The sequence below is a fragment of the Homalodisca vitripennis genome, chromosome 4, assembly GCF_021130785.1.
Source record: "Homalodisca vitripennis isolate AUS2020 chromosome 4, UT_GWSS_2.1, whole genome shotgun sequence".
NCBI classification, from domain to species: domain Eukaryota; kingdom Metazoa; phylum Arthropoda; class Insecta; order Hemiptera; family Cicadellidae; genus Homalodisca; species Homalodisca vitripennis.
In genome coordinates this window covers 174,169,810-174,313,988 of record NC_060210.1, presented here as the reverse complement: position 1 = coordinate 174,313,988, position 144,179 = coordinate 174,169,810, and the positions used below count along the sequence as shown (strand labels likewise).

General features: G+C 32.5%; 4 protein-coding genes across 8 annotated transcripts; 3 read left to right on the top strand and 1 right to left on the bottom strand.

Annotated features, from left to right (window-relative positions):
- Positions 1–7,172: 7,172 nt before the first annotated feature.
- LOC124360681 (neuronal acetylcholine receptor subunit beta-3-like) lies at positions 7,173–38,122 on the bottom strand. Of its 5 annotated transcripts, none has more exons than XM_046814505.1 (12): positions 38,023–38,122; positions 28,962–29,101; positions 25,051–25,367; positions 23,284–23,452; positions 22,106–22,254; positions 21,506–21,550; positions 21,098–21,204; positions 18,126–18,339; positions 14,865–15,063; positions 13,338–13,490; positions 8,986–9,155; positions 7,173–7,437 (listed from the first exon to the last, which is right to left on the bottom strand). In XM_046814505.1, exons 2-12 carry the CDS (start codon positions 29,080–29,082, stop codon positions 7,267–7,269), a joined length of 1,815 nt encoding a protein of 604 aa, XP_046670461.1. In that variant the 5' UTR covers positions 29,083–29,101; positions 38,023–38,122; the 3' UTR covers positions 7,173–7,266. The 5 variants fall into 5 exon arrangements, with proteins under 5 accessions (XP_046670461.1, XP_046670460.1, XP_046670459.1 ...); XM_046814504.1 differs by lacking the exon at positions 38,023–38,122 and adding an exon at positions 31,697–31,741; XM_046814503.1 differs by lacking the exon at positions 38,023–38,122 and adding an exon at positions 31,457–31,593.
- LOC124360683 (leucine-rich repeat neuronal protein 1-like) lies at positions 32,166–45,650 on the top strand. The gene is made up of 3 exons (XM_046814508.1): positions 32,166–32,345; positions 39,528–40,851; positions 45,312–45,650. Exons 2-3 carry the CDS (start codon positions 39,794–39,796, stop codon positions 45,553–45,555), a joined length of 1,302 nt encoding a protein of 433 aa, XP_046670464.1. The 5' UTR covers positions 32,166–32,345; positions 39,528–39,793; the 3' UTR covers positions 45,556–45,650.
- A 4,323-nt stretch (positions 45,651–49,973) lies between these two features.
- Positions 49,974–120,168, top strand: LOC124360680 (5-oxoprolinase). The gene is made up of 21 exons (XM_046814502.1): positions 49,974–50,446; positions 68,419–68,610; positions 71,322–71,557; positions 73,712–73,874; positions 79,363–79,448; positions 85,071–85,254; positions 86,489–86,758; positions 88,006–88,128; positions 90,291–90,492; positions 93,332–93,548; positions 97,715–97,853; positions 99,340–99,620; positions 102,130–102,277; positions 106,755–106,867; positions 111,219–111,492; positions 112,914–113,146; positions 113,619–113,730; positions 116,320–116,544; positions 116,680–116,923; positions 118,791–118,888; positions 119,836–120,168. Exons 1-21 carry the CDS (start codon positions 50,285–50,287, stop codon positions 119,977–119,979), a joined length of 3,846 nt encoding a protein of 1,281 aa, XP_046670458.1. The 5' UTR covers positions 49,974–50,284; the 3' UTR covers positions 119,980–120,168.
- Positions 120,169–121,974: 1,806 nt separating this feature from the next.
- LOC124361518 lies at positions 121,975–137,293 on the top strand. The gene is made up of 6 exons (XM_046815573.1): positions 121,975–122,382; positions 125,504–125,567; positions 126,904–126,959; positions 131,416–131,661; positions 132,762–132,892; positions 137,163–137,293. The coding sequence occupies exons 2-6, from the start codon at positions 125,543–125,545 to the stop codon at positions 137,239–137,241; spliced, it is 537 nt and encodes a 178-aa protein (XP_046671529.1). The 5' UTR covers positions 121,975–122,382; positions 125,504–125,542; the 3' UTR covers positions 137,242–137,293.
- Positions 137,294–144,179: the final 6,886 nt, after the last annotated feature.

Below are 144,179 nucleotides of genomic sequence, written 5' to 3'. Positions count from 1 at the left end.
CGGAAAAGTGTCAGACGCTCTAAATGAACAAAACTTGCTCAATTTATCTGTGTTAAAGATTAAACGGTATAAATAGTAGTTAACTAAATTACACACCAAGATTAAGACTTTAAGAGCTCCATAACGAGATCAATGCTGAACATTTTAGACTATCCGGCCAAGATTATAAGTTGTAATAGAAAGTGAATAACAACTTTTTTCATGTAATTCTAAAATTACATTCTCAATTTGAGTACATTTTTATCTATCTTGTATCCAAATTTGGCCTTTTATAATGAAACGAATCGCAAGTTTCCGAGTTATGAATGTTCAAAGTTACAGTTTGGATAAAAGCGTCAAAAACAACACCCGAATTGTTATCAATTTAAAAACTGGAAGTTATTATTACTATTAGTAAATTATTTGTTCTATATGTCGACACGCAGGAATAAACAAGCTAAACTTTATTATTATTTCTGTTATTATTACTCTATTAGTTAGTTTGTGGTCAACTTTTAAACTCGGGCATCTATACTTTTTAATCCGAGAGTAGACATAAACATTTAGCTTTGATTTTGATTTATGTCTCAAACTTAACTATTTAATTCAATGTTCTGCTCATTAATGTTATAGTTACATTTGGTTTGAGTTAAATACACTTTATATGAAATGTATTAATTGTAACAGAAGATTTTATCCCTGTATGAGCTTCCTGGAGTGGTAGAGTGGTCTTACTGCAAGCTTAATCACAATCCTGATTTTTGCCCTCCTCTTAAAATCTGAGAATTTGTATAAAATGCCGATTTTAGGACCTATACGAAAAACCACGAGAAAGTGCAGTTGAGGGAGGAGCCTATTTTGCCCGTAACCTTGGAGCGGCCAACGAGAGAGCTGAGCGACGTTGCCAAACTTGTTCCCAGCTGTAACCACAAGCCGCGCGAGTCCAGCATTCTTAAAATACTTAACCGTTACGCTCGAAAGAAATGTTAGAGCTGTCTTGAATTAATTAAACTACGTATTACAAAATGTTAATTTTTTACGGTCATTTTAAAAAAAAGTACATCTCTGTAGCTTATTTCCATGTTGAGTTAAATGGATTGAAATAAATTATTGTATTATATTACTTATATACGAAGATCGTAGGATTAAAATCTTTAGCCGAAATATAAATTAAAAAGAAAAAGAAAAATACCGCAAAAAACGTTAATTTCCCGTAATTTAACAGTTAGATAATGCCATTATCATTTATATATAATAAGGCATTACATGTGTGCATAGTATAATCATGTTATGTTAAATGGATTTTCAATTTGGTAAGAAAAGTTATCAAATACATTTGAAATATATGTTCTTTTCCATAAATATACTTATTCAGTACATAACGATGGGAATTGTTGCCGCAACGGTTTTGTTACGCACTTCGGTTCTCATAAATTTATAACCATTTGAAAGCAATTTTTTCCTACCTGACTATTAATAGTCCTTGAATCTGTGTTATGTAAAATTGTTTTTTATTACAAGTGGGTGATTTAAATATTTAAACTGGTCATAGTTGAAAAATCATACAGCACAAGTATTTTTATAATATGAATGCACTTTCTTATAAAATTCTAAAGTAACGGTTTTCTATAACATCCAATGAAATTTGAACCAGTACATAATAGATGATTCAGACGAGTGAAAATGTGGAGGAAACGGGTGAAATGCCTGTAAACAAAAGCCGCACCAGCCAGCAGTGGTGGTAATACCAGACGGAATGGAGGCATACTATTTCCAAGAAACAGCCCCTTCCTCCTTCCTGTCTCTGACCGTCAGTCAGTGCCTATTGTCGCTTCATCAGTGGCGGTTGAAAATACTGCATTCTCTTCAATTCCAGTACGCGTATATTATTTTGTGCTGAATTTTACTGTTGATGAACGTTTTCGTGTTTTTAAGTGTTGTTTTATATGGTAAGCTATTATAAGTGTACCGATTATTTTCTGTGTAGTGTCAATTGTAATATACTTGTTATTGTGATTCCTTATTTGGACAAAATGGAGTGTGATGATGTTTGTTCAAGTGCACAGCCATCCGGAAGTAAGAAAGGTAGCGGAAAAAAAAACCCTACATAGTGGAGAACGACGTATTATTTACAACGTTTACAACTTTTTCAAAAAACTGTCGTTGACAAATTTCCGAGAAACTCTAAACTTTAAGCAAAGTGGTAAACTGTGTGCTGAGGCCTGTGGTGTAAGTGAAAGAACGTTAACAAAATAAGTAAAGAAGCTAAGCTGGCCGAAGAAGATGGACCTTCATCATCAGAAATTAAGTTTTCAACGCCAGGAAAACAAAGAAGTCGAAAAATCAAAAATAACAGGCTTTGACGACTTTGAAAAAGATGTTTTGAGACGAACTGTCCTTTCGTACTACGACAGAGGGGAATTTCCCACATCAAAAAGAATCACGCAGGATCTCAAACAAAAACTTGATTACAACGGATCGGTAACTTCAACAAATAGATTATTAAGGCATGTTGGTTTCAGGTATAAGAAAACCAATGATGGTAGAAAGTTTTTATTGGAACGAAATGATATTGTAGCGGCTCGTTTAAAAATTTTTGAGAACTATGCAAGAGCTTAGAGAATCTGGTGATAGTAGGCCCATATATTACCTCGATGAAACATGGGTTTAATGAAAACCATACTCGAAAAATACATATGGCAGGATACGACTGAGTCTGGTGGGCTAAAGGTTCCTCTCGGCAAAGGCAGAAGATTAATAATTTGTCATGTCGGTTCGGCAAAAGATGGGTTTTTGCAAGAATGTAAGTGGGTTTTTTCGGTCTAAGACATCATCCAGTTCGGACTATCACGATGAAATGAACGCTGAATCGTTTAGAAAATGGTTTAAAAAATTGCTATGCATTTTGGAAGAAGGCTCGATCATCGTTATGGATAATGCTCCCATACCACTCAGTACTCGCCGAGAAAATTCCAAATTCATCGTGGAGAAAGGAAGAGATTCAAAATTGGCTGTCTCGAAAAAACATACAATACTGTATGAAAGAAACGAAACCAGAACTTATAATGAGGGTTCTCCCATATAAAACCCAACAAAAAACTTATGAACTCGACGTATTAGCCAATGAAATGGGACATACAGTTGTCAGGCTCCCTCCTTATCACTGCCAGTACAATCCCATTGAAATGGTATGGGCTCAAGTGAAGGGAGAGGTAGCACGGTAATAATAAGACATTTAAAAATAACCGACGTTGAGAAACTTGTTCCATGATGCTCTGGACAAAGTGACTAAAGAAGACTGGCAATCAAGAGTTCAGCACGCAGAAGCCTTGCAGCAAGCTGATTTTGAAAAGGAATGTATCCGCACAAGTGTTGTAGATCAAATAATTATAAAACTTAGCAGACAATTCTGACACGAGTAGCAGTGAGGCAGAAAGTGAAAATGAAGAAGACTCCGAGGTTTTGGGCTACGATGTTGCCGCCTGAGAGCGAATAAATAATATACAAGTGCAAAGGTAAGAATATTATTAAGTCAATCATGCTTTTTAACGTATTTCATTTTAAAATAGTAGGCCTAAAAATTATTTAGTGGAAAATTTGATTATTTCATAATTTAAAAATATAATTGTTCGATAATTTTAAAATTGATTATCTTGTTATAATTGTTTTAATTATTTTTAATCAAGCAACACGTCATGCAGTGTCCAATATAAGCAACATGTATATTAATTTTGTGTGTGTTTAGTAATCGTTTAAAATCACTGAAAAGTTGTATGGAAATAAGCAAGTACTTTACTCTGACTAACTGACGGGACGATTTGTTTGTTTTAATCGATTAGTTAGTTTGTAATAACATTAATAAACTATACAAGTAATTTAAATATAATATAGCAAAACTGTCAACGCATTTTAAATATTGTTTTTCAATTATACTGATAAGTTTTAAATGTTCAGTGTCAGTGTTAGTTGTGACAGCGCAGCGGTTTATCAGCCACAATGCGCCAGCCGTGCCGGGCGGCAGCGGCAGTTGTGTGGCAACGTCGCGCAGGCCAGTCCATTCTATTGGTCGCCGCCAACTGCACTCTCTGGCGGTTCCTTGTATAATATTTCAAACATTTCACCCCCCCCCCCCGCGCAGAGAAACTTCCTGGGTGCGCCATTGTGAACGGACAGTATATACAAGTTGTAAAACTGTCGTGGCCTATAGCTCTGAATTCATTGCCTGAAGGTGAGTGGACTGTGCCCCAGGACAATCTCCCCCGCCACTACCCCTCTGGCCTGCTCAATATACTCTTTCTTCTATTGAACAAACAAAGGCGGCGAAATGGCGACAAGGGGATGGCAATGACCTCTCACTAACCGTAATGTAACAGCCTGTGACAAACTATTTATACAGTAATTAATGGAATGAATACAATTTTGTTCACACTTCTATAAATTTGTTTTCTTTAATGTGAATGACTATCTTTAGTTTTTTTTTTTTTTTTTTTTTTTAATTAAATCCTCAAATATTATGAATTGTAATAGAATTTCATTGTTAGGATGATTTTGTATACATTTATGTGTAGGACAATTCCTACATAATTTCACTGAAAACTACCCCCAGAGCCCTAATTACCCTCCAGTTCATATATATTACAAGGTGTCACAAAATTATGTGGGCGATAGTACTCACCATTGGAAAAAAATATGTCATATAAACATTGGTCGATAAATGTCTCATTTAGCCAATATCCACCATTTTGTATTTTTTATTTTTATTAACAAATTATTATCTCTAAAACTAGTCAAGCTAAAGAAACGAAATTTGGCACATAGGTTTGATTTAAAAAAAATTGCATTATTTTGTCTACTTTAAAAAAAAAATGGCTTCTATTGAAAATTGTGAAAGTTAAATAAAAAAAACCAGTATAGTAAAAAAATTGTACTAGACATCAACTATTTAAACAATTTTATTACAATTATTTTAGTCACAAATATTATGTCGTTATTAGGCATCAGCTGTTTTAAATAGGTTATAAAAATATTACTTAAACAAGAAAAGTACAACAACAACTGATACCTCTCAACTGTAACATGTTTGGCGCTTCCTGCTTGTGCAAGCATACCTTTAAATTAGTTGCGCTCACTTATGTATTAAAGGTATTTCGTTCAAAAAGAACTGTTGGAATTGTAATACAGTTGGTGTCTAATAAATGTTTTTGTAACTATACTTATTTTTTTGTTATTTAACTTTAAAAATTTTAAACTGACACCATTTTGTTAATATTAATGAAAATAACAATTATTTTATTTTATTTTCCTCTTATTTTCTCAAAGCTATGTGCCAAATTTGGTTTCTTTAGCTTAACTAATTTTAGAAATAATAATTTTTATTAAACATACAAAATGGGGGCTAGTGGCTAATGAAACATTTCTGAACCTATATTTAAATAACATCTTTTTTGTTCTGATTGTGTGATTCCTAAAACGTTTACCCTATACAGAATGGTGACTGTTTAAAGGTTTAATATTGATCTTATTTCAACAGTTATAAGTTTGTATTGAATAAAGCTTATGGAGTGTGGTTTGCGGCATTATATTATAATAATAAAGTCCTTTAAAACGATATACATTTCAGATTTCCTTGACAACCCTCATGGGTCTTCCCTTCCCCCCATTGTATGCATGTGATGGTTATTTCATAAAAAAAGTAGTTAAGACAGCCATATAACACTGTCAAAATTATGTAGATTTTTACCTGCTATGTTTAAAAAATATTAAGGCGTTTCCAGACATTTTACACACTGTGTTTATTATCACACAGCTTGTGGAAATGATAACTGAGGCAAAAAAGTCTAAACGAGTTGGAACTCATCAATTTTATCTCAGCTAAGTTTGTGTTGTCTTTGCATGCCATTTACTTTCAAAATGGCTGTTAAATCTTAAAAAAAAATCATAACTCCATTATGTAAATACCTAGAGAAAAAAAATATAAAAGTGTTCTAGAAAGCCTATAACATCTACTTAATTAATTTTAATGAACAATTCTTTGTTATTAAAGTGGGTTTATGAGATAATGATTACTGAAAATGCTGTAAGAAATTATTTATTAATGTAGGCTAATACTTGTCACAAAATATACTAACTTCTTTCGACTGGGCTAGAAGGACAATTTAAAAATATATTTTTATGTACATCATACATCTCTCTTTCGTTGGTTATAGCTTTGACTATACTAGTTACACAATAAAATCAAAAGTTACAATAAATATATTGAAATGTATTTATATAATATAGGGACCCATTGATTTGTTTGAGGTAAATGCTTTTTTAACCATAAAACTAATAATCTGACTAAAAACTGCGTTTGACATTTGGTTTGGAGTGGGTATATAGATTTAGAATATTATAAAAGCTAAAATAGTGGTTGAGTTGGGTATGCTAACAACAGTGATTGCACTGTGGTAGTCTGTATAATTTATTCAATGTGCATTATTCATATATTTGAAATATTATATATATATACCGTATACCAGTTAAGTTAATTGCAAAATTTAATAATATTATGTATAGTACTACAAGAATATGATATAATACTACTATAGTAGTATATATAGTGTAGTAGTATTATACACTAGTTATACTATATAATACTCTATATAGACCATATATGGTTCTAAATAATACAAATTTATTAAAATTAAAATAAATTTAAAAACATGTAAAAATGTTGGTAAAATCAACGTAATAAGAAGTAAAGAAAGTCATTTTTAATATAAAAAAATTAACGTTATTCAAAGGTGATACCACACAGTCAATATGTGTACGTAGTACTTATTATACATAGGTACTAACTGTACTTTTTGGAAAGGATAAAATAATAACAGAAGTTTGCTATCATTATGACTAGAAACATCATTTCGAGAATTGTTACCTGGTGTCATCTTCAAATGCCAAATCCTAAAATGAATGCAAAAAATTAAGCACTCTAAACATATGACAATGCACACAAAGTCTAAATTGACATCAGAAAAGTTGTACTACTATAGTAGTATAGTATAGTATATAGTTGTATACTATTTTTCAGTGATTCATGTTTGCTGTTCTAACTTGGAGATGGATGTTAGGTATATGTTATGATTTAACAAGCATTATATTTTTTATGTCATGCAGTGTACAGATTAACTCAAGGAAAGTAAATAAACCAATACTTTAAATTAATTACATATTTATTATTAAGATTTGTACAATCAAACTTATATAATTAATACAAAATACCAAACTTAGTCATAGCTTATAAACACCTCAGAAAACAAATATAGCAGTATATGCAAAAAGAGCGAAGAAAAATGCAACTCTGTCACAAAACACAGCTAACTTGGCCCACAACAGGTTGGCTACACTGTCACACTCAGGCTCCATTGACAAGCTGTTTTCTACACCTCTCTCTCTCATCTGATTGTACTCTGGCTCTCTCTGTCAATATCAATATCAATATCAAATAGTGTCAGGCAGATACCTGTACTATAATAACATGGCTGGAGTCAGAACTAACAGCCATACTTAACCTTTATGGTAATTTACGAAAGTGGCAGTCACATATCAAGTGATGTATGTTTTTCTTGAAATCAGTAGAGAAATGTTTCCTAAGAAAGAAATTATTCGTCAGCCGTGTTAGTTTTAGTTGAAGTCAAAATCAAGTATCGAAACGGTTTAAAATGTAAAAAAATAAATCTTTTCAGATCACAATCTTTTTAGCTTGGCACATTTAAAAACAACACAAAATAAATGTTATATAAACTGACTAGTTGACTGAAAGTGGTGCTTTAACTAATATTTATGTGTGGGACCATTGGTTTTTAATGTGTAAAGCTAAAACAATATACGTCAAAAACTTATCTATATATATAAAAATGAATGTTTGTGTGTTTGTCCTTTATAGACTCAGAAACTATTTGACCGATCATTATGAAAATTTGTATGTATATGTATTTTTCCACGTAGAAGGTTTATATGCTATGCCCATTGATGTAACTCACCACCAGGAGGCGCTGCAAAATATATAAGTTATCAAAGTGCCTGCAAATTGTAAACTACAATTACGAGATAGTTGTGTTTAATAATCACACACTATGTGAAGGTGCTAAGTTTCTATGGATATTTGTCTTTCAAATGAATTTCTGTTTGGCCTTATAGCTTGAATGTTAGACCACTTTATTATTAAGTACATGTACGTGTACAATGGCTATAAACATACACTTTTGGCAGATTTTCTTGATAGTGTCAACAAGGTAAATTCTACATCGGCGTTGACAATATAATTCACTTGAACCAGAAGTGCTCATACACGAGCAAAGCTTACAAAAAGCGTGCGAAGCGGCGGGGAACAGCTAGTTGTTTGATATTTTTAACTCTTTACATACCCTCCCATTTCAAAATCCACCAAAACTAATATATCTGACGATCATTTCCTTTCTTTAGAGAAACTTTTCTATCAATTTCAAGAATAATCAGGATGTGCCTTTATACAATGCAAATTGTCTGTCCTAATATAAATATAATATATTAATACTATACACCATATTCAGTACTCAATCACAAATCAAAACAAGTCAACAAAATAAAGTCAATATTCATAATTAGAATTGTATCAAAAGTGAAAGACAGTACTATATTATATACTCGTACTACGAGTATAACGTATTAAGTGTCAATTTGGTAAAAAAGGCATTATTGGTTGGAGTATGAAAAATGTTTCCTTTTCATAGGTATATTTAAAAAATAAATTATACACACCCATGCAAAGAAACTCAAAAAACAAAATATTATTAGCATTATGTTTATTGCATTTTTGAATCATTATAATGTAATTTTTTATTTATAAAAATATTTATTAGTTATGATCATATTACAAGAAAGCAATTCCTATTTCCGTCTATCATATTTCTAGCCAAGAAGACTTTTAAGATAATTCTTTCATAATCATTACTGTGATTGCAATAATAAATTATTCTATGTACTTACTAGTTTTGGTTTTGGTAAGCAGAAGACTGAACCAATGAAAGGAGAAGAGATTGCGTCACAGAGAAACCGAGGAGGAGGTCGGACATGACAAGTGTTGGTGAGGTTGGTAACAATTACAGTGACTGTGGTAGCACATGTGACAACTGCTAGCACTAAACTGTACACTCTAACTGTAAAGAAATGTGATAAATTAAATTTTGCTAAACGTTTAATTTACTATAAATTACTGGTTGTTATATGAACAAAAACAATGCTACCAGAAAATTCAAACATCTTTGCAATTTGAAGTAAACACAATTTTTAATCATAACAAATATTGGTTCTGGATCTGTATTAATGAATCAAGTTATAAATATTACGTTTAGCTATGTTTTGATCCAATCAATGGTTGCAGTAAGTAAAAAAAAGTTTGAGAGAATGTGAATAATTGTATAATTTAATGTAACTAGCAATTTAATAGTATATTTAATGTACATACAATAACATAAACTTGTATATACATTCTATGAACATATTGGATATTAATAGAATGAAGAAGATATTAAAAGTGAAAGCAATATAATTACCTCAATCAAATTTGCACTTCAGTATTTATTCATACTAGTGTCCACAGGGTGTGTTTCATAAAATTGAATGTTTACTGTTTAAGGACCTTTTGCTCTAAAAGTTCAAGAGCTATTCAATGGCTTAAATACACAATATGAGGTTAAATTAAATTCTTATTGTTTCAGGAATAATTATTTCATGATCAAAAAAACATTTACTTGTTCAAAACATGTCTATGAAATGGTCACACCAGTAATGTTTTAGAACTAATTGTTCTTAATAGGAACTAAAAGGTTTATTTGATAAGTAAGAATCAAATCTCTGTAGCTAATTGAATGTCTTGTGAACATCGGATACATCTGCTCACTGACTTCTAGTATACCATATTTATTAAATGACGCCTTTTGTACAAATCTAGTATTATTACAAATGTTTGAAACACTTGATGGGACCCTCTGAATTCTACTAAATTTAGTTTTTTAAGGAAGTTTCATCATTGCAAATTTATTACATTGTATAAAGTGAAGTATGCAATAAATGAGTAGTAGTTAAATGCCGAAGTGGGTAGGAGTTTTCAAAATTTAAATGGAAAAATGTCTATGATGAAATATAATGAAGCTCTCGGAACTGATCTCAGATGATTTAGTCAATTCTTGTTTACTAAGAGATTTGTAAAGGCCGGCAAGTCACACGTTAATTTCAATGTAGGAATTAGAGAATTTGAGTAGAATAATTTTGTACAAAGATGACTTTGAAAATTTGAAATTTCACAAATCATTGATCTTAGTTCCCAGACTGCTTACTAATAAACACCAAATCAAAATAAAGGATTTATGTTTTTAAGTTTCCAGATCGATATCATGAAGAAATTTTATCAACTGTTGGAGAATATCATCACCAGTTAAGAGTCAAGATCAAGTAGACAACCTCAATACGTAAGGTCACAACAACTGTAACAAATCTGATTTTGGATATAAGTTGAGTTTTATTAGTCAAATTCATGCAGCAAGAGGCAACAATAAATGCAGCTGCTTACCACATCTTCCATCGCTAAATTGCATTTTGCAATATAGAATATAGCTGACCTTCTGATGTCTTGAGTTTTATAGGTGCATAACAATTCTATACTCCATTCTGTCATTCAAATCAGATTTCTGATCAGATCTTTTGGATGGGAATAGACTGACCAAAGAAAAGAAGGTGAAAAAGTAGTTGGAGTCTGATTATCCTAACAGACCTTTACAACTTCAACAAACAAAAGCTTGCAGAAATGTATCACTAATACTTAAATAAAATAACAACTATATATATATATACAACTGTAAGAAATTGTAATTACTCCAGTGAATGAAGTGTTAAAAAAAATTCTTTGATAGTTTATTTTTATAAAAATACCTGACGTTAATATCCAAATAACCTATTATTTTCACTGTCGATATAAATATTAAACTTATGAGTGCAAAGGAAATATATAATCTGAAATTCTAATTAGACTTAGTAAAATATATTCAGATATGAAAACAAAGAAAAACAGCAAGCATAAGACAAAAGACGCAGTTTGGTATGTTTTGTATATATTTTAAATAACCAAAACAAATACACAGCATATAAAACCATAAAAAAATGCTAAACATGGAAAATCTTTGACACACAGCACCAGCCTGTAGTACTGAAAATTGTCAGATGAATTATTTAATTTATTTCAACCACTCGGGCCTAGAACACAATTAGATATCGCAATTACATGATAGTATTAAAATAAATTCTTAAATTGAATTCAAAATCATTGGTATGTAATATTGATTTTTTGGTCACCTAATTAATATACAATTATTGTATACCAACTATAGATTGTGTATACCACCACATTCATTTATGGCTGAGAAAACTGTTATATTGTCACATTTAGTTCTACATGTATGAAATATTTTCACTCTAAAACCAAAAGACAACTTTAATAATCCTTGTTCCCAGTCCATCCTTCAAATGTCTAGCGTTTGACTTTCCAAGAGGTTTGCATCCACCAGTAGTTATGGTTTTAGTCCCATAACTGATTTTCAAAATAATACAATGGAAGTGAGTTTTTTTCTGAATGTGATTATATTTTTCTAGTAAGACAACAGCCAAGTACGGGAATTTAATCAAAGATGAAACAAAATAGCCACATTATGAAAACTACTTACAGCAAAAAGAAATAATAAAACAGACAGTATAATTTACCAAACATTACTAAGTTAAAAACTGTTATTGTTTATTGCTATTTTAGTTAGTATACTAAATAGCAAATAGTGGTATAAAGGTTTCAAAGATGACCATGAAGAAACTGAAGGTGACAAATGCTCCGGACGCTCCAGCATATCAACTGATGAAATCATGAAAATAGTGAAAGAACTGGTTATGAATTACGGTTATGGTTGAATTGTTGAATTTTGAACAAAAACTGTGGTGAATGATAGTTGCTCACAAGTCACTAAATGCCGTTAATGACAATACATACAATGTTATAACATGTGACAAAGCATGGGTTTACAGATATGACATCGAAACTAAGGCTCAATTATCACAGTGGAGGCATTTTGGATCACCAAGACCAATAAATGCTCAACAAGTGCAGTCAAACATGAAGGTTGTGTTAACTAAGTTACTTGATTTTAATGGCATAGTGTATCATGAATAATTCTTGCCGCAAGGTCAAACTGTCAATAAGGAGTATTACCTGCAAGTTCAACACCGTTTGTGGCAAAACAATTTCATGGCTTTTGCATCATGACAATGCCCTGCTCAAACTTCATTGTCTTTTCATGAATTTTTGGCCAAAAACAGTATTTTAATGATGCCCCAGCCTCCATACTCTCCATGCATGGTTCCATGTGACTTCTTTTGTTTCCAAAAATAAAGAGAACCTTAAAGGGCCATCAATTTATGCTTGTAAATGTAATAAATGTCATGTAATAAATGACATTAAAAGTGTATCGAAGAAAGAGCTAAAGACTATCCCAAAGATGTTGAGTGTGTGAGTGTGTTTCAAGGATTGGAAGAAGCGCTGGCATAAGTGCGTAATATGTAATGGAAACTATTTTGAAGGTGACAACATTAATGTAGACAAATAAATAAATATTGTTTTAAAAGAATTCAAATTTACATTTTTTTTTGAACAGACATCATATAAGTTAGTATATTTGTTAATATTAGTAGGAATAATTGATTAAATTATTTGATCAACAACTACTATTGATATTAATATGTCAGATTGCATGTGGAACAAGCATTAGAAAGAATTACTTCGTAACTGAATGGGAAAAACCACCTGTCTTTCTTGATCTGACCTGCGAAAATGTTTTTTTCTAATATTTTCAACTGCCAATAAAAATTTTCTTTGCGTACAGTGTGAATAAAAAAATAATGAATTAAATTGAAAATTACAGCACAAAAATATATATTTTTTTAATCAGTGCTCTATATGTCACAAATTACCTGTGCTAATTTTAATAAGATACATTTATTTTAACTATAAACTCACAAGTTGAATCATCCATTAGTAAGTAATGAGTGATGTTAAAAATATAAAATTGTTTTTTTCTTATGGCAATAGATTAGTATACATACAAATATATAAACAATCTAAAATATTTTGTTGTTTATCCCTTTTTCTTTCCAGATCTATAAATAAGAAACACTATCACCATATTAGCCTAATATCTGCTGAGCTAGACTGTTAGTATCTAGAACATAGTAATATAATTCTGAATTATACACAACACAAGATTTTACTGCTTGGTAATGACAAACTGTTGATGGTGCCTTACAAAGGAATGGAGCATGGTCGGCAGGTGCAGGCAGATTGGACTCTAGACTCAACAAGAAACCAGAGAGCAGCAGCAGCAACAGGCAGTTAGTAGCCAACTTCTCCTTGCCCAGAACATCCATCCAGAAACAGGCCAGAGACATCACGATCATCACTAAAACAAGCACAACCCAGATATGACACACACAGACAAACATATAGACTGAACAAATAAATTAAAGGGATTATATGAGATAAAAACTGTAAATATTAACCAATCAGAAATATGTGTTAGTACTACTGAGTATGTTTGCCTATTATGCTTTAAATAATGATTAAAATTATATTTTTCCTAATTTATTTTTAATACTATTGTTGCACCTCAACATTCACATTGGCTCTTCCCACCATAGCTATGTTATGTGTAGAAAACTCTATTGCTCTTGAGTTCGTGTCTATAACATCGTAGTGCACTCAATTGTGCACCTGATGAGACATTGAGAACACCTCTTCATCTGTATTATATTGGATGGCTGCTGAGAACCAGACAGATCTCTTTTGTAGTCTAGGTGTCTTTGATGTCGAAATAATGTTCACTTTTGAGAATTCATCACCGACTATTTTGTATCTCTTTAGACGTAGACTTCATAATCCAGGAGTTAAGTCTATGACAGACAATGCACTAAGTGGAAGGTGAAATGGAGCTAAAATCAACATTCACACTAAATCAACCCTTCCCACCATAGCTATGTTATGATCCTAGATGTTAAACAAAAATGCATAGATGGATTTCTATTCATTATTTAGTATTTAGTAGTTATTTTATGAATAAAACTCACTCAGGTCAAGGAACTCTAGTGCCAGGAAAAGTGGAATCAAATTTTAACAGTACATAATTTTCTAAATACATTCTTAATATAGAAGTATTGTATGAAGTTTTCATCCATTTCTAATGCAGTTAACTGAGAGGGCAGCCATGGAGTATAATATTGAGTGTGACTATAGTTTATGACTTGTAAGCTGTGATAATGCACATGTTACACCTGTAATGTACTTAATCACTGTTATATGTATGTTTTTATTTATTTTTAATCATTGGTAAATGACAAAACTGTCAAAAGCTCTATAAATTCAAATATTCTGTTCTAGAATATTGATTACACAACTTGTTTATATCAATAGAATATGATACTACTGTTATCATAAATATGATGTGATTAGATGATTATCAAAGCTTTTACCACTGAACAGTAAAGTTATGAGTTAGTATTGGGAGAGTGCTAATACTTCGATGCTGAAAGCTGTAGTAGTGAAACATGTGTATTGTAAAGTTCAGAGATACAAGATATCACAGACAACAGCTGATATCAAAGAAGACAGTTGAACTAAGTATTATGAAGTATCCTACTAAAAGAATAATATTGTGTTCAAATCTCTGGTAAGAATGTAGTGTCTGAAACCTTCACTAGATGGATCTCATTACTTCATTTATTTACATACATAGGATAAATCTTATGTTCTATTTGTATTAGTTAGTAAACTGTCTGACCCAGAATGGGAATAATCAGGACGTAGATGTATCCAAAGCTTGCTCGCTTGAGGACAAATGTGAAGGTGAGCGAAGTGGGGGTTATATCGTCAGTCCCATCATCTGAGCTGAGATCAGGCAGCCATGGTCTTCTAACAGCAATAGTCTCAGCGTCCAGCCTCTGCACCTCCCACTCGGAGCTCGTCTTCTGCAGTTCCAACTGCCACAATTAATTAAATACAACATTACATGTCTCTAACATCATTACTATGGTATGGCTATAGCTCAGTGTATATATATATATATATATATATATATATATATATATATATATGGTAGCACATTCACCCGGCAAGTGAGAGATCCGGGTTCGACTCCCGGCGGAGCAAGTACTTTTTGTGATTCAATGTTTATTGAAATTAAATAAGGCTATTGCCATTTATACAGTTTAATGTAAATAAAAAGTCGTTTGACAGGTATTTGGTCTTCCGATCATATGTTAGTTTGCTTATTTAAACACATATGTGACAGATACGGCCAAATACAAAATAATTGAATCGGAAAAAGTGAGCGCTCTGTGGTGTAATGGTAGCACATTCACCCGGCAAGTGAGAGATCCGGGTTCGACTCCCGGCGGAGCAAGTACTTTTTGTGATTCAATGTTTATTGAAATTAAATAAGGCTATTGCCATTTATACAGTTTAATGTAAATAAAAAGTCGTTTGACAGGTATTTGGTCTTCCGATCATATGTTAGTTTGCTTATTTAAACACATATGTGACAGATACGGCCAAACACAAAATAATTGAATCGGAAAAAGTGAGCGCTCTATATATATATATATATATATATATTTGTTGCTGGTCCTTAAATCAAAACAACTGTAAATTACAATGACCGACATTGAGATGTAGTGGTGAAGTACATAATCAATGTAGGCAATGTTTATGTCATAGAATATCTAACAACTCTCCATGTCTTCCTGTTCAATAGGAAATCTCCATTAATAAAATAAGAAGTTTTTAAAACTTCTGAAATATCTGACATTGTCAGCAAAAATGCATGGTAGGCCTACAATATAGGATGAAAATTGAACAGGAAAATCACAAAATCAAGCTTGTAAAAATATTTAAAGCTTTTTCAGACATTTCTAAATTTAAAAAAATTTCCTATCTCATTGATGGAGGCTTCCTATTGAACTGGAAGACGTGGAGAGATGTTAGATATTCATGTCATAAACTATGACATAAGCATTGCCTACATTGATTATGTATTTCACCACTATATCTCACTATTATATTTTATGAACAACATAGCAATCGTGTTAGGAAGGGATATCCCTCTTATATTTACACATGGTCCTCGACTCAAAGATAAGGTTATCACAGTAGTTATATTGTGCCATGATTTAAAACTTCAGGATTAAGGATATGTATAAAATCAAAGGTTGTGAAAGAACTGGAATTAAGATACATGATGTAAACTACAACTCTCTTCAAAGACACATTAAGCTAAGTGATGTGACAAAGCAGTTGTAGCTTTATGGTAGTATTTAAAGCTATTCACTGAGATATGGAGGTAAATGAAAAGTAACCTAATAAATGAAGAGCCTAGGTTGCATTCTAATATGAGGGCTGTTCAAAGAAGAATGATCATATTTTTTTATAACATACCTTTATTCATCCTCATAATTTTGATGGTCCTTATCAAAATAGACACCCTTGAATGGGCGTTTCTGCCAGTCTTCAAATACGTACATACTATAAACCATTTTTTAAGAGGTTCTCAAAGTCACCTCTGCAGCCTTCACCACTGCTTCTGACGGTGGATAATGCCTCCCACAAAGACTTCTTCAAGTTAGAGTTTCACATAGGGCTAAATTTGGGCTATACAAAGGGTGAGGGATGCACTCCAAGTTGATTTTTGCCAGATATTCAGCAATAAAATTGGAAATATGCAGCCGCAAATTATTATGGTACAGCATCCAGCCTGCTTCACGGAAATGTGGTCTTTTGCACTTGATATGGACTTGCAACATCTTCAGGACATCCCTACAGTATTGTTTAGTTACTGATGTGTGTGCAGGTATGACATGCTGTTAAACCATTCCATGAATATCAAAGATTGAGATGACTATAATTTGCCCATCAGAAGCAACATCTTTGGCTTTTTGGAGGGTTAGCGATGAAGGAGATTTCCACCACTGAGCTTAGCTGTTTGCTCTTAGGATAAAAATGTAGCCAGGTTTCATCAGCAGTGATAACATTTGAAAGAAACTCCAGACCTTCCTCTAACATCAACTTTAACTTCATGCAGACCTGACTGCGAATGTCCTTTTGTTCGAGCATCAACAGTCTTGGAACCCATCATGCACAAACACGTCTCATGTGTAATTTATATCATAAACGTGTAGGTGGCAACACAATGAATGTTTAATATTTCAGAAAGTGATCTTAGGGTAATTCGTTGATCCCCTCTCACAATGACAGCAATTTGTTGATGTTTTCCATAAGAACAGTAACTGGAGCATTGGGTCTACCTTCCTTTGAAATTGATTATCTCCTCTCTAAATATTTTAAACCACCTTCGAGCTGTGCTGTAGGGAAGAACAGACTCTCCATATGCCTCCAGTAACATTGTCTAGGCCTCAACCAGAAAGTTCCTTAAACAAAAACAGAATTCCAAAGCTGTGCATTGTTCTTTACGTGATATCTCCATTGCAGCAGTAGGCAATACTGCACATGTCTGAACTTGCCTACCTCTCGCAGGTGGGAAGCGGAAACCCCAGCAGTAAAACTGCTATTGCGTGATTGTTTCACATTAAACTAATGTAATATCAAAAGATTAAATTTTAGCAAGCAAAATTATGACCATAAGTAATGATTTTTTATTAGCAACCCTTTTAAAATTAGTGTTAAGGATCCTCCACTCACAAGTCCCACTTTGCCCACTATACAGTTCAACACTTTCACTGCGAGACCGGTCGTGTACCGATTTTAGGACAGCGGGAACAGTAATCGTGACTGTCCACTATGCTCAGTGTGTTAATCTATGATACATTTCTAGCCACAGAATTTGTTGTTACCACTTTCACTGCGAAACTGGTCATGTACCAATGCATTCAGTCACCAGTCGTCCAGTCGTCGGTAGTGACCGACTTTAGAACAGTGGGAATATTAGTAGTGACTGTCCACCACACTCAGTGTGTTAAAGGAATTTAATATATGCATGAAATACTCTGCTTGTATACAAACAAATAAAATATGAATGATAAGTACAAACCTTGGTGCCATTCTCAAACAAAATAAGTTGCAGTGTATCAGTTTGGGTCCAAAAGCCCAGTTGAATGCTGCATGTCTGAGTGTCCCAGGGCCACTGCCTCAGGTCCAGCTGACATCTAGTTTGGAGATGACTGCGGGTACTCCACCTCACCTTACCATTAGATGTAACCCTTACGGCAGCTGGTCCCAGTGGAGATACTCCCTTCCCTACAGCACTGCACATATACAAGTCGGATGGTATGAGTATTTTTCAAAACTTGTTTTTACTTATATACAGAGCAATTTTTGGAATTACCACCTCATTTCTCTAGAGTGTTAAAACAATTGAATTAAAATATCAAATATACAGGTAACAATAACAAATACTTAAAACTTGCTTTTACCTATTACAGAGCTTTTTTTAATATCTGCCTTATTTCTTCAGTACACACACACACACACACACACACACACATACACACACACACACACACACACACACACACACACACACACACACACACACACACACACGCACACACACACACACACACACACACACACACACACACACACACACACACACACACACACACACACACACACACACACACACACACACACACACACACACACACACACACACACACACATATATTTTTTATAATTCTACTGTAAATGATTTAAAAGCACCTTGACATTTGTTTATAGATGTTGTATAAATTACCATTATCCGATCATTGTTTTCCAATAACAAAAGTAACCGCTTTATGTTATTGGAGTCTACCATCCTCCTAGGCCCCTGCTTGATCATGTATTACCTATTATCTGACTGTCTTGATAATATTACCCTGAAGTATAGTGGTATTTGTATTGTAAGTGATTTCAATGTTGATATACTAGACAAGAGAAAAAAAGGAAAGACATTTGTTGGATGATATGCTCACTTCTTTTTACATAACTAGAATGGACCTCCCTCCAACTAGAATCACCAACACATCAATATCATCTATTGACATTGTCAAAAGAAACCTTAACCATAAATCCATAGCCGTGAAGATAATCCACACAGGGCTCTCTGACCACACAGGCCAAGTTACACAGCTAGACATTCCTTCAAAACCTGTAGTTGCTTCATCAACAAGGAGACACTTCAATTCTCAAAACATGACATGCTTCAAGGATATTCTTGCTCTTCAGAGCTGGAATGGAGTGTACCAGTCAGCTTATGCCGAAACAGCATATTCAAATTTTATAAAAACATTGACAACTGCCTGGAAATTGCCTGCCCTAAGACCTCGTATAGAGACAACTCTTACAAACGTAAGAAGCATGAACTGCTACATCCTGATGCTAATTTTTTGAGGAAGCAATATCTTGAAGCTCAAGACAGATTTGTTTCAACTAAGTGTAACAAGGACAGAGAAGAAGCTTAAAGATTACTGAGGTTAGCCTGGCAGGATATTGCAATTACACTATCACTGTTCGTTTTTACGCATGAATATTTTCCCACAAGTACTTGTAGTTGCTCCTTCTTTCGGCATCCCGTGCCTGGTCAAACAGTCTCCTCCTTGAAAGGTTTAGACCTGATTGAGTAATACCATGTTGTCCATTGAAAGGTCAATACGTCATGTTTCTTCCCTTCCCTTTTCTGAAGAAGTTTATCCTCGCCAATAAGCCTGACAAACTTGACAACCATGTCGACTGAACGGATTGCATTGGTGAGATTTTTGTGCGGTGGTGGAATTTTTCACCAGTTTGATAACTTATTCCTGTCTCAACTCTCATCTCAGACAAACCATGTATTTCTCTTGCATTCCATAGCGACTACTGTTCAGTATCTTCAAGCTTAGCCTTCATTGCAATTTTCTTTTCTTTTTTTTTAGACCTAAATTTTCACTCACCAATTTATAAAATCTTTCCAAATGACTCTCGAACACTGTTATTTGTTCCAACAGTGCTTGAATGTTTTTAGATAACTCTGTGCATGCTAAACTTCATTAGACGCAGAAAGATTTGCCTCTAACTTAGACTGTTCTTCACGAATTTCTGCCAATACTCTCATGACATCTTCTTTTGTAAGTACCTTGAGTCGCCTGTGTTTCCAGATGCATACTGTTCCTCGGAGCAAACATTTTCATCAGCTAGAGTTTCAATGTCAGCGTTTACTGATTTTCATACAACTGCCATTAAAATTCACCTTATGGTCTTCATACCTAAATTTAATAATATCCTTTATATCAATAGATTTTAGAAAAACACCACAAGATGCCATATTTAAAAATAAAGTTAATAATAAGCAATAATAATAATAATAGTAATAAGTTTTTTAAACTCACAACAAGAAATATAGATGCAAACAATAAACACCATGAAAAGCACTGCTCCATGATAAGACTCTGATTAGCAGAACACCTACACTCGCAAAAATAAAACTCTGTTGCTACTACCTGATGAGGACCGCCCTGATGCATACTGCTCGGATTCTGACTCATTTGTAATATGTGTTGTTTTTTTTTTATTAAAAACAAATTTTTATTTTGTCTCGGGTTCTGTTTTGGACACGAGATTTTTTAAATTCTGGTCAATGCCATTAGCCAGTAGGAATATCAGTCAGATGTAAGAGTGAGTGCTTTGGAACCACATTATAAAATAACTATAATAAATAAAATTATGGTCGAGTATATTCCTACCATTTTATATGATGCATGAAGTGTAATGCTGTAGAAGGAATAAAGATATTTTCATTTCATTTCATTTAAATAAGCACTTCTCAGTATGTGGTTTAAGCTTTAAGTTAAAAAAAGTATTCAGCTTGAAAATCTATATAATTAAGACTCATAATTCTGGTTGTATGATTATGATTTCATATTAATTATCTTTATGATAGAACATCAGAAACATTTGTTGAACCCAGGAGGGAATCAATTGTTCTCAATTTTATCTTAACATAATTATTTAACACATATACTTTCTTATATGTAAAATACTCACTTGAAATTGACTAATTCTGGTATCCAAATTTCATGGTGAACCAAATTTAAAATATTCAAACCATCAAAGTTGTCTGGACTCCAGACCATCTTCTCATCATACCACTCCTATAAAACAGTAGTATTATGTTGTGAATGTTTTTCTTGGCTACAATTGTTACTTGACATTTAGTCTTGTTAATTTCTGGGTTTTGCTCCTTTTTAGAATTATATATTACTCTCTATTTGTTTAATATCACAAACACTCTTGTGCTGTGGATAATTCAATTCTGTTCTGATAAGACGTCAAAACAATGTTAGTATAAATAATTTTTCACAAAATAACTTTATACAGAATTTTACTATTAAATATTTCCTGTAAAAATCATTGCTTGAACAAAGTGAATTCTATAAAAATCAGTTTACTCACCAAAGTAAACATACATCCCACAGTCATCACAGATTGTTTTGCATCCTAAAAAGAGAACATATAATTAGAATTATATGTAACTTATTTCTTATGTATAAAAATTATGCTGTACCTATAACAGCCTGATTTTTGTAGCTAAAGCTTTTACAGTACTGAAAACATTAACAAGTACAAAAATAGTAGATATTACGAATCCGTGTAAAACAGGCAACTAATTTGTAAATAACAATTAATTTATCATATCAGTTTAATAATTTTACAATAACATTTTTAACATCTCTAACAATAATTGTTGCAGTACTTATTTTTGGTAAAGCACTATGAAAATTTGTTTCGAACCCTGAATTTCAAACACAAACAATACCCGCCTTTGATTTACTCAACAAATCGTGTATGATTTCAGTGCTCTTGGCATATAAAAGATTCTATAAACTAACTATTTAAAAAATTAAATTTATTTTCAGTATTTGCAACATAAAGAAATATTTTTTTTTAGCCATTACATGTTTTATGAGTTTTCTTTTATATGAAAATATATATTATAAAACTAGTTAATACATAACTAAATATCTTTATGTAAAATCCACTTATTCTACTTACAAGTTGTACATGATTAGCTTGTATTTGTATGTAAATTTGAATTTGCTGTGAAGCATTAGAAACAGGTCTGGAATAAACATCATAGTTTGTCAACAATGCTTGTCTTAACTTGTCCACAGCAGTGAGAACGGGTTGTACTTCGATAGCACCTTAAACATGACATAGGTTCACTGATCATCAAAATTTAAAATTTCCATTATTAGCATGAATACTTGGACACTAATAATAATATAAATTTAAAAGCACCTTTGTTTGTTTGTTTGTTTTTTTTTTTTTTTTGCTTACACACGTAAATTATTCAACCGATTGTAATGAAATTTTTCATGGCCATTCTTAGGGTCCCTGGTATGAATATAGGCCTATTATTATTTCGAAAATCCATCCGTGCTATCCTCCACTGGTTTCTAAAGTAGGAAAATGTTCCAGCTTGGTCTAAAAAGTTATGGAATATTAATTGAAAGAGCCTGGTAATTGTAATAAACTGTTCTGTGTAAACATTGCTTTATGACAGCACAACCAAAACAAAACCACCTCACCTCAGCACCTCTTTTTTATGAGGTTTAATTAATTTAATCTATATTAAAATTATTAACATTTATATTGTGAAATAATAGAGTAAGCTTGATAGTAACAACAATTCTTATTTCAACCTTTTCTGCAACCAATGTTGAGCACAGAGTAAGAAAATATCCAAATAAGAAAATTAAAAGTTTTGGGAAAAAATATTTTTAAATGTACGTTTCAGCAAATATTAAGTACGTAGTGCTTGAACAGTGCTATAATGCAGATATAAAAGACATAGTTACTATCTAACTTTTACTAAAAATTTAACTTTTACTATAAAGTTATAAAACCCAACTTAGTTGTCTTTTGATAAATGTTGGCTTCTCATACCTGTGTATGTATACATATTCTTGATTCACAAATATCACATACTCTTCAAGAATGAAAACAAAATCTACTATGGAACAACATGTAAATATAATAAGACCAGAGTAAATTACTATGGTTATAAATGTACATTTTTTTACAAATTTTCTTGATTGTGGCAACAAGGCAACCTCAACATTGGCGTCGGAAACATAGTTCACTCAAACAAGTAGTGCTCATATATGTGCAAGAACTACGAAATTGTGTATGAAGCCAAGGGTAGCTGCTAGTATAGCCTATATCGTAACCTGAGTCATTGTCTGAAGAGCAGTCATAAATCCACTTGCCAGCCACACCACTCCACGTACAGAAGCTGAAGTACAATATAAGTAGAGGGTCAGGATCTTGCCACTCCATGAATGGCAAGTCCTCGCCCTCATGACCGACTGAGATCATGCCTTGGTGGTTCATCCTCACCTAGACAAGCAATAGAGAGTTACAGAAGTAAATAGTGATATAAACTGTGGTATTGTATGAAAGGGAATCATGCAAGTAAATTATTGTTTTACATAAGTTGTAAAGTGCGTTATACATTGAAGAAAATATGAGTATATCATGTTTCAATCAAATTGGAAATATAAATTTAAAATGGACAAGTTTGATATTCCTCTAGGAATATAAAAGAGGCCTAGAGGAGTATGTTTGTCAGATTTTATGGAGACAGCATAGTAAAGTGGTATATAAATTACACTAGGAAAAGATTACAATCATGTTTTTCTCTAGAATGGAAAGAGCATAATTTTTATAAGATCAAATTGAGGAACATTTCAGTACAATTCGTTAAAGATTGTAGGTTCTCTCATCAAAAGATACTGGTTGTGACTTTTATTGTATTTAAATCAGTATCGGTGCTTAGGTTCTCAAATAACAGAGTACATTATGGTTTGTTGTAGAATCTAAGCCTGTATAATCTAAAGATGTAGCCAAAGCTGGCACTAGTTATTTTACTGCCTCATACAAAGTAAATTTTTGTTACCAATTCAACCTTTTGTATAGTATGAAGTTAAATGACTATAGACTTTAACTACATACTTTGTGATTCAAAGTATAACAAGCGAGTGAGAAAAGTGTAATGAAACTGCAAACACAGGCTTGAACTGACATTCTGTAACTTATGGACTGATATATTCCTTCAGTTTTTATGAATAAATTGTCTCTGGTTAAAGTGTATTATGGAGGATTAATTAATGATGGAGGATTTTTAAGGATAAAAGAATAGGAAAGAAATGTATCATCATTGTATGTTATAGAGAAAGGTCACTTCAAAATCTGACATCTTCATGGTGTGAATAAGTATAAATATGTTCTTAATTAATGATGATGAGATATTTTATGATTAAGAAGAAACTTTTACATGGTTAGCTTATGGAGAACCATTTCTATGATTTGAGTGATTTTTAGTTAATACAATATAATATTTTAGACTTTGTTTTAGTTGGACAATACTGTTTATTACTTGATATGTAAGGTTTTACTTTAGTAAATATATAATAACACACCCTGTTTCTAGATAACACGTTCAATCACTGTGGTGTCATGCACATATCACACTATTATTAGTGATGGTGTCGAGCACAGGGGTATTATTTACTATTTAATATCTCGAGTTATGTCTACGACTTGGTACTCAGCTGTAATTAATATATTGTTAATGATTTGTACAAATCCATACAATAAAGTAGAGTTTTATCATTATTATTATTATACAACCATTTCAAACAAAACTTGTTTCAACAATGTCTATACTATGTCATTTTTTAAATATATATCTTTTAAACTGTGTTTTATACTTCATTAATTTTATTTTTAAGCTATTTATTTTTTTAATGTAAAAATAAATAAAGGTAATCATTTTTATCTCCTTATTAATTGAAAATTTTTTTACATTAAAAACTATGTTTTAAGTATGAAATAACGCGTTTCAATGGCATTAAATTAAATATAATATTATTTTTACAGTTAGATACTTAACGTTTTTTATTAAATATTACAAACAAAATCTACAAATTACATACCCAAAATTCTCTTTGCTCAGTGCCAGACAAGATATCTTTGGTATATGCTGAAGTCTTTGTAGCAGCTCTCCGTCTCCTCCTAATGTCGGAGAACGTGTTTTTTCCAGCACCAAGGACGATCTCATACACAGGTTCCAAATCCTCAGGTGAGGGGCTTGGGGAGAGCAGGATGTGTGCATCACTTCTCGCCTTCACTGAGAACTTCATGAATAACAGGTCTCCACTTGCAGGATGCAAGCTGCTTTGTGACATATGGAAAAACTGACGATACCCATACCCAAAAGTAAATATTGTCTTACATTTTGGCCCTTCATTTTCTGAAACAATCATAGTAAACATAAAAAAATCTAAGAAATTCAAGGGTTTTGTATATTCATTATTACTCAAAAAGGTAACAAATTGATTTTAGATAGTCAGTAACATAAACTTTCACAAATTGAGAAAATTATGCAAATAGGGGAGAAAGGATTGATACAATGACATGCATAATATGTATTGATTAATACCCAACATTAATTCACCCAACTCTAACATACAGATGAATGGACATATTTAACTGACAATGTGCAACTTATGTAGCTATGTTGCTTATGTTATTTAAAATCAACTTTATATTATGTTATGAATGTATTTGGCACAGTAGAGTACAAATTTTAAATTCTCATGGTTTGGAACCAAGAGTGAGATACTGAGATATAATAATTATTGTATTTCAAATATGTGGATAGTTTCTTATGTTTGTGATTGCAAAAAATATGTAAATGAAGAAGATTTATTTGCCATTTAGTATACATTGTATTTAAAGAGGTGTATTATTAATGACAGTAATGGAACAAACTTATGAAACACTATGATTGGTGGGTGGCGGGGAGGGGGGAGCCTCTACTCAGTCACCTGCTTGTAAACTACCTGAACTGGAGTTATCAGCCGAGAGGACACATATCCACAGGGAGAAGGCAGTTGCGAGCCAGAGATACCTGAATACCACTAACATCTCACAGCTAGTCTACTAGTCTACCACAACAGTGCTGCCTATTGTATCTCTACTGCAGGAAGTGTTATCAGTTATCTCTTGTATCCCGGCTTCAGCTTGCTTACTGAATCAAAGTGCAGTTTGATATATTAATTTGTATTTACATGTTAAACCATTATTCACAGTTTATGATAAAATTTATAGTAAAAATTTCAAAATGAATTGCTTAAGTAGCATAACTTTTGTATTTGTATTATATATATATATATATATATATTATATGTTTCTATACGACGACCCGTGAGAACGGAAACGTCTGACGATGATGATGATGATGATATGTTTCTATATTATGAGGACATTTCTTTCTTTATGTAAGCTAATACCTGGTATAAAAATTCCCTTATTACTGATCAGTTTATAAAAATTTTTATGTATTTGGTCACTATACCTGTATAGGTTATATTATGTCTTCCATTACAATAAGAGAGCAGTTTATTTCTATGTACAGAATAGAATATTAAATAAAATAAAATACATATATGGTAATATCAATTGCAAAAAGTTTTATACATAGTTACAGTTGTTTAATACGTAATAATTAATAAGTCTGTGGAGTAAGTTTAAAAAATTGTACTCAAATTTTTTACCAACGAATTATTGTTGTATTATTTGTTGTAAGTGTACCACACAATAAAGCTACTTCTATACTATTTATTTTAATTTGGTTAAAAACCTTTTCATAAACTTCGTTATTTATTAAACAACCTTTTGTTATGCAATAACTCATAGTATTTGTTATAAATATTGTAAACAAGTAAAATTCAATCTTTCAACATTTTAAATGTTATGGCTCTATTAATAGTTATAGATAGAATTACACCTATGATTTTTGTGAAATGTGTTGTACATTAATTTGTAAATATATGTTCAGACTATGCTGAATATATGTATTTATATATTTGTATTATTATATGAAAATCTAATGATGTCTGTCTGTATGTTTATTTGTGTGTGTGTGTGTGTGTGTGTGTGTGTGTGTGTGTGTGTGTGTGTGTGTGTGTGTGTGTGTGTGTGTGTGTGTGTGTGTGTGTGTTTTACCCAATCACGTAAAAAGTACTGGACCATTTATACTGAAATTTCACATGGACATTCTTAGGGTGCCTGGTTAACATATAGACCTATTCTTACTTCAAAAACCCCTCTGGGCTACATCCCACTGGTCTCAAAAATTGTGAAAAATCTCATCTTGTGGTCTAAAGTTGCGTTACAGCAAACATATCAAATATCAAGAAGATTTTGATGGGGTGTGAACTGGAAGATTGATGTTAGTTATGACACTGGCTGCATAAGCTTACGGACTCCTTTACTCCTTTATATTAAATATACCTTTAGAACTACACCAACACCAAAGTAATCAATCAGTTTATAAGTACCTATTGAATATGCAAAAATGTAAACCATATCTACTTTAAAATAAGAAATATTACTCAAAAACAGATAACCATTTTGGTAGTGAAAATGTATTGAAGGCAAAACATGAATTATTATGTAGAGAACATTTTCAGTTCTTCATCAGAGAGGCACTGCAGTTGCAGCTTGGTCAGTTTATGATCAATCACTGTTGCTGGCCGTAACTCTATCTTATCCTTCCCCAGGACCTCAGGCAGCTGTGCGTCTTGTTCACAGAGAAACTGCAGTTGTTCTTGTACACCTTTCAGCTGTATCTCTTTCCTAGAGCCATTGCACTGCTCCTCCAAGATACGTCTTTCAACAAGTGCTTCTGAAGAAAGATTAATATATGGTGTTAGCTAAAGTTTTTTAGCTATATTTTTAAGTTCCAGAGTACAGAAAATTATAATTATAACTTTGTCCTACAAATATATTTCCAGTTGTGCATTTAATTAGACCTATTAGTAATAGGCTATATTTCTGTATTTTTAAGAGATAACATTGACAACTACAAGTAGTAGACAAATGTATGGCAGTTATGTTTTATATGTGAGGGGGTTCTTTCAACACCATTAAAGTTTTAATTGATTGTACTAAGGTTTCTAGTTTAAGGAAATCCCCACTTCAAAGAATAGTTCAAATGCTTGAACAAAAATTAAATTCAATTAAAAAAATCTTCAAGTTTTAATTTTTTATTTGCTTATTTTTATAGTTAAAAACGTAATAAAAGGAGTGGACTCAGTAACCACCTGCTATTGAAAACTGTAATATTTATTTTGTTGTAGTGAAGATTGAGATATATTTTTGTTATTACTTATCTAAAACAAGCTATGAGTACGCTACTTCACAGGCCCCATCAGAAGCTTCGCTGAGGTTGCAGGCAAAGTTTCAAGTCTATAGCTCATTTCACTTTTGAGATGACTTGTAGACAGATAGATAATATTCATACAAGAAAATTTACATGCCCCCCCTCCCCCCCCTGGCAGACAAAGAGAAATTGTGCTATCCTACAGAGTGATAAGCTTTTAATGACATTCAGCTAAATTTCATGACTGGAAATGCATCATCACCAAAGTCATTCTTGTCTATGCAAAACTAAAGATTGTTGTGAACAATTTAAAGTCTACAGATCAAATCTTTCTTGAGATATCTTACTATATCACATGTTAAAATGTCATTTGAATGTACTCAGTTTGTTTACAAATTTATTTATTCTGTAATATTCTCGTTGCCATCTAGGACACCCATATGACGGATGTAGATGTAAAAGTATTGGCTAACATTCAGCCAAATCCTATGGATTGACACACACTATTATTGAACTTGATTTTATCTACATAGAATGAGACTGCAAATTTTAAAGTCTATATGTGAGTTTTTTCTCGAGATATCGTGTGGACAGACAGACATACAGAAATGAAATTTTTCCAGTTCCTCGAATGATAGATTTCGCTAATGCCCAAGCAATAAAAGACAAAGAACTCACTTGGAAATTTGGATGCTGAGTGAGGTTGAGATTGTTTAGTATTTGATCTGGAGTTTTGAAAATCGTGTAGTTTTGTTTGAGACTGCAACCTTTTACCAGACATTTTAATGTCCTCACTCATGCTGTGTGACTGCACATTTCTGAAAAAAATGGTATATTGTAGTTCAATTACAAATTCTAATAGATTTATGGTGATTCTTTGCTTCTATTTAACTATCATAAAACTTAAAATGTTTAGATAAAAATATTATTTTATTTTAATTAAAATGATTATTACAGCAACCATGTGACTCCAAGGAGTTATTTAAATTGTTAGAGTGTTTCACTACTTAGTTATTACAATGTTATGGGCACATCATTGCTGAACCAGGTGATATTGCAATTAACATCATTAACTTCAATTAAATCCATTTAAGAAGACAAGAATTTCAATAGATTAAGTTGTATGTATTGTATAGAATATTATAATAATGTCAATCTACGAAACTGAGGAATATTCCTTGTAGATAGACCGAGTGCCGTGTGAAGTGTTTCTGTTTTGTTTCTATTCACAGATGGTAACTGTTGCTGTAAAATCTTTCAAACAATGTATTTCAGGTAATATTTTTTTGTCTCAAGAGTAACATATCTAAACCTATCAGTGGCATATTCATAATTTAAGTTTGGATAGTCCAACCCCACCACATTGTTTTTTAAGGAAGGAGATGATATAGATTTCATGTTGTTTACTATTACAGGTACAGAATGTTACTAATAATAATGTGGGCTAACATTTTGAATATTATTAAGAAAATGTGATTAAACAAAAATCTTTCTTTACCATTGATATCCTCTAGATGATGCGTTACTACGTTATGTCCCTATAAAGTACACAATGTTATGATGAGATTACACAATCTAACATGCATATTCACTTTCCCTAAAGTTTACTGGCAGTGACGAAGTGGTTGGCAAGACCAAATTTAAATTAAGGTTAAATTTTATATAGGTATATATAAATAAATACCTATTTTTGTTTATTGAAAAAATTATATATATATATATATATATATATATTTATTATTTATAAACTTGAGGATAATTATTAAGGCTCTGAGGGTAATTTTCAATGACATTATGTAGAAATTGTCCTACACAATATAAATGTATACAAAATCTACCTAAAAACTAAATACCATTACAATTCACTATATATATACATACATACATACATACATACATACATATATATATATATATATATATATATATATATATATATATATATATATATATATATATATGATCATGTTATAATAGGGGGAAAGGAGGTTCTGATTGAATAATGTTATTAAACTACAAATCTGTATCCAGATGTGTAGAACAGGGTATAAAATGTACAATTAGATTCAATGTGCAAGTTATTAGTAAATATTTGGTCATAACTATGAAACTGTATCAATTGCAAATAACATCATGATTTAGTTGTGGAAGCAACAACAGCAGTTTTATTGGTAGTAAACAAAAGATAATTAATTATGTTGTGAAAGACTAGATGTATTTAAGAAAGTATAATCGATCAAATGATTAACAATATACTCCTATCATGAAACATTTGCTGCTATAGGAAAACAGTCAATTAAAACAATATGTATTGCTATGATATGGAGATATTTTCTGGGTGCAAAGAAAATGGTGGTGTGAGCACCTTCTACTAGTTTAGAGATTTTTTATCATCATATAGTTAGATAACTATGCTTATCTCAAAACAAAATTTGATGTTTATTTGTTGTAAATTAAATCGTCTGATTTGCCACAGAAGATTTTGAACTACCCCTGCTACCTGAGCATTCATTTTTTAGAGCAGGCAGTTTTACCATAAGATAGTTAATATTTCAAAGAATATATGATTTTGTAGGAAACTAATGTAATGTGGACTCTGGAAATATAAAATGTGTCGAATACAGTAGGCCTATTAAAATTTACTTCATCACGTTGAAGTATGATGTTCATGTTTCGAATGGAGTATATTTTATACATTCACATAAACTAAATAGACTTTTTTCGAAAAACCTATAACAAGAATAAAGCTTTTTAAGTCCATACATAAATATTACTTTATGGATTTCCACAGAGAGGAGGGATATAAAATTGGAATTTTAAAATAAAGTTCTCCTTAAAAATTTAAAGAGATTTTGCAGAGACCTCTCAGTCCTACACAGAAATAAATACGCTTAGACAAACTTATAAATTAAGTAGGCTTAGAATTTACCAATTATTATGTTCTTTTTAGATTAAATATTAAATACAGTATGCATATTTGTCTTTTCCAACGCATTAAACAATGGTCTGTTCCTCCCACTGGATGACTTTATTAGGCTATCTTCGTCTACGAGTATACCGCCGTGCCGTCGCGTCTGGCTGTTTTTTCTGATTGTAACTCTCCTCCGTGTATATTTACGGATTTTTATGGAATAAAGAAAATAGCCTAATTAAATATAGCAACAGATAATTACCTCGTAGATTCAACCAAATTCTGCGTAAATTAATATAACAGTTTGGGTTTTAAAATCGGTACTGTCGCGGGAAAGGATATTACCTCTTGAAGTCACTAACTGATTTTGAAAGTCATTCGGACCATTTTTTGAACTCATTCATTGTCTACATTTTGGAAGATAGTGTTAAATAAATAATACAACTATCTGCACATTTTATTACAATTACAAATTTCTGTTAATACGGGAATTTATACTTACAAAATGTTATGAAATGATAAAATCTTGCTTGTACAACCAATTATGTATTGTTACTTAATTATCAGTACCATAGAAACTGAAACTACAAAGTTATAATAGTATCTTGCAATATAATTAACTATTGGACAAAGTTTAATAAATCTCCGAAAAAATGTTTTGGATCAGTAATTTTGTCTGCAATAATTTTAAATTTGGATCCTGAATTTACTCGTGGCTAATTATATAATATATAAAGCGTATATATGTCAGACTGAAAGACTATATTATATTATTCTTATTGGCTCAGTCGTACCTACTAATCTCGACTCACTACTATCAAAGTCGTTAAGGTACGCTTTTAAATCATAAATTTATTATTATCACGGCTGATGTATTGTCAGTGTAGTAAAACTTGTGATATGGTTATATACCCCCTCCCCCCCATACTTGATATCGTCAAACTCCAACTTCAAGCCGGCCAAGGCCAGGTGAAAGTGTAGTTGACAGAGTCAGAGTCAGAGTGGAGTGGCAGTAGCTCTAGTGGCAGTGACACTAGCAGCCGAGTGGCACTGAGCCAAGACGGACCAGGTACACGGTCAGCTGTATCAGCAGCACTGACTGTCTGTGAATGTCTACAACGGGCTGGGACTTATAATTCTTCTGGTTTCTGGTAATGATCAGACAATATTTAAATTACCTATATTATTAAAAATATATAGCACAAATCCACGTAATAATCTCACATTTTCTTAGAAAATAGTCAATTGGTGGAAAAATATTACTAAATCTAAAATATTCACATTCTAGCATTAAATATTTGTTTAGACAAACCCTATTATTGTGTTCAGGATAAAAACCCAAGTAAATGGGAGTGAACGTTTAGAATTAACTCATTATTCCTTAGTCCAGTGTTATGTAATCAAACCTGTTTGTTGTATTCATAGCTCTGCGTGGGGCACTGTACTGTTTATGTTTATTCGTTGGGTGGTGGGGTGCTGGCGTATAACATCATAAATCCGCAATATTAAATTTAACGTTAGGAAAAATATTGCTGACTTGCCCAGCAGTTGAACATTATATTCTTATAACCTTCTCTCCATGTTTTTTATGATACAACATGTAATAAAAATAGTGGAGGAAAAAATCTAATTTTATTTCAAAGAAAATAGTTTTAGAACTTTGTGAGGCAAAAAAGTGTTTGTAATTGTCTAATTCTTATAAATTGGGTGTACATTTTTCTGTAATATCCTACTACATTTTTCTTGTTTTAGATCTCGTTATTAAACCCATGATTTTGTTTAAATATGGGGTCTGAATATTAATATCTTTATTCAGATTGTATTATTTGGAGTCCATTAGCGGTTTATAAAATGGAAAAACTGTGTCTTTGTAAAAATCTCATTGAAATGTCATAAGGGACTGAAATTTTAATTGTAAAAAAATTATACAGATTGGTTGATTTTAATGAAATTTACTATTTAAAAAATATTTTAAGAAGGATTTTAAATTTATTTTTTTTGTTTTTATAAACAAAATAAGCAATGGCTATTAAAAATGTGATGAATTTTTTAAACAATCAATGTTTTAAACTATTATTAAATTGTAACCATTTATTGTACATTAAGTTGTTAAAAACTGTATAAACCACTTCTGAAGAAATATCTGTTAAAAAAGATTTAATTTTGAGTTAATGTACAGATGGAATGGATGAGGATCCAGTTCAACAAAATTTCAACAGAAACCTTTAGGAACTTTAGAAATATGGAACAATATCATACAATGTGTAGCATGTAAATCAGAAAATTGTAACATATTTAAATGATGACAAGATTATATATATATATATATATATATATATATATATATATATATATATATATATATATATATATATTTGCCAACGTTATGCATTAAAACTGAAGCATTTAGGACATGGTGTTTCAGTTGTTTTAATACATAATAATAGCAAAAGACTTAATCCTGTTCAAATTAAACTTTAAATTATTCATATCAACAACAAAATCTTTAGGCAAATGATTATTTTATTCATCAGTAATCTCAAATGAACTGCAATTTGTAAAATGTAAATTTTGTCTCCTTGAATTCGTAATGTCACCTCAGATATACTAATTACAAACTTGTTGAATATTTATAGACATTCTGTGGCATGTTTTGACATGCCACAAGTCTAACTAAGAAGAATTACTTAGGAATATTAAATATAGGTACCTTAAAAAGTATGGGTTTTTGTAAGCATAATTTATGTAAAAATTAATGGTTTTGTAGTAATTATAAGAAGTGTATCTTCAAATTCATTTTTAACAATATGTACATTATGTATAATTATATAATGTTTAATAATAATTCTTAACAAATTATATAAACATACCATTTTTAAAGTGAAGTATTCTTTTTTGCTCAGTGAATACAATACAATGAAAATTGTGAAGTTATGAGAACTAGCATAATTTAATCTTTTGAAATCTTGATGAAAATAAAGATAGCTTTAATAATATTATTTATACACTTTCACAGAAATTAATAAATAATACTACTTAATTTAAGGTTTTTATTTTCAAATGTTAATTACAATGATGTGTTTAACTAAAAGCATCTACTGTAAAGAAATCACATATCACTTCATTTTACTTTTCCCATTATACTTAGTATAGAAGCAAGTATTTCAATCATACAAAATTACATTTGGTTATTCAATGGAAATATCTGTTTCAAAATGACTCAGGTCCAAGCTGTGGATTTGAAAAATATCCTTATACGTGTGGCAATATACCAATTTTGACCAAATTTAGGATGTGAGTGTGGTTGGTAAATTTGTAAATATAACATTTTCGATTTCTCAGTTTTCAGAAAAATAAGATCTCACTATTTCCAAAATATGTTCCAAAAATCAAAAAAGTTAAAAAAAAACTTTGATAAAAGTTAGTTTTGATAAAATGTTTACTGTTTATTGCTCATTATTTCCTGAGAAAATCTTTTTAAACTATCAGGATATAAACTAAACCTAAGAAGGGTTACTACAAAGTTTGTCGGCAGTCCACTCTTCAGAAGATAACAATGATTATACAAATTGATTCAATCTTTAATTATATTTACTTCCTCCTATGAGTGGCTTGTCTAATACGTCATGTAGATCTAAGATTACATGCTCAGTCAAATAATTTAACCACTATGCAGATTGTAGTGTGATTTAATGTATTTTTATCCCTCTTGCCTTTTTATTTATTTGAGTACTTTCAAAACAGTAGACTATTATCATGATAAAAATGAGCAAATAAGCGATTCTAGCAAATCTTGGTTTAATCAAATCAAAAAGAATAGACTTTACTAGAGTATATTTCTTAATGTAAAAATCAACAAATATCAATTTACTAAATCAATATTTTTATAAAAGAATATTTGCTTGCAATACCCTTTTACATTGCAGCAGTTTAGTAAATGAATAGGTTAATATTTGTCATTTATATAACTTTGGCTGGAGTATTATATAAGTATTATTATTTATTTTTAGTTTTAGAGCTATACTGATTAGTATAGTATACCTGATTATAAGTACAATATTTAGGGCAAAAGTCATTGTTTTAATGTATGACATTTTATGGATAGAATGTATTTGATTTAAATCTTGCTTTTACTGGCATTACTACTACGAGACATAATTTAATCTGCAGAAAATTTAATGTATTAAAACGTATTGTTAGTTCTAAATTTTAAAATTCTACAACAGATTTCTCATTAAAAAATCATAAGCTTTTGTATACATTAATCAAACATTTTGATTTTTTAATCTAACAACTTTTATAAACTAAAATTTAACTTCAAAAACTGTATTAAAATTCCCAAATTACTTTGTTTTTACTATTACCTCTGTTCAGTATTGAAATGATTATCTAGAACTTTGGAAATGTTATATTTACAATTTGGTTAGTATTAAAATGCTATTTGGTATATCTCACTTAAATTTTGAAAAAGTAAGATTATATTTTTGGATAAAACCTGGTATTTCTCCTCAACAAAATAAATGTGAAAGTAGTAAATAATAATGTAAAACACTAAATATGAAAATTCTATAATAATTACTCAGAAGTTGTATTTTTTCATCAAAACATTAGGTTTAAAGTTGTTCGGTTTTAAATTACTATTTTTTTATTCCATCTCAAAATTAAGATTTGATATTATAATGTTAAAGTGATATAACTTGAACCTGAATTCAAGTAAACTATACATATTTTACATAATAGTCTGATAAATAATAGGATTATTGTATTTTAAAATAGAGTGTGATGAGGGAGTTCAGAAAAGCCTTTATATGGATGTGATTATAACAAAACATATTTCTATCCACAGAGGACAGAGATATATTAAGAATTCATATATACATAAAAATATTATATTAGTCCGATAAGGTTTATTTGAATACTGAATGACACATAATAATTATCATTCATTGATAAACATTATTACCTAACAATATTCCACCTTTTGTAGTTAGGTAATGCACCTACATTATTGTGTTAAAACTAATAAAAAGTATTTTTAACTGTTATTCTATTGCTGAAGATTTGTCTTCTTTGTTTGTTTACAGCACATGGTTTATGAGAATTGAGAATTAACAGTATTTTACTGATCACGTTCTAACAAGCTGACAAGAAAGTTAATGACATAGTTACGGTAGTTGACTTTTAGTTTGACCATAAATTCTCATATTGAGAGTGACAGTACCACACTCAGGTGTACTGTGTTTATATGGATACTCTGGGCGTTACGGGTTAAAACTGAAATCCAACTGTTCACGCTGCCACAAGCATTATTAATGGGATTTAACAAAATACTTGTCTGTTACAATAAGAAACATGGTGTTACACATATAAATTCATATATACATAAAAATATTATATTAGTCCGATAAGGTTTATTTGAATATTGAATGACACATAATAATTACCATTCATTGATAAACATTATTACCTAACAATATTCCACCTTTTGTAGTTAGGTAATGCACCTACATTATTGTGTTAAAACTAATAAAAAGTATTTTTAACTGTTATTCTATTGCTGAAGATTTGTCTTCTTTGTTTGTTTACAGCACATGGTTTATGAGAATTGAGAATTAACAGTATTTTACTGATCACGTTCTAACAAGCTGACAAGAAAGTGGATGACATAGTTATGGTAGTTTAAGATTTTTAGTTTGACCATAAATTCCCATATTGAGAGTGAGAGTACCACATTCAGGTGTAAATACTGTGTTTATATGGATACTCTGGGCGTTACGGGTTAAAACTGAAATCCAACTGTTCACGCTGCCACAAGCATTATTAATGGGATTTAACAAAATACTTGTCTGTTACAATAAGAAACATGGTTTTACACATAACAAAGAACATAAACAGCAAAAAATATCCAGAACAATAGACTAGTAATGTAAACTATTGCAAACATTAAAAAAAAGTTATCCAGTTAATGCAGCGACTTGGGCAAACTTGTATCAATGTTATATTATATTTACTATTAATATTTTTCCTAAAATTTTCAAAGGTCTTCTTGCTCTAAAGCCAAAAACTAAGATATGCAAGGTATTAAAATGTTATATTGTTAGTCCCTTAAGTTAAAATCAGTTTAAAAGTGACTAAAAAAATTGCATTTCAAGGCTTCAAATTTTATAAACATACCCCAAGGAAACAACATCAATTAATGTTTATATCTTTTAAACTAGTTAATTTAGAGATTAAACATAGTTTTTTAAAGCTCCACATTCTCAAAATATCTGGAGAAATAATGTAAGAATAAATCCCCCCCTTAGCGTATTAAAATACGCCCTTACTGTCTGCTTCAGTACCACCCACCCCACGTCTTTCGACATATCCATATAGCCTTATCTTTGTATATATAGCCTACTTCCTCGTCACTTGTTTTGATCAATGCCTACAAATCAACTATGACAATTTTTTTATTTATCTTAATGTCTAGACTCACGCCTGGTTTTTATTTTCAGTTAAGGTGGTGGGGTCAGTGTAGATTTTTCATTTTCAGTCTCGATGATAGGTAGGGTAGGTTGGAACTTATTTCACTACACCAACTATCAAAATTGAAAGTTGATTTTTCCCCTACACTTTCATTTTTTTTACTTATAAATACATTAGATTTAAAGAAACAAATAGGTTTTTTTTTCCTTTTCCTTCCAGCTCCTTCCGTCTATTTCTAAACTCCGCTACGTTTGTCAGACATTGCTTTATTATTTTAATTTTTTAGAAAATCGGATCAATAATTATCTGTTAAGTAGCATAGTAGCACAGTTAAAATTCATCTTTAAAATCATCCCTTACCATGCAGCGCCCCCCTCCCCCTCACTGCAATGCGGGGGTTGTACTTTACGCCACTGGATTGTACTCAAACTCTACTGGGAGTTATACAATTCCACTCCCTGGTTGTATTTGTCTTTACATTCTGATTTACCAAATCTTGGTTATATCTATTCATTCTGATATGAAGTTAGTACTTGTTTCATGATATTAGATCGTTACTGAAAATAAAGAGAATAAAATATTGCAATTACTGTTGAAAAATCAATAGATTTAGTTATCAAGTAATGGACTTACACGATTTTTAATTACATGCAATTAATTTATCTTAATAGATTACTTGAATGAATGGTTCTCTTTTGTATGAATGGCTGCACTGACTTGCTGTGTTTTGTACAACCAATTAATTTATCAACAGACACAGTAATAGCTGTGATCAATGCTTTCAGAACTCTTCTTAATTGCCATTATGTTATGTGTGGGTCAAATAGTTGAATCTTCAGTGAACTCATTATATGTAATAAATTGTACCATCACAAATGGATTCTTTATGATCAATTAAAGATAATTTAATGATGATTCTTTCTAATAGCTTTCTTTTATTGGTGCTTCAATATTGAAGGTTCTTATGGAAAATATAAAGCAAATGCATAAATGAACAATGTACAAGCATTGATTGATTGGTTTGTTATATATTCAATTGAACTGATTTTGGTTTTATAATCTAAAACAAAATATAGTAAAATTTAATTTCCAACTTAATATATTGTGAAATTAGATCAATAACATATTTAAAATGAGAATTCCCAATATTAATGCCTATCAGCAATCTTTAGACTGTTTAATCATGTGTTATTATATTGTGTGTAACTTTCTGATTACTCTTTATGTTATAATGTTGTAAGATGTTTTAAAATGAGAATTCCAAAATTATTTTTTAGGTTGTTCTACGATAGGTTATTTATTGAAGTAGAAATATTTCACAAGTGTAAATAATTATTTTCTTGAACATTTTTAATTTTATTTTAAATATTGTCTATGAATTCAATGAAGAGATACAGGTAGTAATACAACCACTATGCCAAGTTCATCTGAAATTTCGGAAAAAATTACATTATATGGAAGTATTGAGTCCCACAAGCTTGTGATATATCACCTATTTGTTTTTGTCCATACGAAATTTACAAATTATTAAATAAATAGTTAATTTTAAGAATTAAAACTATTATTAATGCTAAAGTTAGTTTTAAATAACCAGTCATCAGACATTTTTTGACACAATAACTAGTCTTAAGAGTAATATTTAAAACTCTTCACTTTCACATTTATTTTTGATCTAGGGAATTAAGTTAGCATAATTTGTTTGATCAAGACCTTGATTACGCAATGATCCCAAACAAACAGAGCTTGATTAAGAAGGCAGGCTATGTACTGTGTAGCTGGATGTACCCCTAATCTTGATAAAGCTATAGCTCTACTTCTTGTATATAAGTACAAAAAACTAATAATTCATTCTGTTTTTTTTCCAGATTTAGACACAAAAGAAGAATGTTTTGCATTTGCTTATGAAGAGACTGAAATTCAGCCTTTTCTTAACTCGTTACACTGTCTATTGAAAACTCATAGTTCTGATTGAAGAAGAAAGTACAGTAGTATTGAAGTTATACACGAAAATGGTATTTTTTGTTTTAAATGGATCAAAGATGTCCATAAAGCAAAATTTTGATAAAATCGAAGAGATGGAATATATGTGTTCACATTTTGTAGCTTGTTGTCGAAGTTAAAAGATACCAATATGAAGTCATTCCTTGTTTTGCTAGTGAGTTTTGTTGTAAGCCTAGTGACTGGACTGAAGTGCAAACCCACTCTTGAGTTAAGTATCAAGTGGAATGTTGACTGCAGTGCTTTGAACTTGTCTTCAGCACCTCTCCCAGAGTTGTTTCACCCAGTAGTGGTCCTCAATCTGAGTCATAACTTGTTTACTCATTTGGAAAATTCTCATTTTTCCAATTGGACAGAAATTATTATTTTGGACCTCTCTTTCAATAATATTCAAAACATTGATGAACATTCATTTTCTGGGCTTACTAATTTAAATGAATTGAATCTGAAACACAATAAAATTGAAGTTCTGTCAACAAATATAACAAATCATTTGCCTAAACTTAAGATTTTGAATCTTTCTTCTAACAAATTAAAAATAATTAAAGATGGAGTTTTTCAGTCTGTTCCTCAACTACTAAATTTATTTTTAGAAAATAACATAGATTTGGGGAAAACTGAAGAAAATTATATTAATTTGAATAAATCTTTAAAACAAGGACTTTATACTTTGAATATATCAAACATTTCTTTAGCAGAGCTTCCTAAAAGTTTTTTCAACTGTACTAATTACTTGATTTCACTCAGTATAGCCCATAATCCTCTGAAGAATATTGAAGAACTGCCATCAAGTTTAAGGTATTTGAACATTTCAGGAACTTTGATTGAATCACTACCCTCAGGAATATTTTTTAAGTCTGATACATTACAAAAACTGTCACTTGAGCAGATGCCCCTGCTTAGACAAATTAAAGCAAATGCTTTTCTTGGACTGTACCGTCTTGAAGAGCTGAATATAAAAGACTGCCCTAAACTGAATTTTATTTCCGAGAATGCATTTGGAAGTTCTATTCCTAAACTTCAGAGAGTTACCCTAGCTAATACTGCTCTCACCACTCTACCAAAGACTTTTGAACCCTTGTTCAACAAAGTGAACCATCTCGACTTGCAGGGAAATCCTTGGATTTGTGATGGCCAGATCTCATGGATTAGCCATATAAACATCTCTTCAAATCTCTTAGACAACTTAAGGTAATACTAGAAAAAAATATTAATTGTAAATTTTGTATTAATCAATTAATTTTGTATAAGATAGACAATAACTTCATAGGTGGTCTATCGCCTTAACCCTCATCAGTGACATACACATATGTTATGGCTGGCATACAGTGCTATCACTTATGAGTGACATTGCTGAGAGGTAGTAGCAATTCTTGGCTACCAAATAGTTACGAGATGTATACCACAAATAATTAATCCAAATCCAACAAAGGTATGTTACAAATTAAATGAAAACTTCAGCTTATTTACTTTACAAAACACTAGAAATTATGCACCTTTATATTACAATTGTATATTAAACAAGTAAACTACTAAATTTTAGCACAAAATGATCAGAAAAACTCTAAAGTGCATGGGGCTTATGTTTTTATACTATATAAATCCCACTAGCTGTATACATCCACAATGGATATTTTGGGTCTCCATCAAACTCATCTCTAACCAAACCATTTCTGGAGAAAAAATAATGTTCACCTTGTATAGAACACAATAATATATTGATGGCAAATGTGTAAAATCATGATACACTTTTAAATTATCCATTGACAGTAATAAATTTAAAAGGATGTCTTTTAATAAAATTACTGATTACAAAGAAGAAACATAACCATTAATTTACTGTGAAGTCATTATCCAAAGATAATAATTGTCTTTATCAGCAGGTAAGTGGTATAACTAGGGTGTTCACAGCAAACTCGACTCTATCCCATATTGGAGAGTATCCATGTGAATAAGTTTACACAACTTGGATGGCAGATCTTTAATAGTTCCTCTTCAAACCCTAAGTTCCAGGATTACAGCTATGCCCAGACCTCATGAAATAAACAACTAGCTCAGAAATGCAAAGCTCCCTTTGCATGCTGGAAGTTTATTTGTCTTATTTTTTTTGTCATCCATTTGTGGAGGTGACGTGTACCTTTATTCCTTTCCCAAGGTGACTGAACCTTGTCAGATATTTGCTCTTCTGCATCGTGGAAGAACCTTTCAGCTTTCTGCTCTTTTAAGAGTTAGATGAACAAGTACTTTCTTCTCAGCGCAATCTTGATGCATGCATATGTTTTGTTACAGCTTCCCATTTTATGCAGTGAGCCAATTGTTCCCCAATCATGAAAAAATTACAAAATAGCCTTGTCTTCTTTGTACTCCACAGTATTCACATATGCAAATATCATCCTCTGCTTCAGAGACCAACTGCAATCATTGCTTCCTGCAGATGTTACATGTTATTTTATTAGGCTTATTGTGAGAAATGTTACCCTGAAAAATTAGTTTATTTGACTCTAGTTGGTTTCCAAGGGAGAAATATGCTGTTCCTATCTGTTTTCTCACCATCAACATTTTTCCTTCCAGGTTCACACTGGCCTTCCTTTCTTTTAGTATTTTTCCTCTTTGATGTTGACCTATCAGATCCTAGTCTTTTTACCTACAAAGTTGTTTGACAAGTATTTTACTGAGTTGCAGGGTCTTATCCAATGAATGCACTTAATCCAACAGCCAGCTGTTTATAACTTCTCTTATGGGCTTCTTCAAGATCTCAATTCTTTGTTATCAATTCCAGTCATTTACATTTTTCTTCCATCTCCTGACTCATATTTGAGTTTTGAGAATGGGATGGGTTTAGGAGAAATCTTGTCTGTCCTCTGCTCTGGTTTAGAGTATTGATGTACCACTGACTATTTAAATTGTTTTGTCAGAGATTTGTGTCACTAGTACTTATATCAATATACGGTATCTTCTTCTATGAGACTTTCATTTGTGAGTACTCTCCTGGCAGCATTTATTGTTGTTTCCTAATACTGTTCTTTAAACAAAATATATGTGATTTAATCATAAAAAAATGTTATTCAGACATTGAACTTTTATTATTAAGGAGTCTTAAAACAATCCCTGATTTGTCCAACCCACAAAGAGTTAACAAGTTACGTGACACTAGAGTTTTGAGAACTGGTATTTGCACTCTTTTTCAGATATCAAGATAATCTAAGACAATTAAGAAAATAATTAATGTGAATTTGGTTAAGCATTCACTTGAATGAACCAAATCAACCTTCTTCCTGAAAGACAACATGGTTTCCTTGCTGGAAAATCAACCATTACAGCTCTGATTGACTTGGTTGAGCACTTAATTGACAGCATTGACTCAGGAAATACAATCATTAGTATTTTCTTTTTAGACCTAAGTAAGGTATTTGATTGTCTGGACCACAAATTGCTCTTGTCCAAGTTGAGCACACTAGGTGTAAAGGACACTGCCCTAAAATGGTTTTGCAGTATTTTAAGTGATCAAAAACAAATAGTAATAACTAAACAATCCTTAAATGGTCAAACGAAAACTGTAACATCAGCTCCATTACCTATTAAAAGAGGAGTGCCCCAAGGCTCTGTAATGGGTCCAGTACTACTTGTTTTATTTATATCAGATCTACTTCATCACATTAATCACTACAGTTATCCTGTTATTATGCTGATGATACAGTTCTTTTATCCAGCAACAGATAAATAGAGCAACTCGAAATCAACACATTTATTTCAGTCAGCTTGGCCCAAAAATATTGTGAAAATAATTACCTAGTGTTCAATGAAGGTAAAACAAAACAACTCACTCTTGGAAGACACATGTATGCTGTTTGTGGAGTTCTTGGACTTGAACAAGTGCATTCAACTAAACATGTGGAAATCACCTTTGATGACCTGGAATAACCATGTTGATGGTTAAGCTATCAACTCAACTCTGTTATTTTTGCTCTAAAAAGAGTGAAATTCATTAGTAGGCCTACTCCTGTGTGTGTGTGAGGCAACTGTGGTGACTTATCATGCACTTTTTGAGTCACATATTAAGTATGGTATTATAGTCCTATGGGGAAACAGTTCTTGTGAAAATCTGCAAAGAATCATGGTTCTACAGAAGAAAGCTTCAAGAATCATAACTAACTTACTGCCATATAACAGCTATAGAAAAACTTACAAGAATCTCAATATATTGACTGTTATATCCCTGTATATATATATATATATATATATATATATATATATATATATATATATATACAGGGTGTCAATTAAGTCTGGAACCTCTTTTTTAATTTTTAAACCACAATATAAAAAAAATACCAAAGTTCACACGTGCTTACTGGTGATAGTAACGCACATATCTGCCTAATTACCGACCAGATAATCCCTTTGGGGGACGGTCCACAAGGAGTCAGACAAAATTCTTAAATAGCAGCATAGCATTTTGAACACTTACTTTGATCACAGGTACTTAAAAATTGGTATTTACTTGTAATACTTAATAATTTACATTGTTCAATAGTTTTGAAATTCAAATAGCTATAACTACTAAATGAATCCACCTTTTTAAGTCCGGTTTGCGGCATTGTACTCTGCTAAGTAAGATCTTTAATTTGATATCAAACTTGACCTATGCTGCTATTTAAGAATTTTGTCTGACTCCTTGTGGACCGTCCCCTAAAGGGATTATCCGGTTGGTAATTGAGCAGATGTGTGCGTTACTATAACCAGTAAGCACGTGTGAACTTTGGTATTTCTTTCTATTATGGTTCAAAAATTAAAAAAGAGGTTCCAGACTTAATTGACACCCTGTACATATATATACCGGTACTTCATGTCATTTCACTTGGCAACAATTTTGACTTATCAAAAAACAAAGATTTTCAATGAACACAACATGCAGAAGACTTCATTATTCCATCCCACAGAACTGCCTTGTATGCGGGGGCAAAGCTTTGCAATCTACTTCCTGTGGAACTGAAGACAATGCTGTGAAAATTGTTTATGGAGAAACAATTTACACAAACAAATTCTTGGCTCACTGCTCAGCTTGCAATGACTATCAAACATTGTGTGTGCTTATGTCTTTTTGGAAAATAATTGTTCTAATGTTTATTGACACAAATTATGTACTATATGTTCAAGAATAAAGCCTTCCGAGTCTGATTCTAACAAAAATATGACAATGAACATGCCTAAATCACATTTAACAACAGAAAATGTATATTACATAAAAATCAAATGATGGAAATTGTTCAAAGCCCTGTTATTGTTTCAAACCATACATAATCAATATACTATATGATTTAAAATATTTTAAATTATTAACTGTATTTTATTTTTTATTTATTTATTTTTTTGTTAACTAGAATGTAAGTCCCCTTTCTGTGGAAGGACCCAACTGATGACCCTCTGATTGTCAACATACTAACCACTGAGCCACCGCAATAAACAATTTTACATTTTACGTTTAAATTTGTAGCCAGACTGTAGTTTTAATTCATTTCCTAGTTACACACTATTTTTTGTATTATTTTACAGTGAATTAACTTTCTATCGTAATGGTGTTTATGTCAGGTTAGTTCTATTTCATAGTTTGCATGTCCTCTACACTACTGTAAATAACATGGATATTGCAGGTGTGAAGACCCTCCCACAGCTCGGGGTATAACTGTAGTCCACTACTTCCAGCCTAGGAGTCTCCACCCACATTCCTCTCTCCTGCGAGCAGCTGTTGTCCTAGCATTAGTGGCAGTCCTTGTAGGTGGTGTTGTTGGCATAATCCGACGTTCGGCCAAACAGAAGACTAAAGCTTATTGTCACTTAGAGAATATAGGACTGCAAGACACAAGTAACAAAATACCACCATTATCTGAAATATGAAATAGGAAAATGAGTGTTCACATATTATTACAAAACAAGGGATTTTAGTACTATATCTACAACAGTCATAATTAAATAAATTATTTTACTTCCTATGATGTGTTCTTTGTTGTATAATATATCCTCTAGAGTATGTGTGATTATGTAAGTTCATAACTTATTAATATCAGTGATTAAGTAGACTAGCATTGACTATACACTCTTACCTCAATTTGGAATGTTTTAACTTGTTCATCAATACCTAGTGCCTTTTGTTCTACATTTAATCATCAGAAATTCAGTTACCATTTAAAGAAATTATAGATAAATTAAACTTAGCATCATAAGTTGTAGACATATTTTATACAAACACTTTTCTTTTAAATAGCATTCAAATTTTTTTGTTGTACACAGTGTATAAAAAAGTTGTATAAAAAGTATATAAAATAATTGTTTTAAAATGTGATCTTGCAAGAATTAAGATGGTTCAATATATATTGGGTTGAGTAAATTAAAAAAATAAAATGTTATAGTCACAGTCATTCGAGATATCCTAACTGAAGACAGAAAACAAACAAAACATTTTTTAGATTACTTCAGGAGGAATTGTAAACTTTGAAGTAGTCATTTTGGCCCATCTTATAATCAGGCCTAATGGAAAAAGTTGAAGAAAAGGATGTAAAATTTTTACAGTAGGTATGTGAAATATGACCAGAGGGATTGACATATTTTTGTTTTGAAAAACACTAGTTAATTTTTCCTCCATATATAAAATGCTACAGAAAAATATAAATTTTCTATTTTATTACAAAAATGCCAATCCTTCTTATCTTATAATCAGGCTCAAAATAAAACTGTTGAAGATGAGGGTAAATTGTTGAAAGAGATGTATATCAAAGATACATCTTGGTGAGGAATTATATATGTTTTATTTTGAAATCATTCATTTCTTGAAGAATAACTTTATTAACAAATATGACATTTTCTAAAATTGTGTTTTTAAAAATATAATTTTCTCGAGTCAGTCATGTTTACTCCCTGAAGATATAATCTTTTATTGTGTTAGTTACACAACTAATACAATCACAGATTTAATTCATATACATATTTATACACATTCTGATTTATAGACTTGAAATTTTGTACAAACTTAATTTCACTACAAAGAACATAGACTTTGATGATGGTAGAAGTCATTCCATGGGATCTGGCTGAATGTTAATGAACTTGTTTACATTGGTGTTATGGGTAACCATGATAGCACCTAGAAAATCATAGAACAACAAATTTTTAACAGACTGAACTCATTTAAGACATTTTAACATGTGATATTTGGCAGATTGGTCAAAGCTTACGAACGCTTTCTATACATTTCATCAGATCTTTCACTACTCCGTTGTAGCCTAAAGTTTATTGGTTAAGCATTAATAAAGTCAACTACTCAAAAGAATAAAAAAATTCCTTTCTATTTGTCTGTCTGTCCACGATACCTTGAAAACAAACTAACTTGAAATTTCATGTATCTTCCACCATAAAAACTAGCATCATCAAAACCGTAATTTGAAAAGTATAATTCAATGTAACTGAAATAGTGTAAAATATTACAATTAGTGTAGTAAGTAAGTAGAGCATTGTATTGGGAAGGGAGTCAGCGAATCTTTGCTGATTGACGTAGTTTGTACAACTTTTTCCATCGATGATCACATCGTAACCTCTTTACACCATGCTATAGCTGAATGAAACAGCAATCGGCTTATGTCAGCCGCACAACAAATTCGACGTGACGCTACACAACAGTAAAAAATGAATGAACGAATTAAAAACGTCACCACATTCAGTGGAGGACCGCTCCATAATGTGTAATACATTATGACGCGACACGTCTGTGATGTTGAATGGTGACAAAAAGAGAAAAGTCAAAAGTTTTTTGGTCTCTGGTTATTGTTGTTATTATTGTAATACAGATGTGTAAACGGTATACTAGTCGCAGTAGTTATTTGAACACAACATAAATCAAGCTAGCGGACGCGGAGTTGGCTTACACTATAATTGTAATTTAGAGCCACATATTTCTTTATTTTGTTAAAACACGCTTCCCTTTCAAGCACTTTTACGAATATTATTTAAATGTGCTACGACTATTATACTCGTATAAGAATAGTAAATACACACCGTCCTTTCTATGAAATAGAAGTGAACTTTTTAGTAACTGTTAGAACTTTGCCAATTTCCCCAAAATGGGATTTTGGAGGAGCAGCTCACAATTTTAAAATAGAAAGACTCATTAAGTGATTTGAAGTGCTTTTGGTCTTGATAAAAGAAGAAGAACATTGGAAACTAGAGCTTTCTATCTTAAACCATTACATAATGGCAGATCATTGAAATTTTTTGAGACACATTAATTGAGACAAAACATGAACATCCACATTCAGAAGGTAAATAACTTCAATAAACAACCACTTTCCTTACAAACTCAAATCTGTTTTAGAATATTATTGCCTGTTGCACAGCAGCCTCCCTTATCTTATAAGTTTTGAGGAAGTCCAGTATCATGTTCAGTTTCTGGTAAGAATTAACAAAGTTAAGATGTGTTTTTGTGATATTTTACGTTGAGATGGAGTGTTTAAGTGAACAAGAGCGTATTATGATCCTAATGATATGAGTAATGGAGACCGGGTGAGTTTGTATGGTGAAGTAAGGAGTTTATTTAATGACACAATGCAGTCGAAACCCTGTATCTAAATTAGAAGCTGAAAAAACAATCCAGCTCAATGAGTTTTCATATTTAAAAATTATGAGTATATATATTAAGGGTCAGGGGGAATGTCAATTTTTCACGTTTTTCAGGAATTGAGATTTACTGTCTAACTCTAATGCTACGCCTACAGATACGTTCATATTTTCTTAGTTTTTTAATATGATTTGCTCTAATGTTTGCTACTACTATTTTAAATATAACTCCCTAGTCATAAAAATATCTTTTATATTTATATAAAATAAAAATAGTATGTTAACTCTTGTTTTTAGGAGGAGAAAAGGAGGAATGTCAAATAAATTATTCAAACTAATAGAATAGTTTATTGTAAAAAAAATAAAATAACTTTAAAAAATAGTCTCAAGTAGCAAAAAGGAACCTTATATTATTGTTACAGCTACAGTTTTTCTTCTTTTTTTTCCTTTTTCCCCTGGTTCCATTTTCGGTAGGCGACCAAATAACTCGACTTTTTACTCTTGATTCCCGTTTCCTTACATAAAACATGTTAGCTTTCTTTGAATGCACTTTGTTATCTGTGTTCAATTTCTTTAACTTTTTCTCCCACTCCCAACTTTTCAGGACTATCATCAGAGCAGTGTTTTAGCCCACTATGAATAGCACGTACTTCTGCTGAGTACAGGTCACATGAACCTAACATTACTTTCTTCATCATTATTTACTGATTGATTTTCTTCCATCAATATCACTAATAACTCACCCAAATGTCAAACAACTCCCAAACAGCACAATAACATAACCTTAATACAGCTGACTCACAATATTGAACAGTGGTACCAGCTGTTGCTATGCTGGATATTTTGACATTCCCCTTTTTTCCTCTTGCCCTGTATTTTCAAATGCCTGTATCTCATTGACTATCCCCATTATATCCTATTAAGCAGAATACTAAAAACCACCTTCCTTTCATCATTATGGCAGTATAGTACATTAAAAAACTTGAAAAATTGACATTCCCCCTTTTTCCCTCTGACCATTCATATATATATATATATATATATATATATATATTATATATATATATATATATATATATATATATATATATATATATATCTATATATATATATATATATATATATATATATATATATATATATATATATATATATATATATAAAATTATATTATATCTATATATTATATATATATATATATAGGTTAATTTTAATTTCATATTTTTATTATATTGTATATTTTATATTGATATAGTATATTGGAACATAACTAGCTGTTAGTATATGTTTTTAGTAATTAGACAGTGGTCACAGTTACATAAGTAATTGTGCAGTAATTTTACTACTTGTATTGTATCTAAAACATTTATTACACAATACGGTACAACACGTTGTTCAGTGGTATAGACCATTTACAACGTCAGGCTTAGGAACACTGCATTTTCAATATCTGTATAAACCACCAGTGAATATGATAAACACACTAGCACATACTCGTGGTTTCGCCCGCAATTTCTATGCAACATTCCATGTATTTGATTGAATAGTTCCCACGATTTCAGTAACATATTTTTAGGACTGTCGCACTTTATGGGTAATTTTAACTTTGGTAAGGACAATTTATTGCTACAGTTGATCATTGGCAGTACTGTACAATCAGCTGTGGCGGGCGAGTCTCCGTGTGTCAGCTGTTCAACGACAGCAGTAAGCTCAATTCAATCAGACTAGCAGACAGCAGTTAGTTGGTATTTGGTGGTAGATGTCTGTTAGCCTAAACTTGTAAACATAACCTATCCATCTAATTTTATTCTGCTTAGTCAGAACTAAATATTCTTTGATCAACACGTATCGTGTATAATTTATACTAAAATTTTAAGAAAATCAGTTTCGTTGTATTGTTTAACAAAGTAAGAAAACAAAAGTAAAGCAGCGTTTTGCATTTATCATAGAGTGGATAGTGTATTTCAGAATACTGGCCTAAATTATCTGTTTGTTTTGGAACTGTTAATAGTGTAACAAAATGAATGGAAAATTTCAGTTTGCTATAGATAGAGGTGGAACTTTTACAGATATATATGCTAAATGCCCTAGTGGTAAAGTTTGTGTAATGAAACTTTTGTCAGTGGATCCTGATAATTATCCTGATGCACCGCGTGAAGGTATTAGGCGTATCCTGGAGAAGGTAAGTAAATATTTGTATCAACATAATAAGTTTGGTCAGAATTAAAGTAAGCCAAGAGTAATTTAACTGGTTATGATAATATTTAATAAACCCACATTAGGCTATAAAATGATAAAACGCTTTAAAAATTGTTTCTGTAGGTGCAAAAAATTATTTTATTATGTTAAATTTACGTTATTTATATCCCAAATAGTCCATTGGTATAAGGGGTGGGAGAATTAGGGTTCTGGATTTGTAGGAATAACAAACTTATTAAGCATAACAGTAGGGAGTAAAAAGGTCATAAAATATACAGAAAAAAGAACAGGTAATTAATGGGTGAGAAAACCTGGGTAGGGTACCGTCGTCTATTATATCGAAGAATGTTATCATTGATAGGCTACCTAATATTCACATCTCAAACCCTAGACTATCAATCGATATAAAAGTATCTATAGTCCTAAATAACAATTATATGTTTTAAATTAAAATTTGAATTTAATATTTACAGTGATCAAACAAATTATTATAACCAGAATTAGGAAAATTGAAGACGACCATATTTGCTCCTCTCACAGTTACAGTTGTTTCTTTCCCACAAATTTCACACAATAGGTTTTTCTGTACGAATCCATGTTGAAGCCACGAAAAAACATGTCTTATCATCTTTCAAAGCAATTTCGTGTAGTTTTCTAAAATTGACTGCAATTTTTAATAATCAAATTACTTATGTATAATTGATATATTACCTTATGCGTATTGTTTGAAAGTGTTTACATGATATAGGTTATTTTTAAGGGTACTTTGGGATTATACCGACCACACCCAGACATAAATCGTTATTGGACATTTTGCTTCTACTGATTACTAGATTAGCGTAAAACAATATTTCGTCAATATAAAACAGGAATTGTCTTATCGCAAACCCCTCCCCATCCTCAGACAGAGGTCAAAGTCGAGCAGTCTAGTAGATAACGTGATTGCAGAGTCGCGTCGCTTTGTTGTACTTCTGTGTTTTACCTCTACATTTCTCCAAACACAAAAATTCAACAAAAACAAACATTACCAAACTAAAACTAAACTCTTTATTGAAAAAACACTCAAAACTTGTTTTTATTCTTGATCACATTCCGCCACCCAAAATGCGAGTGACTCCGGCCATCAGCGCGGAATATTCACATCTCAAACCCTACAACTATCAATCGATATAAAAGTATCTATAGTCCTAAATAACAATTATATGTTTTAAATTTAAATTTGAATTTAATATTTACAGTGATCAAACAAATTATTATAACCAGAATTAGGAAAACTGAAGATGACCATATTTGCTCCTCTCACAGTTAAGTTGTTTCTTTCCCACAAAGCGCTGCGCAGCGGGCACAATAGCGTTTTTCTGTACGAATCCATGTTGAAGCCACGAAAATGACACATGTCTTATCATTTTTCAAAGCAATTTCGTGTAGTTTTCTAAAATTGACTGCAAAATTGTTTTAATAATCAAATTACTTATGTATAATTGATATATTACCTTATGCGTATTGTTTGAAAGTGTTTACATGATATAGGTTATTTTTAAGGGTACTTTGGGATTATACCGACCACACAGTAGCCCCTGTCTAATAGATAACGTGATTGCAGAGTCGCGTCGCTTTGTTGTACTTCCGTGTTTTACCTCTACATTTCTGCAAACACTAATTGAAATTCAACAAAAACAAACAGGATTACCAAACTAAATTACTAAACTCTTTATTGAAAAAACACTCAAAACTTGTTTTATTCTTGATCACATTCCGCCACCCAAAATGCGAGTGCCTCCGGCCATCAGCGCGGGCTTCGGCACCTGCCTCGCGCTGATGTCAACGAAGGAAAAACATCCTTCGAGATAGTACCTATCAGTAAAATATCAAATTCTAGAGGGGCTGATCAGAAATATAAATTGAATTGTAATGGAAAGGCAAAGGCAATTATGTATAACAGCGACAAGAAAGATAAGATACCGATCAACAATACCTGGAAAATGCTTGTAGGTTTGTAATTTTGTAATTACAGAGTTGTTTTTTCGTTGTATCATGTTTGTTTTTATAAATTTATATTATTGTGTTCTTCATACTGGTGTGGTCGGTATAATACCAAAGTACCTTTTTAAATTAATTATTTTTCAAAATAATTAATCAGTATCGATTGATTATATCAATGGTTATAATTAAGTAATATCGTTTGCCAATTTCGATATAAAAAACCGGGTCCGCTTATCGTACCCTACCCGAAAACCCCCTTAAACACCCCAAAAAACCATAATTTTTGATAATGCTTTGTATTTTATAAACAAGTATAAAATTATAAGATTAATAAAACATTATTTTTTACATTGGGCTGGGTACAATAAATATACCTGGTTTTTATATTGCTTACTATAATCATCAAAACTTCATATATAGAATATTTGAACTATCAATTGATATCACTGTGTCTAAAATACTAAATAAAAGTCATGTTTGAAATTAAAACTCAGAACCATAACCACCAAAGAAATAATTAAGATATGCAATAGAAAAAATGTCATTAAAATAATAAAGAAACCCGAAAAAAAATATGTGCTGCAACAATGAAAACAGTGTGTTTGTCTTTCAATGGTTAGGTAACTATAATTTTTATTTATGTTTTCATTTATTCAGTAATGTATTATGTTTACAATCTAAAATGTTTTTATGTTGATACAGGTGAGTAAAGGTAAATGTTCAAATTAATTAATCACTAGGGTTGATAATATTGATTTTGCAATATCAATATAACAACCAGGTCTGCTTATCGTACTGTACACTTACATTTTCTTCCCACTGTCCGCAGTAAAAAATGATACTTGGTAAAAACATTTCATTCAGTACCGTACCAGATTCCTTGTCAATTCCTAGAAGTTGGCCTGGACGTGCTATGCCTTAAAACAACCATTACGAAGGAACAGGATAGCCTCAATATGCAGGTAGAGGACTTACAGGAGATGTAGATAATGTCGTTATACAAGAACAAAATTTGTTGAAATATACAACATATTCATTTGCCATGTGGAAAGGGTTAAACAAATTGAAATTCATTCTTTACACAAAACAACCAAATAACTAATATAAGATGCAAAAATGTTAATTATAACCTTTTTGCAGAGGTTAGCTATAACTGCACAAGTATAACAAAAGTCCAGATCAAGCATTAAGAGACAGGGTTTCCTTTAGGCATGCACTGATGGAAACCACCAACAAAATGGCACAAAGGATGAGACAGTTAGTGTTAGTGAAGCTAGTAGTAAGAATAATACAACCCGAAAACTAAACAGTTTAGATGGTAATTTTTTTTTAATCTAGAGGTTTAATGTTTTTTCACTGTAATATTCAAAGAGCATCCAATAAAGTCGAAGTGCTGACATATTTTTATCACAGTTCAAGACTGTGTGGTTTTACTGTTAATTCAACACTGGCTGGACATAGAAAATAAGTATTGTTTAAATAATTTAGGGTTGGAATTTGTAACAGGATATTTTAGAGGGTTGGGAGAACGGAGAGGGTATCCTTGTTGGAAAAATATCTATTTAACAAAATTTAAGATTTATGATAATTATGAAAGCTTTGCTATAAGAAATGTTTTTGAAATTCACTGTGTAGTGATTACCGTAGAAAATCAAGTATTCTTAATTATATGTTTTACAGAGTACCAGAAATAAACAATTTTGGGTATATTTTATAAGCAATTACATTTGAATAAATAATAGTTATCAGAAGAAAATTGTGTTAGGTGGGGAATTGAATATTAATACACTCATCAAAGATACATTTTCTGTCAAACTGTTAGATTTAGTGAGTTCATGTGATCTGTTCCCTAATTATAATGATCCTACAAGGATAAGGAAAAAAATTCAGTCTCGCATAGATCATATCTTCATAAATTTCCAAAACAATGGTTATTACATAATTGACCCTGGACTATCTGATCACACAGCCGAGATTATCTCAGTTTTCATAAAAGGAGTGAATTTCAACTACAAAACATTCAAAAGAAAATTTACAGAGAATAATATCTAGTCTTTTGTAAAAGATTTAGGAGGAGAAAAGTGGGACAAAATTTACTATGTTACTCTAAGAAAAGATCAGTGTTCTAATGAAATGTATTAACAGTTTTTAGAAACATTTATAACTTCAATTGTTCATTTCCAAAAAACCTACATCCTCAAATTCAAAAATTAAGATTAAGAAATGTGTTATAGAAGGAATTAGAGAATTAAGTGTGGAGAAGTGAGAACTTTGTCTATTGTTGGAAGATGATTCTCATATTAAAAGAATTCAGTTTCGGTACAATAATTGTAAATTAGCTCTAAGGAGCAAAATAAAATTGGAAAAACTAGAATAGTACTAACTAATAAAATAAATAATTCTGAAAATATGTCAAAGACCACCTGGTCCGTTGTTAATCAAGAATTAAGAAATTAGTAAACAGCAACAACATTGAAATGATAAGTGGAGATTTGGTTTTACAAGAAAGTGAAGCAGCAAACATTTTGAATAAACATTTCCTTGGCATCAATAATAGATTAGACCTTCCTGACACCTGTCACAATTTATGAAATGTTATCAACTATTAAGAAGGTAAAAAAACAAAAGATAGGCAGGATGGGATGAAATTCCAATATTCTTAATTAAATATGTAGCAGAATTAATTGTCCGCATTTAACATACATTTTCAATCATTGTCTTCCTGCAGGAATCTTCCCAGATAAATTAAAATATTTAGTTATAAAACTTATAAAAAATCCAAACAATAATGATATAGATAATTAATTTCTGTCCAATCTCTTTACAATCAGTATTCTCGAACTTATATGAAAGTTTTTGAGTCTGATTGGGAAGTAAGCCATACAGGATGCCCTCAAGGCTCAATACTAGGCCCTTTAATGTTTCTTGTGTTTGAAGCTGACTTACCTAAAAGTATTAATTCTGATTACATAAGAACCATTCAATATGCTGATGACACATCAGTGATTGTCAGTGAGAGGGGGTTCTCAATTGCTAGATACCAATATTATAAACTGTATCATAAACCTGAAAACCTGGTTTTCTGCAAATGCATTGAAGCATATGAGGCAACATAATCAAATTTGTAAGATTAACCATAAATAGCACTATGCCAACTTTGTTCAGCCTACTAATGCTATATTTTTGGGTGTTCATATTGACACTAATTTGAACTTTTCATGCCACATTAAACAAAGTTCAAAAAAGCTTAGTTCAATTTGTTTTTCGTTAAAAATATTATAAAACACTGTTAGTTTTGAAATATTGTGAAAAGTGTATTTTGCTTTATTTCAAAGTTTGGTAAACTATGGTATAGGAAGCTGGGGAGGAACAACTTTAATAAGTTGTAACAGAATATTCTTAATACCAAAAAAGAGCTGTAAGAATTATGAATAAAAAACTTCCACTGATCCTTGCAGGAAGCTTTTTCAGGATTCCAAAATCATAACTTTATCGAGTGTATACCTGTTTGAGTTATGCAAATATTACTCACAACATAAAAATAATTTTTCTCGTGGTACAAACGCCAATAAACATAATACCAGATATAAATTTTATAAAGATAAAACAACATCTCTTCCAATTTTGAAAAATCCGTAAATTATATGATTTGTAAAATAATAAATGAAATATTGGAGTGCAATAAAGAATTGGTGTCCAGCAAAAGATTTTTAAATGAAATAAAAAATACTTTGTTGAAGAAAGCACACTATTCGGTAAATGAATTTTTTTTATGATTCTTGCATATTATAAAATAGGGTTTTTTAAAATTGTAATAATAGTTTTAGACTCTTGATAGTTTATAGACAACAATTTTTCAAACCTATTACTAAATCTTTATTACATTAACCCTTTGAGGAGTAATGACGTCTTGGAACGTCACTAGGTTCTGTTCCACAGGAGTAACAGCTGAAACATGAAAATACAACCCAGAAGTAAAAAAAAACACATTAACCGTATTTTTTTAAAATTGATTACAAATAAAAATGTACAAAAGTTGGAATGTTTACATTTTTTTATGATTTACAGGTGATTTACAAATTGTTTTTGGTGTGAAATTCCTCAAAACAAGGGTAAATACACAATGCTACATTGCAATCTGGGCAGTGAAATGTGGTATCCTTCCTCTTCTTTTCACGGGTGGTTGTGTTGTAGCATACATAACACCACTTTTGAGCTTTCCTTGCTTGACCTTCAGGAGTAGGGAGGGGGCGGGCAAAATGGCACGCTGTCAGGCGGAGCGGATGTTTGTCTCCACTTGGCGCTGCTACTGGGCGTGGCACAGTGCTCCCCGTCTGGGTTGGTAGTGCGCCTCAAACAACTGTCTTATCAGAGATGTCCTGAATTCAGAGAATGCAATCTTTTTGTTGTTGAATATACCATGCATCCGGAAGGCATTTAGTAGTGTTAGATCTAACAAGTGGAAAAAGAGTTTCCTGTACCACTTGGTTGTCTTCCTCATTGTATCATTGAATGATATAACCATGTCCGTTCTATCTACGGCACCCATGTCCTTGCAGTATTCGATGACTGATTTGGGCTTCTCTTTGGTTTTCCCTCGTTTGGTTACAGGAACCATAGTATGTTGGTGTACTGTAGAAAGCATGGTTACTTGTCGGCGGTCACACCATCGCACAGCAATCATGTCTTCTCTGCTTCGAACTATGCACTCTCCTTCTTTCATTTTTTTTGGCAGACATTCCGGTTTGCTCTTACCGTACCACAAGCTCCAGTTTTGTTATCTAAGAGCCATCTCAATAAGGTCGGACTTGTATACCAGTTATCGAGATAGAGCACATGATTCTGCTCTAAATAGGGGTGGATTAGGGTTTCTACTACTTTGGCTGAGACCCCAAATTCTTCTTCACTCGACATGTAGTTTGTGCCTTTTCCTGAGTATACAAGACAGTCAAGAACAATACCTGAATTGCTGTCACAGAGAACAAAAATTTATATACCAAAGCGTTTGCGCTTGCTAGGTATGTACTGCTTGAATTCGAGTCTGCCTTTCCAAAGAATCAGACTTTCATCAATCACGGGACTTTTTTCTGGACTGTTTTTTGAAGAAAAACTTTCTTCTGATGGTTTCAATAACAGTTCTTATTTTGTAGAGCTTATCACCATCTTTCTGAAAGGGGAATTATCGTCCAAATGAAGCATTCTAAGAATTAGTAGGAACCTATCTTGACTGAACAGAGTGGAGAAAATTGGTGTTTGCAATAAAGTATCCGTGCTCCAGTACTGTTTAATTGTATTTTTTCTGCAATGAGGCATGAGCATCATAACTCCCCAAAAAACAGTACATCTCGTCTATATTAGTGTCACTCCAGCGTTTTACTTTAGAAACATTTTTGGTGTTTTCATTTTTCATTTCATCACAAGGATACTTATTTGTCTCTTGTACTATGTGAGATACTAAATTTTCATCAAAAAGATTGTAAAAGAATTCAATCTCCTTTCCTTCAAAAATTTGACACATCATCCAATGTAAGGTCCGATTTAGAATTGTCAAATGAAACATTCTTGGTGATTAAAAATATTCCCATGGTTTCCAAGAGCAAATCGTGACATAGTTCAGGCGCATTATCTGACAGGGATGAATTATTAGAAAAATTGATACTGTCATTAGTCGTCATCATAGACTTTGAAAGAGTGTCCTTGGTGTCTGATATCGCTAGTAGATGTACCTGCATTGACAAAGGAGTCGTCTTCGGACATCACTTTGATCCGCAAAGACATAGTCTGCATTAAAAAATGTGTCTTCTCCACTGTCACTTTGTTCATTGTCCGAATGAAGAACACTGCCATCGTTTTCAGTAATTTGATCATCCTCACTCACGTCATAGATAAGATGTATGATCTCTTCATTTTGAAGCATAATGTCCGGATCCAAATCCATCTTATCAGTACTAATACACTAGGTATAATTACTTTCGAGCATATAAGCATATAAGCAGCAAACTATGTAAACGAAACGGTAAACCACTTCACATGTTTACCTAGCAACACTCTAGTGGGAAATTCCATTAAGTTTCTGTTGTTTCTAATAGATGGTGGTGTGCGGCTATCCTGTCCGCTCGAGATATAAGATGGTTGATAATAATGTCTTATTTGCAAATTATTGTGCCTCAAAAATTTCACTACCAACTATGGTTTGGTTTAAAATTAGTTTTAAATAACTATATGGTTTCTAAATGAAAGCAAATAAAACAAAAAAAAAAGAAAAAATCAATTTCGTAACAAACAATAAATGACGTTCTGAAACGTCATTACTCCTTTTGGCTTGTTTTCATTTGACGTTCTGGAACATCATTACTATTTTGAAGCAGTTTCACGTACTACTCAAAGGGTTAAAAACTGTTTAACTTTGTTTAGTGGTATTAACAAATTGTGGAGCTGGACCGATGATGATAACCGTGTGTCTTTCTTTATATTGAAATCTATGACAATTTTCTATGTACAAAATGTATTGACAGTAATAATCTTATTGTCAATATGTGCTTGCACGTTGGGTGTGTGTGTGTTTTTAAATACAGCTTTGAAAAATACTAAAAATAAGTGAAGTAATGAATAAATATCAATGTTGGGCTTGATTGTATAATAGTTGATTATTATATACTGTTTGTAGTACAGGGTGAGGCAGACCACCCATACGCAATGTATATATAACAGCTGAACCGAGAAACCTACCTCCTTCTTGGTTTTAATGAAACCCTCATATTTCAACCTCAAAAAAATTCATGAAAAATAATTTTTTATCACTCGCAAATACCCTAAAATGGCACAAAAAGGGAAGGTAGGGGCAATTTTTTTAAAGATTTTCTAATGTAATGGTATGTCAAGCCATACCTCATTTGAAAGGTCACTAGTTACTGATAATTTTTCTAAGTTAAAAAATTTATTTTGCTTCTTGTGTATAGGGTGTTCCAAAAAAAATTGTACGGTTTACACAGGTTTCTTTACTGTTAGCTCGTTTAAAAGTTTGAGCAGATCCAAGGTTACCAAAGAAGTACTCTTTCTAAAAAATATTGTAGTTGTCACTTTTTCAGCACATTAAAATTTTTTTAATAGTTCAAATTTAGCTTATTTCTAACTTGTAAAAGCTAAAAAAATAAAATAGCTAGGTATGACTTTCGTTTACACCCATCAATAAGCTCTCCTAAAAACTAAAATAGATTATGCAAAAGTTTCTCCTTGCTGATAAGCTTAGAAAGTAGGTTACCTATAGCTACTTAAATGTTTCTGTAAATGAAATTTTTCCATTACTTGTACATGACAATGTATATTTTATAATGAATATACCTCCCATTATGAATAAACATATCTCAGTATGAAAAATCTATAAAACATATAAAAGTGACAATTTAATTATATGCAATTACAAAAAAAAAAAAACACCCTCTAGCTGTAGGCTTGTTTTTGTTGTTCCAACATGTTCTTTGTCCTACGTAATAAAATCCTATTTTTCAGTCTCATTGAGTATTTTCAGTAAATAAAAAATAAAAAGATTTTTCCATCACAATGGAAATCCATATCACACTCAGTAAAAAAATTAATTTGGAAGTAAATATGGAAATATGTTTAGATATTAGAATTACTGAGCATTGGTGAAGCCTATCACTCAAGGGGCTATAAAAAAATAAATTTCTGCACACAATATCTTGAGACTACACTGACTTATAGCACAGTGTAACGGGTACAGCGGTTATTGTAAGATAACCGAATCAAGCAACGTCGCTTGTGGCTAATGCTTGGATGGGTTAGCAATCCTGTCCTTACAAGCACTCGCCTGTTTGGCCTTTTGGTGATGGTAGTTAGGAAGTCATCTTTAAGCCATTTGTCCCCAAGTCAAGTGTTAGAGAGGGCTTTTTAGCCCTAACTTTGTCTGGTAAAATAAGACATCCTTTACTTTAATTTTTTATTTATAGACAAAATAAAAAAATCATGGGATTTGGCTAATTGTTAGTCATCTTTGGATGACCATGCTGGTAACAAGAAAATTGCAGGATAAATACCTTTGTAAAAAAATTGAGCATTATCATATATTACTTTAACATTTTGATACTGTAACACATGTAGATGTAGACTTGAAATAATTTTACATACAACCTCAGCGAAACCAAGCCTGATATGTCTCACATGGTTTTGCTTACTCCTACTTAGTAATATTGCAAGGTCATCAGATATATTACTGTTGGACAATGTTTTTGTAGGAACACTTCAAATCTATGGTTGAAATTATTATTCTTGATGAGATGATGTAACAGATTTAAAAAATGTAGAGTAGTGATATATAGAGGCATTCCAAGAGAAGATTTTAATACAACTCAGATATGCATTTAAGGACAGGCTTTTTACTGTTTGGAAAGAAATGATGAACACAAGAATGTTTTGTAAAAATGACAGTTAATTATATTAGTTTAATTACAAAATAACAGTATAGTAGAGAATTTATAGCATGACCGGTGACTTCGAGATGCGCCGTAGGCAAAGACGGAACTAAAGTGGTGGGGGTTGGAGCGGCTCAGTCTGTTGCCGTATTTAGCCTTGTGAACTTCGGTCTCCAGTCTTCTATACGTGCCGCCCAAAAAACATTCACTTGTGCCAATTCACGAGTTGTAATACAATTTGTGAATTAATTGCGTTGTGCTCATTACGTTTTAAGTAGAGTTTGAGATGGAAGATAAAGAATTTGAAGAAAGTTCAACAGCGTGTCGTAGAGGCAACTGGAATTTCTGAAAGTACGCTGAGACGAATTTTGAAGGAGGAAAAAAAATAAGTCCAATTGGCAATTCTTTTAGTACGCCCAACAAAGTAAGAAAACGCAAACATACTAAAAGTAATCTGGACAATTTTGATTTGGGTGTAGTTCGAAGAACAATAAATAATTTTCATCGACAACGGGGTTTTATTATGTTAACTATTGCGTGTGGATCGTTGGCGTTATTGTTATTTTAAGTATACATCATTAAATTAACTTGATACAAGTTGGTAGATAAAACTGAGTTTTTTCTTATTCTACTGTGTATATTGACAAATTAGTTTAACCAGTTTTATATTAATTTTTAATTTAGCAGCTAGGCTATGTCAGTTGAAAATTTAGTAGTGTATAATTGTATTGTAAATCCTGAAGCTTACACGGTTAGTATATGATAAATTGAATTTTAATGGCTAACAAAGCGTAACAATTACAATTCTGAACTGTTGTCGTCGTTGGAGATCAAGAATAATATAAATTCCTACCCTTTCCCAATTTATGAGAACCCTTTCTTACCACCAGGTATCTCTACTGCGAACTCATTAAGAAGGGTGAGCTATGAACACAATTTCGGCAGAACATAGTCATTGTTAAGATCACGTACATCCGGTCCCAAGATTTCCTGTATTGAATTCCCCATCATAAAAGTCCGTCGCCGTAACTTCAAAAGAGTCTAGAAATGTTCAAATATTCTCAAGGTCTCCTATACTAAATTCCTCATCATAAAAGACCACCGTGGTAAGAACATAAGGGTCTAGAAATGTTGGCAAACACTACAATATTCGGCTCCCGCCACCACTATGAGACGGGAGCCGAAAACTCTCAGTAGGGTTAGTAGCACCGTATTCCCTCCCCTACTTTAGATTGTGCCCCCACGCGCTCAACTCCTCCACTCCTCACGCGCATCCCACCGGTCATGCTATAACTTCCCTAGAGTAATGTTCTTTAATTTACATCAATTAGTACATGTCAAGGAGAATTTTGAAATGTGTATCATGTAATATATACTGAAATTTTGTTTTAATTTTACATTACCTACTTTTTATATTTTATAAGGAATGTATGATGGGGGCTAGGAGTGAGAAAATCTATTTAGAAAGTAATAATTTTCTAGCTCCACGAATAGGTAATATCATTTACTAGATACAGTGTATTTGTCTCGTTTTTTGTTTAAAAATATTTAAAATTAAAAAAATTTGTACATCACCCATGAATAATTTTAAATAAAGGGAAACCAATTGTCCTCATACATTTTTAAAAACTACAATTCCATTATTTAACAATGTTCTAGGATTGAAAATATCTTTAAAATTCCCGTTTTGTAGCAAAATGAAGGAACAGGTGATTTTGACTTATGTATATTTACGTAAACATTCTCTCTCTTTTAGTGCTTGCATATGATGAATCACATGCCTTTATCATATCATTAAAGATTTAGTCAAGGAAAAAATTATACCATTACTCTTTCTTTGCATAAATTAAAAATTATTTCCTCTTTATGTAAAAACTAAAACCTAAATTTATATTGTTGAAAAAATCTCTGAATTTAAGACATATTTGTAATAAAGTAAAAACAATCTGTACATATTTCATTGTATCTGTAATAAAATAATTATTGTAATGAACGTCATTGTAAGATAGGACATTGTAGATCAGGACATATGCTAGGATAAATATATTATTATTAAACAAATGAAATCTTTGTTAAAAAATACAGTTTATAAACTTATTATGTTAAATCAAAAAGTAATGTTTTAGAGAATAAAAATAATTACTATTTGAATAATTACTTTGTTTATTTAAATTGTTACTTCCAATTTAATTCATGTCTTGTCAAATGAATTACCTTATAGAGAATATTAAAAAAAATTTGAAACTGTTCTTGTTGCAGCTAAGTGGTAAATAAGGGAAAACAATTACAAGTTAAATGTGTGACTAGATTTTCTAAACAAAACCTAACCCAGAACCTCATTCCAGCAGTTTATATATTCATGTATACAATCTTTTCTTAGATGAAATAGCTATAATTATTTATACAACAGCTTATGTATAGAAGAAAATGTAAGAGAAATGTAAAGAGTTACGCAATAAAATATATCAATACTGGAAAGCCTACATGGACAATCTGCCTGTGCGTAGGCCTTGTTGCATCTAGCCGCCACCATAAAATTTAAACAGTAACACAATGTATACTGTTTGTAAACCACCACCACCACCACTTAGTACCATTTTCCATTTATTTTTTGGTTAATTGTTTTCCTATAATATATTGTATTTTGAGTTTGTAAATTCCTGCTAAAAAATTCACAGTTGTGGCCTTACTGTTATATTGATTGATTGGTTATCTTGGACTATCATTGGGAAAATGTAAGCCATAACAAACCAAATTCCTGATAATGGAATTAACTGTCTCAATGAATTAAGTTGCAGTCTATGATTCTTTATTTTATTAAGTTCACATGTTAATCATACTTCAGATAAGATAAAACACTTTATTGTTATATCATTCTCCTAAAGCCTACTGTTGTGTGTTTCAGAAAAAATCAACATTTTAAACATTCTAACTTGTGTACTAATTGGACTAATACCCTCTTTCTTCACACTAGTCATTAAATATAATAGCTTTAGATTATACTAGGTAGTTCATTTTGTTCTTGTTTCCTTATAGGAATATTAATGTGTTTTTCACACTGTATTGTTGAACTCAAAGACACAAATTAATTTGTGAGATGATCAGAGTACTATTTCTGTTGATTACACAAAAATACTATGGCATAAATTTGAATCCATTGGCATGCTATTTTTAATGGCATTTTAGTGCCCAAGAATTTTTATTTCTATTCATAGCTTGGTTATACTTACAAAGTGCAATGGCTTGAGTTTTGTAGGAGAGATAAAGTTCACTAAATTACACTTTTAGTATTTGAAACTCACTGCAAAAATGACAGATATGTACAGACATGTACACCAACAGTAAAAAATGTAATATAAAATATTTAAATATAGTGTGTGTGTGTGTGTTTTTACAGATAAATAAGATAAATATTTTTAAGCTATTATGACATGTTTGTTTACGGACTGATTATTTAGAAACTTTACAGTCTTTAATTAGAATATCAAGAATGGTTTGTAAAATTTTCCTGTTCACAGGATTGTGGTTGAAAGAAAAATATTTAAAGTCGCTGACGGAAACGATTCTTTTTAACTAAATAGTAATGAAAAGTTAACTGTAAAACTAATTTATTTAAATTGAAATCCACAAGTTAAGTCTTAAAAAGTTCTGGGGTATTTGAAGAAGTCCCTCTTTGATAAAGTTTTTTAAATCATCACCATTGTTACAACTGAGGGTGTACACTTGTTCCTTCATGTAATCCCATAAGAAAAAGTCACGCACAGTTAAATCAGGAGATCTGGTTGGTCAATCCAAATAACTACCAAGACCAATCCAAAACTGAAAAAGAGTCTTAGTAAATTCTTGAATGAATTTATATAGTAAGGTGCAGCACCATCTTGTTGGAAAATTGCTTGCCTTATTTCTGGAACTGAAAAATAGATCAATAGACGTTGATTCAAGACGCCCATACAGTAATTTCTTTCAATTTAATTTGTTTTTCATCTAGAATATGAGGATTATTGGTATTGTAATAATTGATGTTGTGCCTACTATCAGATTTATACTGCCGAGTGTGAGGTAGACAAAAAGAAGATGGAAGAACCAGCAGATGTGGACACAGAGATCTGGTCTCTGGTTCAAGGTCATCGGGAGGAAGTCCAGGAAGAAAACCCCTCCTCAGCAACCTGAAGATCAAGCTGGCATAAGGGAGAAGAAGAAACCTCCGAAGAAGTCCCTCAGGAATTGTCTGAACACTCTTTTAATCATGCCGTAGGAAGGTTAAACCTACACCAATGTGCTGGGGGACATCGTCAGAAGGCAAAGGCTGATGAGAGGGGCACCGGAATTAAGGGCCACAGGAAGACCTGTGCCAGCAATCTTCTTGTCGAGTGCAGAGAAGCCGCCGTGAGTAAGTCCACTTTCAGCACCGACTTCAATCCATCTTGGGTACTAACGCGATAGTCCGTGTCCTCGAACCCAAGTCGACGCTGGTAGTGAGGGACCTGGACAAAACTCACTACCGAAATGGAAGTAGGCAACGCCGTCAAATCTTCCCTCTTTTTTTTCCTTCCTGAGGGAAGAGGACAGTTTGTCCCCGCACTTAGTCCTAAAAAGGACCTTTGTGTCTCCCTTACTTTTAATTTGTGCCCTCAAAGACCGAGGCTTTTGCAAAAACCAATCAGATTTAAGGGCTCCTGTTCTCTAATGTCCTTGGGGCTGAGGAGATATGCTCCCAAGTATCTTTTCCAAGTCTCTACGATGGCAGGACAATCCAACCAAATGTGCTCCGCTGACTCCTCCTCTTCTCCACAGAGTCTACATTCTCTGCTCTGACTAAGGCCTACCTTCATAAGGTGCTTCCTCAGAGGGCCATGTCCTGTCAACATTCCTAATATCAGTCTTATATCCTCCTTATTCTGGTCTAGGAGAGCTGTCCACCCTTTAGCGTAAGGAGAGATAAACAATTTGGATAGTCTTAAACCTGAGGCTCTACTCCAATTCTTGTGTCTTGTCCTCTTTTCCCAATCTTTGACCAGAGCTTTAATGTTGGAGAAGGCTATCTCACAACCTGGCTCAGGCCCCACCAATGTGGATTCTGCTCCCTTTTTGGCAAGGATGTCCGCTCAAATCTGCCCTTGGTAATGCCATTGAAGTAGCCTAGCGTGTCAAAGGTCAATTTTCGTGGACAGAAGATGGCAATTCTTACCCTGGGTGCCAGAGATGTGGCAAAACTTCATGAAACCAATCGCTGCAGCGGTCCCATCAAGAGCAGTTTCTGCTAAAAGTGTGGTGGCCAGGGCCACAAGGCCAGTACATGCACCGCCGCTGAGTCTGGCGTCCTGTGTTCGGAAGCCAGTTTAGACATTCGGCTAGGTCTAGTCGCTGCGGGGTGTATAAACAAGCACTCCAGAAGTCCAGTCTCAGAAGAAATGATAAGAATTCTCAATTAAACATGCAGAGGAGCAAAACAGCAAATGATCTGCTGTACCAGTTTGCCTCTGAGCGTGGCTCTTGCTTTTCAGTGAGTAATATCAGAAACCGTCGCTCCCTGCAGTAGTTCTCGGATCCTTCTGGCACTCCGGCAATCTGGATTCTTAACCTCAGAAAGGCACCTTTCCTGGTAACCAGCTAGGGTAACGATTTCATTTGGGTGAGGAGCGAGGGTTTCACCTTTTTCTCCTGCTAACTCACACCAAATCAACATTGCGGACTTTCATTACCGTGATTACCTTGAGGATGAGATCAGGAACATCACTGACAGCGGACATCTTTGTGGTGATTTTAATGCCAGAGCAGTAGAGTTGGGTTCTTCTAGACAAACTCTCGAGGCCGTTACATCCTGGAAATGGCTACCAGGTCGGGACTCCATAATCCTTAACAAGGGCGGCGTTTCCACCTTCAGTCGTCCAGGGTATGGAGAGATGACACTGGACATCTCATTATCATCTGAAGGAATTGCCCACCGAATTACCGACAGAAACGTCAGTGAGAACTATTCCGCCATCGACCACCAGATCATAATTTTTTAAGTTCCTTTCCGAACAGGCGAATCCAGATAACAATTCTGCTCCTCTGCCTCGACGCTGGAATGTCTGGACAAAAACTCATTTGAGGATCTCGTCAAGAACAAGACGCTTGGTCATCATGGAAGCGCTGAAGATCTGGTCACAGCAACTATGACTCTCATCTCGTCTGCGTGTAAACAGTCCATGCCCGGTGTCTCTCGTCGACGAGTGAAGAAAGAAACCAGTCAATTGATGGACGCCTGAACTCCGGAGGAGATGTCTCCGTAGAGCTGTGCAGGGAGCCAGGAACCGATCCGACTCGTATGCCAGATCGGCTGAGCACAGGGAGGTCATGGAACCTCAAGTCATGTCCGCTGTCATCGACACAATGTTTTGCACATGTTTTTTTAATGCGAGAGGTGGTATGTGTGGTGGGCTTCTCTCTCTGCTGAGATCGGCTTTGCAGTCACTCCCAAGAACATCATTGGAGTTATAGTCCAGGGAGAGGACACTTGGAACTGTGTGAAGCACTGTGGCAAGTCTGTACTCGGGGTGAAAAAAGTAGACAAAAACCTTAGTGTCCTCGGTAATGAGGCGATTTTAGCCGGTAGTCTATGGGACAATGAGTCTGCAGGTGTCCTGCACTATTGAGGGGACAACGAGCCTCTCACTGTACAAAAAGCATTTTAACATCCTCTCCCTAAATAAAAATAAACTACAACATTTATTGCAATAGAAAGTTGACCATAACATAATTCTATTCTTCTGTCCAGATCATCCTCAAGCAGGTTATGGGCTATTTGAAGCTTTTAGAAAATTTAATTTAATGATTTTAAAATTCTTTGTACTGAAGTTTTATCTTTCTCAATGATTTTGGTTTACTTGGTAAGCAGAGTAGAGAAGCACATACCAGTTCTTCTTTTTCCTAATCTGCAGTTCGACCGTACATTTTAGTAAGCTTTATGTTTCAAATAACAAATTCTTCCATTTAGTTATTAGTGGTTTAGATGATAGTTTTCTGATTTCTGATAGTGTAACACCTTGGAAAGCAACCTGAAATTGTCTAAAATTCCTAAATATTATAAAAAGCAACGGTGCATGCACAACACTTAATACTTTTTGCTCTACTGTATATTCAATATAAACTTTATTGTAAAACTGCACTCAAAAGAATCACTTTGCAATGTTTTGTGTTAGTGTTGTCTGTTTTAATCAAACCGATGTTAAAAATACTTTAATCAGCTGTTTTAACCCTGTTTAATTGAAAAGTATTGCACAGAGCATTTATTGAAAAGTACTATATAGAGATAAAGAAATTGGGATTTTTCTTTTGACCACCATTACGCTTCTGTGAGAATGAGAGAGTTGTAAATTTTACAACTATTCTTGATATTCTAACTGTAAATTTGTACAGTTTCAAAATGATAGTTTAGTAAATAAGCATGTTATGGAAGCTTAAACATGCAAACCTCTTGGTGGAGCTCACTGAATATAATATGAATATGCCATGTCCAGGCATATTCAGAGGTTTATAACATACATATATATTTTCATAGGAGACAGGAGTGCCAATGCCAGCTTCTGAGCCAGTGGATGGATCACTGATAGAGTGGATTCGGATGGGCACGACAGTGGCAACCAATGCTCTGTTGGAGCGCAAGGGTGAGAGAATGGCTCTCCTCATCACCAAGGGCTTTAAGGATGTTCTCTACATTGGAAACCAAGCAAGACCAAAAATATTTGATCTGGTATTAATTCTTTGTTACAATACATCTGAATTCTATCCATAGTTTTATATAGTAATTCAATAAAAATAAGTTTAGTAAAAGATGGTTGAAATGGTGGAGAGTGTTAAAAACAGGATATAAAAACAAAGTAAAAAATCCATTATGTCTAAATAAGAATAGCATATTTGTAATTAAATTAACTATTTCCTATTACGTCTTACATTTATTAATGATTGTCCACTGTGTAAAGCAGTGCTGGAAGTTCTTTTGGTAAGGGGTTGCTTGTAACCTCTGTCACTTTTGGTAAGGATTGCTTATAACCTCTGTCACTTTTGGTAAGGATTGCTTGTAACCTCTGTCACTTTTGGTAAGGATTGCTTGTAACCTCTGTCACTTTTGGTAAGGATTGCTTGTAACCTCTGTCACTTTTGGTAAGGATTGCTTGTAACCTCTGACACTTTTGGTAAGGATTGCTTGTAACCTCTGTCACTTTTGGTAAGAATTGCTTGTAACCTCTCTGTCACTTTTGGTAAGGATTGCTTGTAACCTCTGACACTTTTGCTATCACTGTTAAATAGACTTGAAATTTGTTTCTCTCATAGATGACTGGATTTGAGTGAAAAATCCACAAGGAGGTAATTTGACTAGTAATAGCAGGTGGTCCAACACATAAATTTTGTGCTTGGTCACAAAGGTCTTCGCATAAAGAACAAGTATAGTTGATTGCCCTGGTGAAAGATCCATGAATGATTTTCATAAATTGTGCCATGTACCTTTGCCCAATTTTCACAGACATACTCATATCATCTGCAAAAAAGCAATGTTAGTTTTTGTTAACATAATATCAGTGACTCTATAAAAGTAGATCCAGAACAAAAATTGGACCTGTACTCCTTGAGGTATAAAATATTTTATTTCTTTCATCCTTCATTTGAGGTCTCTTACCTCATTATTGTCTAAATATCTTTCAAGTATGCATTGACTGATGCCAGCTTAATTTCTAACTTTTGTCCTATCAAGGAAGGCTTTGATTAAACAATTGCCTTTATCTTATTCTGTATTTACTTGTATTTATTTCAATTTCCAATAGTAAATTAGTTTTAAAATGTTATTATAATTAGATGATAGCTATTAGAAAAAGTGATATGTGTATTTAGAATTATCTTTATATATATATATATATATATATATATATATATATATATATATATATATATATATATATATATATATATATAAAATGACAGTGTTAGCAAGGGACAATATTAAAGTAAATAAATATAAAACAATAAATAAATGAATAATAATGAACATCAATGTAATTTAGATAAAAGAACCTTGTTGGTGAAACAAATGAGTGATGTATTTTTTTTATATCAAAAAAGCTTATAGTGAAAAAAATCAATCGCAGATGAAATCTGATTTTCGAGACAAGGAATGAAAACAGTGGAATGCTATAGTTATATAGTATGCTTTTGAAACAGCAGATGAAAAATATTGTTGATCTTGTTCCAGTAGGCACCCTGAAATTACATTTAAAAGTATCTCAAGACTATAATAGAATAAATATTTATTCAGCCATAAGATATTCCACAGAACTACATAGGCAAGTCAAGATCAATATAAGTTTATCAAATATATGTGACATAGACTATAAATATTGCTCACAGTATGTCATTGTTGTCAAGCTGACAAAGTAATGAAAGAGAGAACTGACAATTCTGTGTAAGAAGGTGACATCTGCGACATCTCTTCGCACTCTCATTGGTTGCAGACACAGTTCCTTCTGGCACATAATGATAATGCCAACCCATCGTGACACCTAAATTCTTCAAAAATCTCCTATTTACAGTCTCTAGCCTCTAGCAGCCTGTAATGTGTAGAGACCAAAACAGACATGTACTCATCACTTTCACAAGGACTTTTAGAGTGTGATAATATTGTTGACTTCTGTGGTTGATTGAGGGATGATGCCAAATAGTTCATTACCAGATGTAGTTATACTACAACTGTATTTGCCAAAGTATAAGTTGTGATTATAAGTGAGCAATGGATTTCTGGGAATCTTTTCATCATTACAAAAAATAATGAAATAACAAAGGTGCATGAAAGTGGTGGAAGGTTACAACAGCACATTATGTTTTCTACATAATCAATCAAATCTGTTATGATGGATTTATTTGTCTCAATATGGAAGCTCAATATACAAGCTGGAAATCATTTGCTCATTTGAAGGTACTGTTTAAATATTTCTTATTATAGTTCAGTAATGACATTATGCAAAACACAACTAATTAGCTATAGTTCATTCCAATAAAGACCTTTCAATTGAAGACGACTTGTTAAAAAATATTGATCAAGAGGCATTTTTAAGTTTAAGCTCGGATACTAACCAAGTACATGCAGTGTTTGTAAAATGTGCTTAACAAATCTATTCTAATAATAGAATACAAATATATTTTTACAAACATTGTTATGATCAATTTTCATGTTTTTAAATGCTTACATTAATATCTTTTTGGTAAATAATATAAAAAATTCACTTGAAATTAAGAAAAATTATGAAGCGTACCAATTTGGATATAATTTCAGGCTGAATGTGTTTCCAAGTATGGAATAAACTTTTGTTTATCATTATTTTATAAAAACTGTATAAGAATAAATGCCATGATCATGGAAATGAAGTGTGAATATAAGTAAGGTTAGAACTAATTAACTGATGTGTGACGTAGGAGATAGTGACACCTGGAGTGCTGTATGAGGAGGTGGTGGAGGTGGACTGCAGGGTGGTGCCAGCTATGGACGGGCGGTGCAGTCTGAATCACCAGTACCAGCGAGTGGAGGGCAAGACAGGGGAGCCACTGTACATCACACGGCCATTAGACTCAGCAAGCTTACTCTCTCAGCTCACTGACCTCAAGGCTCGAGGCATCAACAGCGTGGCCGTTGTTCTCATGCACTCTTACACGTTAGTCTCATATTTATTAGTTTGTATTTTAAATAACGCTCTTAAGAGAGACCATATTTTTGGTCAGTTGAGTGACTAGTAAAAGAATAACTTTTCCTTTTGGATAAATTGTAAAATTATAGATAAAGATACATCAACAATCATAACCAAATGCTGACAATTTCATTAACATCTATACTAAGACATGACTCATGTAACGACTTTAGGACAGTGGGAATAGCAGTGATGGACGTCCGTCACAGTCAATGTGTTAAACTTATGGGAATTATGTTTTCATGATATGATTCAAATTTCTTAAAAATACATTTATATCTTACAATTTTTATAAGTAAAATTATTGGTTTTATTTTTTTAGTTTTTGTTGTTAATTTAATAGTATAGATAGCCAATGTTAAAATTTGTGTATGTTATGAACAAAATGCTATAATTATTTTGTATTTAATCATTTTTATTATGATGTATGTCTTTGTTATAAAATAATATAAAAGACAGACCAAAAACAAATTGGCTTTAATTAGTTGTCTAAACTGTAATGTGATTGCAGTGTCAGGGACGTGTTTAAAGTAAGGGCCATTAATAGTTCATGTAATTGCATTCCTTGCAAACTCACTTGTCACATGCAGCTCTGTAGTACCTACAAATGTAACTCTTTAGGATTATTGAATACTCTACAGCCTGTGAAATTCTGTCAGTAGTACGTTTTCTGATTGCAAAAAACGTGCAAAATTCACTTTGTCAGCTTGCTGTGTCTTTTGTTTTGTTTGCTTGGTGGAGCTTGGTTATGGTTGTGCAGTAGGCTTCTGCATTAATTCTTGTTCCTTGTGGTACAAATTCTACCAGTAAAAAACTGTTGGTATGATCTTTTGCTGTGACAGTATTTGTTTGGCCTTGACTTTGACAGGAGAAAATGTGTGACATTCTATAGATAAGAATTTGAACCCTTTCCGGGCCAGGCGGCAATATATTGCCGCCACAGATCGTGTCTGAAAAGTAATATATTGCCGTCGCTGACATACAATATATTGCCGCCTTGATATTCGTCGTTTTCTTAAATAAATACGACGTCAAATAATTAAAGTTTTATGTTTTTTTATTCCCTGGTATATTTGTAGATAATTAATATGAATATCATTTTTATTTTGGAGGTCTATGCATTTTTATTTCTTAATTGTCACGTGACATTATCAGCTGACTCGATCTATTGTTGTTAATTCTTTATGCTTTATTGTAATCGTACTATTTTATGCTGGATTCTCCTTTATTATTTTATTTTGTGGTTTTAAATATTAGTAGTGTTAGTAGTTACGTGCTTAGCTATTGTTTGTAGTAGTTACAATGACTGACAATTTGCGATCTCACGGGATTGTAAGTAGCATATTTGTAAATAGAAAAAGTGTAAGTAAATTTCAAATAAAATTGTGTAAATATTTCTTAGTAAATAGTGTTTTTAACTGTATTGAAACTGTTTATGGATCCTACAATCATCTGTTTACTGGTAAATCAATAATGTGAATATTTATTTTAAGTTTCTTGCAGTGTAAGAGTCAGTTGCTTTATCACTTGTTGCGAAGTACAATTATGCGTATTTATATAAAATGTGTCATAAAAAATTTATTTATGAGAGAAATAACACAAAACTTTGTATGGTTGTTCCTTTCTAAATGTACAATATAATAAAATAGCTTCCCACGGTAAAATTATTTTTCCTTTTTTAGTTATTTACAAAAAAATAAAAAAATTTTGTATGTAATCTATTAAAACACTATTTTTTTAATTTTAAATTACTTAAAACTACATCTATATATTTATTGTTGATAGTATACATCTATACGAGTAATTTGGTGCAACTTTTAGGTCATTCTCTAATTGTTATGAGAAGTTATAAATTTTAATCCTAGAGACTGCAAAATCGCCAATTTTAGCCTGGCACTTTTGACTAGTCACAGGGGATATGATATGTGAAAAAATTTTGCAACATCTCATATTTGGTCCTGGCCCTGAAAGGGTTAAAAAAGTAATATAGGCAATAAACTAATTTCTATAATTCACTATCATATCTAGTTATATTTTGGTAAAACCTGACTGGTAAATACATTTTTATATAAGTTTAGTAAAAACTATATTAATTAAACTTAATGTAATGATGGATTTCAGATATGTAGAGGATGAGTTGTTGGTGGGAAAGTTGGCGGAGAAGGCAGGGTTTGATCATGTCTCTCTCTCTCACCAAGTCATGCCTATGTTGCGCATTGTGGCCAGAGGTTTCACAGCCTGTGCTGACGCTTACCTCACACCTCATATCAAGAAATATGTCCAGGTAGTGTCTCACTTGCTTGATTGATATCTAATTTATTTTGTTTTACAAGTCTGAAAATCATAACATTGATTCTCCTTTTCCCCATGGCCTTTCAAAATTGAAATGTTATCCTTAGATCTGCACCATGTCAATTGTTCAACATGGCCACCCCATCTTCAGCAATTTGCAAGCTTATTTTAGAAAAAAAACCACCATGCATACAACATTTTCTTTAACACTTTGTACCCTGGGCCCCTAATACATGTTTCGGCGTGGCTCCCTGGGGGTTTTATGATGCTTTTAAAAAATTCTGTGATATTACAGTAATTATGTTATAAACTCATACTATATATCTTTTTAAAGATAGAGATACATACTTTTTTTAAATGTATTACAAATATAAAGTTTATTTTCAAAATAAAAATTATTACATTAATATTGAATGTTATGTAAAAAATACAAAAAAAAGTTTTTGCTACATAGCTTGTTAGTTCAGATAATTTGCCTTAGAGTGGTAATTTTTAAAGCACAATGGTCTGAATCAAATACAGGTTCACGCAAATTTCCGTTTAGATCGTTCATAAAATCAATATTTGGTCCCAGGTGTGTATCAAAATCATCGTCACTTTCCGACTCGCAGTCAAACAAAAGATCGCGAATTGCATCACTTTTGATTTCATCACCCATATTATTTAAACTCGAAAATAATAAGTAAATAATATAAAATAAAATCAACGGAAAGTCTAGAAGAAAGAACAAAGCGAGTATAAATACAAAACAAAACACACGGATGACCTCACATTGCTTGCATTTGCCTTTACTTCATTCAGTAAGAAACTAAAGTTCTGATTATTTACAAACAGTTAAATTCACATTTATAATACATTATAATAACATTTGCTTCAGTATTTGTCGGCAAGATTTGTAGAAGACATCACTAAGACTCACAACAACACACAACGTGAAAACACTACAAAGCAAACTGACAGTACCGACGATCAGCCGCGGCGCCTACGATCAGCTGTCTAGACTCGCTTTGTAGTACGACGATAAATATACGTATTTCATACTAAAACGTGACCCAGGGATCTCAAAACCAACAAATAAGAACTTAGACAACCAATGAACATAATCAAAATGTTTTAATCCAAAAAATAAGATGACTGAGCTAAATAATACAATTAAATAACATGACCCGAGCTATACTCGGGCGCCGGTAGCAGGCGCTGCCGACGCGGCCCGACCTATACTCGGGCTCAGGGTACAAAGTGTTAATTGTACATTGTTGTACATAGATTTTTTTTTAAAGAAATGTAGATCAGGGTTATGTAAATAAAAAAAGGAACTGTACAAAATTTTTTACATAATTCTTCTTCCTAGAATTTTTTTTATTATCATAAATATTGTGAAGAACCAATATCAAAAATGTACAAAAGTAATGTAAATATGTGGAAGAAAATCTGTAATAGACATACTTTTTTTTTTAATTTGTTCAACACCAAAATGTTCGGGTAAACTAATAGTATTCTTTGTTCTCAATATAATTATCTTAATACAGTACTGTAAAACTATCTCTTCTGTACAGTAATTTAAATGTACTATTGCAAAATATTTATTTATTTGCAATAATAAATACATTTTTCTTTTTCTAGATGATCAAAATAAGAATTTATATGTAATCAAATACTTTTTTTTTTACTAAAATATTTCAGATCATCTGTAATATGGACAGTTTTACTGAAGTATTCTATAGCTTTCATAATTATATCTCATTACTATTTATGCTCTTAGAATTTATATATATATATATATATATATATATATATATATATATATATATATATATATTCTAAGAATTTACTATGGAAAAAATAAAAATGTAAATGGCCAAAAACAGCCTGACTATTGCCATATCAAATTGTAGTCTTCTAACATAAATATAAGTTATGCCCTACATAGTATAATATTTTATACTAAACAATAACTAAATTTATGAAGTCTTACGTTTTATTTTCCTTAGTAATAAAATAACTTCATGAATAAATGATAATACTCGTTAGTTAGATCAAAGTTTTTATATTTTAGGGTGTATGTATTGTCACAAAATTGTATTCAGAAAAAATTGAAATGAAATTTGTTACATTCAATAATCAAATAAAATAAGTTATGAAATATTTAGGAAACTGTGTTCCAATTCATTTTTACCCTGCATAAAAGTGCTTTTTTACACTAAAAAAAAAGATATTAAAAAACAATAGTAGTACTTTTATTTTACTATACAATATATCTATAAGAAATTTTAAACACTCTAAAAATCGCAAATAAGTAGAAGTAGCGGGTCAATTTCCAATTCATTAACATTTGACATTTTTCAGAATAAAAATTGGTAAAATAAGAATAGGCTAGGCCTAGTTTAGTTTTCTGTAAAAAGAAAAAAAATATTTTTGGGTAATAATCAATAATTAATGGCTTCACAACACTACACTGCACTAAAATACACTACACTACATTTTAAATACCACTAATACATAAAATTATTTGTTTTATACATCACAATCTCAAAAACAGGTGCAATACAGAGTGGCAGTAATAGTACACGAGGACTGAAGAAACAAGAGCAGCTTCTTTTTTCAACTTTAACAGTTGGTAGTTTTACCAATCAATAATGTAAAATATTGTTATCATATAACAATCAAACAAGAATCTTTTCAGTTATTCAGTGAAATTTTCTAATGTGTTTCATTAATTTAACATAGTAAAATAAAAATATCTCATTGATGTTTTCACGTGTCGATGGACGCTACAATGACGGGGATGTTTGAGGATGATAATTACATGTTAAATGAAGTGCTACATATGTCTACGAAATTACTTTTACTGTTATCACAAAACTATGTTTAAGTGCCATAGTTATGTTTTTAGATGGGATCTATTTCTTTTTACTCATATCTTACCAATCCTACTGTGAAGCATGTGTTACAGTGAGAAAACTAGACGGCAAGATGTTACTCATCATATGGTCTCTGTAATAATATAAGAATAACTGTTCTATGTTTATTTATATGTTTTATGAAGGCTTATATAATCTCTAATTAATCGGTATTTTTATTCATGCCTTTTTTTGTTATTTAGTAATTATTGTGTTATGCTTTTCTTGTGAGAAAGGATTTATAATTCTGCAGCATTTTTAGTTTAATGTGGTTTCTTACAAATAAATACCTATCTATTTTACTGGCCTATTGCTGATACATACAACAGTTATGTGATCCACATTTGGTGTGATACAATATATATGGTAATGTTTTAACCCTTTGAGGTAGAGTTACAGTCCTAGAGTTACATGAGCCAGTTCAAGACTGATTGTCGATAGACATGCTCGATATGTTGTCCACATTTGGTGTGATACAATATATATGGTAATATTTTAACCCCTTGAGGTACACACATACTACTATTTGAGGTGTCCTAGAGTCACATGATGCCAGTCAAGACTGATTGCCGATAAACGTGCTTGTTATGTGGTCCACATTTGACCTAGTACTGTTTTATTTTAAGTTGCCGAATTTCCACTAGATATCAATCAAGTGTCCTTTCGAAGTATTTATGCAACTACTAACCAAATAATATTTCAGATTGGCTAGCTTAATTGTTATTTTAAGTAGATTTTGTATACAAAATCAGCCTATGCAATTGCCCTCATGGTAGCACTTGCCAAACATTTCTGCATAACTTCACCAAACATGACAGCCCAGAGCTCAAATCTACTACCCGTTCCAAAGTTTATACATATGCTTTATAATACGGCTTTAAAAATAATAAATTTACCAAAATAGCCCAAAAAAACTGAAACTTCTATCAAAAATTAATCTTATAAATATCTCGGATTAGTTCGTTTGCCAACTTAGCACTGCCAAAGTAATATATTGTAGTTGTAACAAAGTCTAACTGTTTGAAGGTTATTTTTGACGATGGAAGGATTGTGAAGGAAACAGGATTTTTCCGGACATTTGCCTTTGTTCAGTGAAACAAGAAATCAGTAACACTACGGAGTCGTAGGTGGTTAGTAGACAAGTGAAGACGTGTTGTGACCTGCATTCCGTAGTTCAGTTTTAATAATTAGTGTTTTGTATAGTTTTTTATTAAGTGCATGTTTATAGAGTTAGTGTAGTTGACAAACAACATGTAGGTTGTGATTCCTGACTTAGGCGTGCCACAACGCTTTGGTAAGATTTGTTTATTTTAACCTAGTTTGTAATTATGTATTAGGTTAGTTCTTTACCTGAAGAAGAGATCAGATTGCAGATCTCGAAACGTAGTGTTACTGATTCCTTGTTTCACTGAACGATGGCAAATGTCCGGAAAAATCCTGTTTCCTTCAAAGTCTAACTTATATCATCTAACTGAGCTGGAAGGACTATTTCTTTGTGTTTGGTTTTCATTGTCCTCACTTTTCACAGTTTGTTTTCATTGCATATAATAATGAAACATGAAAATTACATTAGTCTGAAATTGACAATACGTTGTTTAGTGATTGTGAATATAATTAAAGTAATAGCGATATGATGAAACAGTCAAAGGTTGGTGTACTTGCCCTTGTAACTTGAAATTGTTTGAAGGTTATGGAATTATTATAATAGAAACCCTCCAAGTGATAGCGGCTCAGACCGAGCCGTTAGGGACCCCGTCTCTCAATCGATAACGGCTCGGTCCGAGCCGTTCGTGAAAAAACTACTTAAAATAATAACTAGTATCGGAATTCAGCTATATTTTATACTAAACGGTTTAGAAAGAGTTCCTTTACTTGATACTCTATGTCGTATATTTTCAAGCAGATACAAATAAACATTATATGGAACTTGTTGATGAAAAGTACATTTTTTTGGCAGTTTTCGATTTGTTTATGCTGGTGAAAAACATATTCAAAATCAATTTTCATGTAAATATAAACTACAAGTGTTATACATCTTTGTGTTCAAACTTAAATTGTGAATCTTTTGTATATAATGAATTTCAAATATGTTACTATGGAAATTGTGAAAAATAGCCTCAAAAATATAATTTTTATTGGAAAAATTTGTTTTTCAAGGTCATTAGTAAATAATACAATGAAAAAATTTTCTTGGTAAGTTTTTTCTGTATCATTACCATTTAGTACATATTATAGTGAACATTTTAATATATAATATGTTATATTTCAGGTATATTTGATATGTTTTATGAATTAAAACAAAAAACACTGCGCATCATCATAAAAAGGCCTATCACTGTAGAGTAATATGAGTATCACTTGAAGGGTTAATAAATACCTGTGTTTACAACATCTGTATACAGTAAAAGTTAAATTAGTAATAATATTTGTTCAATGCAAACATAAAATTTAAAAACAATACTTTATGAGACTTAACATTATAACACAAAAATAAAATTATTATTTAAATGCCATCCTTTACAAAAAGTTAATATATTACTATTTACTGTCTAAAATACAACTCAGTTTTATTAATTGTAGGGCTTTGCCTCCGGATTCAAAGATAATTTGAAAGGCGTCAATGTTTTGTTTATGCAAAGTGATGGAGGTCTCACACCAATGGATTTGTAAGTATTCTCTATAATAAATACATTTGAATATGTGAAAGGCTATAATACTACTTCTAATCTACTCATATTGTCATTTTAGTATAATATGGTGAAGGTTGGTTGAACGATCAGGTTTGAATCAAAATATTGTTTAAAGTTCTACCAATTCACTAAAGTTTTTTGCATTCAAAATTTTTTTTATAATTAAAAAAAAATAATAATGCATACTTTCTGGTTTAAATTCTTAATTTTATAATTTTCTTAGCTCTGTTATAGTTTAAGGTTTAAATGTAACAATTGATCTAATTTGAACCTTTTTTTATCTATTTTGAAATCTAGGCATGTGCTTTAAAAGCTTGGCTTTATCAATAATGTGCTTTATTGTATCAGCTTCCTTTTCAATTGATTAATAGAACAGGAAACAAGACCCATCTTTTTATTGTATAAGAATTTAACCTAGTCTATAGTAACATCTTAACATCACATTGTTTTGGCTGGACACTTAAAACCAACCATCAAACAAGTAAATAGTAGTTATATCAGTGTGAAAGAGTTTATCGTTTTGTATTTTTTAATTCCTTTCTTTACATTCCTATTCTGAACCCTATCTATACTAGCGGGACCATCTATTTATTTCAGAGTGAGAATTCCTCTTTGTTTTTTTTGTTTTTTTTTTTTTTTTGTTTTACTTGGTTGTGTTCTTATACAATGCTAACTGATTCTCGCCTCCTAGGCTAAACATATTATTATTTTGTTTTGCTTCTTTTCAATTGCTTTGGTTAGTAACACACAACTGGCATTATGTTGTTTCATGTATACCCAACAATTGGAAAATATATTCATGTGAAATAATTACGTTGATCTCCTACCAGGTTTCCAATCAGTATATCATATATCTTTCGTTTACTTTTCAGCTTAATCTGCATCTAAAATTCAGTCTTTATTTTTGTATTTTTCAAAAAATTGTTAAACTATTTTTCAGATTTATATAGATACAAACAAAACTATTAGAGCCATTTTTTTCAACCTCCAATCTCAAGCCATGCTTGCCAAACACGTGACAGGTCCATGGTGTGGGCAGTAGTCCATCGCGCATATTTCCCGCTATAGCTGGGGGAACATTTGTCACTGCCGAGTTCAAGTAGCTAGTTTGCGCTGAGCAGCAGTCTCAAAAACATGGCAACCTCTATTGATTCTCCCTTTATATGTGAATTGAGGAGTGTTATTCGTTTCTTGCAAGCAGAAGGGAGTAGTGGAGGAGAAATCCATCAGAGAATGTGCCGTGTTTACGAAGAAAACATTATTAGTAATAGTGTTGTAAGTGAACGGTGTAGAAAGTTTACAGATGGCCGAACTGATGTGCATGATGAAGGAGATTAAGAAAGCAAGTCTGTTGCTATAGAGGGTCTTGTTGAACAAATTGAGAAAGTGCTTAGAAAAACCTGTATATTTCCAATAAGTGCTTTGTCTTTGGAATTTCCAGAAGTTTCAAGATCTCCTCTTTACTCTATTGTTACAGAACATTTGAGTACTAAAAGATTTGTGCTTGCTCGGTACCAAAGATGTTGGCTGACACCCACAAAACTCGCTGACTGGCTTCAGCTTTGAGATTCCCTGAATTTGACATTCAGTCATCTTTAAACTTTTGACACAATGCGCTTACCACTTCCGTCATGACGTTAGATCGGAGCTTGAAAAAAAAGGTCCTTGTGATTATAATTTGTTGTGTTGCTTATAACAATTCCATAATAGTGAATAATGATCCATTTAATCTCTATAAATACAAATTAATTCTGTTCATTGGTATGCACATATTTTGAAAATTTTTAGAACTGATTAAGCTATTTTTTGTGTTGAAATATTTGTAATACAATAAAACCTGTCATGCCTAATGTGGTTCTGTAGTAAACTGGATAATGCCAAAGCTGTATATAAGGATGTATGTTATTTATCGCAAATGCCCTACACATCTTGTGGTTTGCATGGGCATTACGTTATGAATTTTGTTATACAAATGCTATGCACATAATGTAATAACTATGAAAATGTTATATACCGTGCTGGAACTGTTCCGATGAAAGTTTATAAATTTATAACACAGCATATAGTTCATCCTATTTGAAACCAGTATAATGAATATTTTAAATTAGTTTTTAAGGAAAGAAAAATTCTAAAAATTTTACGGAGTATGAGTTAATGAAAAAGTTAATGTCCTTTTTTCTAAGGGATTATATGAACTCAAAACCATACATAACTATTTATTCAAATGATAGGTAGAGATAATTCTTTTGATGTTTTATCTACGGTTGTGGAAAAGATATAAAATAATCTGGAGAATATATGATGGTCATGAAAAATAAATTGTTTCTATAGTCAATACCAGCTGATGAATTTAATGCGTGTGTCATCCGATTTGTATAAAACATTGAGACGCTCAAATTAGGTATGAACATGCATGTCAAGTTGCAGAACCACTAATCTGAAGTATTTTCAAAACAATTGCCAGACACAGGGAATGGCAAATCGCAGTTAACATTTACACCAGCTGCATTACACTCTCTCACACTGCACATTTTTTATAGTCAATTGATTTAAAGACCTAACTCATCTTAAAGGTATTCACAAACACTGCTAAAAATTACACTTTCTAATTGGTTGATTAAATGTGCTATTATATATTGGTTGTAAAAACACTGTCAACAAATTAAATTTCAGGACCTTTAGTAAAATTGATGTAGAATGTATGAGTACACATCGGTGGATTCCACTACTACCCAAGATGTCATCAACTATCCAACCAAATGTTTTAACTTATTAGAATTACTTGAATTGGAATTCGTTATGTTGAGTAGTATCAAACACCACATCTTTGTTATGGCATCCAGCTTGCAGCGGTGAAACTGATAAACAACGTTGTCAAACTAACAATTCTTTGATGAAAAGATAAATAAGATATTTATACTATATGTGGAGGGTGGAAATTCTCGCTCCCTTTAGGGGGCTATTTGATATGGTTCAAGTAATCTATAAATCATGTTTAAATAACACTAATCTCAATAAGTTGGATTGCCATGCTATTTGAGTTTAAAACGTTACAATTTTTCGTCCTAATAGCATTTGCAATGACTATAAAAAAATCACAAATTTGGCCATTAAATGTTTGTGGCAATATTGAAAATCCATGCTTCTCACAATGTCAATTGTATGTTGCATATTCTTGTGTCGGACAACCACCAGCTTCTTTGCTAATGCACCAGACAACAAAACATACATTTTTAGTGACAAACAAGCATGTGAGTGAAGCAGAAGAATGTCACAGCAAACCACAATATTAATTTATTTTACTGTTTAATTAAAATTGTGACTTAATTCAATTGTGAATTATATTTATGAAAAGAAAACATCATAATTCCAAATCAATTACATTCCAGATACTTCATCCATTTCAACTTTACTGCTGATAAAATGTAAAATCTTTCATTGACTTTCTTCTGAATATACTCCTCTTCAAATTTAATAATCAAGTTCAAAAGTATCAATAAATACAATAGCCATTAGGATAGGACAGTGTCCATAAGGTCAGCAATAATTAAAATTTGAACTAGCAGTTGCATTCAGTTAGTTCAAAAATAAAAATTAGTTTAAAAACATTTTTATGGTTTTGTTTTACTATAAACATCTAAATATTACTTTCACATAGGCCTAGTTATTAAGTGTGTTTCAATTTTTTGGTCTTGTGAAATAATCTGTTGGCAATTAGAATGATTTGTTTTATTTTTAACAATGTTTATGTTCGTCCAGTTAAGTAATGCAACTAAGACATTTTTATAGCTTCTTGTTTTACGGAGAACAAGTATAATTGCATTTTGAAGCAATCATAAAAAAAATTAACTACTTAAAATATTTTAGGTACACTATATGCTTTACAACCTGTTGGGATACACGCACTACATATTATGTGTCTAAAAATAAAATTATATTTCTACCTGATTTATTGAATGTATGTTGATATTATATGTGTGTAAAATGAATAGTTTTATATTAAATTAAAGACACTCGGGAAACTAAATAATCGTATACAAATTTTGAATATAATTTTAATTTTACATGAAAAGTTTTACCTTAAAGTACCTTTTAACATGTATCCACCAGTGTTCATGCACTTGCACATAGCGAATCATCAGCATATCTAAACTTTGTCCCAAGAAACATTCCGACATTGAAAGCAGCCATGTACATACCTGTGCTTCTGTTTATGTATTGTTCATCACAGTTAGGTGCTACCACCAAGCTTGTGTTTCATGAGCAGTAACAATTTGTAGTCAGAGAGTGCCAGTGTGAGTGAGCTGCTCCCTACTGATAAGAACTGTTCACTTATCTTTGAGTTTAATCAGCAGCATGAGCACAAGCATTGTCATGCAGCAAGACAATTCTTTATATATATATATATATATATATATATGTGTGGCGTGAAGACCCCACGAAATTCAATTTTAAATGTTCTCGGGTTCTAACTCGGACACAGTGATGGAAACTAGCCCGGATCAATCTAATCAGGTTGTTGTAATAAAAATGCTCTCCTCGGTTGGCCAAATAAAACAATTTACTTTATTGTGAAAACAATTTGAGTTTTGTTACATAATTTAAAACCAGTTCAACAGTTAGAAATTTTGAACGGGAGAGAGAACGATTTCACGCGAGCTTGATGCGTTCGAAAACCCGGCACAACTGCCACTCCGCACTCCGAACTCCAGGGAGGAGCGTTGTACCAGACGCTACCTCAGCAAAATTCCTGCTTGTCTACAACCTAGTAACTGCGCAGCTGCTCTGAGTATGGAAAGTTACCAGGCTTACTGCTGACAGACCTGGACTTACAATTCATGTGTTGAATTAAACTATATTTCTTCTCCACCTGCACTGCTTAACCTAATACGTCTGACTGCATATATTCATTACTCGTTACTACAATTAGATGTTATGCTGAATAAAAATAAAATATATTACTGATAATTTAATATTTTAAATTGGCTGATTAAGACCGCATACGATGTTACCAGTCTGGTCTAAGAACTATATGCTGGGGGTCGTCACACATATATATAGCATTGTCACTGTGCAGTGTCTATTTGCTTTATTGAACTGCATCATCCACTTTCATACTCATTGCATTTTCACTTTAAATCTCTATAATCTGATGATGGATTTCAGTTGCCTTGACATTCCTTGCATTCAAAAACATAACGAGAGGCCAAATCTCAGTCACAGTCAGTGCAGTCATCAACTGTTTTAAACATTTTAAACAGACACAATATAATATGAAAAATAGATATAACACCAATCAGCCATAATGGCATCAATATGGACCTGAAGAACTAAGGAAACAAGTGTGTATGCAAGGCGTGCAGAACATAGTGCTTCAACAGCTTTACAGCATTAATTATTTTAATTACTTCAATTATTTTTTCTAGAATATTTGTAGACCAATTAATGTGAGTTGAAGACTCTTTTATTTTCATATGTACAAATCTTGAGCTTATATCAGTTGGATGAGTAGTTATTATCATAATTCATGTATCTCAAGTATTCTTGTTGTTACAGATATACCATAAAAGAGTGTAAATCAGTTTAGTTTTGTGTCAGGTTCAATGGGTCCCGAGCCGTACTATCAGGCCCAGCAGGAGGTGTGGTGGGCTACGCCGTCACCACCCCAGGGCCTGACCCTGTCATTGGTTTTGACATGGGCGGTACCTCCACAGACGTAAGCCGCTACGCAGGCAGCTATGAGCATGTGTTTGAAAGCACTACTGCAGGAGTTACTATACAGGTAGCGCTATAATCTCTTTGTACTTGTCTATAGGTATGCATCTGTTTTGTAATCATATAAGTTTTATTGTAATTTTAAATGTTATTTTTAAATATAAGTTGTATTTTACTATTATAATTTAAATTTTAAATGACAACAACTGAAAGGGATCTGTCCATAATAAAAATAATAATAAATTATTATATTGGACTTTTTGAGAAGTGTTCCACCAATTTACATTTACAAAAAAGTAAAAACACATTAAAAAGTATGTTTAGTAAATCTTGAATTAGTTTTTCACAACCATACAATCAAGAACCAGTGTTGTGGAGAGAATATATATATATATTTATTTATTACAGTGATTGATTTATTAGACGTATGGAATAACATCTCCCCAAAGAAAGTTAGGTTCACAAGAACATTTTGGAAATATGAAGTCTAAAAACGGTGTTGGTGGAGTGGTAGTTATATATGTTCATGTTATATGTGTTTTTATTTCAGTACAAATTTGATTATATAATGACACAAACCACTTCATTTTCAGTTTTGTGGGTTCTAATGTTTTTTTTTTTTAATGTAAGGCCTCACAAAAATAAAATTTATTTATTGACTTAAATTAATGAAGTACAAAAAAGTCAAAATAATGAACTAATTATCTTCTTCAATGGGCATGTGGTTTTTTTCCAAACTGGTAGTTTAAACTCCACAAGAGGATTCAGTGCTTAACAAGTATAACATTAAAGGTTTGTAATTTACTTACTTATTTCTCTGTATATACTGACTCAATCAAAACTATTATATAATAGTATAAATTATTACAATTAGCAGATCACTGCAAACAAATAGTGTAGAGAATTATATTGAGGAGGGAGTAAGCATATAATAATTATGTGACATCATGGAAACTGCTAACCAGTCTTCATCCAGTGTGTGAGCACATCCTTATTACATTTGATGAGCACTATATAGGGAACAAAGGTTTCAGAGTGATAAACATCCTGTGGGCAGTTTGAATTACTTGATAAAAGGAAAGGTATGTTCTAAATAAATGACTAATCTTTGATGGATTGGACATTCCCTTTCACACAGGTGAACATTCCTTTTCATTCGAAATTTAATCCTTTTCATTCATCTATTCATCAGGTGAAATTTTGATTATTCGCACTCCTACCAATAACAGAATAATTTTGTCTTTTTATACTAATTGTATAGAAAATTTCTAAGATTTTGACAAAATATTGTTAATGCGTAGGCACCGCAGCTGGATGTAAACACTGTGGCGGCCGGTGGGGGCTCGTGTCTCTTCTTCCGATCAGGTATGTTTGTGGTGGGCCCTGAGAGTGCAGGGGCTCATCCTGGTCCTGTGTGCTACTGCAAGGGAGGGCCACTCACAGTCACTGATGCCAACTTAGCCCTGGGCCGTCTGCTGCCGCAGTACTTCCCTCGAATCTTCGGCCCTGACGGACAACAACCACTTGATAAGGCTGCCACTCTCACTGAATTCCAAAAATTGACAGACCAGGTAAATAAAAATACATTTTACTGTGTAGTTGTAAGCTACTATGATTTCTTATAACGTAACAAAGTTATGAAGAGCTAAATAAGCTAATATTCTAAAGGATTCAGTAAAACTTAAAGAATGCTAGTTAGTGTTCCACCTCGGCAGATCATAAAAATTAAGAATAGACTTACATAAAAATTAAGAATAGACTACACTTAGTTTAATTTTCTGTAAAAATAAAAATTATTTATAGTAATGATCACTAATTGATTATTTCACAACAATAAACTGCATTAAAATACACTACATTAGTGTATTTATATAATATAATTATATAATAGTTATATATATATATATATATATACATTATTATTATATTATGTATAATATACATTTGTGTATTTTATATAATGTAGTGTGTATTACACACTGTATTATATAACTTATACTAATATAGAAAACTATGTGTCTTATACATTACAATCACATACCTAGAGCAGACACGATAGAGAGTGGTAGTAACGGCTTGTGAGAACTGATAAAACAGGAGGAACTTCTTTCTTCAACTTATACTAATATAGAAAACTATGTGTCTTATACATTACAATCACATACCTAGAGCAGACACGATAGAGAGTGGTAGTAACGGCATGTGAGAACTGATAAAACAGGAGGAACTTCTTTCTTCAACTTCAACGGTCCGTATTGTTAGCTATCAATAATTTAAAATATTGTTCTCATATATTAATCTATTGAGAAATCTTCCAACTATTCATTGCTTTTTTATGTTGTGTTTAAATAATAAATAATATTATAAAATGAAAATATCTCATCAACGCTTTGACGTGTCAATGGATGTTACAAACTCTAATCGTTTTGAGAGATGTTTATATAAACATTGGCTTAAGATGTTATAATTCTGTTTCTATGTATAGAAAGAAGAAGAATTTTAATGTGAAAACAAACTTTCTTTATTTTTTATTATTAACTACAAACGTAATAATGTATCTGGACTGTACTGCTAGATTCAGTGGAGTACATATTATATAATTCTGTTTACATGAATAGAAAGAAAAAGAGTTTATTTTGCAGTTTTGGTATTGGTTTGTTTCTAAAACATAACACAAGTATTACAAATGTTTTACTGCGTAGCAATATGTATATATAATTTACTTTGATGTTCATTTTCAAGTATACCACTAACGTTTAATACATAATATCAATGGTTTAGATGTATCAGTTATAAAAAAAATCTGCTTCTGCTGTAGATTAACACATTCCTGGAGTCACAGCAGCAAGCCTCAACCCAGATGACTGTGGAAGAGGTAGCAATGGGCTTCATCCGAGTAGCCAACGAAGCCATGTGTCGTCCCATCAGGGCCCTTACTCAGGTTAGTTGAGAAGAATACAAGTAATAAGGGGTACAGAATCAGGCATAAGTGGGCTTGATATTTATATATTTTTTTTTTAATAACAAATATTTCTTTTAAGGTATTCAGATTGCGAATACAGTGCTACTTTTTGTAACCCTCAAACTGCCCTTAGTATTTTCCAAGTAGTACACCAAGCTGTTTTTTTCCCAGTTTTTCAGGCTTTCTTTCTAGAATCTGTAAAAATAGTTTTTTACTGCAAACCTAACTGTATTTGGTATTATTTTATTCACAGTGAGCAGTAAAATACCATGATAATAAGTAACTAGGGTAAGTATTTTCATTTCAATTTGTACGGTAAGTGGGGAATTTTTTATATTTTTTTCATCTAAAAACGGGGAAGGGTGTACCTGGAAAATATTGTTAAGTATATCAATTTCAAATAGGATAGCATTACCAGGCAAGTTTGGATCTGAACACACAAGAGTCCAGCATTCAGTGCTGCCTGAATATCCGTGAAAATATTGATCGTCTTACTCCTATATCGCAGACGAAGATTATCATGAGCATATGCCATATTGGCTGTGACCTCTATTTATAACCATTACTAGCAGTTACTCACGGCTTCGTACGCAATTTTCTGTTGAAAAACTGGACTATATATCTATGTATTCTTTTTCTATGACATAATAAACAGTCTAGAGATAATCGATAGTCACTCAAAGCTATTCCTATCTCCTGATCCAATTTAGATTTAAGTTTAAAGAACAGAGGTTTGGGATCCTGAAGTCGTAAAGTGAAACAGTTTTTATAAGATTAGTATTTCCCTTCCACATTCCATGATAATTTATTGAAGTTCTTCAATGACTTCAATAACAATAAGAATTTGTTATTGAATTCGCCTTTTTATCCCAATGACGAAAGTGTATCGTACAACTAAAAAGTTGCTGCGGTCAATATGTGTCTGTTCTGGTCGTTTAAATTCACCCCTGGTCTAATCTATTTACAGTTACACAATTGATTTATGCTGTTGCACTAACCAAAAAAATGGTCTCATATGTTGGTTTCGGAATCTAACTTAGGTTAAATTTTGATGATTAAGTGATTTTGATATTTTTACCGATCACTAAATATGTATTAGAGGTATATGCTTCAAGTATTAGGGCAATGTTATCTCCATTTGCTTTTCAATAACTACAGTAAAAAGGCCATACACAATGTTAAAGGAACTAACCAGATTAGATTACGTTATGTGCAAACATTCACAGCTTTATACAATAAGGTAGTTGTTATAACAGCGTGTAAATAGCATTTCTATTGTATTAAATGGATTATTGTTCATTGGCACAATCTAAATTTAAAATTAAATAACTTTGTATTTGCAATCTGCATTACACTACTGATTAAGCACTTTACAATAATTCAATATTTACTAAAATTTAAATGTAAACACATGTTTCTGTCTCTTTGATGAACTTCAGCTGAAAGTGTTAACAGCTGTTAAGTATCAGTTCAATTTATATTACGTGTCTTAGCGCAATCTGCCGGATCCAATGTAAAACACTCCAATATCATAACATTCGAATGTAAACAAACTAATTTTTCAATTTGAATTCGACTTTATTTGGTGAAATGAATGTGTTATGGGTGGTAAAAAGCACTCTAAGTGTTAACTCAGACCAAAAGCTATACCTGTTCCAAATTTCAGCACAATCCGTATAGCAGTTTCGGCGTGATTCGAGGACAAACCTCCAAACATCTAAACATACAAACATACAAACATCCAAATACCCAAACATTCAAACTTTCGCATTTATAATAATTATTACCTTAGTTGTTTTAGAACAATTTTAGTCATATGTTCAAAGTTACCTTGCATCACTAAAAACTGTGGTTTTATTTAATAACCTGTTTTAAATACACCAGATGCCAGCTGGTCTGAATAAAAGCTGATGTAAACATTGCATATATTATTGTTTATTGACTTAGTATTCTGTTTGATTGAAATCTTGTATAGACTGCCAGTTTGTGTAAGAGTATTTAAGAACAGTGTGCAGCAGAGGGAATGTGGTTAAAGTTGTGTTCAAGTTCATTTTATATCAATAAAAAGCACTGATTGCTAATAAAAGCCACTAGTTTTTTTTTGTACGTGGTAAATTTACTTAGCTCTGATTTTTTTCTAGGCAAAAGGATATGATACCCAACAGCATACTCTTGCATGCTTTGGAGGTGCAGGGGCGCAACATGCCTGTGCTGTGGCGAGGGCGTTGGGTATGACACGAGTGGCAATCCACAAGTATGCCGGAATATTGTCTGCTTTCGGCATGGCATGCGCTGATGTAGTGCAGGAGGCGCAGGCCCCGGCTGCCAAGCCATATCTCCCAGGTACAGTCAGAATTTTGGCATATATTAATTAATTCAGTGTTGCAGGTAAATAAAAACAAAATTTGGTATTTAACTAATAAGTACGATGATAATCATTCAGACATTTGGAGACCACTTGATAACACAGAATTTAAGTTGAAAATGCCATGCTATTTTGAAAGGATTTGAAAAGTTTCAGAAAATATTTATTTTTACAAACTCCAAGTCTCACCCTGTATCTATTATTTTTATTTGGTGTTTTATAAAATGAGCTTTTTGAATTTATGACTTTTACTTTAAAGTAATATATTTTATTTTGTTTTTACACATTGTCAAATAACACTCATAACAGTTTGTGATAGATGACACGATATTAAATTGAAATATATATTAGATATAAAATATAATTTGTATAAATAAATCATACAATATAAAAATGTATACAAAAAACACATACAACACACTAAACACACACTGCTGTGTGTTGTATGTTGAACACTAAGCATTAAATAGAAATAACCAACAGCAAACAGTAATGTCCTTAACATAAAACATTATTTATAGATGTATATTTGTATTAATTATAATCCGAATTGTGAATTTTAAGTTTTATAAATATTGTGACAAAATTGGTTTATATATAATTTATTGACATCAACCAGAACATTAGATGGACAACCTCATATATGGACATTCATTAACAGTGTAATAAATATCATGTAATAATGATAAAGTAAAATATGAATCGTGTCAGATTGTATACAGAGCAATGTTTAACACGTTCGCTGCTAAAAATTAAGTAATGTATGTTACTAGAGGCTAATTTTTTTTATTAGTATTCACTTACCAATTTAGTTGTTGTGACACGGGTTGGTACAGAAAGGTCATCAAACACCAAAAGAGCCAAATTTCGCCATTTTGAAAACGTGCAGTAGATCTACCGCACACACTCCTGGGGCCAGTCTCTCTTCAAAGCGCGCACCGTTTTCCTTATTGTTTTTTTTTTTAAACAGACCACTAACGATTGTTTATAATAATACTGGAAACAGATCACTTAGTATAACTAAAATATATTGATAAAAAACACTAAAAACTACTATTTACAACCCAAGTCATTAGGTACTATTAGGTACGCTTCATTAGTCATGGAATTGGTCAAAGCGATGTGGGACACACAACCCAGGCTGTCCATCACATTCTAAACACTGCCACATCACGTATTTCTTTCTGCCATTTGCATAGCAAACTCTGCACCTCTTTTGTTTACTTCTCTTTTCACAAGCCACTTTTTCTGTAATCCGTGAGGGTACATGGGGGACGCTGCGGCGCTTCAGAGGTTGAGGAGGCTTGGGAACGTCAGGGAGTAGCTTGTCAATAACCTCCAGACGGAATTCATACAATGGCATTTTGTTTTCTCCACTTGATGTGCGAACTTCGTTATAGAGATAGTGTGCATTCACTAACATCATCTGAATTACGTGGACAAAAATCTTCTTGTACCACCGCAGTGTTTTCCTTTCGCAAGGATAATATGACATCATTTGGTCACTGCGGTCCACGCCTTTCATAAAATGGTTGTATTGAACAATTGGTAGTGGTTTTAGTCTCTCCAAACCACCTCGATTAATTGAATTCACCGGTAAAAACGGTAAAATTTGAAGTAGTCTAAAAACTAACCACAAAACGCTAACTGAGAACGGCGACCACAAAAACGCGGGAAAAGTATGTCCCCACGAGCGGCAAAACGGACAACCATACACGATGAGTGCTGAGAGCACACTGACTGGTTTATTAAACAATGGCGCTGTGCAGTAGATCTACGTCATGCGCGCCTGCTGCGAGGCAGCCGTGCAGTAGATCTACCGCACCCGCATTGAACGTGTTAACAAATAGAGCTTGCAGTGTTGAACAGTCACATTTAAAATACTTATATGATCTTGAACAAGATCAAATTCAAATACAAAAGAAATTATTTTTCATTTTAACAATTTAAAAAAACGATTACGTTACCTTCATCCCAACTAATTTTATGATTTTCAGACCAGCTCTGCTGACTAATTTTAGTCTATTCAACTAACCTACCTCCATCTTTGTCTCAGCACAAACTCTGCCAACGAAAGCAAAGATGCCTTTCTTTAACAAATATTTGATGATTTGATTAAAAATGCATATACTGCATTTTGACGACTATCAATTATCTCAGGAATGTGACAGAAAAAGAGTACATGAATACGTATAGTGTACTGTTTTTCAACAGGAAATTGTGTGCGAAGGCACGGGCAACTGCTAGTTTATATATATATATATATATATATATATATATATATATATATATATATGACATATGAAATAGTGTTTTCTCTTATTTGACAAGAAGGCAAGCTTCTATAATTAACAAGATAAAGCACTACCTCACTTCATGTGAAGGCCTCCAATATGCCATACCTTACTGTCTCAGATTTCATCCTCAGGAAGCACGTGAAGGACATGGTATGGGTGGAGAAAATTTCAAATGTGAACCATCCACACACAGAACCATTGTTTCTTTTGCAAAAATCGTTCCGGGCTTGGGAAGAAGTCAAATACAGTTTTGACGTTTGTTATGCTAGAAGCATATTAAACTGATCAAACTAATAAAACCATGATATCAATAACTTTAAAAAATGTATAAAACATTAAAATATTTATTGACTTTAAATACTTATCTTAAAAATGGAAGAGATGGTGTGCACTTGTTAGATAATTATAGTTCTGAGTATTAAATTGTAGACAAAATGTTTATTTTTGAGGTCTAATACAGTTTTAGCTTTAAATGTTTGTTCCATGACGCTTGCTTTTATATAATACATCCTGTTTCCAGAAAACTTTGCATACCTGGATGAACAGTTGTTAGAACTGACCAAGCAGTGCCTAGTTAAGCTGCAAGCACAAGGCTTCTCAAAGGAGCAGGTGAGGACAGAGCCATACCTGCATCTGCGTTATCTGGGCACTGACTGTGCACTCATGTGTGGCCCAGCACCAGGCTCTTCAGACTCTGCTCCTCGCCATGGTGACTTTCTCAAGACATTCCTACAGAGGTTATTTCCAATTTTCTTCCATACTTACAACATTTGCCAGTTTTTAATGAACCAATTTTTATTGTTGATAACGATATTAGTATGGCTGTTTTTTGTGTTTCATTAGATTCTAAGGAAACACACAAAAATTATTGATAACTCTAGTAGTAATTGAATTATTAAAATAGATGGAAAAATGGAGACCTCAATACACACAATTAATCAATTTTTTCACCTTTCCATAAAGTATGAATTTAACTCATCAAGTCATTAAGTGTTACACATGATTTTATTAAATTTTTATATATAATCCAGATATAAAGTGATAATATGTAGTAACAAAGTCAGTCATAACATTCTTAAGGCATACATTTAAAATTAGATTAAATAATGGAAAATAAAGTTATAAATAATAAAATGAAGAGTAATAAAATAATGTTAATAGATGAGCATAGCATTGCAGGGTTAAAATAACAGTCTTAACAAAATCATATACTATTTATAAATACATGAAATTATATAGTGTCTAGCCTAAAACAGCCTTTTATGTCATCAAAAGGATATTAAAGGATATTTATTGCCAAAGCAAATAATTTTTTGACTCTTAATCTTCACATAACATAGTTATGGTGTGAAGTGTGGATTCAATTTGAATGTTGAGTTTACCTCCAGTTTACCTTCCTCTTAGTGCAGTGTCTGGAATCTGACGCTGTCACATACATAAAATATCTTTTAATCTTATTTTTCACAGATACATAAAAATAATTATATGAAATCCTAGGGTATGATTTCATGAGTGTCCTTAGTATCTGCATAAGCTGTGTAGCTTTATAAAAATGTTCTCCACAAGAATATATTTTTAATATAAGAATCCATGTTCATATTGAAATAATTTATCATAGCTAAGGATGGTTTGAAATGTTTGACTGGCCTCTCCTACTGGCCAGATTTTGGTTTAATGGTAGCAAAACTAAATCATTTAGCGTGTTGAATTCTTAGTTACATATAACACAGGAATCGGTATCAAATTCAGAGTTGAAAATGAAGACCACAGTTTTGGTATTGTAGTTGAAGTATTTTGGTATTATTTTTATTATTGTGTTTAATTTATTGCACGAATAAATATCATATCTTTACTTCATATCATCTTCTGTTTTATCAGAATGTCATTAACAGTATGGAAGGCCCCAAAATTATATGCTATATAAAAAAACGAAAAAACAAAATTGATATACGAGCGTGATTTCCAGGACTTTTTAATAATTTATGGGAATGCAATGTCCCGCGATGCGGTTCGCACGCATTGTATTCCCGTTGACTCAACAGTAACACAGCTTGCTATATTTACAGTTTGGCCATTTTTTTTTCTAATGAAAATTCTAAAGAAGAGCAACGTGTTTGTGTGAAGTTTTTGTGTGAAACTGAACAAAACGTTCCATCTGAGCCTTTTTGATGTTACGGGCTTTTGAAGAGAATGTCTACCGATCATTCCTGCCATCAGTGGTTCAAGAGGTTTAAAGATGGCTGAACATCCACAGACGAAATGCTTGTTCCGAAGTCCTTCAACGTTAATCAATTTTTTTTGTTACTATAAGTAACGTTCTTACGATTAAACGTTGACTAACAATCCGTGAAATGCCACGATTGAGCTTGCTTTGTTGTCTCGATCGAGAAAATATGTACAAATGCATCGGAGTGTTGCAGCAAAGTTTATGCCAACACTTCTGTGAAAAAAAAAACAACACCGAATTCATGTTTCTGAGGAACTTTTTTCAAAAGGCCAACGACGATAGTAATTCTTGATATCTGTCATTACTCTTCTGATCGAGCATGAGCATTTTTGGTTTATATGTGGAAACAAAAGCCCAATCATCACAATGGATATCAAAAGGCTCTCCAAGACCCAAGAAAGCACGTCAAGTCAAATCAAATGTGAAGGTCATGCTTACGGTACTCTTTGACTGTAAAGGTGTCGTCTACTATGAATTCCTTCCAAAAACAAGGTCAAACAATTAATCGTTTTATTTATCTTGAAACCCTCCGAAAATATGCTTTAAAACTGTGAGAAGAAAGAGACATGACAATGCTCCTGATTAAAAACTCTGCATTAGTTATCCGTGACTTTTATGTAAAAAACGCAATGAATGTCATTCCTCAGCCCCCCTAACCACCTGACCTGGGGCGCAGACTTTTTTCCTGAAGCTCAAAGAGATCCCTGAAAGGACATAGATTATCAAACAGCTGACGAAATTAAAGGAAAAATACGGAGCTGCTAAACACGTACAAAAGAAGAGTTTTCTGGGGCCTTTGATCAGTGGAAACACCGGTGGGAAAAGTGTGTAGCTTCCCAAGGGGATTCCATTTGAAAGGACAAATTCATACAAACCTGTCATTTTTGTATGAATATATGATATAAAAATTCAGTCCTGGAACAAAATTGATATAGGTTAAAATAATATATTGGTACATGATCCATGATTATAGATAGCAAGATTCTATAGAGTGTGGATGTTATGTGGTTAATGTGTGAGATCCAAAACAACTTCTTATAGAAAAAGATATCTAAAAATTCGGTCACAACTTTCTGGTAGCATCCAATACATTTGGATCTAAAACTAAATATTATAGTTTTATTTGAGATTTTATTTAGTAAAAAAAGCTATTGGTACAAACCATTTAAAGGCATTACATAATATATTTTCAGAGTTCATTTTTAATATGTAATATGCATGTTTTCCCTAAGCTAGTTAACACGAAAGTGGTATCATGAGCATATAAATAAGGTCTTTAAAGTACATGACTATACGAGTAAATTGATTACTGTTAGAAAAATGGTCTGTGCACAGAGCTCTGAGGTAACCCATACAATAAGAATTTTGAGTTCAACTCCATTTCACCTTCCGCTTACAGCAGTGTATGAAATCTGATGCAGTCTCAGACTTAACTCCTAGAATTTGGAGTTAACGTCTATCTAAAAAGATTTTAAAAAGTTGAAAATGAAGAAACGAATTCCTTGCATTGTTTTGATAATGTTTATATTCAAGTTATTTATCATAGAGTTCATTTAAAATTTCTTTGTCACCTACTTTTTGGATCTCTTCAGATGGACGTTAACTCCAGATTCCAGGAGTCAAGTCGAGACAGCATCAGATGCTGCAGTAAGCAGAAGGTGAAATGGAGCTGGACTCAACATTCATATTTGAGTTAACACTTCCCACCATAGTTACTTTATGTGTAGCTCATATACTCAAAAATTCAACTATTTTAGTGTTTCACTGCAAGTAAAAATATTGAAAGACCGTAAGACAGCACTTTGACCTATTTTCATCTAACCAGCTGTTAGAGAAGAATGGAGGAACCAGACTAACACCATCATAAAAACTGATTAGCTTGTGATTCAGAGTGCTGTCCCAATGTTCCAATAGCTGACCAGCCTAAACAAAAACTACACACTTCAGATACTCCACTACTCAATTGCCATAAGATAGTTGTAGCAACTACATTTTCAGTATGGTTACTCACCACTAAGACAAAAAGTTTTAACAATGTTCATTCAGAAATACATATTTATTCAAACACCTAAGGGCATTAAAAAAAAAATAAAAAACCAAAATATTTTAAAACTCTCTTTTATTACACAAACATGCTAACCTAAAAATTACTGTTTTACATCAAAATACCCAAAGACTCAGAAAAGTAAACAGACTAATCCACCTTCTTGTAGAAGTTCAGCCAATGATCTCTCTACTTACAGAACATGTACTAGATGAAGAAACAATATACCTTATATAGTGCTGCAACTTTTGAAACAAAATGTGATGGTCAAAAGTCTAGCTCATGTTGTAGAAAGTGAATCAAGCACACAGTCTCTACTCTCAAAAGTCCCCAAAATCTGTTTCATCTGTGCCACTATATAGTATCTTCTACTTCATAACCGTTCCTGCCATGTCATTAAAAATCAGCATGTACGAATAATTAAAGTAATCATTGAAATCTAGTAAGAAGTGTGGAACACCAGAACAATTACATTTGTAGAAATATCTTCGAGCAGGTAGTGGTTGATTTAGAAATCAAATACAAAGTGGTGAATATTCGAAAATGTCTTGCTACATTTAGAAGAGCACAATGCATTACAGGACAGTTTGCTTATACTTTGAGACATTTTCATACTTTCTGTTGTATTGCAGATACCAAAGTGAGTTTGGTTTTACGCTTTCTGATCGTACAATAATGGTAGATGATATCCGAGTCCGAGGTATTGGACAGTCCTTGGTCAAGATAGAAGAGTCCATTGAGAAAGCTTCAGGTCCACCACCAGTTGATACAGTAAGATATTAAGAACACAATTGTTTGAGTTTTCAGAGTTTTGCTATGTGTAAGAATGAATCTTCAAGTTTTACGTTTTGAAAGTACAATAAGATTTCAGACATTAGCCATTGTTGTATGTTACAAAATGTATTACACTATGTTTTGAGGATTGAAATCCACCCAATTTCTCAGCTGTAAAAAACTTAATGTATAAACATGTACTTAAAACCTACAAAATACGGCAATGGACTGCTACTAAAAAAATGTATATCGTACCAGACCACAACCTGAAATCTAGACTAGAGAAAATTGAACCTAGGAATTGTCTCTGCACAGAAGACCTTGATATTTTATCGTTTTTTTTTCACTTCCTACGTTGTTCAAGCAGATAGTGCAAACATAACTTTATTATTTTGTATTTTTTTAATAACAAAAGGTAAATAACGAAGAAAATGTTTAGAAGGAATGTAGAATGGAATGAGAACAAAAGGTAGTACCATATAAGGATAGAGTTGATGGTTGTTTAATAGGTCTGGATCTACATAGATTCTGTTAAGTGTGAGAGAATTAATCAAATATAAGAAAAATCAGCATTATGTCAATGTTATGCAGAATGCAAAGGATGTTTTGGACATTTGGTATGAATATGGATAGCATAGTGAGACTAATGGGTTTTACTGAGTGAATCTTTACAATAAAGTTTTAAAGATATTTTTTGAAGTAATTTTATTCATAATAATTGTGTTAAATAGTCTAATATTATTATTGTATCTTGAAACTCAGATATTGTACATCAGTCTTGTCTCTAATAAATATTTAACGTTCTATTTTAATGAGTTCCTCTGAAATGTACTAGAAACAACACCCACTGGCTACATCAAATAATATAAAGAAAGTGTTACTGCAACTCATTAATTTTGTTTGTTTGTTGTATGGAACGTAAAATTTTCTATTTTGTAATACTTAAACCCAAATAGTTTGTGATATTCCTAAATGATCTTTCTGTCTTCTCCTAACAATATGTGTAATTCTTTGAGGGTCAGTACAGATGGTCTTAGTATCTAGTTTTGTTCAAGTCCTTAACTCAATTATAATTGTTAAGAGTTTTGCATTATACACATAGTAATAGTATTGTTATATTTGTAAACACATAAACAACCTTCCCTTAATGCAAATTTTACCCACCAAAAGAGTACCAAACCTTGATAGTGCAAACTTTTTTTGTTAAATACACTAATTATTAACTTGAAATTGAACCTATTCCAAATTTATTTTTACTTCTTTATTTTAACTGATCATAATGTGATAATAATTGCCATATGTTATATACCATAATCAGAAATGTTGATAAACGATGGACAAAACTTTTGAGTGTAGCATATTGTGAAGTTTTTATTGTAATTTATACTAGCATTTGAAGAATTATGCTTATGAAGCGAGTTCTCAATATAGCTTTAGCTTACCTGAATACTGTAATATGCTAAAGTGGTTGATGGTGATGCAGATAACATCTGTGTACTTTGACAATGTGGGCTACTGCGACAGTCCTGTGTACCTCATGTCCAGTCTGCGGGCCGGCCACCAGATCACAGGGCCAGCGGTGGTGATGGACGAGCTCAGCACTATTTTAGTAGAACCAGACTGTACAGCCACTGTCACTACGTCAGGAGACCTGCTCATACATGTTGGTTCTGGCCAGCGGCGGGTAGTCGGCACTCACCTGGATGCTATCCAGCTTAGTATCTTCTCTCATCGCTTCATGAGCATCGCGGAACAGATGGGCAGGTGCATGATGTGTTCTGAGGAAACAAATAGAAAAGTAATAAAACGTTCATATACATCTAAGAATGGACTAATTATTTTAATAAAAATTTAAAATTTAATATGAACTTTTTTATTAATAATTAATTAAGGCCCATTCAAGAAATTGTTGGTTGTTCTTTAAAACTTTTTGCTAAATTTCAGATTGTGGATTTTATTTAAGTTATTTGTTGCTTTTAAAATACCTATATGTAATTTTTATTTACTAAAACTGCACTATGTTCCTAATCTTAGATAAATATGAACAATAAAAATTAGTTTTACATTTAGTGGTTCAATTGATTCTGGGAAAAAGGACTGAGACTGCCACAAAATGTTTATTGCTCTGCCAGAGCCATTTATCATTTGCAGCTACTTGAATCTTTTGTTATGTCCATCAAAATCAAAACAAATATAAATTAAATGTTTAATTGTTAAATTATTTATGAATTACTATTAAAATTAACTAAGTGGAGTTATACACATAGATTTGGAGGGCTTTCCTCGAGGCTTTTGAAGGCTTTGGTTAGTCTTAGGGGTCATCATAAAATGGTTTTAATCAAACCAACTTCTCTTGGCTCAGAGGGAAATTATCAGCCCATTCCGACACGAGCACAGAAGACCTTAGGTTTTGAGATCAGAGAGTAATGCACACTGGACAACAAAAAACAAGAGCTGAAGGAAATGTATTGAGTAAAATGAGACAGATTAGGCAATTTTAGCATTTCCTTCATGCTATCAAACCGTCCTTTTGGCTGCGAAGAATGGTGCTTGCTCTTTGGGATCTTTCCTCAGAGGCAGTTGATGGAATCCACAGTGGTTTCAGCCGTACTCTGTTAGGCTACGTTTTGGCCTTATGGCAGCTATTCCCAAGCATCTGCTCTAAAATCTGGGATTTTTGTAATGTGATTTTTGGAAGAGCCAAAGTTTCCCTGGATACCAATAAACACCAGAGTAGGATGTAGTGCCTTACTTACTACAGAGACTATCGAAATCTACAGATAAAATTAATCGACTTGTACCTGCAATATGGTAACTAGGTAAACTAAACATGGTGAAGATACAAATATATCACTAACACCATGACTGTTGGCTGAGCTCAGGACTGCCATTCTGCTAAGTTCAGGCCTACTCCTTACCTTGCTTTATTGGTGAGGATCTGGTGGCAATAATTATTAATTATGGGACTGTTGGAGGGTAATCATTGCCATGACTTACTTTCCTTATGAATGGGATACTCTCTTAACTACTAGAAAATTCAAAAAGTTATTGGACCTTAATAGTTAGAGAGGCTTGACATGTTGATAGAATATGACTCCAACTTTCATTCTGGATCAGAATTACTATAGTCTATACATAGAGTGTTGAGAGTGACGCTCACAACGCTGCGAGCCTTTTGTGGTTGTGACCAATCAGGGAGAGAAACTCAGGAACTGTGGACTGTGCGAGATTCTACAATATTGGCCAAGTTCACAAGCGGTCACTAACAGCTTGCTGTTTATCTGAGACACTTGTTTCACTATATTGGTGTGTCTGGTTCACTTAGCCATTAAAGAGTGGTTCCAGTGTTAATAGCAATGATTATAATGGGGCTTCCATTTGGTCATGCATTTACTTTTGAAAGGGATAAATCATTTAATAGATATAAATTCCTTCCATATTGAATTATAATAGAAACTAAGAAGTTTGAATACAGCCATTGTTGATTTTAGATCATTTTAAATTTATGAGTACAAAATTGTCTTTTTTTGTTCAGTAAACAAATAATCTCATAAATGGGGTATATATATATAATTTCAATAAATATTGAATCGCAAAAAGTACTTGCTCCGCCGGGAGTCAAACCCGGATATCTCACTATATATATATATATATATATATATACAGGCATATATATTCCTCTCTTATTTTCATCCCTTCTCCGTTTAACTCAATTGTGCATACCAGTTGTATATAGTGAATTAAATAATCAAATGTTTTTAACAAAAGGTATTTATTGCTGTGTGGTTATTTTGTTTTGGTAACAGACACTAATAATGCATTTACAAATATGCAATCATTAGCATTGTATTATTTTTATTTGTTAATTTCAAAGTAAGTTTCTGCATCTTCTCTAATTTTTCTGGGGTCTTTATTTGGTTGATAAATTCCTCATTTATTAAAGGTTTTCTTAGAAATAATATCATATACCGGTCAAAGGTTGTTAGCTTAAGAAATTATTTTGCAACATAAAGGATTTTTTTAGTTATGAAAGGAGTCTTATCCTTCATATGGAAAAGTATTATTCATCAAATGAATATCTATACAAGTATTCCGTTGTATTTAACAACACTTGTGAAAAAGTAAATCAAGTGTACTTTATGGATTCTATTGAAAATATAATTTGCTTGATATGTCCCCTTGGTGGCTAACAACAATCTTGCTAGCCATATAAAAGTAAATAGCTGATTTACTTATCTTGCAACATAGTCCTAAAATTGAGTGTTGCACACAGGGTGCTGCAACGAACTGCAATATCAACCAATATCAAAGAACGACTGGACTTTTCTTGTGCACTGTTTGGGCCTGACGGAGGCCTGGTGAGCAATGCCCCCCATATTCCCGTCCACCTGGGGGCCATGCAGGAGACAGTGCAGTATCAGGTATTGGTCTAGATATATGTCTATATTGTAGTGTTCAGTAATTGTAAGAGCTAATTTGTAATTTAATTCATTTCGTATGTTGATTTCCACTAATTTTGAAATTTGTGGTTGTGTGTTGGTTGCAGGTGTGAAGGAAAGAAATTAACAAAAAGTATGTGTAAGGTTGATTATTATGTGAAATATTAATTGAAAACCTTTACAACTATACAGGGTGATTCAAAACTAAACGGCAATCTCTCGGGAGCTTATTATATAGCTAAAAACAAGTAAAAAAGTTCATATAAACCATATGCCCGGAAACGCTTTGTTAGCGAGTTACGCCTAGCGAAAGATTTCGCCCGGATTTCAGAACCCTTGGTGAAGTCAAGCCGTATAAAAATGGTAAAGGTAGTTACACAAAGATACAAATATGATTGTTATTTATGTTTTTATATCTGACAAATTTATTTAAAATTCGTCCCAGAGCTGTAAATGCAATACTTTCAGAGATATCTTACGTAAAACACAAGAATTGGTGCAAAGAAATAACACATTTTTTGTATTTAACGTAAGGATTACTTCCATAAATGTTAAATAAAGGTCATTTTTTTCTTAAATAACAGATTTGTAGAACATTTAATTCTGAAAAGATTCATGTGAATTACTTAGGAAAAAAATTAATAATAGGTATTGAAATTTAGCTTTATTTAAAAATAAAACAGACGCACAAAAATGCATATTCTTATCTGCATAAAATATTAACTAATGTTTAGGTTGTGAGTAACAGCTGATCATTTATTCTAGACTGAACATTAACATAAAATGTATTTACCTTTATAAAACTGTAATAATCACCTATAATAGTTGCTCAAAAGTGTCCTCCGTTGTTAGCAATGCACGTTTTCGCACGACGAATCCACTCTTTTCTAGCGCGTTTCATAACGTTTTGGAGCATTCTTGATAGTTTCTGCCGCCTCTGTAATGCGATTATGTAACTCCTCTATGGTGTTAATCCGTTTTTGAATAAACAATTGACTTCATCCAACCCCATAAGAAAAAGTCTGCTGGCGTGAGGTCAGGAGAACGTGGTGGCCATTTTACTGGTCCATTTCGACCAATCCATTGTCTACCGTATGTATCATTTAAATAGTTTTTCACATCATTAGAAAAAATGTGGAGGTGCTCCGTCGTGCATAAACCATGCATTTATTCTGTTTTGAACAGGAATATCTTCCGAGAGAGTAGGCAGGTTTGTTCTTAAAAAAATTTAAGTACGCTACTCCATTAAGTCGATTAGGGAGGAAAAATGGACCAATCAAATTATCACCCAGAACACCAAGCCATACATTGACTGAAAATGTATGTTGAAAATGCCTCGTCGCAGTTTCATTTGGGTTGTCGTACGCCCAAGTATGGGTATTACGAAAATTTACAATTCCATTTCTAGTAAAACAGGAGTTCATCAGTAACGAGAATATGCCGAAGAAAATACTGATGTCGTAAACAATTTCTTCTTAACCAGCGGCAGAACATCTTCCGTTTATTAAGATCTTGCGGTAATAAGTCTTGAACACGTGTTATATGGAATGGGTACAACTGTGCTTCATGAAGTGTCCCCCGCCATACGCTTGACTGGCAAATATTTAACTGACGTGATAATCGTCTGGTGCTTGTGGTTGGTGATAATTCTACAGCATTTATTATTGCTTGTTCATTATTATAGTTCCTTGCGCTACGTTGACGACCAGTATCTATTAGCTTCGGTTTAAAGCTACCAGTTTCTCTAAGTCGTCTCTCCACAGCTTCAAATGTTTTGCGATCAGGTGTTCTTTTGCTGATGTGGAAAAGTATCACGATATTCCTGAACTGCAGCTAAACCATTCTTGTTAACTTTGCCGTAAATCAGTATCATGTCCGTATACTCTTCAAACGAATACATACCATTTACATTATCTGCCATTATTTACTAAGATAATTACATACACTTTTATTAAAAATATTTAATAAAATATTTTAAAAATAAATATTTAATAAAAATTTTATACACTTGTATAAAATATTTCCAAATAATCACAGGATCTCACAAAATACAATCTCACACGCCACAACACAAAAACCTCCATAAAGGTTATTCAAATATTACTTCATGAACTTAATTGTTGATCAGCTGATATTGCCAACCTTTGCAAAGAAAATATGACGATAAAAAGTGTTGAATAAATGATCAGCTGTTACTCACAACCTAAACATTAGTTAATATTTTATGCAGATAAGAATATGCATTTTTGTGTGTCTGTTTTATTTTTAAATAAAGCTAAATTTCAATACCTATTATTAATTTTTTTTCCTAAGTAATTCACATGAATCTTTTCAGAATTAAATGTTCTACAAATCTGTTTAAGAAAAAAATGACCTTTATTTAACATTTATGGAAGTAATCTTACGTTAAATACAAAAATGTGTTATTTCTTTGCACCAATTCTTGTGTTTTACGTAAGATATCTCTGAAAGTATTGCATTTACAGCTCTGGGGACGAATTTTAATAAATTTGTCAGATATAAAAACATAAAAAACAATCGTTATTTGTATCTTTGTAACTACCTTTACCATTTTTATATGGCCTGACTTCACCAAGGGTTCTGAAATCCGGGCGAAATCTTTCGCTAGGCGTAACTCGCTAACGAAGCGTTTCCGGGCATATGGTTATATGAACTTTTTTACTTGTTTTTAGCTATAGAATAAGCTCCCGAGAGATTGCTGTTTAGTTTTGAATCACCCTGTATATATATTTTACCTATATATATATATACAATCTGTTATCAAATCTAAATTAGTTGTCTTTTGATAAAAGTTGGGTTCTCAGAGCTGTATTGTATATATATTTTCTTGATCAGAAAAGAGGTAAAATCAGCAATGAAACAAAAAATACCAACATTGACGTAAATTACAATGACCATCTTTTATATATATATATATATTTCTTGTGTTCGTGTGTATGTGACAACTCCTCCTAAACGACTGGACCGATTTTGATGAAATTTTGTGTGTGTTGAAGGGGATTCGAGAATGGTTTAGATTCATGATTTGGTTCGATTTAAATAGTTTATTTAATTAATTTTTTATTTATAAATTGTTGATATTAGAGTGTTTTATATTTGATCCGGCAGATTGCACTACGAAACGTAATACAAAGTGAACTGATACTTTCAGCTGTTAACACTTTCAGCTTAAGTTCATCAAAGAGGCAGAAACATTTGTTTACATTGAAATTTTGGTAACTATTAAATTACTGTAAACTGCTTGATCAGTAGTGTAATGCAGATTGCAGAGACGAAGTTATTATCTAATTTTAAACTTTGATTGCGCCAATGATCAATAATCCATCTAATGCCATGGAAATGCTATTTATACGCTGTTATAAAAACTACCTCATTCAATAAAGCTGTGAATGTTTGCACATAAAGTAATCGAATCTGGTTAGCTCCTTTAACATTGTGTCTGGCATTTTTACTGTAGTTATTGAAAAGTAAATGGGGATAACACACTCTTGCCCTTATACTAGGAGCATATACCCCTTATACATATTTATTGATCGGTAAAAATATCAAAATCACTTAATCACCAAAATTTAATCTAAGTTGAATTCCGAAACCAACATGTGAGACCATTGTTTTGGTTAGTGCAACAGCATAAATCAATTGTGGAACTGTAAATAGATTAGACCGGGGGTGAATTTAAATGACCAGAACAGACTCATATTGACCGCAGCAACTTTTTAGTTGGATGATAAACTTTTGTCATTGGGATAAAAAAGCTAACTCTTATTGTTACTGAAATCGTCTGAGCACTTCAATAAATTGTCATGGAATGTTGGAGGAAATACGAATCTTATAAAAACTGTTTCACTTTAAGACTTCAGGACCCCAAAACACTGTTCTTTAAACTTAAATCTAAAATGGATCAGGAGATTGGAATAGCTTTGAGTGACTATTGATTATCTCAGGAGTGTTTATTATGTCATAGATAAAGAATACACGAATAAAGTAATAATCCTGTCCAAGTTTTCAACAGGAAAATGCGTGCAAAGCCGCGGGTAACTGCTAGTAAATATATACTTTTGAACATATTTTCTTGATCATGGGAAGAAAGCAAACTCAACATTAGCGTCGGAAATGTTATTCACCGAACCAGAATTACTCATACAGGTGCAAAACCTACAAAATACGTGAGGCCGTGGGTAACTGCTAGTCAGATATAAATTGAGATAGTCTGTGAATGTGAAATTTGTTGTAACCAAGCAGAAATGATTTTTACATTTTTTGGTGCATTGAAATTGAAGTTATTAGTGTAAAATGATATAAAATAAAAATACTAAGTCTTTCTGTTAATATTTTACTTTAACTTGGTACTTATTTACTCAAAATATTTCTTTTACTTTTGAGATAACAATATTCTGTAAACACAATGATCAAGATGTAACTATTATGTTTGGTATAGATGAAGATGTTGAGAGATAACTTCCACGAAGGAGATGTGATCCTGTCCAACCATCCTAAGGCTGGAGGCTCCCATCTTCCAGACCTAACTGTCATCACTCCTGTATTCTACAAGTTAGTGTTTTGAGATTTCAGTCTCTGTTTGTGAGACAAGTATACTTCCTTGAAGTAGTATGAAACAGGTTTTCCTTTAAAACTTGCATACCTGTTTATTTTTCTCTAGTAGTGTATTAATTTGTTTTTTTTTGTACATCATTTAACTATTAAAGTATTGACATGTTATTGCTAATTTTAAAACTAGAGATCAGTTTTGAATCTCTTCTCAATTGTATATTTCAAATAATTATTTTAGGTAAAATTTGTATACCAAATCTTATTGCAATTAAAGCTTATTACAATTTTGTCCTCATGGAAGCACTTACTGAAAATTCTGCATAGCTTCAATGAACATTACCTCTGAGAGCGAAAACCACTCCTGTTCCAAAGTATACATATGACATATAACGCTGGTTGTAGAAACAATAATTGTCTCCTAAACTGCCCAAACAAATCGATACTTAACACAAAAACTGATTGTATAAATACGAGGGTCGTCCATAAAGTAACTGCCGTTTGGGCGTGGCGCGATAAGTAGTGGGGGTAGCGCCGCCATTCTCACATCGGCGTGCGGAGCCGTTCAGTATGCTTCTAGCTGTGCAAGGGAGAGCATTGTGCGATCGCGCATTCTTTTGTTACAACGTAAAAACATGAGCGCCGTGATAGAAAATCCCACCAAGTGTGAAGTGCGTGGTGTAATAAGATTTCTGTGGTCGAAAAGTTACACAGCAGCTGAAATTCATCGTGAATTGAGTGCGGTGTATGGTCCAAACATTATGAGCAAAGGTGTAGTTCGTCAATGGGTTCGTTTTTTTTTAAATGGAAGAACGAACGTTCACGATGAAGACCAGAGTGGTAGGCCATCTCTCGTCAGTGATGATTTGGTGAACAAAGTGGATGAGAAAATTCACGAGAACCGTCGCTTCACAATCTCGGAACTTTCAGATCATTTTCCTGAAATTTCTCGAAGTCTTGTGCATGAGATAGTGACAGAAAAACTAGGCTATCACAAGTTTTGTGCTCGTTGGATTCCAAAAGTGCTCACCGATGATCACAAAATGAAAAGAATGAGTTCTGCCATAGTCTTTCTTACTCGGTATGACGTTGAAGGAGAAACATTTTTGAACAGGATCGTTACAGGAGATGAGACTTGGGTAGCCTATGTGAATGCCGAAACAAAACAACAGTCAATGCAATGGGGTCATACCGCTTCGCCAAGCAAGACAAAGAAAGCTCGCCAATCTTTTTCAGTGTGAAAATTGATGGCTACAGTTTTTTGGGATGCTAAGGGCATCTTGCTCGTTGAATTTATGGAGCGTGGTACAACCATTACAGCTGCAGCTTACTGTGAAACCTTAAAACGGCTACGACGAGCGATTCAAAACAAGCGTCGTGGTCTTCTGACATCTGGTGTTGTGTTTTTCCATGACAACGCTCGCCCTCATACAGCTCAAAGAACAACAGAACTTTTGGAAAATTCCAAATGGGACGTTTTTGACCACCCCTCCTACAGCCCGGACTTGGCTCCCAGTGATTTCCATCTTTTCCTGTACATGAAGCGGTGGCTTGCATCTCAGAGGTTTGCGAGTGATGAAGAGCTTCAAAACGCTGTGACAGGTTGGCTACGTTCTCAGGCGGCAGATTTTTTTAAAGACGGAATTTCAAAAACTGTTAAAAGATATGATAAGTGCTTGAATTTATATGGTGCATATGTAGAAAAGTAGAGAAAAGCTGTAGTTTTAACATTTATATAATAAACTTTTTGTATCTCAACTGGTTTATTTTTTATTTCAAAACGGAGGTTACTTTGTGGACGACCCTCGTATCTTGGCTAAATTACTTTTACCAGCTCGGTACACCCATTTCATTTCAATATTCAGCCTTCAAACTTAAAATAAGTAAGTTTTATAAAATAAATTTATGTGTACTGCTATTCATTATTTTGAAACATTAATTTGGTGACCTAATATTTTAGTGAGGGATGCAAAATAAATATAAACATTTATGTAAAGTACATGCAAAACTAAAAATGTAATAATAAAAGTAGTGCTGTAAATATTTATTATGAAATTAAGCTTTCCTGAAATATGTTTAAAAACCTCAGTTTCAGACTTTTGGTCAGACCAAAATAGGTCAAATAGGGTTCATTTCAACATTTTCATCAAATAATTTGTATGTTTAAAAATTACGACAACTTATTGAAACATCTGGAATGTTAAAAGGCAGGTTCTGAAATACATGGGACAAAATGGAAAATCACTGAAACTAATTTAGAATTTGTAAAACAAACCACTCTATTCAGTGTTCCCTCTAACTTTCACAAAAATATGGGGAATACGTGTGCCCGCACTTTGACGATTTCCTTTAATAATTATTTACTTACAGTATTTTAGCATATTAAAAAACAAATTTTTATCTTAAAATGGCAACAATTCACCCAGTATACTGTAGTGTTTGTTAATACGTTGGTCAGTAAGTAGGCAATCAGTAAAAGTGGTGTGTGTACAAATAGTATCGAATCCAAATCTTGATAGAGTATGCTCCACTCATATTTTGATCAGAGAATACATATACGGTAATAATGGTTAGAGCCCAGTCGGGAAGACGAATTCCTTAGATAATGGCAGTTAGTACAAGCAAAATACAAAAATTAAAGCAACAAGGTAAATGGAAGTATATTATCTGTGGTAAACAACACTCAAATAACACCAATAGCAAACATTCAGTCTTAGAAATTAAGTACTAGTCAGCACCAGTATCACAGCGCAACTACTAGAGTCATGAAGCAAGCACAAAATAGTTAACACAAAAAATATTTTTGAGATGCAAAAGCTGGAAAATTTATAATGTAAAAATTGATGAAATTGTATTTATTCGGTAGACGAATATATGACTCCAAAATATAAAATAAATTCTGGTATATGTTATGTGTTAAGCAAATATTTATGGAAAAAAGGCAAATTAATCACTTTATCACACAACATGCAGGTTTGTGGTGGCTCTATTATGTACAAGCTAAGAAAATGATAAATGCTTTAAACCAGGCACTATAAGCCACCAAGATAAATTACCATGAATTATGCTCTATGGTAAAAAAATTCAACACGTACCCTATTTACAAAATTCACTTTAAATAAGCTAAAATACTAAGTAAATAATTAAAGGAAATCGTCAGGTACGGGTGCCAAGACATTCGCCATGTATAGAAAAGGGTTGTTAGTCCTGAAATTTATAAAGGAAAAAAGTATAACTACTTACAAAAATATAAAGAATTAGTATACAATGTATTTTATTAAGTTTTAATCTAAAAAAATTATCTGAAGTAGTTTATAAATGTACACAAATAAATGAATAATAATCATATAACATAACTATGATCGTGAAAACGGTGTATTAAAAAACATTTTTGAAAAAAAAAATCGTAGAAGCAAATCTTAAGAATGGGATGCCAGGACAATCGTAGAAGCAAATCATAAGAATGGGATGCCAGGACAATCGCTGGAAAGAAAACAGTATCAAGGTAATTGGCAGGAAAAAGATACTTGTTAAAAGAAATTCATTAAGGATGAGGAGCGAGAACAATCACCAGATAGGAAAAATAGTAAATTAGTGAGTCCTGAGTAAATTTAGAAGGAGAATTTGAGTGCGTTTTTCTACTATTGATTGAGTTTAAAAAATAATCCAAATAACTAGAAGTTATAATTTAAGATTACTTGAAAAAGAAACAATGGAAATAATTTATGTTTTGAACTAAGTAGTGAAAACCAATGTTCATCTATTGAAAGGAATCTTTTTTGGCAAACAAAATATTAAAATCTATTTCAATAAACATTGGTGGTATTATTGATGGTTGAAATAATTTAGTACAGAATAGAGTTGCTGTCCCTTACCTGGTGCTGTAGACCTCAAGATTGACGTCGGGTTGTGATGTAGGAGCAGCGAGGATAGTAGTCGGTCCGAGTAGCAATCACAGTCGTCCACTACTGTAGACCCTTTGCAGTTGAAAATTTACTCTTCAATTGACCAGTTGACCGTTGTTAATATAGACTCGCTTGGCCACATGGTTGGGGAAACGTTTCCCTCTCACCATGCTCAGGCGGAGAAGTGGCGATATTCTCGGGTGCTCTGGTTTTGAAATTCATATAATCATACCAATTTCGTACATGAAAAAGTAACATGTTACAATCTTTAATCATTAATTGTATTTCTTAAAATCAACAAACTATATTTAAAACAAAAAGTTTAGGATTGTAAGCAGTATGGAATTGATATTTCCCTTATCGATTTTTTTACTAAATATCTGTATTTTATGCTTGATTCTATAATAAAGACAGAATTTATCATCAGTATTTTCTGTTGATCTGTTCAGAGGCATTGAAAAGCCAGTGTTTTTTGTGGCAAGCAGAGGCCACCATGCAGATATAGGTGGCATCACGCCGGGTTCCATGCCTCCTCACTCCAAGTCTCTGAGGGAAGAAGGTGCTACATTCAAGAGCTTTTTCTTAGTGCAAGGAGGCAAGTTCTGTGAACAGGAGGTGACTGAGGCCTTGATGGCCCCTGCCTTGGTTCCAGGCTCCTCGGGTACTCGCAACCTCAAGGAGAACATCTCTGATCTTAAGGCCCAGATAGCTGCCAACCAAAAGGTATGTGTGAGGGTAATTTTAAGGAGCAAAATGTTAATTTTTTTTAGTATTGTGTGCAAGTTATGAGTTAAAATGTATACTTATAGATTATTAACAAAAACACATTTGAACCCTTTGTGAATAATAGGGATATATCTGCTAAAGACTGCATTTGTAGTAGCCAGTTTAACGATATAACCCTCTAACTGACAATCAACGATCTTTCAAATAGTTGATGAAAATGTAATACACCTCAACAATTATTTTATGAAAAACCATTTGCTAATAAATGCAGAAAAACTAATATCATAGTCTGTAAAACACAGCAATATAAAGAAATAGTTTAGCCACCAATTACTTTCAACAATCAGATTATAACAGAAAGCAATGCAACTAAATTCTTAGGGCTGACAACCTGAATTGGAATATTCACGTTAAAGAAATTATGTTAACACTATCTTCATGTTAAAATGCAAAATTTGTGTGATTTTAAAGCTTTCAAATGTATTTATTTTGCATATATCCACTCTATAATAGCATTTGGTATCTCTTTATAGGTGCACCACCTCCATTAATAATTTGGATTTCCATTTTAAGGGCTCATAAAAAGCCATCAGAATAATATTAAAACTTGAACCACAGATCTCGGTTAAGGAGCACTATATATCATTAGGTATACTAACTATTTATCAAATTTATATCTATTAAACTATACTGAATATCAAACAAAATTTCAACTACCCAAAAATATTGGCCATAATTATAGTGCCAACTGGCTCTGCCTGCTCACAACCTGCAAACTTTTTGCAAAAAAATCAAAATAGTGTGGATCTAAATTGTTTGTATCTCTTCCACAAAATATTAAAGCAGACTAAAAAATAAATACTTTTAAGAGGAAACTCAAGGAACGTCTGGTTAATAAGGCCTTGTAATCTTTTGGGGAGTTGTTTTAATGTTTAGATGTTGTTAACTATAGTTGTAGAATAGTCTTAAATAAGAAAATATTTTAAGAACGTTAATTTATTTCATAATAACTATAAAATACGCGTTAAGTTGTATTTTTAAAAGATCGATATTACACAGTTCAAATGAGTTCCTGTGTCACTTATTATTTATTTGTGCATAAATGTTGCTAAACTTTTATGATTTTACGTATTAATGCTTTAATTGGGGCTCCATAATGTGTGAGTGATTGAATACTGTTCCTAAGCTCGAGGCAGCATTGAAACCACAGTCAACATGTTAAACTATTTTATAATTATACTGACTAGTGAGAATACATGTTAACATCTTCACTGCAGATCTATACTGAGTGAAAGACTGACTTAGTACAGCATCTACCACGGTACTGGTGTACTAGTACTTTTATAAATCAGTACAGCTTGGAATCCCTAGTAATTTTACCTCGGTATTGGTCTAGACTATAGTATCCTTGTTTACAGGGGATAAATCTAGTGCGAGAGCTGATAGATGTGTACGGCCTGGATGTGGTGCAAGCATACATGGGGCATATCCAGCAGAATGCGGAGCTAGCAGTACGGGATATGCTGCGGGACATTGGTACAGCCACCCCCAGCCACCAGCTGTCTGCTGTGGAGTACCTGGACGATGGTTCTCCTATCCAACTCACTGTAGACATTGATGTAAACACTGGCAGTGCTGTTTGTGACTTCAGGTGAACAAAGCGTTGTTATTGGTATTTATTAGACGCTAAATCTCAGGTCATAGTAAATATAAGAATATTTATATTTAAAATGTTTTAATAAAACATAATGTAGTTAAATAGATTACAAAAAATTTTTAGTTATGACACACTTACAAGACTACTTGCAGTTTTTCACTGTACAATTGAAAATACTGTAAGCCTTCAATATTCAATTTATACTTGCATAAGTGGAAATGATCTATATAAAGTTATAATTATTCATATCTAGATATATAATGTTTTTCTTTTTTGAAGTATTTTTCTGAATTAGAGTGAGTATAAATTATTGATATGCTCATAAAGATTATTTTGAAAGTATTTTTTGAGTATGAATTTAGAAGATTTTGGAATCACCCTATCCACATTGACAGTTTTCATGACAATTTTCTTAAAATGAGTTATATATTGGCATATAATCTGAATAGTTTGAATGTTGGCGCAGTGGGACTGGTCCAGAAGTGTGGGGTAACTGTAATGCTCCCCGAGCCATCACCATGTCAGCTCTCATCTACTGCTTGCGTTGCATGATCGGTCGGGATGTTCCGCTTAATCAGGTATATGACAAATCACTACATGCAACTAATATGCATGATTTTTACGTTGCTAAAATAATGTTTTTAATTATAAGTTTTTCTATATAATTGTACATTAGAGTAGTTTAGCTACCTTACTTCCTTAGGAAAATGAGTTGATTTGCTATATATCTGTTGTCACTAAAGCCCCACGCCCAATTTAACTTTTGAATGGTTGAGAATGTTCAAATTGATTTTGGGGCAAATAGCATCACCAGACGTTTAAAAAAATTGCAAATGGTATTTTAAATGTTATGACAAGTAATACTACAAATTCAATGTCATGACGTCAGAAAACAAACAACGAACAGAAGTCTAATTTCTGACTACTCTGTCCAAAATATGTTTGTAGTAGCAATGGTAAAATTCTAAATACAATTAGATGATGATTTGTTATATGAATTCAACTGTAACTTTCATCATTGTTCTTTTTTTGGGATATTTCATCAATGATTATCTTTTTTTAACATAATACGGTGGTCAACAAGCGACTGACTATAAATTGTCAATTCTTACCTGTTCAAAAAGCTCAATCATTGCTATACCGTTACTAATGATGTAACAACTTATGGCTTTTAAATAAAGAATAGTTTGTGTTTTAGGTGTGATGTTGGTCTACAAACTGTTAATAACTATTATTTCTGCCTCAGTGGAAAAAATAAGAAAAAAATTTCTCTAATGGCAACAGAGCGTTTTATGTTCTTGTCAAGTGACAACTTGTGATCGAGGTTAAATTAAAAAATTAATTACATTGTTTCTTGCCCAATCTTTGTAAAATTGTATGTGCTTGTATTAAACAAGGTATGTCAAGGAGTATGTCACATCATGTGTCACATAACAGGATTCGTGGATTGCTTGCTAAATTTTAAATCTATAGCTCATTTAATTATCAGGATGTTTTACCGACAGATAGACATACGGACAATCATACACAAAATAAATTTGTACATCCCTAGCAGACAAAAGAGATACCAGCCTACTGAGTGACACGCTTCAATGACGCTCAGCCAAATTCCATTGCTGGACATGCACTTTCATAAACTCATGATTGTGTTTGTGGAAATAAAGTTTCGTGCAGAATTTAACATGTACGAATGGAATATTTCTTGATAGGCGGTTTTTTCCTTTTAATATATTCATTGCATATTCGCATCTGTATGTGCATTCATATATGTATGTGTGTGGTGTGTAATGGTGTATTATTTTGTACTATATTTATATTCATTTTTTTTTTAAATTATATCCAGTCCGTTATTTCTTCAGGCGTGAGCAACTCGAGTCTGCGCACAGGCATCATAGCCCATGCAGGCTCATTTCCCGAGGACAATGTTATTATACATATTATTTTTATGATGTTTATTTTATGTTGTTTATTCTATGATGATTATTTCTTATTCTTTGTTCACATTTCAAACTTCGTTCGGTATTGTAAAAATTTAGAAGTTAATTGTACAGATTGTATTGTAATATTGTACATATATTTGGGAAATAAAATCAATTCATTCATTCATTCATTCATCTTGCCACATGATACTTTCAAATTTTTGTTCTTTACATTAAGTTTTATAGCAGTGTTCAAATAATAAATTTCCGTTGAGCTAGAGAGAGTACGTCAATATAAAGAGTGCACTGAAATCAAATCTTGTCACCAATGTTTAACATTCACTTTCCAGTCTATTATTTTTAATTTTTACTCTATGAATAAGTATGTCACTTGTTAGAATCTCATTTGAATGTACTCAGTTTGTTTACAAATTTATTTATTCTGCTATTTTCTTGTTTCAATCATGGTTACCTATAAGACCGATGTAAAGCACCAAGAAATTTTGTCCAATCTCTAAATGGTTAATTACATCAACTAGTCTGATTTATAATTAATAGATAAGGCAGATATTTGTTACAAAGACAGATATAGGTTAATTTTATAACTGCCATAATGATTGAGTGTGAAGGAGGATCCATGGGAGCGGAAAACGTACTGGTTTGGGTTGTTCAGCTACCTTTTCAAATAACTCTTGGTAATTTTTTACTGGATTTTTTTTCTTCAATAATCATTCTGAAAGTATTAAAGTTATTAGAGTGTTTAAATATGTTTATGCTCACTCATTGTATTCTAATTTGACAATAGATTAATTAATGTACTATAAAATGGATTAATGAATCATTCACTTACTTTGTAAATCTTTCTATATATTTTAGTTTAAGTATCATCTTTACTTTCGCTGTTATTATTAGTGTGACAGTCTGGCCTCACTCAGGATAATGATCAGTAATTGAAGCATTCTTCTGTTAAGACTATTTTAGGTCATAAAGACTTATTAGGACTCCTATTCCTCAAATACAGTTGTATCATAGTTTTAACAATAAATTCATGTCCAAACAATTTAATATAAATATCATCATAGCCTTAATCATAGCCCTAAGGAAAAGGCTATTCTGTCTGATTGAAGAGGTAATGAGTTCCCATGAAATGTATCAGATATTTTCTAATAAAAGTAAAGTGTTTTGTTATTACTATCATTGAAAAACATTTTAATATACATCTTAATCTTCTGAAATAATGTGGTACAGGGCTGCTTAAACCCAGTGAAGACAGTAATCCCAGAGGGGTGTCTCCTGGACCCATCAGATGATGCTGCAGTTGTTGGAGGTAATGTGCAGACCTCTCAGCGCATAGTGGATGTGGTGTTTAAGGCATTCAAGACATGTGCTGCATCGCAGGGCTGCATGAACAACGTGACATTCGGCCAAGAGGGTTGGGGCTACTATGAGACAGTGGCTGGTGGTGCAGGAGCGGTCAGTATCACATTTTATTAGTTTACTTAGTGTTATTTTTATATTGTAACTGTAGTACTGTAATAACTATCTATGGATTATTACAATAGTTTAATATTTTCAGCTTGCACATTACTGATTGTATATTAATACCAGGGTCCCACATGGCATGGTCACAGCGGAGTCCACACCCACATGACCAACACTCGGATAACAGATCCGGAAGTGCTGGAACATCGTTACCCGGTGATCCTGCAGCAATTCAGCCTGCGCCCTGGCTCTGGCGGAGGAGGAGCATATCGTGGTGGTGACGGTGTTGTCAGAGAACTTCTCTTCAGAGCGCCTATGACTCTATCCATCCTAACAGAGCGCAGGGTGTTTGCTCCATATGGTCTGGAAGGTTTGTTTCTTTTAGTTATTATCTTAAATGTAATTGAATTAAAATGAGACATAACTCAAGAAGCCATATTCCAAAGATTAGATACAATTTTGCATAGATTTCCCTATTAATTTGCATTATTAGATATTTGACAACAAATAAGACATAAAATAAACAGGTTGTGTGACATAAAATAAAGTAGCAATATTGTAAAAAGTATTACCCTATTCTCTCAGCTGATATTTGTTGGCTTTGGAATATTATAATTTTCATTCCTAAACAGTAGGATTGAGAAGGACAAGAACCAGAAAAATTAAAATGCAAATAATAATAAACTAGCAGAACTAATCTAAATGGAACACTGAAAAGTTATTATACACATAATAGGTTGTTTCATATATTTCTTGCAACATAATGTGACATTTCATAAATCATTCATCTTTCATTTATCATAAATATGGTATAAATCGCTTAAAAATATAATAATACAAACAAATTTAACAATTTCTTGTCAACTTTAAGATAATTTTATTGTTAGTTAATTTTGTTTATGTTAAATTAATTTTGTGTTCATTCACCTCATCGTTACATTCTTAATTTTAATCAGTTAAATTTAAAATGTAATAATTATTTAAAACTAAATTTATTTCCCTTTCTTAATTTTGAAGTTCTTGAAACAAAATTAATGATTCCTTTTCAATTTTCTATTATCTAAATTCTCTTCAAACATTATAGTGATGATTTTTAAGGAGGCATGACGGCTGTAATCAACAATATTGTTGTGAACTACTACTTGTTCCTGCCACCTTATCCATTTGACTAGGCTGGTGGCTCCTGAACCTGTACTCTGAGCACTGCACACTGATTAATTTCACTGTTTGTTTTCCAGTTAGTGGTAAAGAGGGTCATTACCAAAACCTGCATGTTGTACCGGAGTGGGGTCACCGAGTCATACCTCAGTGTCTGCTTCTATAATAGAAATTTTGAAAGGTAGTCTTGAAATGGGCCTGTCTGTGTTCCTTTTATAAAGGATGTAGAGGTTACAATCATTCTATAAAAATGTGGAACGCTTCTTTTTTCCAATAGCGCCTTTCATCCAAATAAAAGTAGAGCGTTTGGTCTGCCAAATCTACTCCACCCATTAAGGCGTTTTAGTGGCGTATCATTTTGGGCCTACTGGGTATAAAGACTTTATTTTCCTTTTTTGGATTTCAATTCATCAATAGCCGTACTATCTGATGACAGAAGTAATACTTTCTTTTGTGAAAATATTTGCTGTCTACCTAGCATAAGCAGCTGGTGACAGATTGTCGTGTTTGAATCATGTGACTATTGTGAAACCGTGATGCCAACGTATAAACATTGAATATCTGTTGGTCTTATCTTTTTTAATGACAAACCAGCAAACTAGACCTCGCTATCTGTTTAAATACCAAAAATATAGTGATACTACGAAACGTATCATGAAACATGCAGACGTCCTCAAACGAGGACATCAGCGGTTAAAGGGTTAAGTATCCTACTATCTAGTATGTAGTCTATATAAATATATTCCATGTTGACCTAGAAATTAAACTGTGGCGTAGTTTCACCCCGCTCTAGCAAGTGGCTACACCACACTGAAACAGTAAACAAGCGGTAGAGCGCGCGGTCCCCGGTGACCGTGCTGCACCCAATGTGTTAAATATGTGTGTGTGTGTGTGTGAGTGTCTGCGCATGTACACACGTGCGTGTATGTGTGAGTGAGTGTGAGTCCATGAGTGTAAGCGTGTGTGCATGCATGTATGCATGTGCTTGTGTGTGTTGGTAATTCATAGGTATAATCAAATTCAAATTCTACGTATCGATTTCCACCTGTATGTTTTCAATTTCCGTTGTAAATTTTCAGGTGGGCTGCCTGGGGCTAAGGGTCTAAATTTGATGTTGAAGGCAGATGGCAGAATTATTAACCTTGGAGCAAAGACAGCAATAAATGTTGGTCCTGGGGTAAGATATTAGTTTTATGTAATAACAAGTTTATGGTATAATTCTATTACAGCAGTGTTATATTGTTGATCTTCGCTTCCTGATCCTTTTCAACTAACAAAATTCCTATGTTAGTTACTGAATCTGGACCTTGGCCAGTAATGATAAAGCATCTTTCCATCAGATATCAGATTCATCAAAACAAACTGTCAGCTACCTGTAACAAAGATGATCAACTCTTATTTTTGGTAAAAATTACAGTGTATTAATGTTGAATGTTAACATATTATTATTTATACAGTTTAAGTTTTTTGACACTGAAACTGGTAGTTAAATTATGTATTTCCAAGGCCATTTTCGTCACTTTAAAAGCTCTTTTCCTAAAGTTGAAAAAAATATATCTGTTATACTTATTAAGTTTTCCATAACTGAATAGTTTCTTTACTACAGAAAACTTTGGTAAATTGAGAGTCTTTTTATGAACAAATTCTACAATTTTAGAGCAACAGATTTTAGAAATTTAGGCTTCTTTTAACAATGTAAACAAATCAAAGTTACATGACTGTTATATTTACCAACACTATATTTGTTTGTTTATTTTATTCTGTGTATGTTTTAAAAGTGTACTTGACAAAGTTGTTAATTACAACAAAATATTGTACATTAAAACATTGTAGTTTTCTTTTGAAACTGCTCTAAGAGACTATTTAAGCCAATAGGCAACACACTTCAAGACGTTAAGGATTTAAGAAACCTGGTAACAAAAAGCTTTTGTTTGTTTATTTTATTCTGTGTATGTTTTAAAAGTGTACTTGACAAAGTTGTTAATTACAACGAAATATTGTACATTAAAACATTGTAGTTTTCTTTTGAAACTGCTCTAAGAGACTTATATATATGGAAATGTATATGTTTGTATTGAAATGTATTTTAAGATCATTGAAAAAATATGAATATGACTGTTGTAGGACGTGTTCCAAATGTTTACTCCCGGAGGTGGGGGTTGGGGAGCTATTGGCGAGGGTGAATCAGTCCAAAACCCCAACAAGCCTTGTTCTGTGTTAGAGAGAGGAAGCTTGTTTGAGTACCGCAAGGCTCAAGAATCCGTCTGATCAAATCAAAATTATTATTTAGCTCTTAGAGTATCTGTGCTATAGTAGGTAAGGTACTGAATTACAAACATTTTTGGTCTTGCAGATAATTTATCATGTGTTAATCTCTTATATATTTTATTACAATGGTTATACTTTAGTGAATAATAATATTGTTATAAATTTATTAAATATAATATTGTTTAAAAATGTTGGTTTTATTTCAATTATCCTAAAACAGTTGTTCTGCTATTGCAAATCAAATTATTCAGGCAAATTTATTCACGGTTTGTGCGAGGATGAAGAAATTGAACGACAAGATTATTTGGATCAATTTACAAATGTACAGCAGGTTTTCTTATTTGTAAAGTAACTTTGTGTACATTGAATAAAAATATCTAAATTACCAAGGAAACAAGAAGTTTAAAAAATATACTTCAAAATCATAAAAATACTTTACTCATAATATTTTAATTTATTTTATTTTTGGGCTTATTATTTTAGATATATGCATAAACATAGGTTTAAAAAACCATATAATATGTTAGGTAAAGTATGTTCAAGTTAGTTAGAAAGTAACTAAACAATAATAAAAGTGTTTTTTTTTCAAAAATGTTTATAAAAGTATTTAAAAAATTAACAATTGTGTCTAATTAATAATTTAACTACAAATATAGTATAGTATATTAAATAAAGATTTTACTGTAAAGATGGTGGTAAAATGTATTGCTCTATCTTTTATGAATTTTGATTTAGAAAGCTTTAACCAAAGTATTACATTTTTGCCCAGTTTAATTGCTGCTACCGGTCCTGCAGTGGCCTCAATAAATACTTCCTCAATGGGTTAATAGTTTACAAAACATCAATTGATTTACAAGCTACTTAGACAAATCTCACATGAAACACACCTCTCACTGAACATGACTTGAAAAAGGGTAAAGTGTGGTTTCTTTACCTCACATGTTTCCCCAAATCACAACACACAACTTAGTCCAGACAATAGAGTAGGAAAGAAAACTAATATAATGAAAAGTCTATGTTAAAAGTGGTTGCAAAGATTTTATTTCAACACACTCAGTTGTAGTACTCTTATGAGCTCACTGGAAACTAAGAGCCCCTACTTCCGGCACCACACATGTGGTGACAATTTAAAATTAATCACTACCCTCTTGATATTAACAAAAATAAATACTAATTCTGTTGAATTTATTTTGTAAATATTTCCCTCCAATTATTCAATTGTTTTAAATTGCAATAAATCATCCAATTAGGATTGTTTTAAATCATCCTAACAGTTATAACTCAACAACAAAAATTGTAAAGAATGTAAATAATGACTACTTTTTTGTCAATTTATATTTATACTTAATAGGATTTTTATATTGTTACTATAGTATAAACCCTCAGCCAACCAGAATCAGGTACTATGACTAGCACTGCTTTTGTCTGGACTGGGCCTGGTCCAGACAGCAAGACTAGCCGAGGACAAAACATACATTCTGTACTATGTCCATATCTAGCTAAGCTTTCTACTACAATAATATGAAATAAACATAGAGTACAAACAAAATTTCTTTGTTTTGTGATCCTTATCAATAAACAAGAAGATAACTATAATCTATTCCTAATAATGACTTTAAATTATTTTCTTTAATTAATTTAATTTCTTTTGTATTAGGGTATAAAGGCAGCCTTGTATTTCTTTTTTATGTAATTTATTATAAATAATAAGTTACTGACTTATTGATCATTGTAAATTAGTATTAAGTTCACAGTTTAAATATTCACTGCATCAGTCAGCACATTTTGTATGTTCAATAATAGTGTAATTTATATAAAATATTACTAGAAGCAAAGAAAACAACACAATACTAGTAATAGAAAAGAATGGGGAAGTTCATTTTCCAAAATCACAGTTTTATTTATGTTTATGTGACATTCCAAATATTGTAAAAGTGATGATTAATTTGTTTGTGGAATGGAATGCAAATTGTTATTAGCAAATTAATGAGTAACAGAAGTAAAAAAAAAACAGCTGATCATTAGGCAAAACATAACCACTATTTAAATTTTAGTGTCAAGAAGATTTACACTGTTTACTAACAAAACAGACACATCATGTAAATACCAGTCTCAAAATCATGCTTGTACCAAAATATACTGTTAAAACACAAAAATTGAGGTTTTGAAGTGTATGTCAATTTATTTCATTATTTTATTAATAAGTGTGGAATAAATTTGCTCTAAATAGGTTGTAATTGCTTGTTATAAAATTTTTCTTTGCTTGGTGATACTCTATCTGTATCCTGTTTTATCAGGAAACATTTTGAAAAGTTTGAACCAGTTCCTGTTTCAAGGAATTTCTCCAAATGGAAATTCAATTATGATTGTATGGTCGATGTACGGCTTCAAAGAAGGTATAAGGTAAGAAATATAAATTCATATTTTAGACTTATAACCTGTTCCCTGAAACGAAGCAAACCCTTCTTATAAATACTCGTATAAAGATTTTTTTAGATTAAATGCAAAGACTGATACTGTGTACTGAATTATTAACCTTTACAAGGACAAGCTGATAAAGTTTTTCTTTGTAGCAGCTTCACACTATGTGTTTTTCCAGATCTGGTTGGACATCAGATTGTCAATCTAGTTATGACATACAAATTATATCAGTGTACACTAAAATCACAATTTTTAATTTTAGAGAATCAGAAATCATGCAATAAAGTGAACAAGGAGGCCTTTGTTTTCTAACACATTGTGAGAATCATAGAAAATACAGTTTTTGTTACAAGTTGCTGATACAAGTATCATGCATTAATACTTCCTACAACTCTTATTAACCCTTAACTGGTAACGTGAGTGAATGTAACATGATTGGTAACGTGGGGTGTCTCAGCACCCCCAATTTTTTTGTGGTTTTTTATTACTAATAGCTCGTTTTTTATGTTAGTTCTTTATTAGATCAGTTAGGTTGATCAATAAAAAGACTGTAGTTTTGTATTTAAAAAATTAATATTTCATTAAACAAATTTTTATACTAATTTTACAAAAAACTTGGATTTTTTTAGTAAGTTTTAGTATATACAAGCAATAAACGCCCATGAAAGTGTAACTACCATATACGAAACATGTGGTTTTCTTAAATTACATATTTATTCAATAGTAAAAATATAAAAAAAATACTAAAGTACTTGATATAATTACTAAGTTCAGTCCATATTTAGTCCAAATTTTACATTAAAATTTAACTGTCGGATTCTTTTGTAAAGTTATCCGGAGGTTCAAGGCAGGGCTCACAGATGGTTTTTCATGTGTGTATTACACATAGGCTTATTACATTTGTAGCATGTTGTCTTAACCTTCATATCCTTCATCCTGGGACAAACTGAGCACCTTACCTTTCGACCAGAAACGGGAGCAGCAGGTGGAGGTACATCATCAAGCTTAGCTCTCTTTGCTGCTCTCTTCCGCATAGCTTTAGGCAAGCGGCTTGTTGTAGCTCTTAACGTCACTTGGTCGTCCACAAAAACTTAATCCTAGCTCTTCTAGGAAGCTTTTACGACTCAGCTTATTTTTGAGGTACGTTGCTATTGAATAACACCAAACTATTTACACCTGCTAGGTCTAAAATTCTAAAAAAAAGCACTAAAGGCCAGCGGTTAGTTTTTTCTTGATGTAGAGTATGTCGTACATAGTTTATCAACAACGTCTACTCCCACTTTTTGTCATGTTATAGAAGGTTATTATATTGGGCTTGTTGTCGTCTCCAGTACTTTCATCGATTGAGTCATCTTCCAAGTGCATGGTTGAAAGAAGCACAACGACCTTATTTCTTTTTGGTACGTATGAAACGATTGTTTTATCTTTCTGATATGCAAAAATTGAAGACTTCAAAGGTCTATTTTTACTAATAAGTTCTGGAGGTAACTCCTTTTTGTTTTTTTTTTTAAGTCCCTACTAATGTTACATTTTGTGTTAACAATAAATCTGCCAAGGGAACACTGGTGAACCAATTGTCGGTAGTTAGGTTTCTTCCTGTTCCATGAATGGGTTGAGACAAACGCATTGATACATCAACTGTACTGTTCGATACCTGAAATGGTCCATTGGGTTGTTTCGGCACATAAACCTCAGAGTTCAGAACGTACCATGTTCTAGCATCTACCAATGAGAGTACACCTTTAAGCCATATTTGGCCGGTTTGCTAGGAATATAAGTAACGAAATGAACAGCCTCCTCGAAAAACCGACTAAGCTGCTCATCCAGAGTACAGTATTCAGAAACACTAATATTTCTTACAGTTATTATTGAACATTTCAAAAATTTCTCGGAATGCACTTAGCTTATCCTCTTGCTTTCTAGCAGGCCGAGTGTTTATGTCATCAAACCTGATGTATCTCAGTAAAAATTTAAATCTCTTCAAATTCATAGTGGTTTGAAAAATATCAATCCCTAATCTGTCAACATTCCAAAGATCGTCAAGGTTTTGATGACCAGATTTGACTAATCCACTGAGATTAGTAGCCCAATAAATGCCTTAATTTTCTGTAACGTTGGTTTTATAAGTACTTCTGTCGCTTTTATTTTTTTCTGAGTCTTTTTCAATTTTTTATGTTAGTGTACACTACTATTTTTTTCAATGATATCGTCATTTATAAATAATGAGAAACACTCCTTAGGAGTTTTACTGTTTTTACCTGCAGCCCGCACTCCTGGTAAATGTGTCACAATGTTTTGCTGCCGTGTCCTCACATTTCTGGGCAACGCATTTTTCCTCCACTTAGTAAGATTATCCTTGCCAGTGTATGTTGGGTCGTCGTTGGTAACAACCACCGGTTCTTCATCTCCAGATTGCTCAGATTCTGAAAGATGGTCAGAAAGTTCAACCTCATCCTCTTCAGAATCTTCATTTGTTGAAGAAGCAGCTGACTCACTCGCATCTTCAACCTCTTGAAGGAGCCTTTGTATTCTTTGGCATCTTCTTGAATCCATACTGCAACATAAATCAGAAGCTATAAATATAAATACTATTTATGTAGGATTAGATTAAGTTAAACCGATTGTAAAGGTTAGGTTCGTTATCATGCAAAATTAACAGTAATTTAATTCATATATTTTAACTATTATGCACAGGATTTACACTTACTTCAATAAAAATAGAATAATCCGTCCAGCAAAAAGTTGGAACACAATTAGTAACGTGGGGTTGTTAGCGACACCCCAAACAGTTTTTGAGGTTATGACGGACAAACACGTGCAGCGAACTTAGTGGCTCAACTGAATATCGGATGTCTGCAAGGTCACTGGAAGGTACTTGGAGCGTCCCGACTGCTGCCAACCTAGGAAACAAAATATTCCCACATTTAGAGTAGTGGGTGTTTTGTACACCCCACGTTACCAGTTAAGGGTTAATTAGGCAGGCTAGCCTATTTTATATAATAAAAGCTTCAATCTTCAATTTTGAATTTACACAGTTTTATAGCATACACATTATCTGTACCTCTAAAATGAATATTTTACCTGATAATCTTTAATGTTGCAGGACCATTCATGACTGAGACAAACATTCCTTTCTGATGTAATGGATAAATTCAATGTTGAGAAAGGTATGGCTATTCAGTGCTTAATAAGCTAATCAGTTATAGAACAGATTATGTCATTTATAATCCACTAATATTTATAATATTTTAGCGCTCTTGGGTGGATGCATTTCTGATAACAAAATGTAGTCAAGGTTTAATTATACTCCAGAGATCTCATAGTATAGGGGTGTATGAGTAAATTTTAAAAAAAGTGTTCAGTGTTGTTTATTTCTTGTAAAATAATTTGAGAAAAAAATGGTAAAATACAAAATAGCTCATACTCATACAAGACCCTTAATTTTTTTAATTCAGGCTGAATCTCTAATTTTAGAAGTATTTGAGTTCTGATAAACTGCGGGAGGGTATGGAATAGAAAGAGTTTGGGTCAAAGGATCCTCTAGTTTTTATCAACCTTCAGTCAAAGTTAGTTTTTTTATTTTTTGTAGTCATATTAATGCACTTTTGAAAGGTGTACTATATTACTAGGCGTGTTCAGAAAGTAAGTACCGTTACAAAAAAAAAACAAGTAAAACAATTTTTTCACACAATTTTATTTCTATATGAAAGCCCAAACCTTAAACTATTTTTAAACATAGTTTCCACCGATTTTTTGATGTTCAAAACACTTGTCGTAGCGGGTGATTTGTCTATACTCTCTTCATAGAAGGTTCCCACCAACGAATGTAACCATCACTCCATGGCAGTTTTCACTTCATCGTCAGTTTCAAAGCATTGGCCGCCTAGCTTGTGTATATAATATATATATATATATATATATATATATATATATATATATATATATATATATATACAAACCTCTTGAATTTTGTATAGATATTGATAAATTCAAGGGTGGTTGGGAAAACATTAGACAAGAATTATTTGATAGTGATGTATACTAGAGGTTAGCCAAACCTTCTTTGCTTTAAGTTTAATACTCAGATTTTAATAGGTTTGCAGAGATATTGTCATATACTGCAGAATGTTTTGGTTTTAATGAATTTTAGAACCTCTTGCCTAGTTGTGGGCTGCAATTTAAAGTGAGTACATCTTGATTCTATGTTTCCCTTATTCCTGATCCATATTAAAATCATCATAGCTTATCAGGACAGTAAATTTGTGGAACATAACTAAAAATTTACTGTTTGTGTAAATCTAATTCATAGAGTAAAGAAAACCAACATTAAATTAATTTTTATATTCAGTTAAAAAAATTTCTCAATACATGATTTTTTGTAAATTAATATTTTTCTTACATCTAGGTTAAACAATGTACAATGTAATGTTAATGTTTAATTGAATGTGAACCATTACACTGCTTGATATTCCATCTTGATAATGGATTCATAATTCTTTTCAGACAACATTTCAACACCAAGTCAAGGTGGAAGGAACCTACACACTTACACTCCAAGGGTAAATAATGAATCATTAATTAATTAATAGTCAGATGCTGTGTAAAGTATATCTTTCAACTAGAAGTAAAAGCTAATAGCCCACACAAGAAATATGTCAATGGTCAAATTTAGAAAATAAATAATATTCTGACTTTACAATGATATACAAAATGCTGGATTGTAATTTATAATCAGCTCTTGTAAGCTGTGTCAGTGAACATTAAAAAACTTCTAATTTGATTTATTAAACATATAATATTTGATGTTTTAAAGTCTATATAATTATAAATTCAAATGAATTATTTAAAATGTATGATATGTTTGTATTTGGATGTATAATATTAATTTTATGATAGAATTTAATCTTACAAATATTTTCTTGGTAATATTACATTTCGTTAATAGTTCAAAAGTGACCTATTGCAAGGTGATATGGCATTTACGGGTGAAGCGAAGCTGAGTGTGGAAAATGCTATTGAGCCCCGCACTAGAACTTTCGAGACATGTATTAAACTATACATTTCAAGATGATCAAAAGTACACGAAATCTGTTAAAATATTATCTGAAATTTCATAGTCTAGTAGTTATTCTTTCATAAGGAAACCTAAAATTATTTTATAATTCATTTTGGTTTTACCAGTTGTTTGAACATAGGACTGTCAAAATAAATAACGGAATCACATTGATGTCACACATTTAAGAATATCCAACATACTAAAAAACACTACAAAAGGCCTTCTATTTGTTTGATGTGTCTTTTGTTTATAACAAGTGCTTTAGAATCTACACTCGATGTAATTTCTACAAGATGTTTGAGCTTGTCCCATCATAAAAATGATGACGATGCACAATTTTATGATAATAAGCTTGAACTTCATCTGATTCTTTGAGAAAATTTCAGTCTAAATAACCTAACTAGACTTTTATTAGCCAATGATTCTGAAACATCTCTCCCTTTAAAGTTTGATTAAATTTTTCTTTAGTTCTCATCAACCTTCTGCATATACCGCGAAATTAGGCTCTATTTTTGGTTTAAAAGGTTCTTCACAAAAAACACAATGATGCTCCAAAATCAAAATCACATGCTTTCTTTCATAATCTCCTTTCTTCCCAATAGATTTTTTTTTCTGTTTGTTCTTTTGGAAGCTCGTAAACAATTGATCCGAGGTCTATTGTATGCCGATCGACACCAACATCAATGAATGTGTGCTTCAGTCCAATTTCTGAAATGTTTTGTACCGCTGATCATTGCGTTGTTTTACTTGACGAAATAAGAGTATCTACTCTCATCGACTTATTTATTTTCCAAACCAAATCTTCCATCGCGGGCTTTTACAAATCATACAAGAAAGGTACCCTTTTTCCACTCACCATTTACATGAATCTATAAAATGCCAGAAAGCACGATAAAATTAGTATAGCTGAAAAAATACGTAAAAAATTACTAGATAAATAGCATGCGTAATAATTGTATGTACAGGAAGAGAAAGTTTTATGATCATGTAATTAATGTTTTAATAATTTTTTTGAATAATTCTGTACGTTGGCTGGTTTTATTTTTTCAACTATTCCGATGTGATATAAAAATAAAACTAAGGGAGAGTAATATTAAATAAATTTCTTATCAAAAGTTAGGTACATTATTAGTTACTTTTCAACATAATCGCCATTTAAAATTGAGGCGTTTTTTTCATACCTGGGTAACAAGCTTCTTAATACCTTCTTCATAGAAGTTTGCCGCACCCGTAATAACAGACAAATCACGATGACCAGGCCAGTGGATTTGAGATGGGTCTTCACGGCGTCTCGCAGCGCGTCCGTCTGTTTCGAAGCACTGCTGCCCTCCTAGCATCTTCTTCAGTTCCGAGGAAAAGGTGATATTCACTCGGCTCTACAAGGTCAGAGACTATACGCCGGATGGTCAAAAACATCCCATTTTAAAACCGTCAAAGAAGACCGCTTTGTCAAAGCAAGTCACTGTGAGGACGGGCGTTGACAAGAATGAGCAACTACTCCCGATGTGAGCATTCCCCTCTCCCTTTTGTTCTGGATAAGCTCTCCGCAAACGTTGTAACGTACCGCAGTAATCCCTTTCCGCATTGAATTGTTGTACCTTGCGCTATAAAACTCAACAAGTAAAACAATAAACACCTGTTTGATTCCCAAAACACCTGTGGCCATAATCTTTTTGTTTGTTGAAAGTTTTTTTGTTGAATTTTTTTGGGTTTGTTTGGAGAGTTTGAATGCATCCATTGCTTTGGGACTGCTGTTTTCGTTTCTGGGGTGCCGTACAAGAACCCATGTCCTCATCTCCTGTCCAACGATTTTGGATCAAAAAATCTTTCGCCAATCATCTTCATAGCGGTTCAGAAAAGACGTTGCTCGACGCCAATTTTCCGCCGGGCTTTTGGTGGTCATCAGACAACATCTTTTCAGGCACCCATCGCGCACATAAGTTTTTTTTAGCCATACACTTTGTGCAGTTACGATAGAGTATAGGGCTGACCCTTGAAATCTCAGGAGAACTGATTTGGATAGCTCCCGTAATCGTAAACCTTCGAATTGCTTCTTACACTTTGACAACTCGATCCAACGAGGGCTTCTTCGTTAGCGACCGACTTTCGTCCTCGGCCCCCCTTCATCATGAAATGTCAACTCGTCCCATGTCCCCTTTAAAATTTCCTACACCAATCACGCACTGCACTGTCAACTCCATTAAAGCATTTCACACCGTAATACTCGTTCTCATTCTACGGTGAATTTTCTGCTGCCAGATAACCCTTCAGCTTGCAAGAAACGAATGACACTTTCTCAACTCATCACTTGGCGGGAGATTCTAATCATGGTAGCCATGTTTATGTGTCGCTAGATAAATTGGAAATGGCGTCCGGCCTGTCTGAAATTGAGTGAGGTTGTAGTGGGAGAAGGTGCGCAGAGTCGACTGCCCGCGCATTTGCTGGCCGATACCGCTCGCCCCAGGCCATCTAGCGGCATCGGATCGGTAAGTTGATAAAAAAAAAACAGCCCTCGTATAAAATTTTTGTTTTCGCAAAAATTTTAAAGTTTTACTTATGATTTGTTATTTTTATTATGAACAAAATACATTGTAAATTGCTAATCACGAGGCTTATTTCACGAAAACACTACTCCAATATAACTTGACTGAACGGACAAAGCAGACTCGCTTATTTATTGCTTTTTAATAAACATACTGAAAACCCGTATAATAGAAGAATAGGATTGACCCCCCCCCGGCCCTTTTTGCTTCAAGGACACTTATTATATACCTGATACTATATATATACCCTTTACTCCAACTTTCACATTCAACCAATGTTTCTAAACTTTTTCAAAATAAGTCAAAAATTCCCTTCAACATTACAAAAATTATAATTTTAAATAAATAATTAACAAATTTTTTCTCCACGTAAATTAATAACAATTGATATAATGAAAAATGTCAATATTTTGTTTATTTTCAATTTTCTGGCAGTTTTTTTCAATTAAACTACATATTTTTTTATTTCATTTCTTCAAAATAGAAAAAAATAAACGAAAATAATTGAGCCGTCAGAGAATCTTTTTTGATTAAAAAAAATGTTTTCAAAATGGTGATTGAAAATCTAACAAAATTTTTTTTTAAGTGAAAATTTTACTAACCGGCTGAATATTTACTTGATATGAAAAAATACAGTAATTTTTTAGAATAGCAACAAATATAATTTGATCAAATCTTTCAGCTCAATTCAAACCATTTTTTGTAAAAAGAAAAAAATTAAAAAACAAAAAAAAAATCCGGGTCTTTTGAATTTTTTTTGGACAGATTTTATTTGCGTAGGTTAGGGCAAAAATGATTACTACAATAAGTTGTAGATTTTTTTATTTCCCCAACAACTTTTACATTTGACTGTTTTCAATAGGATGCCATTGTTTACTCACAAATTGCAAAAATCCCATTTTCAACCACTAACTCCCTAAAAACCTCCCCTCCCAATACCCCCTAATAGACGATTTTGGTTAGGCAATGGGTTTTTTTTTTATTTATTTATGATGTATTTGACTAAATTGTGCCATTAGTTTGCTGTAAGAAACATTTATTTATTTGAACCATTTTTAACTGCTATTTCTCCTGGACTAATTATAATACGAAGTAATGAAAAATGTATTATAATTATATGTTTAATTTGTGAAATCATGAAATCTTGTGTGAAATAAACTGTTTGTTGATGAAGCCAAATAATATAATATAATAATATAGTATCCAGACAATATTATGCAATATTTGGATTGCAAGTGTTATTATAGTGTTTTAATATAACATTTTAAATACAACAGTTGGTATTAATAGATTTAATAATGGTTTCAAGATGGCGCTAGGATATGTAAGAATGGACATTAGAACTATAAAGATTCAACAATGCATAAAAGTAATTTAGTTCATTAAAATGTAAAATGTGTTTTGTTCATGTTGAAGAGCCATGAAGACTTGTTAAGGAGCCATTTACAACTAGATGCTGCAAGAAATGCAAAATTACAAAATGATCTGCAGCGGTTGGCTGCAGAGAACAACGTTCTTCGGATGGAGCTAAACCAAGCCCGCCACGATCTTAGGAATAAAGATGAGGAAATTGAAGCCTTGTACATCAAACTTAAGAGGCCCAGGACACCTACCTCTCAGCTGCGAGTTGATCAGTCTTGGAAACCAGACACAGTGTTTGAGGTATTTGACAAAGCTCATAAAAATATAAAGTCTATTCAACGTTTTTAGAAATAGTAATGTTTGCAATATTGAGTAGGTTAATGCTTAGTAAACAAACAAAAATAACATGTATTATATGACTGTAAAATATTTAATAACATATTTTTCATACATATACTTAAAAGAGAAAAATATATATCTCTTATGAAAATATTCTGTCATAGAAATATTATGTCAAGTATATTTAATCACATTCTTCATCAATAAAATATTGCCAATTACATGGTAAACGGCTTACAGAAACACTGGGCGATTTTAGTTCACGCAGAATGGGGTAAATACCCCTCCGCCACTGTGATGCCACCCTCTTCCAGTATCCCCACCACTGCTCGGCACTCGCACGCTTGCTCTCTCTCCTACCTGGCCACTACCACTTAGCGGCTAACCTCACACCAAACCACAAGCTCTCTGGATATGTCTATGGCTACATTAGTCTGTTCAATTCATATTTAACGCTTATATATGCCTACACACAAAAATACAATGTACTTATAGAATAGATAAGTAGCTGCAGTGTAGACAAAATGGCGTGAGCAAGACATGATTGATCCACACAGCTGATAAAACAAGACGAGCTTGTCCCACTCCTCACCACTGGAGGGGGGCCCCTCCTGCGTGTTGCTGCTCAGATATTTGCTTCTGTGCAGGATTCTTTGCAGGTGGTTTATCTATAGTATACTATTGAATTACCAAAAAACAAAATTTGGCATAATTCAGTTAAACACAACTACGTTAACAATTTAGCCCACATCACAAATTTACCATAACACTTATTCTAATAGAGTTGCAATTTCAAACTGTACAACACGCTCTTAACATGATATAAATTTGTATATGATGTTGCCAGCCATTGCCATTAATGTTAGTAGGTATAAACTGAAGGTACCGTTTTTTTTAGCTGTTCATGTGTTTTCCTTAAACATTTCTTTATTTATGAATAATGATAAAAGTTACTATTAGCTCAAATACTCAATAATGTTTTATTCTTAATGTTTCACTTATCCTAATCATTTTAATAGTAAGATATTTATATGATAGATATAGAAATTTATTGGTTTCAGGTAGATGGTAAACTAGTAACATTAGAGAAACTGATCAGCCACTTCAATGGTGTGATTCAGCGTCATCATGATCTAATAAATAAGAAAAATATACTCATACGTCAACTGCAGGATGCTCTGAAAAATCAACAGTGAGTAAAGCAATAAAACAGATTCTATTATCTTTAAAATTTGCCGTTTTTAAAAACAGCATTATGAGAGAAATTCTAATTGAAAAGTTATTTGAAGTTGGGCTCTGCTTGTGGGTTAAAGTAGGAACATGCCCATTAATTCCATTCAAAGTCATTGAATATTAATTTTATTGGAAGTTTAGAAAATGTTTTAAATGGAAATGGTTAGTTTCTTATGGTATTGGTTAATTCGACCAAATGACAGTTAAAATATACTTTGTTCAGCTGTAAATATGCAGACTAATAATTATGCAATGTTTAAACATATACATACATACATACATGGGGAATTTTTTTTAATAACATGTAAGAGAAAGAAGATGCTTATATACCTAAAAACATAAGCCTTGTTCAAACCTGGTTGCTTCTGGTGAAGAATCAATAAATTGTTAGTTACCATATTGAAACTGAAAGTCATAAAACAAAGCATACAATGTGAGAAAATATTATTGTATTACAGTTATATTCACTAATAATAAACTAGCAAACTTTGCAAAAGAGTTTTTATAATACATTGTTGGTTTTATAAGATTTCTTGGCAGATATGTTATAATCTACAATTTTCATTGGTTTTTTTCTAAATCCTATTAGTTCACTTTTAATATTTAAGTTAAAGTTTTGTCATTATTTCTAATTGGTTTTAAAAGTACATGTAAGTCAAATAGCATATACTCAGACCCAGGGGCGCACGGAGAGGACGAACGGATCCAGTCCCCCCAAGAGCATTTTATTTCAGAAATCAATCAATGTTGGAGCTTTGAAATCATTTATAATCAAATATATAAATTCAAACCTTATAACTATTTTAATTTACAAAATACACAACACTGCACATATAATTCAATTTAGTTCAAAATACAAAAAGTGAGGTTAGTTTTTAGTACGAGGCAACACTGCCCTGGGCAGTGTGACAATTTTTTGTGCATTAAAACAAGCAGTTGCCAGTTGCAGTAAATTAAAAAAACGTGTTAATTTAGTCTGTGTTAAAAATTTTAACATTTTTAATAGTGTTTTACAAAATTAGATGCTCAATGACTAAGAGCTCTATGACATGACCATTGCTGAATTTTGAGGATCACCCAGTCAAGAATAAAAGTTAATGTGGTATCTTTTGATAACAACTTTATCCCCATACTATTCTAAGATTCTAAAACATTACATACTCAATTACAATACTCTTGCATATATCTTACATAATTATTTAATTATTATTGAATCACAAGTTTCCGAGTTATGAATTTTCAAAGTTGAAGTTTGGACGAAAAGTGCCAAAAACACAGTATTTTCTCATTGTCATTGATATATCATGGAAGTTATTATTAGTAAACAGTTTTATATGTAGAAATCAACAAGCTAAATTTTAATGTAATTCCTGTTACTCGAGTTCTATTAGTTTGTGATCCAAGAGTAGACACCACAATAATTGATTTATCTTAGGTCTTGATTTGAGATTTAAACTTAACTATTTTGTTTTGATATTTTTGTTAATGTTATGATAAAATTTTGTTTTAGTTAAGGATAAGCCTAGCGTCATTAAAAAGTAGATTTTAAAAAAATATTTTTTTCTTGATTTTTATTATTAGATTAATATACAGGGTGTCCAAAAAGTCCCGGGTCAGTTAAATATTTTTCAAAATATTTAAAATAGAGCTACAAAACCGTACACAAAGTTACTGGACATAAAAATCAATTTTATCACATATTTCAGTGATCCGCTACTTCTTCAGGGGGGCGGCCTGCCAGGAGTCAGAAGAAAATCTTAAATGTAAGCATAGTGGTTGATATGCATATAAAATAAAAGGTCTTCTTTATTAGTAGAGTACAGAGCCGCAAACCCGACCTCAAACGGATAACCGAGTCAAAAATGGAAGCCGTTCAAAGATGGCTAGAGTTTTGGGTCCAAAAAGTCCCTGGTCGGTTAAATATTTTTCAAAATATTTAAAATAGAGCTACAAAACCTTACACAAAAGTTACTGGACGTAAAAATCTATTTTATCACATATTCAGTGATCCGCTACTTCTTCAGGGGGGGCGGCCCGCCAGGAGTCAGAAGAAAATCTTAAATGTAAGCATAGTTGATATGCATATAAAATAAAAGGTCTTCTTTATTAGTAGAGTACAGAGCCGCAAAACCCGACCTCAAACGGATAACCGAGTCAAAAATGACAGCCGTTCAAAGATGGCTTGAGTTTGCAACTTAGGTTAATGTAAAAAATAAACTGATGAGCTTTTTGATTTTAACTTTACTAACCCAAAACTCTGATCCCTCTCAGAAATAACGAAACTTATTATTTTACAACAACAATTAATTGTAAACAGTTTTGTGTGTGTGTGTGTGTGTGTGTGTGTGTGTGTGTGTGTGTGTGTGTGTGCGTGTGTACGTGCGTGCGTGTGTGTGTGTGTGTATATATTATAATATATATTATACATACATAAATTACATTGATTTTATATATATATATATATATATATATATCACTCAAACTAAAGACTTCTTTAGGCATTGACGAGATATCAGCAAAAACTAACTAACCAAGATCTGCAAAGAAGAGATAACAATCCCCCTGACAGATATCACAAATAAATCACTCCAACAAGGAATTTTCCCCTGATCTACTGAAAACTGCAAAAGTGTATCGAAATACAAAAAAGGCGAAACCACCAGCACAGATAGCTATAGGCCAATCTCCCTCATCTCGACTTTCTCAAAAATAATAGAAAAAGTAGTTCTGGAAAAACTTTTCCTTCACCTACAGCAAAACAAACTGCTCACAAGCCAACAGCATGGATTCCTAAAAGGAAGGTCAACTTGCCACTGCCCTGATACAATCCACAAGATCATATAATTGACGAACTAGAAGAGGAAACAAAGTAACAAGCCTATTCCTAGACTTTAGCAAGGCCTTCAACTGTCTCAATCATAACAGACTACTTTCCAAATTAAGAGCTCTAGGTGTGACAGGGACAACGGAAAAATGGTTTCACAGCCACCTACGTGACAGGAGGCAGCTTGTCGAGATACAGTACACAAATAACAACATCAAACAGAAGATGAAATCAGAACTCATCAGTGTACGTAGAGGAGTTCCGTAAGGCTCTGTCCTGGGCCCCATACTGTACCTTTTCAAATTACCTCCCAAGCTGGCTACAAGACTCCTGCCATACAGTAATGTACGCCGACGATACAGCCATCACACTGGCACATAGATCACTTGAAACACTCACCTGAAACACTAACACCGCCCTCAACATTACCAATCAGTACTGCACAACAAACGAACTGGTTCTTAATGAAAAGAAAACAGTCCAGCTAACCTTTACTACCAGAAACAAAAACAACACTAACATAACACTACCAGATATAGAGTCAAAAAACAGCACAAAGTACCTCGGAATAACAATAGATTCTACCCTGTCCTGCACAGCGCACATAGACGGCCTCTGCAAAAAGCTCTCATCATGCACTTATGTCATTAGGAGACTAAAACAAATAAGTGGCTTGGAAGCAGCAAAAACAGCATACTTTGCCTTATTTGAATCACATATGAGGTATGGTATTGCAATCTGGGGAGGCACAAGTAATACCAATCTAGAGAGGATTCTGGTACAACAAAAAAAGAGCAATCAGATGCCTTGCAAATATCGCCCCACGAGAAAGCTGTCGAGACGCTTTTAAAAGAGCTAAAGATCCTCACAGTAGTATCACTTCACGTTCAAGAAGTGATTCTACATGCTGTTAATACAGCACAGTTCAGGTATAGAGACATGCACCAGCACAATACTCGTCATGCTGCAGACTTCACACTACCAACTCACCATCTCAGCCTGTTTGGAAGGAAACCCTCATACAAGGGAGCTGCATATTTCAACCGCCTACCAGACCATCTCAAACAAGAACCAGTCAAGACATTCAAGAGAAAGCTAAATCTATGGCTACAAGATAATCCTTACTACACAGAAAAGGAATTTTGTTGACAATTTAAACATGTTTATTTTTATGAATCTAATGACTATTGACTCAATGTACTGTTCTCCAAAGAATATGTCATTAATGCATATTGTCTATATGTGTGTGTGTGTGAGAGATTTTCACTTGACTTGATGAATTATGGTTTTGGATTTTAAGTAGTCACTGTTTCCTTAATAAGTCAAAATTTGGACCAACAGTTATAACTCATTAGGCTTATAAATATAAGACAAATATTCTTACTTTTATTTTTTTATTTTACAGGCCAATCCAATCAAGAACTACTGAATCTTTCCAACACCGAACTGATGAAGCTCTGTCACACAATCTCATGGTTTGTTGAGAATAATTTTCTTTTATAGAACACACCCTGTATGTTAATTTACTGAGAATAATGGGGAAACTGCCCTACACTATTCAGCTGGATGATTTTAAATGTATTAATTTACAACTTGCCTCTCAATAAGAATACACACAACAAGAAATATAAATTCTGACACACATATCATATAACACTCTTCTGAGACAAAATTTTTTAAAAGTGTCTTGTTAACTATGTCTGAAAATTAATAATTATTTTCCTAATTAAAATGTCATTATTTTAAGCCCTTGATACTCCTAGTCCAATTTAAAATAAAAGTTTGTTATAACAGATTTATAATGGTACTAGATAAAATTAATGAGTTGTATTTATCCCTACATTATTTAAATGAAATGTGAGGAATGTATCAGAAGATTTACTAAGGAATGCATAAAATATTTTTTAACTCAAAAAGTACTATATTTTGTACCAGAAAAAGGTTTTCCTTACAAAAAATTACATGCCATAAAAAAATTACATATTAATACAATAATATAATTAAAAACCTATATTTAACCAATATAATGTTAAATAATTGAAAGAACAATGAATTAAAAGAAATTTAATAGGGTTTGATGACAGTTAAACCAGTACTATAACTAGAAAATAAAAATGGTGTACTCTTTAGGTTATAGATGTAATATTTGTATTCATTTAGCGTAATGTGTATTGGCCATATGTGTTGGTACGTTAAAAATTCTTTTTAACCCCTCAATGGATTTTTTTTTAGCTTTTCATAACCTAGCAAAATAATATACTGTAGCTATGTCCTTGACTAGTAATTTTGAGAGTACTGAAGAGATTTGGGCATCGTAAATTGAACGATTTGAGGTTTACTTACAATGTAATGACATATCCAATACAAAACAGGTCAGCTCTAAACTGTATTTGGAATGGAAACCTTTAATTTGTAAAAGGACTTTTTAGGACAAAATGCTTAAAAATTGCACTTAGTTCTAAAAGGACCTTTGCACTGTTTCCGGAGCGACAGAATATTCTGGATGGGTAAGGTTGGGGGTTGGGGCCGTCTTCTGTTGAGATAATGAGGGAGGGTATCTCCAGTCAAAGTGGGTTATATGTAGGCTAGCAACTGCCTGTAATACTTTGGGAGCACCACCAACTCCAACAGTTATTCCCCACAGTTGGTGATTGTGGTGGATGATACACTGAGTAAGTGGATAAGATTAATGAACATGTGCAAGAGTCAAGACCTGACTTATCACTTTCAACATCCACCTGAAATAAAGGATCTCTCATTACCACAGAAAAACCAAATGGCAGAAATTCTACATCAAGAATCGACAATGGACCAGAACCATTTATCATCACCTGTGACTACAAGGGAAACAGACAAACCCTGCCAAAAAAAACCTTATTTACACTACTGTTTCTTCTGCTTCCTGTAGAAAGCCAGGACACAATACAGCAAACACTCAAAACCTTCCTCCAGTCCTTTTATCAAAAAATAATTCTATTCCTTCATCTATCAACAATTCAGTGATTTTATATACCCCGTCATACACAAATACTCAGATGGATTGGAAGCAATACCACCATCCCTTCATCTGAGAAAAACTTTCAATTTAATTTTAGGAAATAAAAACGTTCAAATCAACGATCTCGACAAAATAGAAACACAGCAGATTTCTCTAATGAACAACTGCCAAAATATACTGCCTTTTTTTAACATTGTTTTTAAACATTTTTCAAACGGCAAAGGACAGGGACAAACCAGTATGATAAGCCTCCAAAATTTACATTAACACGGAAAGAACAGTAAAACAACAAAGAAATACAGCCATGATGGGGCCAAAAACACAACTAAAAATGCACTCAAATCTTTAAAGTCAACCCATCTCACTGTACTCCACCAAAACGTAAGAAAGCTAGTCAATAAGAGAGACAAACTAAACCATCTTCTACATCAAATTTCTCCAAATATACTAGTGTTATTAGAGCACAGTTTAAAAAGTGAAAATCTCAAAAAACACAGATTTTCCTGGATAGTCTTGTTGCTGATTTATGTAGAGAAACTCATGACTATGGGGACATTGCTGTATTTCTGAAAGAATATCTAGTTTTAGACAGTGACCAACAAATCATTCAAGACAAATGTGAAGAAATCCTCTGTGAAGTAGCTGTAGGAAATTTCATAATCAATAAGTCCCAACTTTACATAATTCGGGTATATCGACCACCACAGGCTAATCTCCTTCAAGGTTTACAAATCATCTCTGGTGTACTGGAAAACATCAAGCCTCATAAAAGCTAGATTCTTCTTATTGGGGACATTAACATTCAATATAAAAGATAAAAATGAAAATTACAGACTAGAAGACATTCTTGCTCTACATGATATTCAACGGTTGTCTATACCTGCAACCAGTCACTCAAGATACTGTAAGGTCTATTGATTGCATTTGTACAAACCTTTCTCCTGATAGAATTAAAGTAGACGTTCTCGACAATGGCTTATCTGATCACAAGGCACAACTCTGCACAGTGGAAGTTTCAGCTGATCATAAGCAAATTTCCTGTCAATTTAAAAGGCACATAAATGCACATACAATGGCTCTATTCGAGCAAACGCTTTCAGAACATATCTGATCTGATGCATACAATGCATTCACCAGATGATGGTTACAATAAATTAATAGAGCAATTACAATTGAAATTAATGCTGCATGCCCCATCACGAAAAACCAGAAAAAAAAACAGAAAAACATATTTCTGAATACATTGATGAAAGGGCAAAAAAGCTTAAGGAAGATTTTCCTCAAACCCTTAAACACATTTGAAATGATTGGACAACATGAAAAGAAATCAATTATGACTCACAAGAAGAATCTTTATAACCTCAGACTCAAAGAGATAAGAAAAGAGGCTAATATTCAGTATATCCGTCAGGCAAATAACATATCAAAAGATATTTGGGATGTTATGAACACTGAAAAAGCATCTAAGGGGGGAAGAAAGCAAAACAGCAGCCTCAACTGGTTACAGTAGAAAGCGAGCTAAATAACCCATAGAAAATTTGTTGAAAAAATTAAAAACCTAGTTCTGCAGCATTGCTGATAAAAACACAGTGCAGGACGGCTACATGACACCTCAAGACTTACCATGACCAAATCAGGAATCATAACAAAACACATTGAACTTTTACACATACAAGTCCTCAAGAAGTCAAAGAAATCATCTTCAATTCAAAGAACAAGAAATCATGCAGACTCGATGATATAATCATCAAAACTGGCTAGGCACTGTGAAACTGTCTTTGCTCCCCTACTAGCCAGCAGTAATGAACAAATCCTTTAAAAGTGGTGTTTTCCCGTTCTGCTATGAAAAACTGCCTAAAGTTTTCCCAAAATTAAAAAAAAGTGGTACTCCCGCTGAAAATAGAAAGCCACTTATTTCTAACCTTCCAACTTTTTCTAAATAATGAAAAATGTTGTTTTGAGGAGACTTTTGTGCTACTTACATCAATTAAATCTTGTTTCCCAACAATCAGCATGCAATTTCTAGAATAAAGATCAGTAACCTCAGCCCTAATTGCCCTGAGTATATTATTGATTAAATTGATGACAAGTTCCCCTTAGCAATACTACTCTACTATAGTAAGGCCTTTGACTGTCTGGGACAATTAGATAATAACTAAAGAAGTTATATCCTGAAGGACGCTCACAATTAGTTGAGATATAAAGCATGCAAACAAGCTGTGGTAACTCAGCCCGTCAGATCAAAGTGCCTTCCTAGTATGAACTCAAGGGATTCCTCAAGGCTTCGAATACTAGGCCCCAGTGCTGTTTATATACTTTTAACTCATGACTTCTCAAACTACATTAGAGACTACAGCTCTTTGTAAAAGGCAACATAGCCGAAAAAACTAAGCATAAAATGCTTACGTAGCCTTAAATATGTCCTATGACTACTGTACTTCAATGATCTGGCTGCAAACACTCCTAAAAACCAAATAGATACATTTGGTGTTTGGGGGGGGGGGGGGGTGGGGGGGGGGGGGGGTGGGGGGGGGGGGGGGTGGGGGGGGGGGGGGGTGGGGGGGGGGGGGGGTGGGGGGGGGGGGGGGTGGGGAATGATGTTTTTCCAAAATAATGGGCATATAAAAACACAAAGATTTTACTGTTATTTTCATCTACTTTCATGCTATCTACAGATATAAAGCCAAATATAATTAACTGTAATCTACGAAGTAGGGATTTTGTACAGTGTATTTGTTCTTCCTCCTAGGAACTCGCTAAGAAATGGGTTTAAAAATTTCATAGTTGATCACAGAAATCTGTGAAAAAGCCGTGATACTTTTAATAAGAACTCATTCAGAGTTGTCAAAGTATTAAAATTACCATTTTTGGTTCCACATGAGTTATATAGATATGCTCAAGACAACTTTTTTACATATTTCATAACAAATTGCAAGTACTTGTGAAACCTTGATAATACTCATGTTTGGTACATATCACGGTTCATAAATATTGAATGCTGAGGTTTGAAATATGAAGAGTAGTTTAACCTTAGGTAAAACTTCTTCACTATACACTATTTCAAACATTAATAAACTGATAGTGAAAATTTGAGAAAACCCCCAATCATGAACAGAGAAGAGTCAAAATATAAAATAGAATGAGAATTCCAATCAGATCCTACATTTAAATTCAATAGGATTTTTGGTTAGATCTTCATAACCAATCAACTGGTAAAAAACTGCACTACCCATTCATTACATCACAAAATCTCTGCCACTATCGGGAGGCTGATGTTTAAAAATGCAAATACATTTTGAAATGAAATGGGACATTACAAATAATTTTCGAAGTTTCATGGTAAATCTTAATCATACATGAAAACCACTAAACTTTTAGTACGAGTAATACCTTATTAATTTGTTGGAAATTTGATGAGTTGTAAAAAAACACTAAAAATAACATAATGATATTAAATGAGTTAAATAGATAATCACAGATAGTTTATTTAAATTTAATTAAATGTTTATAACTTTATAACCAGAAAACAACTACTAACACCTAATTAACAAAAAATGCAATATTTGTAATTTTTGGAATAAAAATATTGAGGCTGCAAATTTAAAACAAAGTTTACCTGTTGTAAAATTAGTGTTCACTGAGTAAAGTGTCAACAACTTATCAACCTACTTGGAATTATGTATTGCATTTACTAAATTTAATTTGGTACCAAGTATTGCAAGTGAGCCTCATTTTAAGTATGCTTTTATTTAAAAAATAGAAAATATTTGTTATTATATTGTTTACAAGGGGATAATGAGCACCATAAAACTCAGTAATGAAAAACTATCCAAACAAGATACAATTATAGCTGTAGAAACGTAAAAAAATCCAGCATAGGAGAATACAAAGGTTCCAGCCCATTTACGTGATTAATATCAGACCATTCTGTGATTACTGGTAACAAAATTTAAAGTTTTATTGAATGAAATTCTGTATTAGTCACAAACAATATACGAGTACATGACATAATATACATTAATAGTGGTGTTAGGATTAATAAAGTGGTGATTTTTGTTTACTATAAATGGTAATTTTAAAATTAATTTATAATAGCTCTTTTACAAGAAACGTTACTATAAAGACAAGCTTTGAAATCTTCCAAACATTAAGTTAAAACAGCTTAAATGTTTTGATTAGTTATAAAAAATTTTATTTTTATGCATTTAAAATAGCTAACAAATTTCCTAATTAAGTATTTTCATTGTAATCGTTGACCTATATACTTTTCACCACATCATTTTTCAACACAAATTCTAGTCATGAGTATTGAAAAGTGTTTCAACATAAAAATAGTATTAGGGTTCCACATGAGTCACATAGGTACTCACACAATGGCGTTCTTGTATGGATTTATAACCAATTCCCGATATCACTCATGTGAACTCAACACTCTTCGTATTATACAGGGTGTTTGAAAAGTATGGGTACGGCTTAATATTTTAAAAACCATAGGAGATAACATCTATAAACTTTGCACAGTGTCGTATGGCTATGTAAACTATTTTCCCTTGCTATTACCATGACATGCCAACCATGGGGGGACGGCCCACAGAGGAAAACATGGAAATCTTAAATTGAAGCATGGGTCGAGTGATACCTCACTTGAAAGAGCTCACTTAGTAGAGTTGAATTCCGCAAAACCGCATCTCAAAAGGTTTATCCAATCAGAAATGGCGGGTTGTTTTAGGTACACATCTGTATTTATTGTGTTTTATTTATTGTGTTATAAATTTATGACATAATTTGCTAATTAAAAAAAAGTCAGTGAAAACACATTGGTTAGTAGAGTGAAACGCCGCCTACATCATCAGAATACGACGATCCAGTCAGAAATTGCAGCGCATAATGTACTTCACAATGTGTACCTAAAACAACCCGCCATTTCTGATTGGATAAACCTTTTGAGATGCGGTTTGCGGAATTCAACTCTACTAAGTGAGCTCTTTCAAGTGAGGTATCACTCGACCCATGCTTCAATTTAAGATTTCCATGTTTTCCTCTGTGGGCCGTCCCCCCATGGTTGGCATGTCATGGTAATAGCAAGGGAAAATAGTTTACATAGCCATACGACACTGTGCAAAGTTTATAGATGTTATCTCCTATGGTTTTTAAAATATTAAGCCGTACCCATACTTTTCAAACACCCTATACCGAGAATTAAAATATGGACTGAAAATTGAAAATGTTCAGTCATTAGTACTGTGACCTCGTGTCGTCGCGACCGGAAGAGGGCACCTTTCCAGAGGTCTAATAATTAAACCGTGGATCCGCCACTAGATTTCCCCTATCCAAACCTAACCAGCTTTGATGAGGAAAAGATAAACTAATAATTTAGGTATGGCTCCGAAAGTTCCCTAACTATTACACTTAAGACTAGACGAT

Coding starts and splice junctions, on each gene's coding strand:
- LOC124361518 (XM_046815573.1), top strand. CDS start 125,543: ATGGATAAATTCAATGTTGAGAAAG. Junction 126,960..131,415: donor TACACACTTACACTCCAAGG/GTAAATAATGAA, acceptor TTCATGTTGAAG/AGCCATGAAGACTTGTTAAG. Junction 131,662..132,761: donor AACCAGACACAGTGTTTGAG/GTATTTGACAAA, acceptor TATTGGTTTCAG/GTAGATGGTAAACTAGTAAC.
- LOC124360680 (XM_046814502.1), top strand. CDS start 50,285: ATGAATGGAAAATTTCAGTTTGCTATAGATAGAGGTGGAACTTTTACA. Junction 86,759..88,005: donor TCCAAAAATTGACAGACCAG/GTAAATAAAAAT, acceptor CTTCTGCTGTAG/ATTAACACATTCCTGGAGTC. Junction 102,278..106,754: donor AGGAGACAGTGCAGTATCAG/GTATTGGTCTAG, acceptor TGTTTGGTATAG/ATGAAGATGTTGAGAGATAA.
- LOC124360681 (XM_046814505.1), bottom strand. CDS start 29,082: ATGAGTGAGGACATTAAAATGTCTGGTAAAAGGTTGCAGTCTCAAACA. Junction 9,156..13,337: donor CGACCATGCTCCATTCCTTT/GTAAGGCACCAT, acceptor ATTTCTTTACAG/TTAGAGTGTACAGTTTAGTG. Junction 7,438..8,985: donor GCTTACCAAAACCAAAACTA/GTAAGTACATAG, acceptor TGATATTGACAG/AGAGAGCCAGAGTACAATCA.
- LOC124360683 (XM_046814508.1), top strand. CDS start 39,794: ATGAAGTCATTCCTTGTTTTGCTAGTGAGTTTTGTTGTAAGCCTAGTG. Junction 40,852..45,311: donor AATCTCTTAGACAACTTAAG/GTAATACTAGAA, acceptor TGGATATTGCAG/GTGTGAAGACCCTCCCACAG.